The sequence below is a fragment of the Thermobia domestica genome, chromosome 1 (genome assembly GCF_964235325.1).
Source record: "Thermobia domestica chromosome 1, izTheDome1.hap1.1, whole genome shotgun sequence".
Taxonomy (NCBI): domain Eukaryota; kingdom Metazoa; phylum Arthropoda; class Insecta; order Zygentoma; family Lepismatidae; genus Thermobia; species Thermobia domestica.
In genome coordinates, this window is record NC_137454.1 from 371,205,305 (window position 1) to 371,349,483 (window position 144,179).

General features: G+C 35.5%; 1 protein-coding gene and 1 long non-coding RNA gene across 3 annotated transcripts in view; both read right to left on the minus strand.

Annotated features, from left to right (window-relative positions):
* Positions 1-11,987: 11,987 nt before the first annotated feature.
* On the minus strand, positions 11,988-93,542 carry LOC145664325 (organic cation transporter protein-like). 2 transcript variants are annotated; one of them, XM_081730900.1, is made up of 12 exons: positions 93,286-93,542; positions 65,576-65,723; positions 60,362-60,596; positions 53,551-53,654; positions 48,190-48,344; positions 43,146-43,314; positions 37,056-37,173; positions 31,203-31,312; positions 25,636-25,850; positions 22,171-22,352; positions 18,610-18,745; positions 11,988-14,717 (listed from the first exon to the last, which is right to left on the minus strand). In XM_081730900.1, the coding sequence occupies exons 1-12, from the start codon at positions 93,299-93,301 to the stop codon at positions 14,638-14,640; spliced, it is 1,668 nt and encodes a 555-aa protein (XP_081587026.1). In that variant the 5' UTR covers positions 93,302-93,542; the 3' UTR covers positions 11,988-14,637. The 2 variants fall into 2 exon arrangements, with proteins under 2 accessions (XP_081587026.1, XP_081587037.1); XM_081730911.1 differs by lacking the exon at positions 93,286-93,542 and adding an exon at positions 88,335-88,631.
* A 35,979-nt stretch (positions 93,543-129,521) lies between these two features.
* LOC145664326 (uncharacterized) overlaps positions 129,522-144,179 on the minus strand; it is a 97,049-nt gene continuing 82,391 nt past the window's right edge. Inside the window, exon 5 of the long non-coding RNA XR_014127355.1 lies at positions 129,522-137,283. This is a non-coding gene — a long non-coding RNA (uncharacterized LOC145664326). The remainder of the gene's footprint in view (positions 137,284-144,179) is intronic.

Consider the following 144,179-nt stretch of genomic DNA (forward strand, 5'->3'; position numbering starts at 1 on the left):
TAAGCAAAGGAGGATCTAGAAGGTAAAAACTGAGAGACAGCTAGAACCCAGACTATGATGGGTATATCATGAGTTTACTATAAACTTTCAAAAATATATAAATAATAGCTTAAGCAGTGGAGGATCTAGAAGGTAAAAACTGAGAGACAGCCAGAACCCAGACTATGATGGGTATATCATGAGTTTACTATAAACTTTCAAAAATATATAAATAATAGCTTAAGCAGTGGAGGATCTAGAAGGTAGAAACTGAGAGACAGCCAGAACCTAGACTATGATAGGTATATCATGAGTTTACTATAAACTTTCAAAAATATATAAATAATAGCTTAAGCAGAGGAGGATCTAGAAGGTAAAAACTGAGAGACAGCCAGAACCCAGACTATGATAGGTATATCATGAGTTTACTATAAACTTTCAAAAATATATAAATAATAGGTTAAGCAGTGGAGGATCTAGAAGGTAGAAACTGAGAGACAGCCAGAACCCAGACTATGATAGGTATATCATGAGTTTACTATAAACTTTCAAAAATATATAAATAATAGCTTAAGCAGAGGAGGATCTAGAAGGTAAAAACTGAGAGACAGCCAGAACCCAGACTATGATAGGTATATCATGAGTTTACTATAAACTTTCAAAAATATATAAATAATAGGTTAAGCAGTGGAGGATCTAGAAGGTAGAAACTGAGAGACAGCCAGAACCCAGACTATGATAGGTATATCATGAGTTTACTATAAACTTTCAAAAATATATAAATAATAGCTTAAGCAGTGGAGGATCTAGAAGGTAAAAACTGAGAGACAGCCAGAACCCAGACTATGATGGGTATATCATGAGTTTACTATAAACTTTCAAAAATATATAAATAATAGCTTAAGCAAAGGAGGATCTAGAAGGTAGAAACTGAGAGACAGCTAGAACCCAGACTATGATGGGTATATCATGAGTTTACTATAAACTTTCAAAAATATATAAATAATAGCTTAAGCAAAGGAGGATCTAGAAGGTAAAAACTGAGAGACAGCCAGAACCCAGACTATGATGGGTATATCATGAGTTTACTATAAACTTTCAAAAATATATAAATAATAGCTTAAGCAAAGGAGGATCTAGAAGGTAGAAACTGAGAGACAGCTAGAACCCAGACTATGATGGGTATATCATGAGTTTACTATAAACTTTCAAAAATATATAAATAATAGCTTAAGCAGTGGAGGATCTAGAAGGTAAAAACTGAGAGACAGCCAGAACCCAGACTATGATGGGTATATCATGAGTTTACTATAAACTTTCAAAAATATATAAATAATAGCTTAAGCAGTGGAGGATCTAGAAGGTAGAAACTGAGAGACAGCCAGAACCTAGACTATGATAGGTATATCATGAGTTTACTATAAACTTTCAAAAATATATAAATAATAGCTTAAGCAGTGGAGGATCTAGAAGGTAAAAACTGAGAGACAGCCAGAACCCAGACTATGATGGGTATATCATGAGTTTACTATAAACTTTCAAAAATATATAAATAATAGCTTAAGCAGTGGAGGATCTAGAAGGTAAAAACTGAGAGACAGCCAGAACCCAGACTATGATAGGTATATCATGAGTTTACTATAAACTTTCAAAAATATATAAAAAATAGCTTAAGCAAAGGAGGATCTAGAAGGTAAAAACTGAGAGACAGCTAGAACCCAGACTATGATGGGTATATCATGAGTTTACTATAAACTTTCAAAAATATATAAATAATAGCTTAAGCAGTGGAGGATCTAGAAGGTAAAAACTGAGAGACAGCCAGAACCCAGACTATGATGGGTATATCATGAGTTTACTATAAACTTTCAAAAATATATAAATAATAGCTTAAGCAGTGGAGGATCTAGAAGGTAGAAACTGAGAGACAGCCAGAACCTAGACTATGATAGGTATATCATGAGTTTACTATAAACTTTCAAAAATATATAAATAATAGCTTAAGCAGAGGAGGATCTAGAAGGTAAAAACTGAGAGACAGCCAGAACCCAGACTATGATAGGTATATCATGAGTTTACTATAAACTTTCAAAAATATATAAATAATAGGTTAAGCAGTGGAGGATCTAGAAGGTAGAAACTGAGAGACAGCCAGAACCCAGACTATGATAGGTATATCATGAGTTTACTATAAACTTTCAAAAATATATAAATAATAGCTTAAGCAGAGGAGGATCTAGAAGGTAAAAACTGAGAGACAGCCAGAACCCAGACTATGATAGGTATATCATGAGTTTACTATAAACTTTCAAAAATATATAAATAATAGGTTAAGCAGTGGAGGATCTAGAAGGTAGAAACTGAGAGACAGCCAGAACCCAGACTATGATAGGTATATCATGAGTTTACTATAAACTTTCAAAAATATATAAATAATAGCTTAAGCAGTGGAGGATCTAGAAGGTAAAAACTGAGAGACAGCCAGAACCCAGACTATGATGGGTATATCATGAGTTTACTATAAACTTTCAAAAATATATAAATAATAGCTTAAGCAAAGGAGGATCTAGAAGGTAGAAACTGAGAGACAGCTAGAACCCAGACTATGATGGGTATATCATGAGTTTACTATAAACTTTCAAAAATATATAAATAATAGCTTAAGCAAAGGAGGATCTAGAAGGTAAAAACTGAGAGACAGCCAGAACCCAGACTATGATGGGTATATCATGAGTTTACTATAAACTTTCAAAAATATATAAATAATAGCTTAAGCAAAGGAGGATCTAGAAGGTAGAAACTGAGAGACAGCTAGAACCCAGACTATGATGGGTATATCATGAGTTTACTATAAACTTTCAAAAATATATAAATAATAGCTTAAGCAGTGGAGGATCTAGAAGGTAAAAACTGAGAGACAGCCAGAACCCAGATTATGATGGGTATATCATGAGTTTACTATAAACTTTCAAAAATATATAAATAATAGCTTAAGCAGTGGAGGATCTAGAAGGTAGAAACTGAGAGACAGCCAGAACCCAGACTATGATGGGTATATCATGAGTTTACTATAAACTTTCAAAAATATATAAATAATAGCTTAAGCAAAGGAGGATCTAGAAGGTAGAAACTGAGAGACAGCTAGAACCCAGACTATGATGGGTATATCATGAGTTTACTATAAACTTTCAAAAATATATAAATAATAGGTTAAGCAGTGGAGGATCTAGAAGGTAAAAACTGAGAGACAGCCAGAACCCAGACTATGATGGGTATATCATGAGTTTACTATAAACTTTCAAAAATATATAAATAATAGCTTAAGCAAAGGAGGATCTAGAAGGTAGAAACTGAGAGACAGCTAGAACCCAGACTATGATGGGTATATCATGAGTTTACTATAAACTTTCAAAAATATATAAATAATAGCTTAAGCAGTGGAGGATCTGGAAGGTAAAAACTGAGAGGCAGCCAGAACCCAGACTATGATGGGTATATCATGAGTTTACTATAAACTTTCAAAAATATATAAATAATAGCTTAAGCAGTGGAGGATCTAGAAGGTAGAAACTGAGAGACAGCCAGAACCTAGACTATGATAGGTATATCATGAGTTTACTATAAACTTTCAAAAATATATAAATAATAGCTTAAGCAGTGGAGGATCTAGAAGGTAGAAACTGAGAGACAGCCAGAACCTAGACTATGATAGGTATATCATGAGTTTACTATAAACTTTCAAAAATATATAAATAATAGCTTAAGCAGTGGAGGATCTAGAAGGTAGAAACTGAGAGACAGCTAGAACCCAGACTATGATGGGTATATCATGAGTTTACTATAAACTTTCAAAAATATATAAATAATAGCTTAAGCAAAGGAGGATCTAGAAGGTAGAAACTGAGAGACAGCTAGAACCCAGACTATGATGGGTATATCATGAGTTTACTATAAACTTTCAAAAATATATAAATAATAGCTTAAGCAAAGGAGGATCTAGAAGGTAGAAACTGAGAGACAGCTAGAACCCAGACTATGATGGGTATATCATGAGTTTACTATAAACTTTCAAAAATATATAAATAATAGCTTAAGCAGTGGAGGATCTAGAAGGTAGAAACTGAGAGACAGCTAGAACCTAGACTATGATAGGTATATCATGAGTTTACTATAAACTTTCAAAAATATATAAATAATAGCTTAAGCAGTGGAGGATCTAGAAGGTAGAAACTGAGAGACAGCTAGATCCCAGACTATGATGGGTATATCATGAGTTTACTATAAACTTTCAAAAATATATAAATAATAGCTTAAGCAGTGGAGGATCTAGAAGGTAGAAACTGAGAGACAGCTAGAACCCAGACTATGATGGGTATATCATGAGTTTACTATAAACTTTCAAAAATATATAAATAATAGCTTAAGCAGTGGAGGATCTAGAAGGTAGAAACTGAGAGACAGCCAGAACCTAGACTATGATAGGTATATCATGAGTTTACTATAAACTTTCAAAAATATATAAATAATAGCTTAAGCAGTGGAGGATCTAGAAGGTAGAAACTGAGAGACAGCTAGAACCCAGACTATGATGGGTATATCATGAGTTTACTATAAACTTTCAAAAATATATAAATAATAGCTTAAGCAAAGGAGGATCTAGAAGGTAGAAACTGAGAGACAGCTAGAACCCAGACTATGATGGGTATATCATGAGTTTACTATAAACTTTCAAAAATATATAAATAATAGCTTAAGCAAAGGAGGATCTAGAAGGTAGAAACTGAGAGACAGCTAGAACCCAGACTATGATGGGTATATCATGAGTTTACTATAAACTTTCAAAAATATATAAATAATAGCTTAAGCAAAGGAGGATCTAGAAGGTAGAAACTGAGAGACAGCCAGAACCCAGACTATGATGGGTATATCATGAGTTTACTATAAACTTTCAAAAATATATAAATAATAGCTTAAGCAAAGGAGGATCTAGAAGGTAGAAACTGAGAGACAGCTAGAACCCAGACTATGATGGGTATATCATGAGTTTACTATAAACTTTCAAAAATATATAAATAATAGCTTAAGCAGTGAAGGATCTAGAAGGTAGAAACTGAGAGACAGCCAGAATCCAGACTATGATAGGTATATCATGAGTTTACTATAAACTTTCAAAAATATATAAATAATAGCTTAAGCAGTGGAGGATCTAGAAAGTAAAAACTGAGAGACAGCCAGAACCCAGACTATGATAGGTATATCATGAGTTTACCATAAACTTTCAGAAATATATAAATAATAGCTTAAATTATTTTTGTCACTCGGAAAACTGGGGGACTAGGCCCCCCAGCTAGATCCGCCACTGATACTGTGTTCATTTTCAGCTGTAATAGCTGAATATGTATCAGGAGTGAGTGTTTCTTAAACTTTAAAGGAATAATTAATAAATATTAAGAAGAATGCTGACCCCAATGCATATATACGCTATTGCATTTTGATTTCATTTTGGGTTTAGTGTCCCTTTCAGCAGCGAGGCTATATGAGACGTAGACCTTCAGCTTAACGTGGGATCCTAGCTACATGAGCTCTCACCGGGAATCGAACTGGGATCTTTCACCCCAAAGGCGCGTACGGTAACAGATTAGCCACAAGGAAGCTCTGCTATTACATTTTGATATGTTGTTCCTATTTTGCATGAACTGTATGCCATATCTCAATCGCATGTGAGAGATTTTGAAGGTAAAATTTAAATCAGTTGTTTACGTGACTGTAATCCTATGTTTTATAATTTTTCCTAAATATTTTTCACGGGAAAAAGTAACACACATACTGTATATAATTAAATATTGCGATCCCAGTTTGTTTAAAATTACTTAAATATTCACCAAAACTTCCCACGATAATTATTTGAATAAATTAAACTCTTGTTATTCCTTTTAAACTTTGTATTTCCTTAATACTTATCATTCATTTCACAGAAATTAAAAAGACACTTCAATCAACAATGGCTTCCTCACAAATCTTTACAGCATAAATAAAACAAGTTTAAACAAGTCTGGCCATAAGCTTTGTTATCATAAGGTACGGACTATTGTCCTTGTTACCCTATAACTAAATATACATAAACATTATCGTTGCAAAATAAATTTAAAATCTTCCTTATGTCAATATTCTAATAAAATTATAAATTTTGGTAGCAGACGGGTTATGTCGGAAATTGTCTTAGAGGGACAATTAACGTGCCAATCGATTCAGTAGGGTTTAAGGAGTGTTTTAAAGTTGGTCTCATATCACTTGCTGATGCGTAGTTGCCGACATATTTAAGATTAAAGTGTAAGGACAGGTTATGTCGGAAATTGCCTGGGAGGGACAATTAAGGTGTCAATCAATTCAGTAGGACCTAAAGAGTATTATTGGTCTCATCACTTGCTGAGAAAAGTTGAGATTGGAAAAAGTATAGTAACTCAGAAAAAGTCACTAGTGCTGTATGGTTTAAAACCTATAATGTAATCCGGTAGAGCATGAAAAGTAGTACCGTGGTTATGATAAGGCTACCATATTTTCACAGCACGAAATCGGGACATTTTTAAAAATCACATTGGTGAGCCCAGCACCGAAATTTTGTATATATTTTTATTTACCTTCTCTCAATGCATTAGTAAACAAGTAAACTGGATAAACCCTGGAAAATCCTGGATGGCCAGCAGCTGAGATCGAACCTGCTACCCCTCGAATACTATTACGTCAAGGCTTGAGCCACTACGTCCGTTCGGAAAGAAGGTTCAAAGCAACATGAAAAACATTTTTAATTTTCAACTATAAGATCACTACAGAAGAGAGTGAATAAGCATAACCGTCTCCGGGAAACAGAGAAAAAAAACAGTGCGGAATTTTTGGCGAATTTCCAAAGAATTTAATAAAAGAAACAAAGAGAAAATCATTGAAATTTTTAATAGAACTGCAAATTACGTTCGGCTTTTTTTCTCTGTGTTTGAAGTAACTAATTTAAAATAAAACTAGGAAGTAATTTGAAATAGCAATTAATAATGGAAGATTTACTTACATAATGATGAAGTCAATTCAATAATCCTTTCTGAGAAGTTCGCACCATCAAGATGGGTACACACAAAACCAGAATACACAATCAGTTTACAGATATTTCTGCGCGCCATGGATTCTCTTTAATAGGTCTTTCTTCGTACATAACATTTTATAAAAGTCCACACAAGTGTAATCGAAGTTTATTCTTGTGATTAAGACAGATCTTAAAGTTTCGACTGAGAGATTAGACTTCTCACTTGTCCAAATGTTATTCATGATGGAGAACACTCGTTCTGTCGGCGCGTTGGTTCCTGGCAAACAGGAGAAACTCGACGAGCTTCATGAAATTTGAATAGGGTATTTCGTTACTTTTAAAGTGAGAGAAAATTTCCACCCAGCGCCCATCTGATGATGTGTTCCCTGACTTCCACTCGTCTAACTTCTCAAGTGTGACAATTTTTTTATGTACACAAATTCATCATACAATGCACATTCATCAATCTTGTGTGAATGCAGAAGAGTTTGAAGGAAGTTCACAGTCTTTTCTATTTCTTCCCACGTAAGAACAGATCTGAGGGTTACCCACTTGAAATTTTCCAAATTTTCTAAATGTTCAGTCCACTTGTTCAAATAATCTACTGCAGTTTGATAAAATACATGGACATATTGGCGAAATTTATGAACTTCGGAATGAAGTCCCTCCTTCTCTAACTTATCAGGTATTCTTCTTACTGACGAGGAGAGAAAACAATCTTCAGACTAAGAAAGGAGGTTTACTTTCAAGTTTTGTATTACTTCAATGACTTCAAAAACAGTGACACACTGCCCTTCCACTCTTTCAATTGCAGCCTGAAAAGTAGATGCCTGGTTGTGAACAAAAAATAGCCATGCCTCGGACAAAGAGTTTTCGAAAAATAACTTCAAGATAAATGGACATTTATCTTGAGACTGAAAATACGACTTCAATGGCTCAAACATTTTCAGTAGTCGCTCCACAGCAGGAAGAAGTACGAGCCATCTTGTTTTGCTGTATCCTAGGATATTTTGGTACTCCTGTTCGACAAATTGGCAGAATTCCTTTAAGTTTTCTACACGCACAGTGTATAAATAGAAATAAGAATATATTTTGGAAACAATGCACTCAATATCAACTGGAAGCATGTCAGCAGCAGTTCGAATAGTTATGAATAATATGAGCTGAACATCCCACCCCGAGTATATTATGGCCCAAGTTCTCTTGCAGTTTCTTGTACACGTTGTTAACTCCTTTCCTATAGAGGCCTCCAAAATTACAATTGGTGTTATCAGCACACAGAGCAACAGTTTTCTCACCGGCGTGGACATTTTTCAAACACTTCATTAAATATGTACTCACAATTTCAGCTGTTTCCCCAGGTAATGATTTCACTTCTAATAGTTTTACCTGTATACCTTTTTCACTGTCAAAATATCTTAGTAGCACCGGGAAGATTTTAATGTTTTTGTGGTTTGATGCATCGGTCATGACCGAAATGAAGTTTGACTTTCGTATGTCTGATTCAAGTTCGGATGTAGCATATGGTGTTAACACGTTCAACACAATTGCCTCGGTTTTAGTGCGAGCACAACTAAATTTTGGCTCAAACATACACTGGATTACTTTGGAAATGCAGTCCATAGATTTGAAACTGTGGTTATGTTGTACAGTGTGATACGCGAACGTCCCTTCTGTGGCAGCTAATTTGAGCTCATTTTCACCGAAACTTTCACTTCTAAAAAACGCTGTTATGGAGGAGCTGGACGCTTTAGAACTCACAACACTTTTGTGTTTCATACTATTCACATGATGTTTAATGTCTGACCGTCCTCCGTGACTAATATTAAATGTAGAGCAACATGTGTTACAGCGTACGTCAGAATCAGAAATGGTTCTCTTCAGAAATGAATATTCTTTCTGAAGTATATCGTTAAAAACACTTACGTTTTAGTGCCATCACTGACACGTCAAATAATTCGGCACTTATAAGATCCAGATAATATTGTCAACAAGCCCATCACAGTGCTGGAGATGAAGAAACACAGCGAACGAAAAGTAGCGCGTTCACAGCACAAAGCTCCCAATGAAACTAAGCAATAAATTTCAATGGTGGTTCGTAGTTATTCTATTGATATTTTTCTCATTCCCATTGTTTGTTTTTGACATCTGATCCGACAACAATCAACAACACAGCAGCTTATCAACAAAGGAGACTTCACAACGGCACAGTTTCGTGATTGTTTAAATGCAAACAATATGTTTGACTTTGAAAAGCGGTTGTGTTATTGTTGTACGATTTCTTTGTTCTGGTAAGCTATAAAAGAAGAAGTTTTTAAAAAGAAAGCCTTTGAAGGATTATTTTCTAATTATTTACAATTTTTCAATACGAAGGGCACTTAACGTGTCTCAGTGAATGTTTAAAAATCGGGACATTCTTGCGTCCCGACTGCAGTCTCAAAAAAGTCGGGACAAGAGTTGAAAAGAAAGGACTGTCCCGGCTAAATCGGGACGTCTGGTAGCCTTAGGTTATGAGATCGATAAGTCACGTACTGACAGAGATATTCGGTATGTTGTTAAAGCTGAGACGTAAGGTTTGTAAAAGGTGGCAACGCTGCACAGCGGGTTAAAATCCTAACAACCTGGTTAAAATATGAAAACAGCGTGCAATTTGCATGGGTTTATGTACTCGTGGGTGTTTGAAGTCTCTGATAACGATGATGACGTCAAGAGTAAACAACCGACGCTGTGCAACACTGTTGATGGCAACACTGTTTAGCTGACCCTTCTAGACTTAGAGTCAACTTAAACAGTTCTTGTCAATATTTAATTTAAGGTGTACAAAACGTTAGTACCTCACTCTCTGTATGCGACAACGGTGTTTGCACATGTTTCTCAATATTTCTCAAAAAGTTTCCAACACTGATCTGCGTTTACTATCTCTTTTGTCTTTATTTTCATTGTTGCTTCCAATGATGATATCCAACTTAGGTCATTCAATTTACAAAATCATAACTTTCTCTTGGTTTGGCAACACTGTTCATCCGGTGATGTTCTTCAATACACGGGCAGATGTCGTTTCTCTAGTTGCCTCGTGCAAAGTTTCGTTTCTCTGTCTCTTTTAGTTTATCCGTTATCACGGTTGGAAATTCTAAATTATATTATACGGAAACGTCGTTTTATGACTGTTGTCAAGTCGGCACGGGCCAACGTTCTCGTAAAGAGCTGCTATTTTACCAATGCGTGTTTACGGTCACATAGAATACACTTGGGGGGTGCGCGTATCGCAACACGAAATTACCCAAATTAAGGGACACCCTAATATATATATATATATATATATATATATATATATATATATATATATATATATATATATATATATATATGTTTGTGTGTGTGTGTGTGTTAACTCGAACTGGTAACACTACTACGATTAAAGTGTCGTGTAGGCAGGAGACAAATGACGAACGTAGTGTGTTCCGTGGATGTCTACAAGTCAGTTCAATGCTGCTGCGGTCCCATATTAAGGTGTGTGTGGCGAGTAAACATTGTTAAAGTGATTGTTGTGTGAAATACCGCCCTAACGCAATATTGACGCGTGCAGAACAGCGTGTGTTAATCAAATTCCAGGTGGTACAAGGGTGAAATGCTAGGGCGATTCACTGAGGATTAGTAGAGGCCAGTGGTGAAGCTGCCCTATCATATCGGACAGTGGCGAGATGGGTTGCAGCATTTCAGGCGGGATGACAGTCAACACAAAATGCACGGTGGAGGGCATATGCGAACGGCTATGGACGAAATTCATCTTGCAAGGTTAAGGACACTGACGGTGATCGGCACTGGACTTGTAGTGAATTGGCGCAGGAGCTAAACATTTCTTCCGGATCAGTGTTCCGCATGCTAACACAAGATCTTGCATGCTGAAAATTGCAGCCAGATGGGTACTCCATGCTCTGACCGAAACGTGGCATACGTGGGAATGTCCGCGCCTACACCTTCAACGTTACAATGAGGAAGGTGATGACTTCTTGCACCGCATTACTACAAGTGACGAAACGTGGGAAAGATCCTACTAAATTGAAACGTCAGTCGAGTGAATGGCGCTACCCAGAATCTCCACGACCGGAAAAGCTTAGACAAGAGCCAGCAAACGTGAAGGTGATGATGATAATGTCATACGACCACGAAGGCATTATCCTGTTACATCAAGTTCCACCGGCGTTACCGTCAATGTTGCATACTATGCTTCATACCTCAGTCACCATTTGCAACCAGCACTGCGGCGCAAACGTCCATATCTCCTGGAGTCTGGACCAATTCTCCTACAGGACAATGCCAGATGCCATACAGCCAATCCAGTACAGACTCTGTTACGACGATGTGGTTTGGAGGTACTGGAGCACCCGCCAAACTCCCCGGATATGAGCCCCTGCGATTTTGATCTTTTCCCAAAAATGAAAGAACCTCTCAGGGGCAAACGTTTCAGAGACATTCCCAGCATTGTTCGTGCTTTACAGCACACTGTCAACACCCTCTCACAACGTGGGGCTTTGACAGGTATTCAACGGTTACCAGACATCTGGCGAAGGGTTCAACAGGCTGGCGGAGACTACATCGAAGGACTGTAAGTTTCTTGATATGAGTGATTCACTACATTCCATTTCACAACTATGTTGCCACTTCGAGTTTATACATACGGAATGTCCCTCATACATACGGAACAGGTTTAAAAAATTAGAATGACACCACTCACGTCAACTACAGGACAATGTGTTGTCATTCGTTGCTTACAATGAGACAATTTGAGACGTATGAAACTTGTTATGAACATGCCGAAGGGAAAACGCAAATACGATTGTATTGATAAGTTGATTTTTGCATGACCCTGTAATAAGCAGAAGATTAAATGAAATTTCAAAGTTCTATTTGTTAAATAAATCAAATTAAATACAGGTTTGTTAAAAACAATGTAATAAAGCATTTATTCATGATTATTGTTCTACAAACCTTATATAATCTGTTCTCAAAATAAATACATTTTTAATTCATGACACAATTCAAGATTATTTACAAAATACCATAATTTATTTATATATAATTCACATTTCAAAAATTAGTGTACATTATGTCAAAAAATATAGCTTTTTTGAATTATTATAATTAGTGCTGTATTAAAAGTTTCACAGCTAATGAATAAATTCTTACATTAGTTTTCTTATTTCTATTAACAATTTTGCTAAAGTATTATGCTTAAGAGAAGTAAAATATTGTACCTTTCTCAACTATAACTAACTATATTATGCATCTCTACACTTTTTGTACAGTAAAACTTGTTTGTATAAACCATATAGATTGTCCAACTTAAACTCAGTGGCTACAAAATGACGAACGCATAAGTAGAGGCTTTCTACTCCAAGTGTGCCCTCGGAAAATACGCGAAACATATTTCGGCCCCACCCCCGCCGCTCTCTTACTGAGGAAATTTTCCCTTTGTTTTTTTGAAAAAAAAACAATGATTTCGACTGTGTTGCCAATTTGTCACTCAGTTGTTTGGTATTGGCGAGTGAAGTTCGTAGGCTACTTAGAATAGCTAACAAGACAGTGCATAGTGAAGTCCGTGAAATAATTCACTCTGGGAACCCTGTCCTCATCCAACTATTGAAAATTTCGGCCACAGCAACTTGTCCCTTCTCTTTCGAGAAAGGTACGGGAAAATGCACATCGACAACAGCTCCAGCAGGGGCACACTTGAAATAGGAAAGCTCTAGAATATTACACTAGAAAGTATTTTTTTAAAAATCAATCAACAGGGGTTTACTATGGTTTTGTTCTGTAGCTCTGGCCTTCGGAATGTGAGATTTAAAAAAAATTCAGTCTTGTTGACTAAATTACTTGATCAAACTGATTAACTGTCCAATTTCATCAGTTAATTAGCTAGTGTAAAGTATTTGCAATTAATTCATGGAATTGATTAATTTACAATTGTTGAAAAGTAGGAACAAAACCAGTTCATAATATGTGTTAAATGTCAAATTAAAACTAATACAGGGCCGTGCCGTGGGGGGGGGCGAGCAGGGCGACGGCTCCGGGCGCCGAAGTAAGGGGGGCGAAAAATTCGGGAGAAAAAAGGAAACAAGATAGGAAAAATTGCTTGGAATATATGTATGAGGGCGCCGTCGTATACTCTCGCCCCGGGCGCTGATTTTCCACGGCACGGCCCTGAACTAATACATTCTTTATCTTCCGGAATTATTCTTACACTGACCTAGAGGCGGAAGCGATTGTTCAACAGTTTCTTTGGAACAACAATATAGTCATTACTGCCAGTTGCTAATTTGATAATTTGTTGTAAGACAATGCATCAATAGAAAAATGTGTGTTGTTCATATATTTATTAGAGCACAGATTACGAAATAAAATTACACTTGTATTATCTGCTGAAAATGGAAAAAGTAAAAAGAAAAATTATAATTATGAGCTGGTTTTGCTCTGACTTATAAACATCATATTAAAAAGTACAGAAATTTATAGCAATCTGGGTCTTCAGTACAAGAACTGAGTAAAAAAAAAAAAAAAAAAAAAAAAGAAAGTCCTACTCAGCAATGATTTGTACTCTGGCAGTCTGTGGGTATTATTTCTTAATTCTGCCAATGGAGGTATGGATACATATAACAGTTTTAGAGATGGTGTATAATTTCTCATAACAGTAATAAAAAAGGTCCTACCGACTAATTAAAATTTTTAAAAGATTAATCGAGTTCATTTATTCGATTACTGAAATTTTAATCGATTTTACATTATTTATAAGATGCAGTAAAATTATTATTATTATTATTATTATTATTATTATTATTATTATTATTATTATTATTATTATTATTATTATTATTATTATTTACTGTTTACAGATAATAATAGCATTTTTTCCTCTAGTAATTCCGTACACAATGAAGAATGTTCACATTTCTTGTTGATTTATATCAGAACTTAATTTGCAACTAAAGCAGAATTCAAACCACTACTCGAACTTTTACCAGACGTTTTACTGTACTTATAAGTAAGAAGATTGTTATTGATCATAAAGCACACTATTCGTTATGGAAGAGCATCTTCTACTAATACAAATAACAAATTAAAACTGGTATGTTCTACATGACAAAAGCACCAATGTAAACAAGATAATATTGCATGTGTCTGAGTCGCACACATGTACACCACATCTAAAGATAAAAATATTCGTAGTTTCTTACTAACGAAATTTTTATAACATTATAGCAATAAGTTTTTAATCTAATTGATCCATAACATATCGAATGAGACCATTCAAAACAATAAATGCATCCTATTTTTATTTTTATTTTTTGCATATATTACACAAAATGTATTAAGTTTTATCAATTACTATGGAAAAGTATTTATCGTAGCATTTGTATGTGTTATAATATCATGGATAAAAATAATATCTCAATTAAGAATAGACATATAACAACTACTATTAAAATAATACGTGAGATATTAAATCGTGCCTCTTGTTTGTGATCGACTAGTTAGCTGTAAAGATGGCACCATTATAATTGACTTATTTGACTCTATATCCTAAATCTTCATTTGGACGCTTCACTCATTTTAAGATGATCCATTTCAGTCGGCTCTCCATCGTCTTCTAACTTTGCCACTCTGCGTTCTATAAAAATAAACAAAAAATTAGCAACATTCTGATAAATAACGAGCAACATTCAGTACACATACACCTTTTCTTTCCTTCGGGAAAAGATGTTATAATACACTGGTAGAAACGCATTTACGAAATCAGTAGGAAGTTGGTACTCAAGAAGAGATAAAGATAGTTGGAAGTGGCCCTAACATGGTGACCTTGGGACATCTCGAACAAGTGATACAGGAGATTTAATAACACAGCACACCGTTTAATAATACATTTAATCAATCCGAGAGGCTACATAAACAATATTCGGGGAGGAAGCCATTCATAAAGAGGGTAAATATCTAAGTCGAGTATGGTGGCCAACGATCGCTGGTAGATCTTGGCGTAGATGACCGATAGTCGTTCCTGGCAATCATGATTTGCAGAAGTGTCTCGAGACTAGGGTGGGGTGGGGGGAGGAACTTTTTCAGGGCATATCTCCGATCATGTTTAACGTGGGTTACCACTATTTTCGCAGTGCTATTTTCCCTCTGTGGATGGAAAGTCCCATCTGGTGAAATTCTTCTGAAATCATCATTAGTTCCTGTGCCCTGGCTGGCGGTCAGTCACTACCACACTATATCACTTAGGTTGGAAGGCCTAGCATGAGAGTGTAGAAGACATAAATCGACTAGAGCATTCTGTGTTGTCCTGGCAATATTGTAACATGAGTAATCCTGCTGGAAGATGAAGTCACGTAAAGCGTCCAGATAAGATCAGAAGACAGAATTCACGACATCACGAATGTATCACGCATCAATCATGATTCACTAAATGAAGACAAGGAAACGTGTAGCTTATTACTCTTCATGCTGGAATATTAGCTGCAGGTTCTATATGGCGAATGCGAACATGCGTTAGACTTTCTCGCCTATCTCCATGTCCATGAAAACGCACATAGCCGTCACCTTGTCAAAGATAAGAAGTGTTCGTGCGCTATGTTTGAGACCACCGTGGTTCTGATTGCAATAGCGATCATGTTCCTTTAGTTAGGGCTAGTAGAACAACCTTTTGTCCAGGCGCTTACTGGTGAGTCACGTGGATATTAAGAGAACGCCTGTTGTGGGGACTCTCTGATTCCCATTCTGCACACTATCAATGAACCACTGACATGTCACTTCTCATGCGAGCGACATTCTGATTAATAATACATTGTAGCATGTATTTAATAATGAATGACCATTGGATCTCTCACAGCTCTATCATAGGTCACGCTCAAGTAATTTAATTGCACAACAAGCATTCGCTAGCATCATTCTGATATTGCTGACATTATGATCCATACCTAATGGATTCCTACGCATAACTACATTCGTTGTGCTGCCTGATTACTCTTCAACTACTAGTAGCACACATTCTACAGTGGTCGGAGTACTGGTATCTTCTAAGATAAGCATGTTCTCTACAGATTAATTATGTGGTGCGCATTTCGTTAAAATTCGATTATGTATGAGTGATGTTCTTGAATGCGTTTCTACCAGTGTAAACTCAAATGAGCATATTAACATTAACTAGCTAACTCTATGGTCTATGGAACCCGGAGGTTCAATGCCGCGTTTACAAAAGCTCTCCACTTACTTTTATCCTTAGCCAACTGGATCCAGTTTCTATTTTGTATTCATATTTCTGCGAGATTTATCTTAATATTGTCCTCCCATCTGCGCCTAAGTGTTCCTAATGGTCGTTTTTCGATTGGTCTTCAGTTAAGACTTTGAAAGCGTTTCTACTTTATTCCATTCTAGCTATATGACCTGCTCACCTAAGCCTCCTAGACTTGATTACCCTAACAATGTTTGGCAAACCGTATAAATTATGTAGTTCCTCGTTATGAAGTTTCCGCTATTCCCCATTCCCGTTCCTCTTGGGTCCGCATATTCGTCTCAGGATCTTGTTCTCAAATACTTTCAGTCTATGTTCTTCCCTCAGACTAAGCGACTATATTTCACAACCATACAGAACAACAGGCATGATAAACGTTTTATATATTTTAAGCTTCAAATTCCTCGACAGAATTCGCGACGACAAGATATTTTGAACTGAATAATCACATGAATTCCCTGCTTTTAGTCGACATTTAATTTCTTCGTGAATATGATTTTCATCTGCTAATATTGATCCTAGATATTTGAAAGTATCCAATTTATCAAAAGTATTATTTAATATTTTAACGCATCCATAATTTGCCGTATTACGGTCCTGACGCACTTCCATGTATTTAGTTTTCTCTGCATTTACTTTTAAGCCCATGTCCCTGTAAGCGTTTAATAAGACCTCTGCATTTCTTTCTATTGTTCTCCTATCATCCCCTATAAAATTTACATCACCAGCATACGCCACAACCTGATGAACACCGTTCAACTCTAGGCCCGGGTTGCTATCTTTGATTTTTCTTATAGCGTATTCCAGGATAAAGTTGAATAATAATGGTGACAACGCATCTCCTTGTTTCAGGCCATTCTCGACGTGAAAGCTCGTGGACAAAAATTTTCTTACCCGGACTTTACTTTGGGATTCATTTAAACTTATCTTAATTAATCTACTTAACTTTTTCGGTATTCCAAATTCTGTAAGAATGTTGTACAATTTTTCTCACCTAACCGAGTCGTACGCCTTTCTAAAATCAATAAATAGTTGATGTACCAGGGTATTGTATTTCCACTTCTTTTCGAGTATTTGTCGAATGCTAAATATTTGGTCGATAGTTGATCGATTTCGTCTAAATCCTCACTGATAATCTCCAATAATTTCATCTGCGTATTTGGTCAATCTTGCTAATAGAATGTTTGAAAGGATTTTATAGGATGTTGACAAAGGAGAAATATCTCGATAATTATTACGATCAGTTTTGTCGCCTTTCTTGTGAATTGGAACAATGATAGATTCTTTCTACTCTTGTGGCAATTCTTCCTTGTTCCAGATAAGGAAAATAGTTTGTGTATCTCGTTCCACAATTTTTCGCCTCCAGCTAAAATTAACTCAGCCGGAATTTCGTCTACAAACGGAGATTTGTGTTTCTTTAACTTCTTTATATGATTTCTACTTCTATTCGGTTAGGATCTGGAATATACGGTTTCTGTGGTGTTTATCTCTCTTTCTCCACGCACATTAGTTTTTGGCTGCGTGTTAGGCAAATCGTCAAAGAAATCTTTCCATCTATTTAAGATGCTATCTGTATCAGTGAGAACTGTTCCATCAACTTTCTTTAATATATAAGCACGAGGTTTATAGCCTTTCTTAAATTCCTTGACCCCTTATACATGTCCCGAATTTTTTTATTTTTACTATTATCTTCAAGTTCCTTAATTTTAGCTTTCAAAAAATCGCGTTTCTTTGTGCTAAAAGTTTTGGAAGTTTCCCTCTGATATCTACAAAATTTTGTGTAGTTATTTCATTCGGACTTTGTAGCCAACGTAATTTTGCCTGTTCTCTCTTCTCTGCTAGTTTAATACATTCCTGGTCGAACCATGGTTTGTTCCTACGTATTTCCGTGTGTCCCAATTTTTCTTTAGTATCTAATTTTAAGTGTCAGCGTTCTCGCCTAGCAATGAGGCTATCCATTATTCGAATTCTGTACTGGCTAACCCAGCTGAGTTTTTCCAGAATTTTCCTTATCCGTACATGCACAATGCGACGGGACAGTACCTTTAATATGTAGGCCTTGGCAAACCACCTTTTAAAAATTTTCCATCTTTCAATTTTTACTAATTCAAATATGAAATGAACTTTCAATTATATCTGGAATATACTTAAACTAAATAACCCTAAATATTACAACTCTAGGTATATTCCTAACGCAAGAAAACACAACTTTCAGGGCGGGCTTTACGACTTTATTTGATAAGTTTATAAAGAAAGTCGCAACGAAAATACTTACGTCCTAGATTTTCTGCCTCCTCAATAGTATCAGGAAGATTCTGATGTAACGTTTCAGGAAATAGTAGGGACAGAAATGCAGCTAAAAGTGATACTGAGCCAAACAGTATCATAGGAAGAGATTCCATGTATATTGACTGAAATAAATTAAATTAAATTATTTACAAACCTCATGATAGAGTAATTTCTAAGGATGTAAACCTAATTAATAGGGCTCTATCCACTCTCTTTATATAAAAACATATGCCAAAAACAAATAATTTTTGTCTCATTTTAAATCAGGGTTATTTTAAACCTTGCATGCAAATATCTGGTGTTATTCTTCTTAAAATTTACTCAACTGTAATATCATGTATTAGAATTCCAAATTCTTATATCTTTTTACAATTATAAGATATATTAATTTTGTATGGATATAGTGTATGATATTTCCTGTGTAATTCATTGAACCACTTCCGAAAGGGCCCATAATTTACAAACCAGGGCGTTTCAAAACGTCCGCATTTTAAGCAGTTTTTAACTCTGAAAGGTCTTTTTTGACCCTTGTTTATGAGAACTTTGTTTATTAGAATGAAAAAGACCTACGTTAATAAGGACATAAATTTAAAATTTGTTGATCTATAGAAATAGGAATGCCAGATTTTACATTTTTTCGAAAGTTTTACGTTTCTCTGGCACATTTTACGTTTTTTTTTTTTAATTTTACTCATAAAACCATTTCTTCTGTTTTTTAATGTTTATCTAGGAGGGGTCCATCGTTTTGGAGGGGCCAGCTACAATGTATAAAGCCTAAAAAAATGTGTTAAAGCTGGTGATTTTAAGACCCAAAAAACGGAAAATTTTGGTTTCCGTCCGGAAAACTAAACAGTTTTTTTAAAGCTTTTTTTTTTCTCCATAAATATTATGTACCAAGTAGCTTTTACTATGCTTAAACAAGAACTCTGCTCCGGACCAACGTTATACCTTTGTGCATAACTATTTTAGTTTAAGCCCTTGTACACATTACCTATCTACATAAGACTGTTTTTCTTTGAAATTTCACTTAATTTCTTTAAGATTTCCTGAGAAAAATATTTATTTATTATTCGTGACTAAAAAACACCATAATTATTTTATTAACAACTATATCTCACTTCCTGTTTTACACCAAGTAGCCAAAAAAAAAAAAAAAAAGAAAAAATCCAAACTGAAAAACTGAATAAAAACGTTGGTTTTCACCAAATTTTCCACCTGATAAAAAATATATTTTTTAAAACACTAGTTACAACATATAAAAAATATAATATACATACAAATCAATTTATTAGTATTGTTTTATGGCAGTATTTATAGTAATTTATTAAAACGTTTGTCTTCAAACTGTTCAATATAAATCACAGTCAATTGTGTAATCTGCTCACAAAAAAAAAAAAAAAAAAAAAAAAAATCAAAGTCCATTTGTTTATTATGCTTCATATTGGACACGATCCGCACAGGAGCACTAGATCAATCGATTGTAGCACATATGGTAGCAAGCAGTGCTTTGGTAATTTCTTACACGGAAGAGATACCACACTATTTTTTTTTTTTTTTTTTTTTTTTTTTTGTAAGTATCGATAAATAATTTGCTATGAGGTAAACTTACGATGATGTTTTAAAAGCTGGTCATTTGGGGGAGGAGTTGGGCTCGATAGGTCCCCCCTGAGAATTATATGTTCTGGGCCCCCTATTTTAAAATGTTTTATAATTTATTGCAAGAAAAAAAATTAACTGGAAGAACGATTAGCAGCACAACCCAACAATGTAACTTAGTGTTCAGAGAGAAAATGCAACAGGTTGCGTTTTGATCTCTACCTATCTGCTACCAGAACATTATGTTTGTGAAAAGTTTTGTCTTAGCATCTTAGCCTTCGTCTCTCAACATTGTCTCGATCACATCTCAGTTTTGATAGATGGTGATATAATAATGTAAGAGACACAAATTACTGTGAAGTAATGAAAGCTGAACTCCAAAGCGCTTGTGACTTTTGCTATGTCCTGTAAGGATTTCTTTAATGTGTAAAAAAATGATGTGGAACTGTTAAGAGAAGCAAAGTCTTCTAATTAAAATTCAATTAAAAGGCGACAAAGATTTGCGTAATGTACTTAGTTGGTTGGATTTAAGTTTTGCGTTCCTTTCAGCACCGAGACTATATGAGACAAGGATCTATAGCTTAACATGGAATCCAAACCACATGAATACTCACTGGATTTTTTAGTGATACAATTATTTTAATGATACTAACTTAGTTTCCAATTTGAATTATTCTAGTTACTATGAGAAATCATATGTGTTTGTTGTATTATAAATTCTGAATATCATTTATCTTTCTTTTTCCCCCTCCTAAAAGTCGTAAAATTTTCCTATTTTCTTTCTGAAAAATGTGGCCTCTGTTGATTCCAAAATTTTGAAGCCAGAGTTATAAAATTTGTCGGTTTTCTTCACCCAAATTCGATTATCGATGAAGTGAGAATAAAATAAAGATGAAACAAATGAGAAGTGCATAAGTGAGATAATGTTCCATTAATTATTAATCGCTAGCTTTACAGGAAACGGGTTCATTCACAGTATATGGAAGACCGGCATGTTGACAGGAGAAATTTTTAATAACATTGCTTCTGGAAATGTATAAGTTAAAGGAATAATCAACAGTGATACAGTTTGTCTAGTAACCTTAATTTTCTAAAACGACCCGTGCTGAAGAAAATATAAATCTTTGCTGAAACGTTCAAGATGATAATTACCAACTCGGTGGTTTTAGTAAGTATTTCTTTACTTAGATTTTAATATGAGTCCTATCAAATCACTAAACAATTATATTGATATGTTTGTTTCTCAACAACAACTATTTATCTAACAACAGGCCTCGACTGGCCAGGCTGGCCACCTGGCGATCACAGTTGCTCCCGAGCCCAGGTGAAAAGAATAAAAAGAAAGTTGAAGACAGAAATAAACTGGAGTTGAAACAGCCAGATCAAGTGGAAAATGCAAGTTAAAGTTATTAAAATAAGCACAGTTTAATTTCAAGAATTATCAATGTATTGATTCTAGAACATTTTTATGATATACAATTTTATATTTGTAATTATAATTTACAAATACCCTAAATAAAAAAATATCATTTTTATATTTTAGGCAGGACTATTTTCGTTGGCGCAATTAAGCTATAAAATCTTAATATTTTAAATTCTCATTATGATTCTGTTTGTAGTTTTAATACGAACTATTAAAGAAAAGTTAACAACTGTACTGAACAATACTTTTTTATAGGTTTTCCTAACAATGATTTAATATTTAAACTTAAGATAACGTTACAAACAGATAGGAGGGGAAGGGTGCTCAAGCGGGTATCAGCATCAAGGGCTTTTGACATAGCTAGGTCGGGGCTGGCTAACAATATATTATACCTTAGGTACAATTAACATAATACATAATCATTTTACATCTGATGATAAGTAGTTAGGGACGAGTTCATGACACTTTCTACGTGTCGGTACTTCCAACGTTTCCCTACAGTCATTGTAAATAAAAAAAAACACTTACCAAGACTGTGATAAAAGGAGCTAACATGGATCCGAAACGTCCGCACATGGAACAGGTACCTACAGCTGATGTCCTCATGAAGGTAGGGAAGAGTTCCGCAGTAAAAATGTATATAACATTGAATGACGAAGTAATTCCAAACTTTCCAAGGACAAACAATCCTATGACTGCCCATGTCATTTCTACAAGCGTATATTTTTTTAAAAAAAGAAAAAGAAAAAGTGTCTTAGAAAACATTAAACAAAAGAGACATTTGTGCACATAGTTGGGCAAATTAATGAATCATTTTATGAATTAATGAAGTCTATTTGGAATAGTATTTACTTCTACTGATACTTGAATGATCTAAAAAGCTACCTGAATGATGAAGGCATATAACGAAACAAAATTACTTGATATTTCAAAGGTATATATATATATATATATACCAGAGTTAAAGTGAACTAAGTCAATTAGTCTTCTGACTCTTATAAAATTAATAAATCAGCCCATTTGATGATCCAAATATTGAAAATAGATTTGCTCAACGTACGATGAAACTTTCTCTTTTGTAAGTCACTACCGTGTAGAAGGTACATTGTAATTAGACTAACCTACAAGTGAGGTATAGGCAAAGATGTATTTCAGGCATGTGATTAGCAAATTTGAAAGGACATGTCGTGGAAACTATTCAATACGTGCATCATGTTTCAGTCATAACTCGGGAATACTTGGCTGGTTTTAGAGGAGTTTCTAATTTGAACTCCGCCGCAAAATCAATAACTTAAGCCCGACAGTCTAAGAATCATCTAGAGTTGAGTCCATGAATTAGCTTGAATTGAATCCCTGCTAAAACAAGTTACAAACATACAAACAGAAATTTCCTTCTTGCATGACCTTATAGCAACAGTTAAAATTGTGCTAGGTATATAACTGAATCATCTAGGTTTGGTTTAAAACTTTAATGAATATCTAAACCACTTGGTAAAAATTAGGTCTGTTCTGAACAAATCTCAACATTTGAAAGAAAATAAAAAAAAATTAAAAAAATAAAAAATTAAAAAAATAGCATACGGCACACAGAAATGTAAACTTTAAAAAATATCCACTAGCCAGCCGATATTTTGTTCTGAATACAATTTTTCCTAGTAAAAATCTTCTTTCTCTGGAGATTCGTAATTTGCCTGTATATAATTGAAATAAAATATCAATGTTGTTATAGGTATGTGCATTTTTTTTTTTTTTAATTCACTTTCCAACAAAAAGCAACTGTTTCTTAACTGTGTTATTCCATTGTTTTTCAATCCCATCTCTGAAATATATATTGTAACTACTAAACTACTGTAATACTGTATTGAAAAGTTTTAAAATACTTCCGATATATGTATTTGAAGGATTTGCTGCTCAGCAAATTCCACGAAGTCAACTCATAGGTCATATTCTAACGCCTCCTTTGGACGACGCATACACTACAAAATTAATACATTTTACCACTTTATCGAATTAGATTTAAAGTATGCTATTTATCCATTTAAACTCGAAGATAAAAATAAATAAATAAATAAATAAATAAAATTCTTTTGTACGAATGGCCTCACTTATAACATACACTGTCTGTATTCCCTTCTGTATTTCACCTAATTTGCCATCCAACTAAATATCGATTTGCTAATCCCCAGCTCATAAACACATCTAACATCTACAACTTGTTTCGTCTATGTTTGTTATTGACTAGTAAAGTTCATATCATAAGAGAAATAAAATAAGGTTTTAGAATGGGGTTTAGATATTTATTATTCATTGATAATCCTCTGATATGGGTTTGGGGTTGTTCGGCTAGAATGAAGAAATACGCCAATTCATCCTTAATATCAGCAATATCATACTCAGCTTCCCCAAAAACTCATGGAGAGGGTAAGGAGCTAATCATTACGCTATCAATTCTTAGTCCTTTAATAATTTGCTTTCCTGTAATTTTTTGGAAATTGCAAAGACAGGGGAGTCAGTACTCTCTCTACTCTGACCCCGTATTCCTTACTTTCAAAGACTGTTTCCCCGACTCAAGGAACAGTCTGGTCTACCCTTGACTGAAGCCTCTTTAAGCAGAGCCTTCCAATTTAGGAACTATCAGCCTTCTCTCCTGGCCTAGATTTTAAATTTGTCCTTGCATTCAACGCTAAAGGAAGAAAAATAAACGGCTCACTTTCATACTTTCTTACATGAAAGTTGCAATGACAAATCAAATGCACAGTTCAAGCACCTATTTATCCTAGTCTGCTTCATAATCACGGAACTAATCACAACTGGATTCTTCTACAAAAAATCCTCTACCACTAGGAGCGATTCAGAAACCTAAACCTGCCCAGTTATTCTCTCTCTTTCTCTGACAGATCTCATGAAACAGCTCACCTGCCATCTCTTCTAAACAAAACTAAAAATCCATTTGTCTGCTCTCAGACGTAGAATTTTTAACAAAGTAAATAAACAACAACAACCTAGGATCCTAACCTGGGTTTTCCTAACTTACGGCCGAAGCTCAATTACTCCAGCGGGAAAAACTGAAATTGCAAGGAACCTAAGTATCCGAATACAACCCAGTATCAACGCTAAGGGAAACATATTGCAACTATGTATTGCAATATCTGGCTGACCCGTCATCACACAAGACCAACTGGCGGCATTAGCCCCTCCTCTATAGACACAGAGAAGAACAATAGAACAGCTTGCCCTTATATACGTTCCGTCCTGTGAAAAATTCTCTTCGAAGAAAAAAATTGCTAATAGAAGAAAAGAGAAGGGACAGCGGACAAAAGAACGGCATTCCATTCTTAGCATCGAAACGGGTCTGGAAAAAAAATTAGCAATTGAATAACTAGAGAATTTATCCAACTGAAGAGAATATAAATTGCGTATATATCTAAAGTGGGATTAATCTCTAATATATATATACAGAAATTTACAGTACAATATAATTCGTAATCTAAATAAATATCATAACCATAACTTAATACTTATGAATATCAATTACCAGTATATGAATAAATAAATACCAGGTCTGGATTTTTAAGCTTGTTAAATTAAACATGAGTTACACATAATATTAATATTCAAATCAGCATATGCATATATATAAAAATATAAAATAGCAAGATTAAGAATGACACCTTGCAAACTTTGAAGTCTTCGGAATAATACTGGAGAATTATAATATTGATCGAAGAGTAACTCCATCTTGTAATTAGATGCGGCAACTTTCATGTGAAATATATTGCATTTTATTGAAAAAGTATCAAGTCTAATGTATTATCATTACTGTCATAATTCTTGTTATCTTCTTATGTTTAATTAACTAATGATACTGCATCCTGTTTCTGGAAGAGATTGAACGCTGATGTAATTAATTACTGTAAATAGTGAATTCTATATCATAAATAGGCGCAAAAGATTTACAAATGCAAATAAAATATAATTAACTAATAGCCATACCTGCATTAATAAATGCCGCCGCCATGCAACATAATCCACTAATAAATAAAGAAGAACAAAGAGCCATTCTTCGTCCAAATTTATTCATAATGAACCATGCATAGGAATAGCCTGGTATCTCCACTAAACAGACTAATATGAAATTTAGGTACTTGTTTCCACGTATCACTGTTGCATTCATGGATAATCCATAATAAACAAATGAATTTACAGTCCTAGAAATATAAAAAGAAATAATTATTTCTAAGACTTTTGTTACACGTATCACAAAATACAATCTTATTTTTCTTTGAAAGTTATATTCTTAACTTTGGAAATGAAATTACGGGTAAAAGTTAAAATTGGAAGATTATGAAGGTAGGTAGAGTTACTGTCCACAACTACTAGTAATGCCAAATTATTATACTTTATATCAAAGTACAGGAAAGGGGATAATAGATTAACTGGCAGCATTTCCGTCCTTTAGTTTCCAAAAAAAGTAACTATCGGGAAGTTTTACGCAGCTTATGTTGAAAGCATCTATCTAGTGTTAGTGATTAAAGTAAAATTTCGAAACAAAATATTTTTCCTAGAAATAGGCGCTTTCCTCTTACACATATTGGCTCACCTGGCAATTGCCGAGTAGCCGGGTGGACCAGCCCTTCCCTTGCTGTTAAAATTGAATTATTAGAAGAATTGGATTTTTTAGGGAATCGGGAGCTGTTAGAATTGAATTTATTTGAAAAACTAGTTTCTTTAGAGAATCGGGGGCTTTAGAATTGAATTTATTAGAAGAATTGGATTTTCTTAGAGAATTGAGAGCTGTTAGAATTGAATTTATTAGAAGAACTAGATTCTTTAGAGAATCAGGGGCTGTTAGAATGAATGCATTGAAGCATTGGGTTCTTTAGAGAATCGGGAGCTTTTACTACAAATTATCAGAACATTAAGTTATGTAAGAAGGAGCACAAGTAGGCATGTTCTATATCATTCACAAAGCTTACATGAGTTAATATCGATGAGCATTCTATCTCTGAAGCGTTACCACTGGGTAAGTTAGCCTGCATTCTGACTTTTTACAACAATTTAGACGTGTATTTAGGTAAGAAAATTTTAACTGAACGTCAAGTGTGATACCTAGGTCTTTAATAATGCTTATTTTCTTTATTTGTACACCATTGACCTCATATTTACTGACATAATATTGAGTTTTATTGGTGTATGTCAAAAATTTTGTTTTCTTATCATTAATTTTTAATTAATTGTTTTCTAATAATTAATTTGATTTTTTTCTGAAAAAATCATTTAAAAATAAAGAAAATAAGAAGAGGCCCAAGGGCGATCCTTGCGGTATTCCATTTTTTACATAGTCTACATTACAATGTACAGGTCCAATTTTAACTTTGTATATTCTGTTTGACAGATAGCTTTCAAACCAACGAATATACAAAGGTGACAAACCAATATTTGATAACTTGCTAATGAGATACTTATGACTGACAGAATCAAAAGCTTTTGAAATATCTATGTATATTGCATCGACTTGCAATTTATTTTTCAGTGCGTGATAGGTAAAGTCTGTAAAATGAATTAGATTTGCTACAATTGACTTGCCCTTATAAAAACAATGTTGAGATTGATATGTGTTAATGAACAGTTAGTTCAAATATCTTCAAGAATGCATTCACAAGAGTTATTGGCCTAGCATTCTTCTATCACCTGATTTATATATCGGAACAACACATACTTGCTTCCATATTGTAGGATATACGCCTGTACGTAATGAAACGTTAAATATATTTGCCAAACTAGTTGAAAGTTCAGTTGCGCAAGCTTTTATTACATAATAAGGAATATTATCTGGACCTGGAGTAGTGTTCGGTTTAATTAGTTTAATTGCTTCTATTACATCTAATTCAATAACGGTAGGAATTCCGATTAGGACACTATTACTAACGATATTCTTAGGCAATACCTCTTGGCCTAAGTTAAAAGCTTCATAAAATACACTCTTAAATGATTCAGCAATTTCGACAGTGTCTTGGATTAGCATACCATTATAATTTATTTGCTTTGGTACTTGTTCACAGTCAGACGTTTTAAAAATGTTCCAAAAATATGAACTGTTCTTACAAATACTATTTTCTATGCTTCAACAGTAATATTTCCTTGCTTCAATGTATTTCTTTTTTTACAATTTTCCTTACATCTGAGTATCTCTGATACCATATGTCATCATTTGTTCTTTTGGCTTTAACAAAATATTTAGGTTTTTTTTTTTTTAAAGTGCTTTTAGTTCTTGCGTCATCCATGGAACCTTATATTTTTGTTTACAAATAACTGACTTCTTAGTTACATGCTCATTTAATAGAGAATAAATTAAATTATATAAATGGTCAGTAGCTTCATTGACACTGTTACTGCAACAATTTATTACGTTAATTTCCCTAATGCCCTTGTAGATACCCAGGAAATTTGCTTGTTTAAAGATATATATCATACTGAGGAACTCGACCATATTTGCCAATACCTATAATTTTCTACTCAAACATAAATGGGGGATGGAAGCCATCGACTTTCGTCAGTGGTGGGATGTCAAAATGCATAAAACTGTTATTTATATTTATCAGCATCAAATTTAATACTCTTCTGGGATTACTATGATCATATGATTTGTTTTCTCTGGTTTAAATTTAAAATATTGCTTAATTCAAATATTTTTACTGCTTTTTTTCTTTGAATAATAATTGTCAGTTGATATGTTACCTGAAATCCAACCTCCTAAAATAATTACATTAAAATCTTTTCGTCAATATAAAAGAACATAGCCAGTCACAGTAATTACTTTAAAATCTTGAAGTAACATGTCAGGAGGGAAATAATCTAAACATAAAATCAATGCAGTACTGTCAGGAATTAAAATTTTTGCTATAATAATGTCTAAGCATTCGTCAGGGGGATTAAAGATTTCGTAAGAATATTCATTTTTTTATTAAAAGTAAACACCCACCGCCTTTAGGTTTGTTTGTGAGGGTTAGATTTCTGTCTTTTCGTATCACACTATAGTTTCTGGAGATTTGAAAAAGATAACAGTTTTCTTTATTATACCACGTTTCTGTTATGCAGTAAAAATCACAGTTCTCACAGTTTATTTCGTTTCTAAATTCTTTTTCTTTTGCGTTCAAACCATTAGAATTTTGATAGTATAGTTGTAAATATCTCGTATCCATTGATAATGCATTAGTTACCTGTTGTTGCTCTCTTCCATTCCGATCGCTTGCTGACATGGGTACCACTATTTCATTCTTCAAAAGTCCCATGAACCTTGTAAACAATACTCTTTTGGGCCACATATCCGAGTTGCACACAGTATCAAAGTGTTTTTCTTGCACTCTGACATTAAAGAATGAATAACTGTTGTGTTTTATCTTTAATTTGGCACACTTTACAATCTTAATATTTGCACTATCTTTAATAAATGCACTAAGCTCATCACACGAAACACTAGGGTCAAGTCGAATCACAAACACTGCGGATATACGAGGTGTTTTTGTTTTTATTTATTTATTTACCTTTAGCTCTTTCCCTGCATTAGATTCGAGCTTCTTACAGGTTCGCGTGATTCATGGTTTGTTACGTTTCCTGTCTGTTTTGCTGGATTAATACGCCTGTTGGCTTACAACCTTCCATTCACTATTGTTTGCATATTTTTGTAACTCGCTCCGATGGCGTGTGCTTCGCTTCATTGGCCTTGACATTGTTTTCATTCGAGCACCCTTGCACCATAACACGGTCAGGGTGGGTGGTCTATTTACAACTTCTACAAATGTCGTAACTCTGTTCTCACTACTTGCTCTCACTTATTCGTTTAATTTGATGTTTTCTTCCTTTACAGATATTAATTCGGCTTTCAATGCCTCGTACTTGTCACTTATTTCCTGTAATATAGATATTACATGGTCTAACTTTTCATTCAGTACAGTACAGCATGGAAAATCTTTTGAGTTGTTATTTGAACAGTTAGTATTTGAGGATTTGCTTTGTTCATGATCCAAAACTTCTTCATCACCAGAATCACCACCATAATTGTCTATTTGATCAATACCTATGGAACTTTCATGCTTCCTCAACGTAGGAGTGACTGCCGTGTTGTCGTCAAGTTGCCTTATGCAGTTTTGACATTTATATGTTGAAATACCTTTTTCCGAATACATTTCGTATTCAACACGTCCGAACTTCAGACAGTTCTTTACATGATATCTATTGTTGCATAGACAGCATGCTAAAATTAGTTGTTTTCCAAAAAATGGCCTACGACACAGACCACACGTGTCGTCAGTTGGCGTCATTTTGAATAATAGTCAGTATTATAGTGATAATAAAAATATTATTATATTACCTTAATAATAATAATAATAATAATAATAATAATAATAATAATAATAATAATAATAATAATAATAATAATAATAATAATAATAATAGTAATAATAATAATAATAGTGGTGGTAGTAGTAGTAAAGGTTTCTACTACACACACAATTTCTAAGAATAACTTCTATCGTTTTTAAGACATTCGTAACCTGTTGACTGCCATGAGTAGGTTCTGCTTGTAATAATATGAGGCAAATTATTACTAAAACACACATACAAAAAAAGGAAGAAATGTATTTAAGTGTTCCAAAATAAAATTCAAAACTATAGAAGTAACCGCTAGTAAGTAATTTAAATTTGAGACTCATTTTTTTGGATAAATTTATAAAAGGAGACCATGAAGCACGTACGAGACATCCCAGGCTTTCCCTGTAATATTTATTTTCTACATCGAAACACATTTATGAATACAATCAATCAATACAACTTAATGACATCTAATCGAAAGAGTTATTGAAGTGGAACTCAAACTGAGTATCACAGCCTTTCGAATTAAAATACTATTTCCGGATCTCACTACAGTCAACTTGTTAAACAAATTTTCCTAAGCTACTATATATACAGAAAGAATATCTAAGTGGGTATCAAAATTTCTTCTGTTTTTGCATACTTTTCCGTTAGCTTTCTCTCGCCAAAATAAAATCTCTGACTTTTCAAGTTTGTGGAAAATATTGACCATGTGTATCAAAAACGATATGGAACTTTTAATGCATATATATTCAATTAAGAACATATAACATCTATATATATATATATTCCCTAAGTTCGTTATATTATAATTTCTGGAAGTAATTAAAACGTAGTTTACTCACTAAATGTTCAATGATAACACTCAAGATAAACTATATTTAAACTGATGTATTTTCCGAAGATTTTCTGCATTTACCTTCCTATTTTTCACAAAATTATTTTTTTATAATTGAAAATACATCATTATCATTGGCTTCTTTACGTATTATATCAGAACTATGTAGAAAAACATGTTTATACATGTCTGGCCATAAAACTCTTAACAAGTGAAATGTCCAGGTCTGGCCATAAAGAAAAATGAGAATATACGATACAGACTGTTGTCCATATTAACATATATTTATAAATGTTATCGTTATAAACAGCAAACTATGAATTGCTATAAATCATTAATTGTTACTTACCAATTTATGATCATATTGCCTATTCTCAACAAAAGACGTTTATGCTTGAATATTAAAAGAATTCCCATTGCATTCTCACTTTTCTTCTCTTTTATTGGTATATTAGGTCTCTGAAATAAAATGGAAAATACAGAAAACATGTTATTGTAAACCTACAAATACTACACAAATCAGTTAGTACCAGCCGCCAAGGGGGATAGTTACCACTGTTTCATAATCATCTTAATTATAAAGGACGCAACTTTTGAAATACCCGCCATTTCTATTCTAGTAAGTTGGCAGCACTGAACGTTACACGATTTTCATCTATTGTCTTTGTGGTTAGTAGTCACGGAGCGCCCTATAGCGCATGATTGTCATTTGTTTTGTATACAGGTAGGAATGGAGCGTTTCACGACGGAACGGCGTGTTGTCGTAGTGAAAGCTTATTACAAATGTGGTGAATGTTGTGCACAAATTGTTTACAAGTTCCGTGAAATGTTTGATCTACGTAATGCACCAGACAGTGGCGGCGTTTGGACGTTAAAAGTGGGGGGGACAAGATATGATCTGAATATTTGTGTATCAACCTTAATTTCCTTGGTTTTCTAACATTTTGTTTGCCGAAAGGTTGTATAACTAATAGGATACTATCTTTTTCAGTTAAAGTACCGTATATAGTATTTCATATTTTATTAAGTAAATTGACAAGAGCAACAGAAGTAGGTACTAGCTCTTTGTACTCTTAAACAACGAAGGTGTAAGAAGATATTTGATTCTTTGCTCACGAATATCTTAAAATTCTGTCTGGAAAATTGTGTGATCAGATTAGTTAATAACAAATTTGCAAAACAAATAAACAGAAAAGATAATATTAATCATAGTAATGAATAATGAGGCTTGTTTTGTAGAAGTTACATTGAAACTGGGAATTAATAAACAACTTAATTATTAATTTCACACATGCTATTAAATATATGTTATTACTCTTAGAAAATGAAAGACAATGAATACTACAACCATATGCTACATTTAAAGAAATATTTACTTTTGCAGCTTCCCGAAACATGTTTGTTGCCATTAGGTACAGTTTTCACTTTCTTGTAATACATCAAAACACAATATTTAGAATCACTCCACACTCCAGTTATACAAAATAATCCTAAAACACTAGAATTCACTGAATTTAATTGTATATACACTCATATACCCCTAAACACACTACTTCACTCGTATACATTGCAAAACAATCGAAAAGGTAGAAGTTGTTTCATATTAGTCCCTTTTTAATCAATATTCTTGACTATTAGAAAGAAGAAAAGACATTTTAGGAACTGTCAATTTTTGTGCAATTAAAGAATAACTTGTGACAAACTTCTTTTTTGCGAAATGTTTTCTCAATTAGTTTCAAAGCGGCTGACTAATATATCGAGCCCTTGTAAGAAGTGAAAGTATGCAGGAATTGTTGTGCTCCAATGGGTTAATTTTTGGGGTTATTTTCGGTGGCAATTAAAACCCAATTCCTGTAGCTTTCTTAACGCAATGGGAAGAAACCAATACGCACTCACGCAACGGCAAATATATGGCACCATTTTTTCTATGAACCAGTAATACATACAAAAACTTTACATTTCCAAATGAAACTATATACCTTAATGGGCTACTTTAAAAAAGTGGAGGGCAACTGCCCCCCTTTGCCCCCCTTCCCTAATCGCCGCCCATGGCACCAGATAAGTCAACTGTGATGAGACTGATTGCTAAATTTGAGAAAACCGATTTGGTTGTGGATATTAGACCTCCGGGTCGTCCTGCGGAAAACATCTTCAAAGATGACGCCGGAAACGCATTAACAGTGAACGGCGATCACTACTGCAATATGTTAAGAGAGTTTTTGTGGTCTGAACTGGATCGTATGAATGTTGAGGAAGTATGGTTTCAACAAGACGGCACAACCTGTCCACACATCGATTACAACAATGAACTTGTTACGAGGGAAGTTCCCTGGCCAGGTAATTTCAAGCAACGGTGACGTAAATTGGCCACTCAAATCTTGTAATTTGATACCATGTGATTTTTTTCCGAGGGGATATTTGAAATCTTGTGTGTACGCCAACAAATCATGATCACTTCCAGAGCTCAAAGCGGAGATTCAGCGCAGAACTAGAGGTGTAAGTATACCGAAAAGTTATGGAAATTTCATCGAAAGTGTGCCTGCAGAGTCATTGTGGTAATTTGAGTAATATGATATGTCATACATAATCACAGGAGCAAACACTGAAAAAATATGTAAATTAGTTAATTTCATCAATAAATTTGTATGTTATTATACACTCAAAAGTTGAGTTCTTTATAAGACACCTGTTATATTGGATTTAAAAGAATATATTATGTAATGTACTATAAATTTAACCTCCAGTAATTGGAGAAACACTTCTTTGTTGGAGGAAATAAGTAAACTCTATGCATGCCATTAAATCCGAAGGACTGTGACCGGCGAATAGGCTTCTATTTCGAGTCACGTGTGGTCACCACATATGTTCCCTCTGCCATTATGACTTTCTAGAACGTTGTTCGTTACTTCTTAGTTCAAAGTAGTTTCCCAGTGAAGGCTGAAAATTTTGTTTTTACCCGCCGCTCAGAAGAGAATTCGAAACCAATTTCAAGGAAATATACATGCTAACAAATTAATTTCATGTTAGCATTGATTTCATATAAAACTACACTTCATAGTATAAGTTTACTAGTTGCGGAGAAAAGTTGTTCTTCATTGATTTTTAAATAAATCTTTTTTAAAAAAATTGTTTTTAAAATTGTTTCGCTCATAACTCGGGAACGAAAAGATTGCAGCCCACAATATTTTATAAGTTTGTATAACAGGTCAAGGGCTACCACTATGCCAAGTTTGATCGAAATCGAATGAATTAGGTTTAAGTCGTACGATTAGTACGATATACACTGGTTCTTTTATCGTAATCTAAATTTGAGGCACATTGAAATAATACACACTTCATTCGGCCGCTTTTACTTTCCTTTATTTATATCTATCTTGTTATTTTGTCGTCCCTGACGAAACTACATTTTTTCATCATTCTATTTTATTTGTATCATATATAGTTACCTGGTTGTCCTGCTAACCACGTATTGACAATCTCATTATTATTTATTTTGACATCTGAATATCTTTTTGTATATTTGACAATTATATATTTATAACTAACTTCTTCTTCGAAATAACCTGGGTTAGTACATATAAAGAAATACTCATTGCCCCAAAAATATAAGTATATACAACGTACCGTTGTACGACATACAGTTCTCTATTCTTCAGAAAAAAAAAATAATAAGGAACGAAATGTACTAAACTCATTTATATAATTGAAGATAAGGTACAAATTTTGATTGCGAAATGCAAGTATTCTCTCACTATCTAAAGCAAAATAGTTTTTTCTCAAATACAATGCAATTTTTTTGTTCAATAATTCAAGGTTTGTCCCGTAACTTTAAGGGGACTGATACTAATGCACATAATAATTGAAGCGCTTAGAGGATAAAGGTGTTATGTTAATTTTTTGAAACGTTGTATTTTGGCGGTTGTTGCATGTTATGAAAAAAAAAGTCAGATATTAAATGTTTGAGTGGAACAAGAGTTGATAGCACTGATAAGTTTGTAACAGTGCCATCTTGCGACTGAAGTCAAAATCTTCTGCGTGAAATTCGGTGGGTACGAATTGCGTCAGAATTCAGGGAAAATTGGAACTGGTCGAACCCTTCTTGACCTAGTGTTGTAAATGTTATAATAACATAGTATTGTATATTCATGATCATCAGTTGAAAACAACCATTATTTGTGATATCGAGAATGTACTCAATGTTATATCATCTAAATTTGGTGAATCTGTTCTATGATTTTGATTATTTAACTGTAACTAAAGCTTTTGATTCTGTTGAAATAGACCGCCATTGAATTTAAATGAACCAATATATCCTGAAGGTTTAAGTGTGATGAGGGTCTACTCATTATTCCAGCTTTTGACTAAATTGTAGATATTCTGATATTAAAAAGATTCCAAGGATAGAAATCAGTACTAGAATTTGTTAAAATTAATAATACCTGAAATTATATTGATTATAGCTTTAAAGCTCATAGGGTAGTTGATTACTGAGTTCCGTTATTTTGATTGTTAATTTTCTTGTATTTGGTTGTAGTGTTTAATAATAATATTCGAATATATAATTATTTAAAATTATATTCACGCAACTTGTTATTCAACCTTACGAAAATTAGAATTTTAGATAATTGTGAATATTAGAGTATCTTGTGTATGGGATTGAGAGCTGGAAACAATATACAGTGGAGTCTCGTTAATTCGAACTTGGATAATTCGAAATATTGGATAATTCGAACAGAAGTCCACTCCCCTTGAAAATGTATTGAAAACAATACAGTGGAGTCTCGTTAATTCGAACTTGGATAATTCGAACAGAAGTCCATTCCCCTTGAAAACTGTATTGAAAACAATAGTAAAAAATCATGGATAAATCGAACTTTTGAACCTATGTTTTGGATAATTCGAAGTAAATACAGTTGAAAATTTTTAATGTTGGACAGATGTAAACAGAGAAATACAGTTTTAACGTGTTTTCAGTTATCCAGATGCAGCCATAGGGAAGAGTAATACAAAAGATAAATAGAAAATCTATGTAATGTTAAAGATGAAGGTGAGTTGGGGAAGAAGTAAAGATAGAGAACGTGTGCCAATCTCATCTTGTTTCAGAATTGGTTGAAAATTTAAGATGAATTATTGATAAAGTCAACCAAATGTTATTAATTTATTGATCGTACAAAAACAATCAAATTTAAGCAAATGAGGTTTACGACTTCTTAAAAGTGAGAACAAAATATTCAAATTGTTACTGATGTTTAATTGTTTGGGCTATTCAATGCATGTTCTAGTGTTGTACGTAAATGTATTTCCCATTGTACACGTAGTTTGAATTATGTGGAGTCAATGTCGTTTGTTAGTTTGCGGTATTCGATCACGCAAATAATAAGCTGATTTAAAGGTAAAGTCTACACCATATGAATATGTTTCTGATGCACAGTACTTTGGTTTATTTGTTGTTATATATGTGAAAATGAATGTTGTTGGATAATTCGAATTTTGGATAATTCGAAGTTTTTTCATGTCCCCTTGGACTTCGAATTAAAGAGAGTCCACTGTATTTAAACCGCCATTGCAGATTAATGCATTTATTAAAAAATTAGTTGTTTGTAACAGTTTATATTTGCAATATCTATATGCTGATTTACTCTCTAACTACTATTAATTGGAGGTGGCGTTTTGTGACCCTGACCAGTGACGATGCTTAATTATTACTCTAATATTTTTTAAATACGCACGTTACACAGTTAATGCACGTGTTATATGTTAGCCATGCTAAGTAACACATAATTTAGTGAGTCCTCGTCTGCGTGAAAAGATTTAGGAACGATGAAGGCGGTATGTTAACGGACAAAGTTGTGAAAGTCAATTTTTCACAAATCTGCAATTTGTTAAATACCACCTTTATCCTCTAATCGCTTCATTATGGAAGCATTTCTGAAATAAAGAACTGCAAGGAATCCGAGGAAACGGAAGAAACCGGAGAGAAACCATAACAATGATGTTGGTTACCATAGAGCTCACATAGCCTTGATTACCCTTTTGCTAGGCAATCAATCATTACGATTATATTTTTGATATATTGCAATCTTGCTTGTTGTTTATAATTTTTCTGAAAACATTGATCACAAAATAAATAAATAATGCCATAACAGAAAGATACCAGTTCTGTTATTTTAGCAAGAAATATATAGTGCGAAAAGTTGCTTACCTCTCTAAGGCATGAAGGCGTGAATGTTTTATTCATTTTCGCAATTTTTTCCACAATTCTTTGAGCTTTTGCATTTTCTCCTTTCGATAGTAGCCATCTAATAGATTCAACTATAGCCCTAAAATAAATTTAACAATTAATTTATTACATCATTAATACTATTGAATCTTTATATCCTAGTGAAAGAAATGTATCTTTAGCATGTTTTACACAAATAAAAGTTATCCATCTGGTTTTTCAAGATGTATCTTCAAGTTTATATAAGCTGCATGCTTCAAATGCTGTTTGCCATTACATTATTAGGCTTCTTGATCCTAATACGCTAATAGATTTATTTATTTATTTATTGTGACTTCTTTTACGTGGCGAAGTTAAGGCTCTGCAGCCGTCTCCGAGCACTTAACCCACGTTCATACATTGTTTTTCAAAACATTAATACACAAAATATATGAACAATTACAAAAGAAAGGGATTTGAATAGCATAAATATGAATATGCTACTTAAGTAAAGAAAATAGTTGAATACTACCAAACATAAAATGGAATAAAATACAAAAGAAGAAACAGACAAAAGACATCTCCGCCATCAACAATAAAAATAACATAGATAAACATGAATTAAATATTGTATATAGCAGTACTAGAAATATATATATATATATATATATATATATATATATATATATATATATATATATATATATATATATATATATATATATATATATATATATATAGGGTGGTAGGTAAATCCACCGACAAACTTGGGGAGGCGATTCCTTATACGAAATGAAAGAAAAAAGGTTCTAATAAACATGGATCGAAAAACGTCTCCTTTCAGAGTTATGAACTACCGAAAATTTGAAATATCACATTTCAAAACATCCTGACTTAGAAACGATAGAGTCTATCCCAAGCGGTTTAAGGAATTACACAGGAACTGGTATACGCTCTATCTAAATATCGATGTTTCAGAATTCACCGGTACTTAAAGGAGTATTCCTATACTACAACTGTCTTTTTACAGTTCCTTTCACCGATAACGGAGGATGGTAAAACATGGATATTTAGATAGAGAACATACTAGTTCCTGTGTAATTCCTTAAACCGCTTGGGATAGGTCCTATCGTTTCTAAGTTAGGAAGTTTTGAAAAATGATGTTTCGAATTTTCATAACTCTGAAAGGAGGCATTTTTCGGCCCATGTTTATTAGAACTTTTTTCTTCCATTTCGTATAAGGAATCGCCTCCCAAAGTTTGTTGGTGGAGTTACCTACCACCCTGTATATATATATATATATATATATATATATATATATATATATATATATATATATATATATATATATATATATATATATATATATATATAATGTAAAAATTAACAAGGGTTATTCATTAGGTGTGTGTTCATTTATGGATAATCAATAAACTGGTTAAGGCTGGAAAGACGAAGATGCCTCTCTAATATCTTTATCCTTGCTTGAGAGAAGGGAATTCATAGATTTTCAACGAACTTAAAAGGTTCGTTATTGAATTCTCTATGTCTGTGTGCGTGTGTCTATTATTTGCAATTTTTTTTTTTTTTTTTTTTTTTCAATTTTCAGCTCTCAATTCGATGGAGCATCAAAAACTATATTAAAGAAGTGGTAGAATTTTTCGCATCACTCTTACCGTTCATAAGATATTGGCCAAAAAAAGTTCCGATTTCGGGAGATTTAAGAAGTGATATCTCGGGAACAGTAAGTCATAGAGAGATGATATTGGTGTCGATGATTCAGTTTTGAGCCCTCTATTTGATAGAGCATCAAAAGCTATCTGAAAGAAGTGATGGAACTTTTCGTGTCACTCTTACCGTCCCCGAGATATTGGACAAAAAAGTTCCGATTAATTATTTTTAAAGTTCGTTCTGGCAATGCTTTTCGAGTATTCTCAACTAGTTTAAAATTGGCAAATGTTGAAACATTATGAATTAATTAAGGTAAACTGTTCCAGAGGCGTGTAGTACTTACTGTGAAGAATTTCGAGTATGAATCCGAATTATGACTGAGTACGGATAGTAAGAAATTCTCTCGTGATCTAGTGCTTGTATTATGAAAATCCGATACATATAAGAATCTACGTGCTAGATACGATGGTTCTGACGTAGTAAGTATTTTGTATACGACGGTAACGTTATGTAAATTTATTATTTCTACTAAAACAAGCCATGTCAGATTTTATAAAATGATATGAGATGTTCACTGTAATTTAAATTTTAAAAAAATCGAATGCGAGAATTTTGCAATATTTTTGCAAATCTTTAATATGAGAATAGGCTGAGCCGTAGTAGTCAAGATGTGAAAACATGAGTATATTGACAAGTTTGGTTTTTAGAGATATCGGTAAGACCACCGATATCGAATAGATTTGGAAAGCAACAGTGTATAATCTTATAGATACGTTCTATATCAGTATTCGCCTAGTGAAATGAATGGGGGAGGGGGAAATAAAGAGGAAAAGGATTCCCTAAGCAAAAATAGAACAAACATAAAATAAGCTAAAAAATTTTAGAATTCATATTTTTACTTACAATGAGCTAAAATACTGTTTTTATCTACTCATAACTTTCAAACATTTTCTGATTAAGTAAAAATATGACTCTCATAGAAACTAATATTAACATTATGTAATAGTCATCACAAACACATCAAGTACAAAAAAGAAATTAATTAATTTATTTAACGTAAAGTAAATGTTTGCCTGATTGGTATAATTTACTTTCTCAATTTATTATACTTAATATATTATTGTACATACAGTATATGATAATTTTGATATACGAGGGCTGTCCACAAAGTATCAGACGTTTTGGCCTATCGCGGCAGTGGGCGGGGCTAGAGTCGCCATCTTGGTGTCAGAATGTTGGCACACTCAGTACCCATCCAACTGTGTTAGCGTGAGGACTATGACGCTCTTACTGTGCTTTCTGTGATGTGTTACAATGTACGCTGCAAAAGAAAATCCCGCCTCTTGTGAGGTGCGTGCTGTGATTATTTTGTTGTTGTTGTTGTTGTTGGCAAAAAGCCACAAGCCAATTGAAATCCATCGACCACAACAACTCACGTCCACACACGGCAAAGCGTCCAACTTTTGGATGGTTTTAGATGCGAGGTGTTCGATCACCCACCATACAGCGCAGATTTGGCGCCGAGTGACTACCACCTCCTTCTAGCGATGAAGACATGGATCGGTACACAACGCTTTGATATTGACGCCGAACTGCATGCCGGTGTAAGCCAGTGGTTGAAATTGCAGGCGACAAATTTCTACCGTGACGATATTGAAAGACTTGTGCCATAGTATGATAAGTGCCTTAATTTGTAAGGCGATTATGTGGAAAAATACCTTAGGAATCTACCTTTCAAATATATATATATATATCACAAATTGGTTTGTTCATTCTGATTTTTTTTTTTTTCCAAAACATCTGTTACTTTCTGGACAGTTTTTGAGTGATAAATTTCGATTTTATCATATGATTCTTAAAAGTTATATGCGTTAATGAAAAACAAAATTTTCTATTTCTTAGAGTCTTCTCAGATTAAAAGCGTAGATTCTAAGATTTTAATATATTTTATTTGACCTTTCTAGTTTATAATATCTTGCAACTTTTTGTATTCTTTAAATCTTGTAAAGATACCCCGTTAGATTTAGCTCATTTCCTCATTAATACTTGAGCTCGTGTTGAAGGTAAAATTTACAACCTTGAAATAAATTTTCGTAAATTTAACATTTTAATTCACTGATTTCTGTATTACCATAAGAGACACTCAATTATAGAAGGTTAATTTAACGATAGGAAGAGAGTAAAAAAGAGAAAAATGTGTTACGAAATTTAATCCCAACAGACATAATAGGTTAATAGAAGAATGATAGAAATGTATAATAAATCGGGTCTTTCCGAAGCTAATTATTTGGGAGAATGTTGAAAAGCTATAATTAAACTATGAACTAGCTGGAGCCACTGAACACAGTTAAAGGCTGTATGAAGGACACAGTATCATAATTTAAATAATAATAATTTTAAAAAATCAATATATGCTTAATATTCAATTTTTCGACTCACAAAGAATAACATACACTTGAATTTGTTTTTATAAGTCACATTTATATTACCTCCTAACTGAACATTTTGGGATTAGTGTATTCAACTATCATTTGTGTTAAACATCGTTAATATATTCATTCGTTTCGAATATAGTTTTGTCAAATTTAATCTACAAAATTTATTCATGCCGTAAGTGCTTAAATGTCTTTTTTTCAGAAATCATATATATACGAGGAGCAGTCAGAAAGTTGCCGGAATCTTGTTGCAGTTCTTTATTACCATAATATAAATACGCATTTACATATCGCCTTCAAAATAGGTACCTTCGGAACATACGCATTTGCTCCACCGCTCCTATTACTGAAAACACCAACAAAACTCCTCTTTTGGAATCTTGTAAAATTTAGCCGTCACGTTGGTTTCGATCACTTCTGCGGTGGCGAAACGACTACTTTCTCTCTCTCTCTCTCTCTCTCTCTCTCTCTCTCTCTCTCTCTCTTTTTTTTTTTTTTTTTTAAGTTTTGGGAGGAGCCAAATATTTGATGGTGCTAAACTGTCTTTAAGGCTATGAAGATCTCTGAAGCATATTACCCCAAATAACACTTAAACTTGATGTTTGTGCGTCGCTCGAACTGTGACATTGCGCCAGTAATCGTTTACACACTCGTTTATCTACACAACTTGTACACTAGCTATTAGACCCTATTCACAATTGAAAAATTCATAATTAGACAAACTAAGATTGTATTGTACAAGATTCATTTTAATTGCATTACAAATGTCAGAAGTACAACAACAACATTCCGGGAATTTTTGACTAAATCTCATATATACGTATATCTATGAGATTTATATATATATAGTCTCATATATAGTCTTATATATAGTCTCACACACACACACATATATATATATATATACAGATTGTCCGGAAAGTAGAAGGACTGAACTTAATAAAGTATTCACAATTTTGACACTTCGACTTAATAGTTTTCAAAATATGGCTCTTCTGCATCAACACAGCGTTTCCAGCGACTCTGCCTCTGACTAAAGGCTTCTTGGAACGCAGAAACTGGAATGCTCTTCAACTCCCTCGTTACGGCCTCTTGAATGGCCTGCACCGAGCCGTGGTACCATCCTTTCATGACCCTTTTCAGCCAGGGGAATAGGAAGAAGTCTGCAAGAGCGAATCTAGGCTGTAGGGTGGCTGGGAAAGCTGTGTGACGCCATGTTTGGGCAGGAAGTCCGTGACAGCAAAGGCGATGTGGTTCGACGCATTGTCGTGATGAAGCTTCTATGATCCAGCAATTGCACCGGACGGACGCGGGCGACTGGTTTTCTGAGTCTTTCAAATACTTCCACGTAGAATGCAGCATTCACAGTCTGACCAGGCTGTACAAATTCTCTGTGAACCACTCCTTTGCAGTCAAAAAAGAGGATCAATTTCAATTTCATTTTCGACTTGCTCATGCGGACTTCTTTCGGGAGAGGTGAGGTGCGGGGGAAGGGGGCATTCAGAGTTTTGTCACTTTGTCCCGAAGTCGTACTCAAAATGCCATGACTCGTCTCCGGTGATGACTTGTAGAGAAAATTTGGATCGTTGCTCATCTTCAATTTGTTTTATTTCCTCTCGAAACAATTTGTACCATTCAAAAACACTTGATTGACCCATGACATTACTCCCATAACCAGTCTTGATCATGTAATGGGTCTCATTCGCAGTTTTATTCAGTTGACGCAAAACTTCACCGCGTAACGCTGCTCTAACAAACGATTCATTGTGGGGATGACAAGGGACCTTGAAAGGGGTTCACCTTAAACTCGAGCTACACTCCGTGAAGGCTTGGAGACGGCTGGCGCGCTGGTAGCTAAGACCCCCACCCAACCAGGGCAATAACATCCCCTTCCTTCACCACGTTTTGACGGGGGAAAATCAATCCTACTACTTCCTGGACAAATCCTATATAACAGGTAACAGTTTTTTTTATATCATATACTTACCAGTAGTAAGTAAGAAATATAAGAAACGGAACCCCAACCATAATATGCCTCGTTCTCCAATGTGTTACCTGCCACATAAGTAGGCCCAAAGCTACTTCTCCAAGTGCAAACACGTACGCCATTACTGCTGTACAAAATGCTCTTTTGCCCGTTCCTACCATTTCAATGGCTGTAAAAAAGAAGTACATGTGAGATCAAACCGTATGTAACATTCTATATTTCTATTATTATGCTGTGATTCAACAGCACATTAAAATCTACAGAGTAATCTTCAATAAATAGAGGTAGTTGATTTGTATACAGCAAATAAGGTGATGTTTTTCGTATTTCATCGAATATAACATGTAACATATAACATTTTGGAATTTTGGATGTTAAATTTCTTGGATATTTATTTCGTCAGGAAAATCTACGTTCAAAACCACAAGCCAAGAACTTCAATCATTTTGCGACAGTATCTATAAAATAACTTAGAGAATTCTGAAAAAATTAATTAATTAATTAAAAAACTAGGAAAGTAAAATTATGTGTATAAGGACCGTATTTTAGCTTGGTCTAAGTATTTCAGGAGCAAAAAGCTATTTGAAAGACGAGAAGAAAACAAAAAAACAAATTGAGGCAAATTTCTTTTACTATTAATAGTATGATAATAAAATATCAGATGTTCCTCAAATTATTTCTATGAAAAAAAAACAACTTACCGAATTTTATTGTTATTATTTACCTGTACACCCACGTCTAATATTTTTTCACATGCTGATATAATGACTTTTGTTTTGTACTTAGGCCTGATTTCATAGCTTAGTACTACAAGAATATGCTATGAAATATTTCTAAGAAATATTTGCTTTAGAACAACTTAGTTAAATTATAACCTGATTTAAAGTCACTGACAACCCTGAAAAGCAGACGAAAGGATAGGCAAATTCAATTCTATGAATGGATTTTTACCTCTATATAAAAATAACAGCTTAATAATATGTAAGTATTACTTTTGCTGTAGTAAAGTTACTACATACAATCTGCTCCATATACTCGAATTCGGAAAACCGCAGTAAACAGTTATCGAGTCAACTCAATAGTGCTTTTATTGTGGTTTGAAATATGAAATGAAATATTTGAGTTTTACGTCCCACGGTTATGCCGGCTAGACTAAAGGAGACGGTGATGATAAGAAATGAATGAAATGCTGGAATGAAGAAAGTGGGAGGAAACGAGAGAATCCCAAGAAAACCCACGCACACGGTGTTTGTCCACCATAAAGTTCACATGGCACTAGCTGGGATCGAACCAGAGATCCCATGCACCAGAAGTGAACGCTCTACCACTGAGCCACCGCGGCCCCTTTTATTGTAGTTGGATGGATAGAATGATAGTGAGCTGTTGTCTGTTGGTGGTCGAACCCTAGTAAGACTCTATTTTCCGTCTTTTATAATTTCTGGTATATTAAAAAACATAACTTAATTTTAAAAATATTAGTATTTTATAATTTCTTTAATACATACTTTTGAATTATCACCATTTTTAACAACTGCAATTACGCAGCTAAGTGTTCCCGGTATCCGAGTTGTCAGTGCCCATGTTTTCCGTGTACGTACTTTAAGCTTTATTTCTAATAAGGATATAATTTTTACGGTATTGGCCCAGCCCCCGTATTATCCTTACTTGAGAAATGGGAGGCAGGTAACTTGAATTAAGATGTAGTGAACTTTGGCCAGAAATACCAGCATCAGGACACGATACGTCGACCACGCAGTACTAAAGTACAAACTTGTGGTGGATCATTGCCAATTGTGGAATGCAACCCAAGCTAAATTAATTTATAGTCTTAATTAATCATTTGACTCTTAGTTACAGATTAATTGTGTTAAGTGATCATTACATTTACAGCCATATTTGTGTAAGAAATGAACATGATTCGCTACCAGAAATTTACCGAAAAGCTGATCCTTATATTATTTAGCATGGATGAGACCTATGAAAACTACGATCGATTAAGAGGTTATATTGAATTGTTCACTGGAGAACAAAGCCAATGTAAGGGGCCGCGGTGGCTCAGTGGTAGAGCGTTCACCTCTGGTGCTTGGGGTCCCGGGTTCAAACCCAGCCCCCGCCAATGAACTTTGTGGTGGACAAACACATTGTGCATGGGTTTTCTCGGGGTTCTCCCGTTTCCTCCCACTTTCTTCATTCCACCATTTCATTCATTATTCATCATCACCGTCTCCTTTAGCCTAACCAACATAACCGTGGGACGCAAAACTCAAAGATTTCATTTCATTTTACAAAGCCAATGTAGTTTCTACACCAAGAGTTCTTTATCGCTTTCACTTTCGAACGACGAAAGGAGAGAAGAAAATATGATGATCGTGAAAAAAGAGAGAAAATCGAATTCGATATTTCAACGAGTTTGCACGTTTCATGGCCCATAGATATCGAAAAAAATCATTTTTCGACATTTTGTTCGTCTGTTTGTCCCTTCTTCCTGATGTACAATCGCCTAGAAGCCATACCGTTGAACGTATTGAGACTAAATTTTAAACTTAAGATTTTTCATGTGATGCTTCAAGGAGATTTTTCAATTTTCTTCCTACCCCCAAGAATAAAACTAGTTTACTGAAGGGTGAAAATAAAACTAGCGATTTTGTCAAAAACAGCTCTAATGATTTTGTTTATATTTCATATATATATATTTTTTTCTTTTTCAACAACCCCGTTAAAAATAGTTAGATCAATAACAACCGGAAAACAGTGAGATTTTTACTAGCGTTCGATCACCAACAAGCAACAGCTAGTTATTATTCTGTCCATCGAACTACAGTAAAAGCACTATAGACTTGATTTAATAACTGTTTATTGCACACTTCGTTTTTCCGACTTCGAGTATATAGAGCAAATTGTATGTAGTAACTTTACTACAGCTAAAATAATACATACATATTATGAAGCTATTATTTTTATAGAGAGGGAAAAATCAATTCATAGAATTGAACTTGGCCTATCCTCTCATACATTACATAACATTTTTGAGTTTTACGTCCCACGATTATGCCGGTTAGGCTAAAGGAGACGGTGATTATGGGAAATGAATGAAATGGTGGAACAGCTTTTTGACAGTTTTGTAAAATATGACTCATGCGATTTTGTTATTTTTTAAACAAATATTTCTTTAATAACCGTAACTTACAGCATAAATCATTTCTTATGGAAAAATATACAAGGGCTAATTTACTTTTCGGAGTGCATTTTCTTTCGACGAAGTATTTTTTTGGAAACGCCTCATAATTTTATTTGTATTTCACAAGAAAGCATTTCATTAGTAACTCCAGCACAAGATAATTTAGTTTAAGGAACTGAAGCGATAAAGTTTAGTGTGGTGGCCCATACCTTTTATTTAAGATTGTGAGAACGTTTTATAGCCCAATTAAATAAGCAAGCATAAACTAATTAAAGGGATGCATATCTAATGCGACGTATTATTTACTGCGAGTCAAAATAGTTTCAATGAACTTTGTCACCTTCTTCAGTTGACGAATCTTCATGCAAAATTGCTTCTTATATTATTAATTTGTTAAACAATAGCGTTATTTCAATAATGATTACAGTCACTAACCTCATAAAAGTGCAAACATTCAGCTGAGTTCAAATTGAGTATGATATTTTCTTTCTTCTAATGCATTAACTGTAAATATCTCATCGCATTAGGTAAGCATCCTTTTTGTTAATTTAACAGCACACTACAATTACGTATCCTGACTTATTAGGTAAAAATATTAAAAATATACTAAATGATAATAGGAATAATGACACACTAATATGCAAAGAGAAAGATATAAGATATTATTTACATCAGAAAAGAAAATAAGCTTCGTCTGTAGTTGATCGTTTGAACTAGTTGAAGCCAGAGATAAGGAAAATTAGATATCACATCCGCAAGTTTGGAAACCAGAAACAGAGGAAATTAGGTGTTACACTTACTATTTTTGAAACCAAACATAAAGAAAATTAGATGTTACGTCCATTGTTTTTGAAACCAGAGATAGAGAAAATTAGATGATTACTTTCACTATAGTAAAGTTTATATATTTTCAGACATTTAAATCAAGTGCACATACAAGGGGCAATCAAAACGTTCCCGGAATATTTTTGTAGCTCTTTATTACGACAATATAATCTTTATTACTTAATCACCTTCAAAGTAAACACCTTCAGAACATACACACTTCCTCCACTACTTATCCCATTGCTGAAAATATCGACGAAAGTTCTCTTTTGGTATCTTCCGAAGCTCAGCCGTCGCGTTGGCTTTGATGTTTTCTACGGTGGCAAAACAGGTATCAGTGCTGTTTTCCTTAAAGCACTGACACCGTAAACTGCATTTTCAAGAAAACGGCGTTTTAATGTTGAAAACCGCGTACAAAATGAATAGGGTTAGTCAAATTTTGCCCCTTTTTACATGGACATTTGTACATCTACGCATGCATGGCATATACAGTCAAATACTACCAAAAGTCACCAACAGATAGGACAAAGCACCCATTAAAGCACACACATGGACATTCCTTGTTCTTTTTTTTTTTTTCCCCTTACCCTTCAAATGTCAAAACTAGAACAACATTCCGGAAACTTTTTGATTGCCCCTTGTATATAACAGAGCTACCAACTGTAGATCAAATCAGTATGCCAACATTATCCAGAAATATTTTCTTATTATCAGTTTCATATCCATTTTAACCCAATATTTGTACCACTGAAGTAATAATTTGGTTAAGGTTAATTAAGTAATGCATGGATTTGAAGTTTAATACCCCTTTCAGCACAAAGGGAATATAAGGCATGAACCTACAGCTTGATATAGGAGCCGAATTGCAAGAGCTCCCACCACCAGAGGTCAAACTCGGGTTCACCGTTCCAAAGGCTTTATACTAACCATAAGTTCACGGAGGAGCTCAAGAAATACTATGAAAAGGAATTAATGTCTACTAAAAAGATGATAAAGTAAACAGTAAGTCGAGCATTATTATTTAAAAAAAAAATACCATACCTAAAACGTAGGTCACTAGATACAATCCAGAGTTACCGACGCCATTTAAGAATATGAAACAAACATACATGTAGTAGTTGGTGGACAATGTTTGTCCTAGTCCAGCGATACATAGAATTACAACCAATGCCATAAATACTGTCTTCCTTCCTATCCTGGAAAAGAAAAGAAAGAAAAAAAAAAACAGTAAATGAACAGAAGTGCAATTTCGAGACTTTTAAAGAGACAATCCGGGTTGCCATACAGAGCAGACTTTGTCACGTGATCGGGTCAAAAGTCACGTTGCGTGCTAAAGCGGTTCCTGGAGATTCCAAATTCAGATGTGAGATATTTCAAGCACGTAACCTCCACATGAGGCGCCCTGGCTAATTCGAAGAAGATGCATATACTTTATCATTATTATTGATTTTACTCAAACAACTTGACTTGTGACAATGTTCTATCCATATTTACCTTACGTGCTATACATTGATTTTAAGCTCTTCATTATGTCTTTGCAATAAGCCTTCAATTAGCCATCTTCTTATTATAGTTTTTGAGATATGTGGACGACTTCAATTTTTTCATTGATTTTCCATTGACATTAATGTTAATGATTCGTGCTTTTTTGACTATGTTCCATCCATTTTAGGACAATTTGCTTTTAGAATCTAGAATCTACATAGTCTCTTCTACATTTGAGCTGAATTTCAGCCCTCTCCCTCTTTTAGTTTTTGAGATAAGTGGAGGAATTATTTGTTTTTCATTTATTTTCCATTGACATTAATGTTAATGATTCGTGCTTTTTTGACTACGTTCCATCCATTTTAGGAGGATTTGCTTTTAGAATCTAGAATCTACATAGTCTCTTCTACATTTGAGCTGAATTTCAGCCCTCTCCCTCTTTTAGTTTTTGAGATAAGTGGAGGAATTATTTGTTTTTCATTTATTTTCCATTGACATTAATGTTAATGATTCGTGCTTTTTTGACTACGTTCCATCCATTTTAGGAGGATTTGCTTTTAGAATCTAGAATCTACATAGTCTCTTCTACATTTGAGCTGAATTTCAGCCCTCTCCCTCTTTTGGTTTTTGAGATAAGTGGAGGAATTATTTGTTTTTCATTTATTTTCCATTGACATTAATCTTAATGTTTCGTGCTTTTTTGACTACGTTCCATTCATTTTAGGAGGATTTGCTTTTAGAATCTAGAATCTACATAGTCTCTTCTACATTTGAGCTGAATTTCAGCCCTCTCCCTCTTTTAATTTTTGAGATATGTGGAGGAATTATTTGTTTTTCATTTATTTTCCATTGACATTAATGTTAATGTTTCGTGGTTTTTGATTATGTTCCATCCATTTTAGGACTACTTGATTTTGGAATATAGAATCTACATAGTCTCCACTACATTGGAGCTGAATTTCAGCTATTTCCCCCAAAAGTCTGTTCACATAATTGCAACCAGATGGACCCTTTACAATAGACATTAGAAATCTGTACACCAAGTTATAACACACAGCAAATTGATTCACCTCTTTTCCTTTGAAGAACAAATTTTAGGTTCTTATTTTATCTATATTTTAATTGTGTATTTCAAGGTTTCTTGCTTTGTCACATGAATTTATTTTACATTAGGTTGTCTAAAAAGTATTGAGCCTTTAAAGGCCAAAATTGAAAATATATTTATTACGATTTTAAAAGAACATTATGAAAGCACACATGCACCATTATGTTTGATGACCTTCTGTCTTTTTTTTTTTTTTTTCGGCAACACCACCTCGTCATTATAGAACTTTTGACATGTGGTTTCCACAGGCCTCTTTGAAACTAACCTACTCAGGGAGTTCTGCAGAGACCGAAAAACAATATTATTATTATTATTATTATTATTATTATTATTATTATTATTATTATTATTATTATTAATAATAATAATAATAATAATAATAATAATAATAATAATAATAATAATAATAATCTGGCGGTGCCAGGACTAGGCTATATAGAGGATGCACTAAAACATTTCAGGATTTTAGGATTTAGGATTTAGATTTCTGGGCTTTCGGCATCTAAGGCCATTTAGACCTTCACGATTTGAGGGATGACGTCCCTCGGCGAGCAGACAATCCGGGGAAAGGGAAGGAAGAAAGGATTGGAGAAGGAAGGAAGCGGCCTGGGACCTTTAAGTTAGGTACCACCCCGGCATTTGCCTGGTGTGAATGAGGAAAACCCAGGAAAAGGGTGGCTGCCTGAAAAAGCGTGTTACACTTTTTCGACCGAGTGGCCCCACCGGGAATCGAACCCGGAACCGCTCGCACCGAAGGCGAGAGCGTTAGCGACTACGCTACGCGGGGCCACCTAAAACATTTCAGCCAAGTTCTCTCAATTTCTGAGGGGTTCTTAAAGATGTGTGAGATCTAGCGTTGTTCGCGTGGATATATAACAAACTTTCCATTGATCAGTTCCAGCACTTATTTTGAATTGTTAGGTGAACTCAAGCTAATTGTCGAAAATACAGGTCCAAATCTATTCCTCTGCCCGGCAGCTGCAGCAGCAATAGCTCGTGATACACGTTGCCCTTCCAATACCATCAAACGCACAGCATAATCTTCCTGAGCGTCAGAGTGAGCTTTGACACAGACTGTGGAGCTTCTCCTCCCTTCGACCACGATATTTGTTTCATATTGTTGTCATCGTTTATCTGCTTTTCATCACTCGTAATCAACTGCTTCAGAAATGTCCCGAGTTCGTTACTTTTGAATAGAGATTCGTAGATAGATATTCGATCAGGTAAATGTTCTTGAGTCAAATCATCTGACACCCAAATGTCGATCTTCTTTTTATAGCCAGCTTTCCACAAATGGCTTAACATTGTTTGTAATGGATGTTTAAGTCAATAGTGATGTCGTGATTTCTGACATGCCAATATTGCTCGACTTTTGCCAGAAATATCATTCAGTTTTGCTGTGATCGGTCACCCACCGCGAGAAGCACCTTAGACACCGAAATTTCCAAAACAAAAGCGAATGAACCATTTTGTGGCTGTTGCTTTTGATAACTTATCTTGTTCTTATACAGCACAAATTTCTTCACGGGCCTGTGCTGCATTTGCATCTTCATCGAAATAATATTTTAAAATGTAGCTCAGTTTTGCGGAAAGTTCACAAATCTTCATGGCACAATATCGCAATGAATTATAAGAATTCCAGTACTTTTTGTACATCTACTAGCTTCAATTGTCAGTTGTCGAATGACGTTAGGTCGGACCTGCTGCGACTCATATACCCTGATATTTGGGAGACTAACGTCGTGCACAAAAAGCTCACTACTTTTTAGACTACCTACTATATATGTTTAATATTATAAGATGATACATTGTAATCAGAATTAAACAAGCCGTTTACTTCGTATAAAATATTTCAAAAGATTATGGCGACCAGCTTGCATTCCACACACACAAAAAAAAAAAAAATACCATATGTCCAGAACGGAAAGTATTATTAGAAACAAATAAGTACTTGGCTATTATCCCTCTTTAAAAATTGTATATACTTTCAATTTCGTACATAACTTTCCTTTCTTTTCGATCAACAATAATCTCTTTTTTCTTTATAAACCGAGAGAATAGAACGGAAACACAGACGAAGTTGGAGAATGACAGAACACAGAACTCGAGCCAATTAGTAAGAGCGACATCTTGTAATCAAACCAATTAAAAAAGATCCAAACGGTTACACTTTGGAGGTGAACTCGGAACTTGAGAATTCGCAAATGCAAGTAATCCACCTTCATTCCTAAAAGTCGAAAAAGTATGCAGTTCTGTATAGAGCCAATAAACAAATAGAATGTAACATAAATGGAAGCATTATGATAAATAAAAGAACATAAAATCTTTGACTGGTCTACACATTGGTTCTTCATATCTTAGGACCTGGGTTCCAATTCCGGAGCTAAAGAATAGACTAAGAATAAAATCCAATAACATGTATTGCCAAGAAAGAAAATAGATGAAAGAATTATTCAAATAAATTAAACAAATGAACATCTAGTTACAAATTTCTATAATTCCTGAATATTCTTTATATTTCCAAGCTTTCGACTCTTTTCTGGAGCCTTGGTCACGGACGTTAAAGACAGAAAGAAGAAGAATAAAAACATCAAGGAATAAAATGGAACACAATCAGCAAGGGAAAAGCTGTGCTGGAGAACACTTGTCATATGCGCCGGTAATCTTCAAATGATGATGTTGCAATCTGCAATATAGCGGAATTTACTTGTGCATTCTTTTCTCCTTTGTTGCAATGTTGCCAACTCGTGTTATTATTTTTGTTGTTACGCCAATGCTGTGTGAATTTTGTAATTACCGCGTTCCATTCATCACTCAACCATCCCTTGTCCAAATTTAATTTCGGTTTCATTTAAATGAATAAATAAATTTTCAGAAACAAGTTTCTTTACTTCATTTCAAGCACTCAATAAAGTTTTGAATATTCTACCTTGTACTGTGTTTCTCTTAAATATTTCGATAAACCAGACTCCGGGTTTTCCGCTTTTGATTCTCTAATATGCTCCTTGACTAGGATCTCTAGATTTCTTTTAATTTTGCCTATGTAACTTATGGCAACTGCATTTTATTTCATAAATACCCGATTTTACGTTGGGATCAGTGTAATAACTTAAATTGAGCAAAGTTCTTTTCTTAAAGTTTTGGAGAGCTTTAAAGAGTTGTAAAACTGTGTTATGTATAAATCTTATTCGAGTGCGTGGTCCTGGGTTAATTCCCGGTGGAGGTACAGTTGAACGAAAAAAAGTGGTTCGGATTCCACTATAATCAGTAGGTCCATGTCTCTCTTAGGCGCCCAGGCATAATCGTGGAACGTTAAACTCAAAATACCAAACCAAAACCAAATCTTATTCAATCTCCATTTTATTTATTGATCTTTTTCTTCTTCTTCTTCTTCTTCTTCTTCTTCTTCCAGTTCTAACCTCTGGGACCAAGACTCCAGGGAAAGTTGAAAGCTCGGAAATATTGTATTCAGAAATTACAGAAATTTTTAAGTTGAATGATAGTTATATAATTCCTGAGCCTGTTACATTGTCTGAAGTAAACAAACGAAACTCTGCTGTAAATGTATAAGCAACTTTTACAGGAATTTAAACAAAGTCTAGGCAAAATTTCTGAGCATGTTATTAATTCAATTCAACTTTCATTCATTTAAGTACTACAGATTTGTAGTTTAATAGCAAGTAGATATATTACACATAAACAAAACTAAGCAATTAATTAGATTATTTTAAAAGAATAGTAAACTGTTATGTGTGACCAGTGTGTATCTATTTACGGTGGATGAAAAGCAAACTTATAGGAAGAAACCTTACCTGTCTGATAAACTTCCCGCCACAAGTGTACTGAAGAAGAAGGACATGAAATTAATTGTTCCAACTATTGACAGCATCCATCTCTTGTCACATGTTATGTCCCACTGGAAGTAGATGATGCGTGTCTCATTATGACATTATTACACGAGCACCAACTGCAAAACAACAATAAATACCTGCAATTCTAAATTGCAATCCTGAATTGCAAATTGCAAACATTAAGGAAACTCAAGAGGCAACATCGGAATAGAATAAGAACGTATAACAATATCGTTGTTATACGTTCTAAATGTAGTGCTCGTTTTATATGTTAAAATATATTAGATATAAACGTAAAAAAAAAAAAATACTCATAAGTCAGCCACTGTGCTGTCTTTGTCGCAAGCAAACCTTCCTTGGTACACTTCAAGTACTCATTTTGCTCAATGAGTGAAAGAAGTTTATATATGTTATAATTTTATATAATGAGATAACACAATTTATAAGAACTGTTTTTGAGATACAGAGTCCACCAGAAAAAATGTATACATTCTTTGTCATCCTGTGTCAGGATACTGGCATCGACAATTGTTCTGAAATTTAAGTATGTTGTAGTACGATTTCCGCTCAACAGATGTCGGTACTGTCAGCACGGTTAGTGAGAAAAGAAAATGGCAGGAGCACACTTGACGTTCGAGCAGCGTAAGCATGTTTTGAAGTGTTTTATCGGGTTTGGGAATGCCATCGAAATGCAGCGTCAGTGGAGAGGGGAGTTTGGTACTGAACCACCAACCCGCCTAACAATCAAACGCACTGTTAACAAGTTTGAGGCGCATGGAATGACGAGCGGTCCGGTCGCTGCAGCTGCAGCGGTCAATCTATCAATGGAGACTGATGCACATGCCTCTGTAATCTTCAGGCGAAAGTTCTCGAGCGTCCCAACTGAAAACAATTGAAAATGTCAACATTTGTTGGGCGAAAAACCATACTACAACATACTCAAATTTCAGAACAATTTAACAATGCCAGTATCCTGATACAGAGTGACAAAGAGTGTATACATTTTTCTGGAGGACTCTCCACATTTTACCCCCCCCCCCAAAAAAAAAAAAAACTTGGTCTAGGGTAATCCTAACAAAGATTGACATAATATCATAATCAAATATACACAGAAGTTTAATGCAATGTATAAATCTTGAAACTAATATTTAAAAAGTAGTTTTCCATATTTCAGCTTGTGAAACTGATTATTAATTGAAGACAAATATTGATCACAGAAAAGAAGAAGAAAAAGAAGATTTTCTACTTTAGCTTACTTGATGAAAACACAAGAATAAGATGACGCAAGAAAAATTATTATTTCTCTTTCAAGAATTCTTCATTTAGGTTATTAAGTGTATTTAGTTGAGTTGTCTAAAACGTTCTCTCATTAAGAAACCATGTTCCCTCACCTTCATAACAGACTGAAGAAAATTTCAGGAGCCTTGAAAGCTTTTAAGGGACTTGAATAAAACGAAGATCTAATCATTAAACATAAAAAATAAATAAATAAATAAATAAATAAATAAAAGTGTATCCTGCGCGTTAAAAGATTAACATTTATTTTTTAAGAAACATTTTAGCTACACTATCAGTTTAGCAAGTTGACAAGGTCACTTTGATCATGTTGAAAGAAATAGAGGTACTCACAACTAGGGACGTACGCAGGGGGTGGGTCCTGGGGATCCGGACCCCCCCCCAAAAAAAAATTCGACTTTTGTGTAAATTTAACCTAATTTTAGGAGCAATTTTAGAAATTTTAATATAAAATACCCTCATATTGAGTTTGAACCCCTCCCGAAATAAATTCCTGCGTACGCTACTTCTCACAACTATCCTACTCGTGGAGAAGATAATTCATTTACCGTATATCACTGAACATCTTCATACGGAAGATCACATATTTATATGGATGTAAAATTGTACTAAGTATACAATAATAGCATATTTAGAGTGAAGTGATCTATCTTTATTGATTACTCACAGAATTTTTTAGCGCATCAATTGTTTTCGTGAACGAACACGACATGCAAATAGTTGAATTTCGCATATCAGCGAAAAGCATAGTGACTCTGAAAAATTGTGTTCGCAGAACAAAACGAAAAGGGGTTCACCCTATTCCTAATGCTGAAAATTGTATTTTCCATTGTTTACAATGAGAATTTGGCGCGCCAAATGTTTTTCCAAGGTTAAGTTAATGGGCATCCGGTTTTTCGGTGATTATTTCTCAATGGTATGTCTGATCGGAACATGCGATCTGTTATGACACTCAACGCGCGCTCTCGAAACACCATGGGAAAACTTGGTTAAAAACGGTGTAGGCATCTCGTTGGGGTATCCGGACAAACGAACGCCTATGTCGAGTAAAGAAAAAAATGAAATGAAATCTTTGAGTTTTACGTCCCACGGTTAGGCCGGTTAGGCTAAAGGAGACGGTGATTATGAGAAATGAATGAGATGGTGGAATGAAGAAAGTGGGAGGAAACGGGAGAACCCCGAGAAAACCCACGCACACGGTGTTTGTCCATCACAAAGTTCACTTGGAGGGAGCAGGGTTTGAACCCGGAACCCCAAGCACCAGAGATGAACGCTCTACCACTGAGCCACCGCGGCCCCCTATGTCGAGTAAAGAGAAGCTTCGTCCCAATTATATACTACCTAGCTATATAAAAGAATATTGAGAAAAATAATTCTTTCCTAACTATGTAACTTCGATAAACGATTAAATAATTACTTCTTCTATATATTAACTAATACCTTTATATATAGGGTGTTACAAAAATGTGTCACAAAATTTGGAAACAGATTCCTCACATCAAAATAAGAAAAAAAAAGTTCATACGGACCTGTGCTCAAAAGTGGACAGCTTTGGAGTTATAGGGTGCCGAAAACGTGAAACAAGTGAACTTTAAAAGTTCATAGTTCCATTACTATGGAGCCTATTGCAGTCAAGTCCAGACGTCACTGAGGAACTGGAATCTAAATTATTCAAATATCCACGTTTAAGAATACTCCAGTACTTGCACACCAACTTTAAGAGAGGTAGGTGGAGAGTGATCAAATACTCCCAAACAACTTCTTTAAAAATGATTATGCAAGTAGCGGAGGTTCTGAAAAATGGATATTTGGATAGTTCACCTACTAGTTCCTTACTCAATCCGACTACGATCGGTCCTATAGTAGTAGAACTATGGACCTTTAAAGTTCATTTTTTCATGTTTTCGGCACCCGAAACTGTGCACTTCCGAACGCAGGTACATATTACCTTTTTTTAACACACTTTTTATATATATGCAACATACATATTAAAATAGTGTACAGCATACTAATTCCATAATAACTGTTAATGCTATACATTGCTGAAGCGAGCGATCCTCTCTCTCACTAATTTCAACCCCAAATTATAGAAGTAAGTCTCTAATCTCTAACAAAACAAAAATAATATTCAGGAAAATATGTTATATAAAATTGGGGACAACGCGCTTTCTCATTATTGACCCATTTTAACTGTAAACGTTTGAGACGATTAAAAATTCTCACAAGTAAACCTTACGTTTCGGTGAATCGAGTTGCTGACTGATACACATATGAGAAAGTAGTACTAAATGTGGTCAGTATTTCAGTGAAGTTGTAGGTGCGAAGCTCCAGGGGTTTAGGAGATACAGCTACCAGAACATCACATGGAAGTACAGAATAGTCTTCATACAGTTGGAGGTAAAAGCTCTGTAAGACTTCTTGTAACGACAAAAGGTGAATAACAAATATATGGGTACATAGTAGGACTAGGGAGAAGTCATATAGTAAGGGTATACCTGACGGCGGCCATCTTGAAATCCGGCATTTTGAATTAAGGTTAAGTTTTTAAAATAGGAATAGGGTCATGTGATACATGATTTAAGGCGCAAATTTAATCAGAAGAACAATGGTGACGTTAGTTTAGATTTACGCGAAATTGGTAAAAAGTTACAGGGACATTAAAGATTGTTGCAGCATATGTATTAGTCCTTTACCCCACCTTGTAAATTTTGTGTTAATGATAATAATTAAATAAAAAGCAGGTGGATAAATATTAGGTCTATGGTAAGAGTTGCCTTGATGGCGGCCATGTTCGAATCCGCCATTTTGAATCAGACAAAAGTTTTAAACAAAGCGCATAACAGTGACACCTTATTAATAGCAAATTTTACCATAACTCCAGTGGTATAACCATTTTTGCTTTAACATTAACCAGCACAAACTTAAATTGATCGCTTCTTACGACTACTGCTTTGACGGAATTCTTAACGACAAATGTGTCAAGTGTAACTCGATTGCCTTTGTCAGGTGTGCTCACTGTGAGCAGAGCATTTATGCAAGTCATGCATGGGCGTCTCTGGCGGGGGGGACGAAGGGGACGCGTCCCCCCCCAATATTTTGAAGTACAAAATATTCAATATTTTATTCTAATTTAATTTATTTACTAATGAGAGAATATCATATAAATAATAATTATTATTTGGAATATAATATTCAGGCTGTGAAACGATTATAACAGAGTTATACTTTAGGGGGTCCGTGAAGGTAAGCAGAAAGATCACAAAGGAAATCCAAGATAATAAACAGGTTGGGCTAGGTAGTACGATTTAAATCACTTTCTTTGATGTCCCCCACAAATTTTGCATGCCAGAGACGCCAGTGAAGTCATGCACTCTTTTCTAAACTACATATTGATTGTACTAATTGAGGACATTTCTGGAAGAAAGACCCAAGTTCAATTATGACTTAGAACATGGCGGATTAGAACATGGCCGCCATCAAGGCAACTCTTACCATAGACCTAATATTTATCCACCTGCTTTTTATTTAATTATTATCATTAACACAAAATTTACAAGGTGGGGTAAAGGACTAATACATATGCTGCAACAATCTTTAATGTCCCTGTAACTTTTTACCAATTTCGCGTAAATCTAAACTAACGTCACCATTGTTCTTCTGATTAAATTTGCGCCTTAAATCATGTATCATATGACCCTATTCCTATTTTAAAAACTTAACCTTAATTCAAAATGCCGGATTTCAAGATGGCCGCCGTCAGGTATACCCTTACTATATGACTTCTCCCTAGTCCTACTATGTACCCATATATTTGTTATTCACCTTTTGTCGTTACAAGAAGTCTTACAGAGCTTTTACCTCCAACTGTATGAAGACTATTCTGTACTTCCATGTGATGTTCTGGTAGCTGTATCTCCTAAACCCCTGGAGCTTCGCACCTACAACTTCACTGAAATACTGACCACATTTAGTACTACTTTCTCATATCTGTCTCAGTCAGCAACTCGATTCACGCAAACGTAAGGTTCACTTGTCAGAAAATAAAAAGATCATATTCACCATAGTTTGTATTTTTTTTTTTTTTTTTTACAAAGGTATAAAAATTTTAATTATATCTTCCGGGGGGGGGATGAAGTGGATTCCCTGGTATTTGGTTTATTTCAATTGTGAGAGTGAGGATTATGTGGAAACATTAATGAACACACACTCATCTTGTGTTAAAATTGAATAATATTTACGAAAGTTAAGTTATCACAGAATATATATTTTTTTAACCTTCGGGGAGGAGGGAACTGATCCATACCACATAAGGAGGAGGCTGAATTCATCGCTCATTCTTGACTGATTTCAATTCCAAATACTGGGGATTACGATAAAGATTCAAAGAAAATGTGTATTATGTTGTATCAAAACCGAATAATTTTTAGAAAATTTATAATTGAACTCTAAAAGAAATATAAGTGTAAATCCAATAATTACTCTTTACCGAGGAGATGATTGGAAAGCCTAAAAAGAAAATGTAAGGCACATTGCGCCAAAACTGAACATTTTTAAACTAAAATTATCGTGAACATATTCTTGAAATTGAGGGGGGGGGGGAGAAGAAATTCACACTTTCATTCGTGGCAGAATTTAGCCCTGAGCTGTGGAGATATTTTCCCTGCCATAAAGAAAACATACATTAACTTTTGTCATAGTATGCACATTTTTAAGTGGTTTATATCGGAAAGGTATCTTGCAGCTACATTTATAAACTTTCAACATGAAGTGGATTTTACTCCCTTTACCCCCCTTATACTTGATGGATTGCAACCCCAAACAATAGCATTATTTCTGCAAGTGAAAGGAAGGTACACTCATGTCCAAAATGATTGTCGCATATCTATAACTGTATTCTTGTAACAATATAATTTGATAATGATTTTGCAGGGTACTTTTAATACTGATACTATGTGTATAATCGGGAAATGTATATGTGGTAAATTTCATAAGAAAATAATTATAAATACGAAAATTAGAATGAGTAAAACAAAATGTTGCTAAATGGACAAGGAAGTTTTATTTTCGTTCTATTGTTCTTATTTACTGCTCTTTTGACATGAAATTTGCCACATACATGTCTTTGCTGATTATACATCTACTAACATTATAAGAAATACCGAGCAAATTCGTTATCAAATTATATTCCTAGAAAAACATATTTATAGACATGCGACAATAATTTTAGACATGAGTGTACATACCAGAACCAATATACTGTACAAAGAAAGAAAGAAACAATACAGAGCATGTCGAAAACATAATTCGAATTACATATAAAAAGTCTGCAGTAAAAGTTATCATCTTCTCTAATATAAGGATTATGATTTTTTTATAGTATCAAAACAACACACCTAAATACCTAAATCTTACAAAAAGTAACTAATCAGTGGCAGTAGAACATTCAAAAATGATGTGATCTAAGTTAGATTCTTACCTCTGTCATAATGGTGGTTTCAGTGTTGTCATACACCCACTGATCGCACGAAGTAGTTTCGTTCGTAAAAGAATCCGCCGCGCAGTTTCCATCGTTAGAAATGTTATTTCTTACATACATGGAGCATTCCTCGGGAACGTATTCGCCTTCCCTTTTAGTGATGGGAATGGCATTATTCACCCATTGGGCTGAATATTCAAGATTAGTATCATTGTCACAGCCAGGAACATAACACCTAAAAAAACGAAAAGAGTTGAGAGACATATCATTAAATTATACAAAACAAGAATTTTAGTAATGATCCCAAAAAATGGATCAAAAGATTGCGATTTAGGCCAAGGATTTTAAGAATGATTAAAAAAAACTGCATCAAAAGATTGTGATCTTGGCCGATAATTAGTTTTTGGATCAGGGGCCCCTAAATCGAGATTTCCTAATTTTTACGAAATAAGCACATAATACTGAGTTAAGTTATAGTTTGGGTTTGGCTACACTATATGCAGTTCTCCAGATATAAAGTTAACAAGAAAATTTTTGATTGAAATATGTTGGTTTTTTTGGATCAAGGGTCACAAAAATTTTGAACGGCCCCTATACCGAGTTTTCGCATTTTTACGGAATAAGCACATCATATTGAGTAAGTGATAGTTTGGCTACTCTAGAAGGGGATCCAGGACCGACTGCTGGGGGGTAGGGGCGATGGGTTGTCATACTGCTACTTTTAAGGGCTTCAAACTCTGGGATGGGTTTTATTTATATACATAAAATAAGAAAGTTTCGTCTTCTGGGGGGGGGGATCGCCCCGATCGCCCCCTCCCCCTGGATCCGCCCCTGGGCTACACTATATGTAGTTCTCCAGACATAAGGCCTAAAATATTTTTTTTGATTGAAATATATTGAATTTTTTTGATCAGGGGCCACAAAATTTTTGAATGGTCCCTAAATCGAGTTTTCATATGTTTCACGGAACATCATACTGAGTTAAGTGATAGTTTGGGTTTGGCTACACTATATGTAGTTCTCTAGAAATTAGGCCTACAAGAAAATTTTTGACTGAAATATATTGGATCTTTTGATCCAATAATAAGAAAATAATGGCACGTACCTTAGCGTCTTTGGTTTTATTTAAGTATCAATGATTTCAATGTCCCACTGACATCTTTTTCCGGACGAGTAAATTTAAGTTACCTGTTGAACTACTGACAATTTACATGTGATTTCTTCATCCAACTGGAAATATTTAACTTTTTTTGTCCTTTTTAACACTCCGTAAATGTCGTCGAGAAATATACTAATCGTTAATGGACAATTTGTTGTTAAAGACAGTAATATGTACATATAACTACCAACTTTTCTTTAAAATACTATATCGCAATTATACAATGTTGACAATTACTATTTTGTTCAATTCTTAGCTATTGTATGTACATACTATTGTACAGTTATCCTGTATAACATAGTGTCTGATGAAGCCAAAGAGTTAGTTGGTGAAACTGTAACATGTGTTGAATTTTAATGAAAATATAGTTTTGCACAGCAAATAATTAGTTTGTATTTAATTCTTAAAAGTATTGGTGACTTGATTTGATTATGATAGCATTATGATAGAGACCATTGGTGGGTAATGCTACAAATCTTTTGAATTGTTAGTAATTATTCGTGTCTATTAAGAAGCATATAGAATCTATGAAGTGAACTCGGAAAATAAGTTCCTCTACCACCATGAAAAATCGTAAAGCAGTGGTTAAACAAGAAACCAGTTTAATGTGAAAGCCAATCATACGTCATGTGGTAATGTATTACCAAGATCCTAAAGATGGTGCTATCGCAGTACTAGCAGAAAGTTTGGATGAGCGGTCCATTCTGTGCCCGTTAGGTATGAAGATTGGACAAACATAGCTCAGAGATACTGTCAAACATTAACAAGACTGAAGTGTGCTATTCCCAGGAAGCGGCCTGGCCTTTCTCCTAGATGGTAGATCACACTTGGCGGCAGGAACGCAAAATTATCTTGCCACCCTTGGCTTGGGAGAATATTGGCTATCCATCGAACGGCCCTGACCTCGCATCCAGTGACTTCCATGTGGATGTTGCGAATATATCCGCGTCATTATACCTCTTTTGGACATACTTTTAGTTCCTGTTCAGATAATGGATATCCGTGAAAAGACAAGAATTTTGATGATTGTTCTCCTTTATACTAATAATTGTTTACGTGTTGTAGTGTCGTGGTATTATCCTTTCGGGAAAAATAATAGCCAGAGCAAAATTGATTTTTGTGAATTATTTTCTCTTTACCACTGCTTTAAAACCCTACAATAAATATGAAGTGCTAATTTGATTTTACGGTAGTTTGTGTATGATGGCTTTTTTTTTTTTATCTCCATTTTACCTTTGCGTTTTGAGCAAAAATATTTATGTCTTTTGAGTTGGGAAAAAACAAGGCAAAAGAATTAGCTCTAAAATTAATTGACAAATATGGTATTAATATACTAGCTTGTCAATATTCTTGTAAGAAATCTGGATTTGGAAGAACTTTAAGTCACTAGGTATGTTTTCTATTAATTCATATTTCTGTTTGCATGAATTTTATTACATTTTATTTAGCATAGTTGATTTACAATAGAAAGAGATAATATTGAATCTTTAGCTTGAATTTTATTGATATCATAGGATTCACAAAAGTACAAAGGAAAATTATTATAGTAGGAACTATTTTTGAAATCAATTATGATCATCAATAATGAAATCAAATGAAATCAAACAGATTTTATATATTTGTTACCTCATTATTTGCAGATGGTATTATATATATATATATATATATTAGTGCAAACCTCTATCCAATTTTTTTCGGCATTAAAGAAGGCTCTCACAGAAGACATTCAGTGTTCGTAGTTTGAGGGAAATTTCCTTAATCTAGGGAAATTTCATGGGTAAATTTAGGAAAAGGGAATTTTTTGATAAAAATTTGAAAATCCAGGTAGATTCTCGCGCTGATTGATTGACCAATATAAAAGCTTAAAATGTCTCTTTGTTCTTCAGAAATACAGCAATACAATAGCAATAGTGTATGTATTTGTTCAAAGTAGCATAATTTGCACCCATGTTGGCTAGGTGTATTTGTTTGTACTTTTAAAAAAATAGAAGCAAAAACCAATGAATAAAACAAATGTGGTTGGCACTTCCTTCAATATAGCTAAATTGATCTTATCAAATAACTTCTGTCATTGGAATTGGACACTGAACAAACTACGAAAAATTTGGTGAGAAAACCGAAAATTTTGTCAGTTGAGGGAAATTTTCGTAAGGAAATCTACAAACACTGAAGACACTTTGAAACCAGTGACGAAGTAAATGAGTTTTTCCGTATGAAGGACGTTTTTCCAACAGGAATTTTAAACTTGGTAAAGCAGTTTGACAAATGCATCGATGTTCTTGGCTTTTATGCGGAAAAATAAACCAAGTATTGTTCTTATTTTCGCGGCATCTTATTTGTTTTATATAAATATCTCTCTCCATAGCCGCCAGGGGAAGCTTATTTTCCGACTTAATCTCGTATATATTTTGCATTAGTACTCAATACAACTATCAATCTACAACCAACTCCAATGAATTCAAATATAAAAATGAAATTGCTAAATTTGAGAAACTTCAAATAATGCTTTGTTTATCTACATATTGGACCGCCACTAGACTAGTAAATAAGTCTTTGTAAATATATAGGTAGGGTGCGAAATCCTGGGAATGAGGAAGAAATTACCTCCACTTAATATTTTTGAAGAAAATTCCCCTTCACTAAAAGCTTACTTGGGAACGAATAAAATGATACTATTGCAAGAAGATTCTAATTGATTACAGTAGTTCATACATAGTGCTAATTAACTTATACGTATTTTACATGTAGGCCTAATTAATGGGTGAATTAATGGTTAACGATATCCCTAATTTTACAAAATTTAGTAATTATGGATATTGTAAAGTTCTGTTTAATGCAGGAGGTAGAGCAAATTACAACACACGGGATCGTTTTCTCCCACTACCAATTTTATTACAAAATTTCCTGTTATAAACAGTAGCTATGATACAATTTCACTATAGAAAGTATAAAAATTCTCTAATACTAGGATAAATAGATGTTCTAAATCTCATGCTGCCTAGGAAAGGACCCCACAGAGCTCCACGTAAACTAAGTGGGATGGATTTACGATTCTGAATGCCTCACGCAAGCAGAGGGCCGTCAGAAAACCACAAAGCTCCACGCAAACTGGGTGGCTGAGGTTAGGAATCCCACAATGTTCCAGGTAAGCAGAGTGAGGTGGATTAGGAGGCCTTAGAGCTGCAGGAAAGCTGGAAGGCTTGGGTTGTATACATGTCAAAGCTCCAGGCAATCTAACAGAGTGGATTTGATCAGCCAGAGACTGATACCAGCTATGAAAGTCCTGGTTTTAAAGCAGCTCCAGTGTGGTGGTGGCGCTAGTGGTCCTTCTCCATCACATGACTAGTGTGTTGCTAGTGTTCCTGTCGTCTGTCACTGTAGTAGTTTGTAGTAGGACGCATGTGATGTTTATAAATACAAACATGTTTTGACTGTAAACAGCCATGTGGGGGATTTCTTACAATATTCAAGTATGCGAACTCTCCATGTCGTAACATTCCAGAGCGAAGAGATTTTGTTTGATTTTTTTTACATCTGTCTCCTCCTCCCATTTTAACTGGTAATTTCGGTCAAATCATACGCGTAATTCTTATTAACAGTTGTATACTTTGTAGAGAGAAATTTAAGTCTTCCTCTGTAATAATTATATATTATTTCAGTAAAGAAATCAACCAAGCTAAATATAGCAGAAAATAGCTGAAAGATAAACCAGTTTAACAGAAATGTAAGTAAATATAAATACATATACTAATGCAAACGTCATACTAGTATCCGAATATAAATATACTGAAACACATTCAGTGGCGTACGCAATGGGAATTCGGGCTTAAACCCTCCTTGAGCAAAACATTATAAAAATAAACATTTATTAAATTTTTATATATATATATATATATATATATATATATATATATATATATATATATATATATATATATATATATATATATATATATATATATATTATTTACAAAAATCAAGCTTTTTCAAAAGCAATTTGAGATTGAATCCTCCTTGCGCCACTGAATACATTACTGTAAATCTAATTAATTTACCTGTAGTCAGGTGCTCCTGCAGTGAACACGAAAAGAAGAGAGTTAATGCCAACAAAAAAGATAGGCAGACAGAGCAGAGCAAAATTTAATTTCTGAAATCTTCCAAATTCACCAAGCTCCAACATAAACTTCTCTACATCAATTTCACCTGAAAGAGAACGTTAGAAAAATAAATACTTAACGTTAGAATCATTATCTATGTTCTAAAATAGTGAACATTTGAAACAGACATCCAAATTTGTTGTTTGGTTACGCTTAAAAAAAGATAATTTTGAATTATTTTTTTCAATACAATCGGAAGATCAATATTTGTTAGATGTACTAAATTGAATTTCTAAACTTTCTTAACTCAAAATAATTCTTTACAAAATTAGCTAACTCAAGAGACGCCAAGCTCACATTCCGCTCTAACTGGGTACTCTTAATTTGAGCTTTCTTCGACGAGATCTCACAAGTATAATGTCAGGCAACACATTCTAAGATTAATGATTAATAACAAAATTGTATATACAGATGGTGAGACTATTCATGGCTTTGGATTAATTTGCGAAACAGTTACAAATTATAATTTAAAATAAAGTTTTAAGCTTTGGTCAGTGTCTATTTGTTAATACAGATGGTGATCAGAAAAATGGAAACACCTGAACGAAATTGCAACTTACCAGATTAATATGGTGTCGGGCCACCTTTCGCCTTCAGAACAGCCTTGATGCGACGTGCGATGGAGGCATAGAGGTCGTGAATGGTAGCAAGTGGAATTTTACACCATTCCTCGTGCAGGGCATCGGCCAGTTCTGTGAGAGAGGATGGAGGTGGAAATCGTCGCCGGAGTCGTGTTTCCAAGTCGGAACACAGATGTTCAATTATGTTGAGATCTGGAGATTGGGCGGGCCAGAGGAGGTGTTGAACTTCATCCCGATGTTCTTCAAACCACGCTGCAACAACGCCAGCTGTGTGAATGGGTGCATTATCGTCCTGGAAGATGGCGTCATTGTCCGGGAACAACATCCGGACCATAGGATGGAAGTAGTCTCCTAAAATTGCGACATAATCATTGGCAGTGATTCGTCCGCTAAGTGTGACCACAGGACCCAATGAAAACCATGATATGGCGGCCCACAGCATCACCGAGCCGCCGCCATCTTTCACAGTTGGGCGGAGACACTGCAAATCATAAGCTTCTTTGGGCGTTCTCCACACATAAACACGGCCCGTGGTTGGGAATAGGGTGAAGGATGACTCATCTGACCATATCACACGTTTCCAGTCCTCAACGGTCCAAGTTGCATGGTCGCGGCACCATTTGCGGCGTGCGAAAGCGTTATGGTCCCTGATGAGCGGTTTGGCCCGTGCAACACGTAAGTTCATGTCATGTAATTCGCGGCGGACTGTGATTGTCGAAACAGGGTGATTGAGTTCCTCCGTCACTTGCTCCGCAGTGGCACGACGGTTCTGCGTGACAATGCGCTTTAATACCCTGCGTGACCTGTCACTCATGATTTTCTTCCGCCCACTGTTCCGCTTCCCCGATGTGGTTTTCCCGTGTGTTGTGTAGGCCGTCATCACCTTCGACACTGTCCCACGCGACACACCTAACACAGTAGCACTCACTCCACATAACCGAGCACCAACAATTTACCCTCTTTGAAACTCTGAGAGGTCTCCCATTTTACACTACCTCCGTCTGCTGCAGCCACTGGACACTGTTGTTCCATTGCGCCTGACGTAGTAAGGAGACCGACCTAACACACCACCATCAGCGGTCCGGCGCTGCGGGCGCCACGACACCATTGCCAACCCATACATCTGACGTGTTGCCAACTACAGGTGTTTCCATTTTTCTGAGTGTTTCCATCTGTATTTATTAAACTTACTTTCATACGCACAAAATGGAAATAATAATATCCACTTGTAATGTATTGTACATAGACAAAGTAAAACTCGGAACAAAGTACTACAGTTGTGTTCATACAGGATGATTCAAAAGTCTGAAGACATTTTTCCTTCGAAGAGAATGGCGTTATAGCAGGTCCGACTTTATATCTGTATAAATCGGGTTAGTAGGGGCTATGTTTTAGCCGGATTACGGCCACAATCTTTGAATCCACCATTCTGAATTAACGTCACATCTTGTAAATGACAATGGATCATGTAGGATATCAAATAACACTACAATCTACCCGAAAATATAAGGTTGTTATTAGTTTCTAATAGCTGTAAGGATTCAATTTATATCAAGCAGTCTAAAAAGTATTAAGCTTTTTGCGCTCGAGATGGCGTTAGTGTCCCAAACCTCAGGATATGAGTCGGAGCGCATCATGTTCAAGGTCAGTTGACATTTGAAGTTATTGTGCTGTCAAAATGTCTTGAGCCGTGGCAAAAATGCTAACTAAAGCTCATACCCTCACACACCCACGCGTTGAGCCAATAAGGGTTCAGCTGTTGCTAAGCGAGAGAAAGCGAGTGGAATTCCTTCAATCGATAGCAGCGCTTGCAACGGGAGACTAGGGATCAAGTCAATGTGGTGTATCTTTCGTAGATGTGCTGAAAGCGTTGGGATTCTTATAACCAGACGTAAGGTGTTGCGCCAAGATGGTGAGTGAACTTTCCGGAAAACTGTGTTACATTTTACATTTTTATATCGATAAAGGTGCAAATACTGCACAGGTTCGTGGAGAAATGTGTGCTTGTGATGCGCAAGATATGTTATCAAAAGCAACAGGGAAAGGAATGGTTCAGTCGCTTTCGTTCTGGAAATTTCGATGTCAAAGATGCTCCTCGCGATAGGCAACCAATATCAGCAAAATTGGGTGATATTTTAGCAAAAGTTGAGCACGACCTGTCATTGCCAAGGATCTAAACATCCATTGTGTGGCATATGATTTGTCTCAGGAACATTTACTGGATCGGAACTCTACTCAAACTCGAGCTATTTCTGAATCGATTGATCGCGAGTGATAAAAGTAGATAGCCTTCGACAACAACGAGCGAAAACATAGTGGTCAAAGCGAAGAAAAGCTCCACAGTCTGTGGCAAAGCCCACACTGACGTCAAGGAAGATTATGCTGTGCGTTTGATGGAATTGGAAGGGACGAGCTGTTGCATTACGAACTCTTGCCATCTGGCAAAACGATAGACTCAAACTTGTACTGTTGACAATTACCACGAGTGCACCTAGTAAATCAAAAGAAGCACCTGAAACTGGTCAACAGAAAGGATATCGTATACCACGTGGACAATGCAAAATCGCATACATCTTTTACGACCAGTCAAAAATTAGGAGAACTTGGCTGGAAGGTTTAAATGCATCCAACGTATAGTCCGAATCTGGTACTGTCAGACTATCGTTCGTTTCAGTCTCTACTTAACTCTCTGAATGGTGTTACGTTAATTTCAAAAGATGCCAGTGAAAAACACGTGTCACAATTTTTTGACCAGAGACCACAGAAGTTCTTTAGCAGCGGGATTATGATTGACACACAATCATAGTCATACGTCTTGCAAATAAAATCACAAAAATAAACACACTGCTGAACAAAACTGTACTTATTTAATATACAAACACATTTACACGTGACGTTTCGAACTTCTAGCCCTCATCAGACGTACACTGAGTGATACAAAAAAAAAAAAAAAAAAAAAAAAACTACTCAAGTATATATACACAATTCATCTCCCTATCTGCTCTCTCATTGGCCCGTTGAAACGGCCAATCAGAAGCGTAGAAATCTAGCCTGAACTGAACTGACCAATGGGAAAACAGCATTCTACCAGAAAGAAACAACAAGGAGCAAACAACCATTGAATACATTATAATTGACATACATTTTTCTGTATTTATCAATAATATTTCTCAATTCTTTATTAATGCTGATACCTTTGGTCCAATTCATTAAGTTTACATCCCTTCCTTTTCTGTCCACCAAGCCTCTTTCCATTTTCTCGGCCACAACCTTTTTTCCCTTTCCAGCACAATAACTTCTTCCCAGTTCACATCATGTCCCTTTTCTTTTACATGTTTAAAGATTGCGTTTGTTTCTCTGCCATATTTCACATCACTTTTATATTGTTTAATTCTTTCTTTCAATAATCTCCCTGTCTCCCCAATATATTTCATATCACAATCTTTACAATTTATACAGTAAATGACACCTTTCTGATCTCTTTTTTCTTTTCTCCTCCATTTGTTTTTGACCATGTCCAACAACGTTCTGCTACCTTTTCTATATACTTTGACCCCTTGCTTTCTTAACATCTTTTTTTTTTTTTTTTTTTTTTAAATCTCCGTATCTTCTCCTAGCCTTACAATGCCTTTCCATACCCTCTCATTTTCCTGCTCGCTTTTACCTTTCCCAGAGACCACAGATGCTTTAACGATATCCCCTTTTACTATAACCATTCTCATACAGCTGTTCTTTAAAGATTTCCACATTCTCTTCTACATTCTTGATACAAATTTTGGTAATTCTTTCTAACATATTTCTTATGAAATTAACCTTTGTGCTTCTATCTACATTACTTTTCTTATTACAATAAATACCAACATTACATTCTTTTTGATACCATTGAGTCTTAATGCTCTTCCCTTCCTTGCTCACTAAAATGTCAAGATAACATAATACACCTCCCTGCTCTGTCTCTAGTTCTAATTCTATTCCCTTCTCCTTATCTTCAATACTACCAACGAACTCTATCAACTCTTCTTTTGATCCTTCCCTTATCCCAAAACAATCATCAACGTATCTACATAAAAATCGAATGTTTTCTTTCCCCTTTTCTACCACATCCTTCTCCCACACATTCATAATGATATCAGATAATACCGGACTTATCTTAGTTAGATCCTATACTTAAACCATCCTTAATCCTATATATGCCATCCTTAACTTTACGTCATTAATGTCATTCTTAGAAAGTGAATTGAAACCAGTATTAGAGTGGGTAAGAGACAGACAAGAGACTTTGGCAGTTAAAGACTATAGAGAAGTAATAAACTACACCAGTAATGCTAAAATTAATAATGATTGTATTTTGTTTAGTTTAGATGTTAAAGTCATGTTCCCTAGTCTAAAGAGAAGTGCTATACTTGAACTTGATACGATTAAGAGAGTTATGAGGGAAGAATATGTTAAAGGCTGGAAATGGGAGAAAGTTAGAAAAGCCCTCAACTTAATATGGGAGTTTGGTTTCTCTCAAGTTAAGAATGACATATATAGGATTAAGGATGGTTTAAGTAGGTATATAGGATCTAAGATAAGTCCGGTATTGTCTGATATCATTATGAATGTGTGGGAGAAGGATGTGGTAGAAAAGGGGAAAGAAAACATTCGATTTTTATGTAGATACGTTGATGATTGTTTTGGGATAAGGGAAGGATCAAAAGAAGAGTTGATAGAGTTCGTTGGTAGTATTGAAGATAAGGAGAAGGGAATAGAATTAGAACTAGAGACAGAGCAGGGAGGTGTATTATGTTATCTTGACATTTTAGTGAGCAAGGAAGGGAAGAGCATTAAGACTCAATGGTATCAAAAAGAATGTAATGTTGGTATTTATTGTAATAAGAAAAGTAATGTAGATAGAAGCACAAAGGTTAATTTCATAAGAAATATGTTAGAAAGAATTACCAAAATTTGTATCAAGAATGTAGAAGAGAATGTGGAAATCTTTAAAGAACAGCTGTATGAGAATGGTTATAGTAAAAGGGATATCGTTAAAGCATCTGTGGTCTCTGGGAAAGGTAAAAGTGAGGAGGAAAATGAGTGGGTATGGAAAGGCATTGTAGGGCTAGGAGAAGATACCGAGATTTTGAAAAAGGTGTTTAAAAAAGCAAGGGGTCAAAGTGTATAGAAAAGGTAGCAGAACGTTGTTGGACATGGTCAAAAGCAGCGGCGTGGCGTCAAGGGGACTAGGGGACTAGGCTAGTCCCCTGGAATTTTAATTAAAGTATTTGTGATAAATATATACCAAAGAAAACGAAAACATTTCTCTATTTTTGTTAAATAACACTATTTCAATTGTTCTGACACAACTATAGTCAGCGCCCGTGTGCTGGGTGCGATAGCGAAGTGGAGATCGGGAACGCTCGGGTTTTAATCGGCTTTTCTCGGGGAAGGGAACAGGGTCCAGTCAGCTAGTCCTCATATTATGTTGTCTAAGCTCTAAGAACGGGCGTTCTGCCGTAAGCGAATTTAAGGCTCGTTTGCTTTTTACAGTTAATAGTTTTAACGCTATTAAATTTACAGTATTAATCTTGACACTTTAAGAAATCTAGTGAAGTGTGAACTTTTTAGATTATCAATATATTTTGAAAATGACTCAAAGAGTAAAGTATGGAAGGGGACTCGTTTGAGAAACCGAGTCCCTTGCAGCAAAGCGATGGCGCAAGCAGTGATATTACTTCAATTGGTATAGGGGACAGTAGGGGTGGGGATCGGCTGTTTCAGTCTTGTATTCTGGACCATTGGATTCCTTAATTTTCAAAAAATGCAACAAATAATAACCAGTGGTAGAACAACTCCAAGCATTTCCATTTAGACAAAAATGAAAGATTATATACATAATAGGCTATCAATACGGATTATTTTGCTTCTTCAAAATAGCTAACTGCATGTAAGTCAAGAAACAAACTGTATTGCTGGCCTTGTATTCTGTTCCACATAGAAAAGGACGTGTGGAATAATGATGGCTTTTGTGACATGAACAATTTTCACAAACCCAAGTTCCGCCAAGAAAAATGTTATTCACACCTGTCCACAATAACTAAATTGAAAACTTTCAGGAAATCAGAATTGATTTTTAATTGAGCAAGCAATGCAGAAGTTGATTCAAACCGAGAACTAATGAACCGATTGATTTATTCCTCTGGTTTTATGGCTAAACAAGAGCTATAACAAACAGAAAGATTCTGTCAATTAGGGAAATTATATTGAAGTAATTCAGTTACTTTCTAAGTATGACACTAAATGGACTTGCAATGCGCCTGAAGAAAATTTTCTGGTGAGGGGCCCATCTCCATGGTTGCTATGTTGCATCTGGTATTTTTGGTATTTAATATACGTGGTTTGCTATATTACGTATACATTTTCGTGAGCCAGAGGAAGGTCCGGGCCCCACCCTGCCCTCTCGTTCGGGCGCCCATGTTGACTTGTCATCTTCACAGCATGGCAGTGTTTAAAGGAACGCCAAACAGAATTCAGAATTATATTATTAAATGTGTTGGTGAGTAATTCTGGATAAAATTAAGTCAGAAATAAAGAATACACTTCTTACAGCAATAATGTTGGACAAAACTACGGACATTGCAAAGATCTCTCAACATTCAATCGGTACGTGAAAGACGGCAATTCGTAAAAGATTTATTTGTTTTGCAGATGTTACTACTAAAAAAAGCAGTGATTGCACTGCGACTGCTCTAAGTGAGTATGCTTTCCAAATTCTCTTTCATTTTAATTGTAAGCAAAAGCTTGTAGCACTAGGCTATGGATGGAGCTGCCACATTTTCTGGACATTTGAACGGTTTACAATCTTTTGTGAAAAGGTGTTTGAGTGCACTCACCATACATTGCTATCATCACAGACTCAATCTCGTTGTTCCACAGTCTGTTAATCACATCAAGGAATGTAAAGTATATTTTAGAATAAGTGGCATTCCAAATTTCTTTTCATATTCATCGAAACGCTGTAACGCGCTTACTGAATCAGAAGTAACTAAGCGATTTCCAACGGTTGTCACTATAAGATGGAATTACAATTCCAAAATTGTGAATGCAGTAAATGAAAATCAAATAGAACTCTTACGGTGTTCTGAGAACATTGTAGAAGATTCAGATAATTGCGACACCGAAGCTTTCATGACTACAAAAAAGAAAAAAAGAAAAAATGTGTGAGTTATCATTGAAGGATTTCGATTTTGCATTTCTCCGCACGGATATACTATTCAACATTCTTTAAAGTAAAACCTTGGATGTGAAATATTGCATCCAAAAAGTACAAAATATATTATCTCAACTTAGAAATGCAAGAAACGATTTTGAAGACTTATAGAAAAGTAGAATTGGATGACAACGGGAACCTTCTAATAAAAGACGTAAAGTAGATGACTGAACAGATTCAGAAATTAAATATGAGCGTATCTTCAATGACATTATTGATACTGTGATTTCAAGATCTCAATGAGTTACAATTTCTTGAGCTGTTAGATTTAAAGAATTTTCAGTGCTTGAAATCTCGATTTCCTGATTGCTTGTTTTTGACCCTTAAATCAATTTACGGGAGTTTTTTTTTATTTTAACAATTTGCGGAGTGAATTAATATAGGTTTACAGACTCTTAGATTTTTCAAATAAAACTGTGACTGAAATTATCCATTTCTTGAAAGAAAGAGGCTTGGTAGAAGAAGCGTTTACAGAAACATATAAATTGTGTTATTTGGTGTCAACAATACTACTCAGGACCTCCACTCTACAGCACACATTCTCTTCGAACCTAGTCCCCTGTGAGAAAAGTCACGGCACGCCACTGGTCAAAAGCAAAGGGAGGAGAAAAGAAAAAAGAGATCAGAAAGGTGTCATTTATTGTATAAATTGTAAGGATTGTGATATGAAATATATTGGGGAGACAGGGAGATTATTGAAAGAAAGAATTAAACAACATAAAAGTGATGTGAAATATGGCAGAGAAACTAATGCAATCTTTAAACACGTAAAAGAAAAAGGACATGATGTGAACTGGGAAGAAGTTATTGTGCTGGAAAGGGCAAAAGGTTGTGGCCAAGAAAATGGAAAGAGGCTTGGTGGACAGAAAAGGAAGGGATGTAAACTTAATGAATTGAACCAAAGGTATCAGCATTAATAAAGAATTGAAAAATATTATTGATAAATACAGAAAAATGTATGTCAATTAATATATTCAATGGTTGTTTGCTCTTTGTTGTTTCTTTCTGGTAGAATGTTATGTTTTCCCTTTGGTCAGTTCAGTTCAGATAGATTTCCACGTTCTGATTGGCTATTTGAACAGGTGAATGAGAGAGCAAATAGGGAGGTGAGTTGTGTATATATACTTGAATAGTTTTTTGTATCACTCAGTGTACGTCTGATGAGTATCTTGGCTAGAAGATCAAACGTCACGTGTAAATGTGCTTGTATATTAAATAAGTGCAGTCTTGTTCAGCAGTGTGTTTATTTTTCTGGGATGATGATGTTTCTGGGAATGAACCTATACAGTAGCAAATAAATAATAAAACGCGAGTGAAGGAGCAGGCCTGTTAGTAGATAGAAGCAAGACCCAAAGACTGATTATCGACCATAGCACCATCAAAACACAAACGGCGCCTCCAGAAATCAGTGACAGCGCCAATGCGGTAAACTTGAAAATGTGATCCGAAATCTACACTACCCTAGCAGCACAGATGGTAGATTCAACTTTGGGAAACGGTAGGATATAGCCTCTTTGTTGAGCATTTGTCAACCAACTTAATTGTCAAGGCGAGGGGCGCGGTGGCTCAGTGATAGAGCTTTCACCTCTGGTGCTTGGGCTCCCGGGTTCGATCCCAGCCCCCGCCAAGTGAACTTTGTGGTGGACAAACATCGTGCTCGTGGGTTTTCTCGGGGTTCTTCCGTTTCCTCCCACTTTCTTCATTTCACTCATCTCTCATCATCACCGTCTCCTTTAGCCTAAACGGCATAAGCGTGGGACGTAAAACTCATATAATTTATACTATGTTTAGACAACGTTTTTCTTTCTTTCTTTTTCTTTTCTTTTTTCTTCTTTTTTTGTGCAATTACCATTTCCCAACTATTAGCTCAGTGATTCCCAACAAGTGTGTCTCAAAGCTTCATAGAGTGTGTCGCGAAATTTAAAAATTTAAAAATAAATTTTACGCCGTACAGGAGGTTTATAAAATTAGACTGTATATGACATGTTTCATTTTTACCATTAAACCTTTAATAATAATTTAATATAAATTTTGGAGCCCTTAAATTGAAATTTTCCGTTTAACTTCCCACGTTATGTACCGAGGCTAATCGAGACGGTGATGATGATAATGAGTGAAGTGGGAGAAAATGGGAAAACCACGAGGAAACCCACTCATAAAGTACCGTATTCGTACACCATAAAGACTACTTGGCACGATCCAAAAAAGAACCAGAGACCCCATGTACCAGAGATGAACGCTCTACCACTGAGCCACCGCTTCCTCATGTAAGTCATTCAGTTATATATATATATCTACAGTGGCGGATCCAGGATATGATCAAGGGAGGGCCTAAACCATTGTCTGCCGCTTTATCCAGTGTAAAGCAGGATTGGAGTCCATTTTATCCAGTGCATACCTTAGCATCAAGGGAAGGACTATAGCCCCTATAGCCCCACTTGGATCCGCCACTGTATATAAGGATATAGTATTAAATCTCCCTTGAGCAAGGTATTATAGAAATACTAGCATCAATTATCCGCTTCGCTGGGTTAAATTAAGAAAAAAAATAGTAATATGTTTCGTTAGTCAGTCACTTTTAATTATAGACCCGGGATCGATTCCCGGCGGGAGCTCATGTGGTTCGGATTCCACGTTAATCAGCAGGTCCACGTCTCATATAGCCTCGCAACTGAACAGCATGTTAAACTCAAAATCCATCCATCCATCACTTTTTACTATTACTAACGCGCTCCTTGATATTGGTCATTTTCGATGATTTTTATATATCCCCTCTCCTCCCCATGTTGCGGCATCGGAAGTGTCATTATTCATCTCAGCGAGCCCGAAAAGTAAGAATTCGACACTGATATTGGTCATTTTGATTATATATAATACATACATACATAGGCGCCGACTTTGAGGAGGCAGGACACTTTTGCCCCTCCCCCCTCTTATTTAAAGGTAGGGTCCTCGCCTCTTCAATATAATCCAGTCGAGCTAGAATTAGCAAAGAGGAGCAGTAATTTCTGTCCTAAACTTCGTCGTGCCTTTTAATTCAATATTAGGAACAGCCTTCTCATTCGATAGTAAATGCCATTTCCAAAACGGTGCCTTTAATAGAGCACTAAAGCTTCAACCAATACTCTGGCAGCACTGATATGAAAAGTAAAGACCAATGTGGTGCACAAAGTTGCAGTGAAGTTCCCAAATTTTGAACTTGAATTTGTTTTAATGCCTTTAAGCGAATTTGATTTAGGTCTTGAATTTCGCAATGGACCGAGATATGGGGAAAGGAAGGGTACTTTCATCAAGCAATTGATAGAAAACAGCTGAATATGATAATATATTTATTCATTGTTTGGGCCTCCCCAATATTTTCTTCAAGTCTGCGCCTATGCATATACAGGGTGGTAGGTAACTCCACCGACAAACTTTGGGAGGTGATTCCTTATATGAAATGAAAGAAAAAAGTTCTAATAAACATGGGACGAAAAACGTCTCCTTTCAGAGTTATGAGTCGCCGAAAATTCGAAAATTCACGTTTCGAAACGCTCTGCCTTAGAAACTACAGGACCGATTCCAAGCGGCTTAAGGAATTACAAGGGAACTAATATGCGCTCTATCTAAATATCCATGTTCTACCGTGGTCCGTTATCGGCGAAACGAACTGTAAAAAGGAAGTTGAGGTATAGAGATACTTCTTTAAGTGCTAATGACGCGTTCATTTCGCCGATAACGGAGGATGGTAAAACATGGATATTTAGATAGATCGCATACTAGTTCCTGTGTAATTCCTTAAACCGCTTGGGATAGGTCCTATAGTTTCTAAGGCAGGGCGTTTCGAAACATGATTTTTCGAATATTCGGCGGTTCATAACTCTGAAAGGAGACGTTTTTCGACCTATGTTTATCAGAACTTTTTTCTTTCATTTCATATAAGGAATCACCTCCCAAAGTTTGTCGGTGGAGTTACCTACCACCCTGTATATATATATGGGTAACAAGAGCAAGAGTGAACGCTGGAGCAAGAGTGAAAATGCTATTGACGAAGAAGTGGCAACATCGGTAAACAAATGAATATTGAAAATTAGTTCGACATGACATGTAGGAACGGAAAAGGATGGGAGCCGTGTGCGTGCAGTGTGAAGAGCAGCAAAGTAGAAAGTTTGTTGCAAAAGGAAAGAAGTAAAAGATTCGTAGGTAAGTATCACAGTTTATAACGTAGTTTCAGCTGAAGGTGCAGGATTGGAAATATTTCATGGAAAAGCTGTATAAGTTCGTATTTCTTATCAGTGGTACGCAAAAGAAAAAAGTACTCTGGCGGGAGATGGCAGGCAATTAGATGGAAGATGTCTGAAGCGGGGCAAGAGTGTAAGGGGCAAGTGTGAACGTTCACACTTACCGCTTGTTTTAAAGTTGGGTAAAGAAAATGTAGGAGCCAACACGTAACATTGACAAAAAAAACATTTGCAGAGGTAAGACAGAAGTTGGCGGCTACAGACTACTAACAAAATGTTTGCATTATCGTTTAGAATTTCGCAGCCTGAGTTGTTGAGCATATGTCATGTCGCACGGGAACACAAAATAAGGTAGAAATTCGCATCAGTCATCCACACTCATGGGTACGCCCAGCCAATTCAGTGGGAAATTGTTTTCAGATACACCAAACGGTGAAATGAGGATTTTCTGTATCATATGCGAGTGGTCTCACAAATAATGTTCCAATCTTAATCAAAGGAAGTCTGTGTACGTGTGTGACCACTGTGTGTACCGGAAGTAACATTTTTGTGCTTCGTGATTAATGTTGAACTGATTTCTCCTATTTTCATATTTTGTAATTATAGCATGTATGATATACAATACTGTAACATTTGTTGACAGTTCCATTTGACACTAATCTGTTTGGTATTTTATAACTTCCTTAGTTCCATGTAATCAGTACATATATATATCTGTGATTCAATGTATTTTTTGGTGTTTATGCCTACGTTTCTGTTTAGATTCGACTGTACATCGTTGCTCCAACCATTGCTTACTCTTACCCCACCATATGGGCAAAGGCGCCGAGGGGGCCCGGGCCCCCCAAAGTTACAAGGAAATCGGCGCCCTTGCGTATGGGGCAAGAGTACAAAATTTTTACTTCGTCAAAACTATGTTATTCCTCTGTATCTTCTACTTGATTTGCCGCAATTAAACTGCATATGTTATTAGAGATAACAGGCTTTCACATAGAAAATATATTGCGTTTTTCTCTGCCACCATTCCATCGCAATTTTTTGATTTATAAAAAGTGTTCACTCTTGCCCTGGTTGCCCATATATATATATATATATATATATATATATATATATATATATATATATATATATATATATATATATATATATATATATCCCTCCCCTCCCACAATTTTTGTAGGGCTAAATTTGGATTTAAATGACATCAGAAGTGTCATTGTTCATCTCAGCGACCTCAAAAACTATAGATTCGACACTAATATCGGTCATTTTCGATCATTTGTAAATGTCCTTTCCCTCCTTTAAGTTAACATCGTGAAAGTGATATGACAAAAATTATCTCATGTTCGAACTTCATATAGGTTGAAAATTTGATCGAGATCAGTCCGGTGGTTCAAGAGTTATTAAGTTTTATTTATTTTTCTATGTTCCCCTCCTCCCTCTCCCCTAAGTTGTACCGTCAAAGTAAATAGCTATAAAACACTCCCAGGCCAGAACCGCATCTACGTTGAAAATTTGATCGAGATCGGTTGGGCGGTTCAAGAGATTAAGAGTCACAAACATAGTCACTTTCAATTTTATAATATAGATAAATATTTATTATACCAAAAGTACGCTTGTAAAGGAAATAAGGTTTAATTTCCGATAAGTCCCGCCGCGATAAACCTATGTTCTAATTAAGTGAAGGAAACCAAACTTAGCGTAATCTAAGCTAACCTAAACTAACCTATTCATAAGTCATTATTACCATGTTGATAAGCTGGTGGGGGTTAACAGAATGAGTGCCGGAAATAAAATTGAGAACTTAAACCTCCGTTGACGAAATTCTGCGCACGCCAATGTTCATAATCATAGCCTAAAAGACATGTATTCGTGGGACATAAATCTAGAAATTTAATTTTTACAATGATTTTCTTTAACAATATTAGGCTGATATTTAGTATCTCCCCCAATCTTGTACATATAAGATTTATAGTGTGTTACTTACTTTACAAAATATAGCTGAGCTAGGGACAGCTAGCGAAGGGAGTTAGAAGCCCCTAGGGCCCTTGTATTTCTACCTTTATCACAATTTAGACAAAAACAAGGTAATCGATTCTGGAACCATGAAACGAGTTGGAAGAGATACTGCATGCCATCCCAATATTATAGCGACCAGACATGAAAAGTAAAACTGCGGTGAAATCTGGGTAAAATGGATCTTCATGAACTCTAACCGCCTTATGCAGTCGTTTTGATGTATGATTAGCGTCATACTAAAGGCCCGACTACTGCAGGAAACATACGTTAGTTGAACTCTTTAGTATGGCACTAATCACGCGTCAGAACGACTCTGCATAAGGCTCTAAAACTTTCGCAGATATAAACACGTAAAACTTTCGCAGATACAAACACGATATTACATCTAGTATTACACTAATACATACTTCAGTAATAATTTGTAAATAAGTAATAATGTTTCAGTAGACTATTCCTAAATCTGAAATCGATTACTTGTATAGGGATTTTTTCAAGTGCAAGGGTATTTTCTGACATTATGCCAAGGTAATTTATTGAAGTAAATTACTTTAGTATTATGTCTGTTGTACATTTAGCAATTTGAATTAACTTAATTTGTAAAGTACCTGATGTAGTGGATGAATATGGCATTGTTTTTATTTAAACTTTTGGAAAGTATCCATACAGCAAGCACTGGATTACAGAAAAAATTAAATAATCTTCTTCTTCGCCTCTGAATCAAGTTCTTAATTGAGGCAGTCGTCAAGTCATGTAGCTTATAACCATATCATTTTTACTATGTTAGTTCGAAGATTTTCTTGTTTGACGAGGGAAGATGAAATCCAAAGGTGATTGTGTGCAGATTAAGAGTATAGGGCAAATTTCTACAATTATTGGTGTTAAGCGAAATTCATAAATGTAAATATGGACACCTAAACTGGGACTGCACGCAATTATTTTACATCGTTATTCTTGCTTTAAATATAATTGTAATGGAGCAAAATTTTCAGTCCTGCCTCTACGTTGACGTATAAGACACATGATAAGGCTAATCTTTTGCAGATAACAACCTTGGATTAGATCCAGATCAACATATTTTCAACGTTGTATTACTAGATCTATTTATTTGTTGCTATTTTAATGTACCTTACCTAAAATTACTCATCTTTCATTTCCGTCGTTCACTCTTTAACTGTTTCTTATATTCATACTTACTTTACTCTTCACGATATACGTATTCATCTGTATTGTATTACTGCGCAAAATTAGTACATTTCAACCGTTAAGTGTTGCAAACTATGCACTATTCAGAAATAACGTAAACACTGAATCCTTACCTTTTCTTGTTTCTAACCACTACTATAAACAACACACGACCCGCACGGGAGAGTAATACTCACGTTTTTCCGCGCGCTACTCTAGCCAGCTGTTTTATGCGCTATCCTAGCCAGTTGTTTTTAAGTTGGTCACAAAATTTATATCATGAAGTACAAGGAAAACAAAACGAGCCCTATATCACGGAGTACAAGGGCATAAGTACTACAACTACTTATCTGCACAAAAGTAAATAAATCACTTTTTTAAGTATTATTTTCATATTATTTTAATTTAATAAGTGTTATAAAAATGTTTTTAAAAAATGTAAAATAAAACTTTCCTCGGGCCGGGTTTGAACTCACGCCAAAAAAAAAATTATTACTAGCATATAACGCTAGCGCACTCTGCCACAGACGCCAACAGCAGCAAGCGTTTGATTTCTGCTATTTTAATGCAACGTGACAAGAAGTGGATAACGCCAACCAATCAGAACTGTGTTTTTCGTTTCTACTTCCGGGAGCATTACTCTCCCGAGCTAGTCCTAACAACACCCGATTGCAGTATTATGCAAATAAACTCTTAGGGGGGCGGAGCCCCTATCAAATATATGTAACTGGGACATCAGAAATTTCGAAGCACATACGAAAATACTTATCTTGTCTATACCTGAAAAGATCTCTTGTCAACCTGGTCAGCAGACAGCTTCTCTTTCCTACCCGATTGGAAATAGTGTTGCCAACTCACTTTAAAAATACGTTGCATGATATGACTATTCCAATATCTACATTTATTCCCACGATTTAAGCACCAACTATCAATAAGTTAATATACTTCCGATATAAATCTCTATTATTTAATGAATTTTGATATTTCAGCAAGAAACAAGTGCATTAACAATGAGTATGTTTTCATAAAATGTCCCCCCTTTTTTGGGGGGCCGCGGTGGCTCAGTGGTTGAGTGTTCACCTTTGGTGCTTGGGGTCCCGGGTTCGATCCCAGCCCCGCCAAGTGAACTTTGTGGTGGACAAACACCGTGTGCATGGGTTTTCTCGGGGTTCTCGTGGGTTTCCTCCCACTTTCTTCATTCCACCATTTCATTCATCACTCATCATCACCGTCTCCTTTAGCCTAACCGGCATAAACGTGGGGCGTAAAACTCAAAGGTGTCCCCCCTTTTTTAGGCTAGACATATCGGAGGCTTCCCTACACACACACACAAAACACACACACACACACATACACATACATTCACTACTGTGCTTACATAATCACGCAGAGCATGTAATAAATAGTAGCCATTTGTTCGAGGTATCATGTCCTGTCAACAAATATTTGTTAACTTGTTTGTTAATTTGGTAATTTGTTAACTGGGACATCGTTACATACATTATCAATCGGACCGATCTTTCCTAGCGGAATATCTGGAGATCTCTAATTTCGTCTCAGGAATCCCTTGCGCAGTCATTAAATATTTCTGAACGAGTTTGTTTATTGACCTTTATACCTATTTTAAAAGATATACAAGATAAACAGCAAATTTTGAACAGTTAGTTATAAAAGAAAAACTTCTTCTAATAATTTTCCAGGAGGTAATGTACCTAAAATGGAAGCCACATTTCCTCGCTGAACTGCTATGTTGATACGTTGTATCAGGAAAGTAGTAGCCCGCTTGTCACCAGTAACGTGTGCTATACGTTGGCCTACTTCTTTGATGAAATTGAGCCCTTCGAGGCCCCAAATGCCACTCGATTCAATGGCTACGGGCACGAACATGTACCTATTGAGCAGATCTTTATATTTTCTTCTTTTCTCGCATTCTCTGCGGGCTGCAATGGCTCCTTCTCGAGATGAAGAAAGAGTGAGATTAGATCGCGAAAGTGTCAGAGCAGGTGAAATCCCAGAGAAGAATCCTTCCCCTCTTCCATGGTACCAGCGTCATACCATCTGGTCTTTTGCCATCAGATCTATTAAGGCGGATTTTCATGTGTCCTTTACCTCCGTGAGTTGCGAGCGATTGTGCTAAACAGCCAATGAAATCACGCATCGGAGATGGCGCGCTACACTCGCGTCAGAGTAGAAATTTGTTCAATTCTGACGGAAGTAGCGCGCGTACACTATTGTATTCACTGACTAACATGGCGGAAGTCGCAAACTTTCTATTTTACGCATGCGCATTAGCTAGGGAGTAGTAATTTGGCGCAATACACGCACGGATGTATGAAAACGAAAATAATTTACGGTGAATACGCTACATGTGATGCTTCCGTTCTAACGCGGGCATGAAAATCCGCCTTACACCCCACAGGTTCACGAACAGATGGAACTTCCGCCGATGTGAGTGCTCTCCAGATAATGTCATTCACGTTCGAATGCCTCACATGTCTTCCGGAGCTACTTATACAAGACAGACCGTGTAGACCATTCAGGCGGATTTTCATGTGTCCTTTACCTCCGTGAGTTGCGAGCGATTGTGCTAAACAGCCAATGAAATCACGCATCGGAGATGGCGCGCTACACTCGCGTCAGAGTAGAAATTTGTTCAATTCTGACGGAAGTAGCGCGCGTACACTATTGTATTCACTGACTAACATGGCGGAAGTCGCAAACTTTCTATTTTACGCATGCGCATTAGCTAGGGAGTAGTAATTTGGCGCAATACACGCACGGATGTATGAAAACGAAAATAATTTTACGGTGAATACGCTACATGTGATGCTTCCGTTCTAACGCGGGCATGAAAATCCGCCTTCTGCTTGACTGATGCACCACATTTAGAGCAGTCGTGTGATTCACAGATGTCTACTCCTAGGCGAAGTGCAACTGCAATACGAAAACTTTCGTTTGGAAGGTGCAGTCCTAGGGTGTGTGAAGGTAATGCCTGTAGCCAAGCACCTGAAATTGCTGATGAGGAGGGAGAAGTCTAGCCTTATCCTCTTGACTGTCTGCTTCTTGTAATAACACTGATTGATGTAATTTGATGATTGGCTTGTCCCAAATTGATTGCGAACTTCTGCCCGTTATTTCAGGAGGGCTTAAACCAACTAGGTTAGACCAGTCAGATATGCAGTCTTGGACATCAGATTCTATGTGAGGCTCATTCAGTTGGTTGAGGAGTATCTCAATGGTATGCCGGGAGCCATAGAACGACGCTAAAAATGAAGGATACGCCAAATCGACAGCCCGACATGTCTCCCCGTCAGAGATGCCTGTGTCACCGGCGCTACAATTCTTTTTACTAATAATTTATTATTATGATTATCATTAATATTAGTAATAATCGGTGAACTGTATGTTTTCATTAACACTATTAAAATTATGATGGGGGAAGCGAATGATATTATTGCACGGGGTGGCGAATTGTCTAGGACCAGCGCTACTTAGAACTGACGTCTGTGTCGAATAATTTCAGATCACGTCTCAAAATGGTGGCTACCTACCTGGTTTATTTTTAACAGATAAGCTGATGTCCTGTCTGTCTGCTGATACAGATGATATTATGCTCGTTATGGCGTTACAAATAGCTTTGTGTGTATGTTATAAGGCCTAGTATTATAAAATGACACATACTTTCCTGCTTTCTCTGTATTCATTTTCTCCTGCTGGTATGTGAATGTTAAAATATTGAAAATCAATTTACATAACATGTTATATGGTACATGGTTAATTTCTTGATTTCATACTGTTTTGCATATCAATGGTGTAGCATAACTGGTGTAAAAAACATTCAAATTGAAGATTTATTTTGATAGCAAAATCAACAAATGTAATCAACTGTCAGCTACGATGACAAAATAAGAGGATTAGTCGGCGTCTTTAATGTCAAAGGTTACATATTTCAATGCATAAAGGTTAAAGTTCTAAGAATTACGATATCATATCATGACGATATTAACTGTCATTTTGCAAGTTGAATGAATTATTTTATTGAAAGGGACTAATATAACCCAGTGGTTTTACAAACAAGTACAAGATCAAAGAAACAAAATTTGATCCGGAATCCGTTACTATGAATAGTGTTAAATTCAAACTCAAATATTTTGATCAAATAGACACAAAAAATACCCAATAGCTCGTATTATACTTTTTTGCTTGACTTGGTTGTATTTTTCTCTAAACAGTACCTACTTCTATAGACAAACACTATATCGGTTCCTAAAGTAGGCAATATTCTATCTGTACGACTTCGGACGAACAATCCCTACATGATACGATCATTAACAGTCACATCCTTTTCGTCAGTTTTCGCAATTCGAAGGTCAGAAGCAGTGAAGGCACTGCAATTACCACGTTAGGAAATTCGCATTGTCATTCGGTTTAAGTGAAGACATTCCTTTAGGATCAGGGTTACCAAATAAAATTTGTTAAAATAAGGAACGGATTGACGAATTTCAATAAGTATTACGGGAAGGGTTTTGATGCACATGATCTAGTGGTAAAAAAAAAAATGAACCAGGCATCAAATAAAAAGAGTAATTTTACACTGAAGGAAATACAAAAGCATGAACTAATACAAAGAGTTGTTATAAGAAAAATTAGGTAAACCTTACTTTTAAAACATTGGATTTAGGTTACTTAAACTTTCTTCAAAAAAATAAAAAATAAAAAAATCGTACTTCACGCTGACTTAACTGCACTTATAATCTTTTTCAAGTTTGGAGTTTTCTTTAGGCTGTTGAAAAACTCAATGCAGCTTAAAGCCGAAGATTTGATTGTAATTATAACTTCAGCTTTCATCAACTCGGCAGATCACCTACTTCTTGTATCAATCAATTTCAAATTCATATGTGAGAAAACTCTTTCCACAAATGAATTTGACGGTGGGATGCATAGGAAAAAGGAGACGACCTTTAAAAAAATTGACAACTCAGATCTTTTCTGAAATAGCATATGCCATTTACTGCTCACACTCATGTCCTTTTCCGTCCCCAAGATATCAATACAGTCTTATTGATATCTTGGTGACGGAAAAGGAATTCATCATATAAGTCGTCTAATGATACCTTGTCTTCAAATTGCAACTGCTCAACAATAGCCGATAAGTCAGAAATTGGATCTTGTGATTTAGAGCCATTGATCTTAAAATATGCACGGAATCATAAAATAAGGGACTGTCCCTTAAAATCCGGGACATTTGGGAACTTTGTTAAGGATATAGTTTCTTCTTATTAATCAGTTCCTTTTCTCCATTTTTCCTACCTCCAATATAGTTCTTTGTTCTCAAAATAAGGGTCTGTCTCTTAAAATCCGGGACATTTGGGAACTTTGTTAAGGATAGTTTCTTCTTTAAAAATATTAGTTTTTTTCCCCATTTTTCCTATCTCCAATATAGTTCTTTGTTCTTCTTCAATTCCTAACTCGTTCTCACTGGTTTGCAATTTGACCCATAACTTTCTCTATTCTTTTCTATACTCGCATTACTACAATCAAGAATTTTGTTCTTTCTCGAAATATTTGCTTTTCTGCTTCAGTTGGTTCAATGTTTTTGCACAAAGAATTTAATGAGACTCTTTTCGTAATTTTACTCAAAATATTTTTTCCTTCTTACATATCAGGACCTTGGGAGAGAAAGGGTGAATCCTGAAATCGGGATGTTGGAAAATCAAGCTGAAAGTTTTGCAAGTACTGTACATTAAGATAGCATGGGCAAATCTTGATCTATCTTGAAACTGTGAGAAAACTAAGGTCGAGGCAGGGCAAAACGCGGTATTTATGTCCAGACCTGTCCGATGCGAGGAGAAAGATTTTTCAGGTTCGTCCTTTCTCTTCCAAGGTCATGATATTTCCTTTATCATTCTTATCCTTGCTTTGATTTTTCTATTCCAACTTCAATTTCTACTAATACTACTACCTAATTACCGAAAATTGTCTTGTGTTCTAGTTTTTATCCTACATCTAGAATAGCTGATACAATTTCTTTTGTTACAACCGCTATTGCTTTCGCTTCTTAAGTATTTATCTTTATTCCATGTTCTTCACAAATGTTTCTTCAATTTTTTTTATATCATGGTAATTGTGGACAGATTACGCCATAAGCCTACCAGCTTTAAAAACTTACATTTTTTTTTTATAATATTGTTATTCACTATACTTATTTCGGAGGTTCTATCTAATGACCCTCCATATTGTCCGTCGTTGTGATATCTCAGCGGATTGTAAAGTGAACAAATATCGAAATAAAAGTATATATGTGTGTGTCATCAGCTTTTCTCTTGCCCTTGAGCCACCAAATTTGTATATAAATATATCTTCAGTAAATCTAATCACGTACGAAGCCACTTAATTTTCGGCTTGGGGAATTTGCGAAGAAGTCGAAATGTATGCATGTTGCTCGCGGTTTCTAAGAAAGCTTTGCTTACATACAGGCGTTCTTATATTAGTTATGTGGTCATACATAAAGCACAGTATAAATACGAGAGCAATAAAATAAGGGCATCCCCTCTTGTTAGCCAGGTTCTGAATCAAGACTCGGTAACGGATGAGTGCTTACAGCTATAAGTGGCCACGAGGACTCGTGAAGCCTGCACTCAACACCAATCACAGATCTGCTTTACCTCACGCGTGATGCATCGGAAGAATTCAGCACGATTCGTGGAGCTACCTTTCGAATGAACACTTGAGAAAACGTGAAAGCGCACCAACAATGTTGCAAAACTTAGAAGATATCGCGAAACAGGTGACAGAAAAAACATTAACACTTTCAGCCCCAACCCTGTTTGAGTAAATTTCACCCCGGGACCAGACTACAGTTTGCTATGAACATTGTCAGCCAATGTGTATCTATTTGATACACGTGGTCCATCAGTAAACCCTCACTGTGTATCAAAAAGATACACATGGGGCTGAAAGTGTTAAAGAACTATAAACGAACACTAAACAATTATTCGAATTAAATTGTAATAATGACAATAGCAAAAGTATAAAACAACAACAAAACGAAACTTAGCGGCAATTCGACAACACTATATCTTCAGGAAATGTTATCCGTAAAGCGCGAGAAACGAAGCTGGAAAATTTCATGGATGGCGATATACAATTGGGACACCTTCGCGTTCTACTGAATGCTGAAATTGGTAGATCTAGGTCAAGCTTCACGACTTGTTGCGATCACTATAGTTTTAAAGAAGTTGTTTAGGTGGTTTTTTTTTTTTTTTTTTTTTTTTTTTGCTATTTGTGGCTATTGACTTCTCTTAGCGTCGGCGCTGAGAAAAGATGTCAAAACTTCAAATAAACAATCTTAATTTATCATCCGAATTATTGTCAGTAAATAAACAATAATAGCTTCAGAAACTTACCCATTTTGACAGAAGACTAGCGAAGAGAAATAGCTCTTCTTAAAAGAACCTGCATCAGTCAATATAAAATTTTCATTTTATGTAATTTCGTAGCACCTGAAAGAATACTCGATCGTGCACAAGATACGAAAATAAAACCAACAACGAAAAAGACCACCAGCATGAGGACCGCGAAATACAATGGCCAACTTCAAATGGATAGAAGCCACTAATTGAATTTCAATAACACTTATGTTAGCTAAAGAAGCTACAGTAATAAGTGGCAACATTCTTTATCAAATGACCTTCACAAAAAAAAGTCTTCATCCGGTTGATTTTTTTCTTTTGCTGTTCAGTTCAAACAAAACATGCAGCACTCAAGAGCTCTTTAATATTGGGATACGTAGGAAGTGAACAAAATACGGCACTGTACTGTACGGATACCTTACCTTGTATCCCATCTATTTTTGCTTTTCTTCTTCTTCTTCTTCTTTTTAAACCAACAAACTTGAAGCACACTTATCTCGTATGGTAACTGATCTCTCTTATTTCGTTCGCTAGCGATTCTCAACGAATCTTCAGAGATGCAAGGTTGAACCAAGGTTTCATTGTTTGTGATCCAAGGTAACGGAAGGTTTCAACTATCCCAAGAGATTTGAAATTAATTTCTTTTACTCACTGATATTATTTAACCGGTTCGCTAGAACCGATTGTTAAAATATTTCCAGTTCGCAGAACCGTTTCTTATGCCCAGAAATAACAGCAAATTTTACTCAGTTATATCCAGAAACAGTAAATTTTAGTTTAAACATCTTTGTTTTTAGAAATGCTTACAGCAGGGTTAAACACATGCCGCCTTATGCAAAGTCGTTTCGACGTATGATTAGCGTCATACTAAACTACTGACTACTGCTGAGACTTACGTTAGTCAAACTCTTTAGTATGGCACTAATCGCGCTTCAAAATGACTCTGCATAAGGCCCACTGTCTCTCTGAACAAGGTACAAGCGTTTATTTCTTAATCTCAAATGCTCAGATATGAAGAATGAGAACTGGGATCACATGAGTGCAGGGCGGATCCAGGACCGACTTCTGCGGGGGGTGGGGGGTGTCATAATGCTACTTTTAATGACTCCAAACTCTGGGATGGAATATATATATATATATATATATATATATATATATATATATATATATATATATATAACAAGAAAGTTTCCTTTTCTGCCCCCCCCCCTCCTGGATCCGCCCCTGCATGAGTGTAGTGATGAGAGCTATTTATATTTGAACCGCATACACACCATTCATTATCAGCACTTGATCCATTGCTGGATTAAGGTTTTTCCAATACTTATGACAACCATCTATCTCGGATAATTCGTTTTCAAGATGTTCGCAGTGCTACCTAATTTCTCGTCACACCACCTCGTATTAAGATGCTGTGTAGGGCTCTACTTGTAACTTGTCAAACTAACACAAAATTGAACTTGAGTACGAGTGTTTTGTTAGATTTGTATGTACGAGGGGAAGGCAGAAACTACGTCAAGTATTTTGTTGATACCAGATACAAAGCGAAATACCTATAGATAGTGGCGGATCCAAGATCCAAGGGGGAGCTATAGGGGCTCTAGCCCCCCCCTTGACGCTCAAGTATACACTGGATAAAATAGGCTTCAATCCTGCTTTACAATGGATAAAACGGCATATGGTTTAGCCCCTCCCTTGATCATATCCTGGATCCGCCCCTGCCTATATGTAACCACTTTTTTTTCTACGTAGTCATTTTTTTTTTTTTTTGATGCACTTGTTTAGGCTAAAAACCCATTTGTAAAAATCCTGGCGATAGGAGATGGGATTCTGACCACTAAGACATGTTTGAACCGCATACTTACAGTTATCATGTGAAAAACAAACGTTTGCCACGCAAGTGTGCTTTCATTTTGGGAAAAGATGGAAATCAGGTGGGGCCAAATCCGGCCTGTATGGCGGGTGCGAAGGAATTTCTCATCCTCACTGTTGCAAAAGATTCACTGTCGTTTGAGCTACACGCAGGCGCACATTGTCATGGAACAAAGTAACTATCTTTCTTAATATAACAGTTGAGGCCTTTTGCGCTGAATAAACATCTACGAATCAGAAAATCTTGATTCAATATGTAACATCGGAATCGAACATGTAAATATTCGATTGGCTGGTTGTTTGGATTGGTGTCTAGCGACCTCTTCAGCAACTTGGCTGAATAAGATATGATCTTACAGCTTAACATGGGATTCGAACCACACGAGCTTTCAAACCAGGGTCTCACGAGTAGAAGACGTGTATCCAGTGGCATATTTAGGGGGGGCTTCCGGTCTTAAGCCCTTCACCGAAATTTTATTTACTATGTTAAAGTAAATGAATATCTTGCAGAATTTTCACATTTGCAGCATTAAAATTAGCAAAGCCCCTCCCCCGAAACAAAATCGTTAAAACGCCACTGCGTGTACCCTAACCATATATCCACGAGGGAGCTTATGTGAATATTAGAACTCGAGCAATTTGCATCTTAGTTTAAAATTTTGCAAAGAAATTATAGAGCTGATATGTTTTTCAAGTCCTCCTGCTTCGAGACAGAACGGGTCACTTGTCCGATGTGAGAAATAAGGCCAATACCCGTGTAATCTTAAAAAAAAAAAAAAAAATACATACACAGTAACACACACGTGACCTTTTGTCATCATTACTGCTGTATACTCAATGAAGACTTACATTTAACGTAAGAGAAAGCAGTTTCAGTGAATTTTTAAATAGCACAATTTAACTCCATTACAAATCCCAGGTGTTGGAACAAGTAGCAGTGTCAAGTGTACACCATGTAAAGGAGTTTGGTTTGTATGATATGGTATTTTTAAATTAATATTGAAACCGGAAGTAGTAGTAAATTTCTACCACTTCCTTTATCAGTAGAGAGCTTCGAGTGGAGATGGAATATATTGCTGGGACGCTTAATTCATTGCTGAAAACAGATTCTCGCTAACTGCAAGTTATTAGGGGAAAAGTACCGTATTTCGTCTCCGTGCCTAATTTCGTCCCCCGGTTTATCTACGTTCATAAATACACTGATGGTACCTGACTGAAATTTCCGTAAAGGAGGAAATCGTGAGCTGGATGTGTCGGTACGTGAAGTCGTTTTGTTTTGTAGTGATTATTCCGTTGTTTAATAATTATCAGAAGCAAGAATGTTTTATTTTCCTGATTGTGACAACACTTTTAGCACAAAGGTAAGTAAACGCACTACAATTTTCTGTCTACAAATAGTTTATAATGTCTATTTTAAGATTGGAAAGTTGTAGTTGTTTGAAGCACGAGTACTTTGCGTACTCGTCGTCACATTGGAGAATGAGTGAATTCCTAATTTCGTTCCCTTAGGTATACCCAATTTTCATCCCCGGGACGAATTTTGGAATAAATGTTTCTCTCTCGTCTCAGTTTAAATGTTAGAATAATGGAATCTGATTATTTGTTTCCCATCTAATTTCAGATGCCCTTGTCACCGGGAGATGTGAAAAACGTCAGAAGACGGATAAGAAGAAAAATATTTCTAGCTGTGTATCTACTGATATAAATAAACCTCTAGAAAGGTAGTTGGTGAGTGCTTCAAATTTTATGCCCGCAGCTAAACTCCCTCTAGAAAAATTGTTGTGGAAGTACCACAGGATTCAGAAACTTGCATTTTTGGATACTGCACATATTAGTTCCTAAGTGAAGTCTTGTCCCGACTACGGTAGATCCCATAGTTTTGGGATCCCCATAGATCCCAGCCTATAACTCCAAAAGAAAGCATTTGTGCACCCAGGTTGGTCTATACTTTTTGTCTTATCTTGGTGTCAGGAATCACCTCCCAAACGTTGTCGGTGTTGTTTTGAAGCATCATATTATATATATATATATCCCCTAAGTTGCGGGCCTGAATTTGGATTTAAACGGCATCACAAGTATCACTGTTCTTCTCAACGACCCCGAAAACTATGGACTCAACAGCAATATCGGTCATTTTTGATCATTTTTATATATCTCCTCACTTCCCCTCCCCTAAGTTCCACCGTCAAAGTGAAGTGATAAAAATCATTCCAGACCCGAGTCTCGTCTATGTTGAAACTTTAATCGGGATCGGTCAGGTGGCAGGCCCGAAACCAGCCACAGAGGTTTGAGGGGGGGGGGAAGCCATTAAAAATTCTCCCACAAATTGTTTTTTGTATTAATAATAGCATTTTGTATTGAGATCTGAAAAGGCCACTAAAAGTTAAGGGGTGCCAGGTTCCTCTAGCCCCCTTCTGGTTGCGGGCCTGTCAGGTGGTTGAAGAGTTATTAAGTCACAAACATAGTCTCTTTCATTTATATCAGGAATACTTCCCTCCTCTCGCAATAAATAAATAAATAAATAAATAAATAAATAAATAAAAGAAGCTTGATTCTTTACTAACGATGATTTCATTTTACGATGTTCATAAGTCCATGATCCAAACTTCAAGGCAAGTTGGGGTCTTTTGATTTGATTTTTAGTTTAGCGTTCCTCTCAACAGCGAGGCTATGTAAGATGTGGACCTACAGGTTAAAGTAGAATCCGAACCACATGAGCTCCACAAGGCCTTTTGAGAAAAGGAGTTTTCATTAATCCACTTCTGTAATTGAACCGCCCGTAGAATTTTGAAGTCACAAAAAATTCTTAACAAAATATACATGTCACAGTTTTCGAGAAGAAAATAACGCTTAATTTTTTAATCGTTACAATTTTTAACGATTATTAATTAAAAAAATAACTCCTGCAAAACTGAATTAGCTAAATTAAAGCTTAACAAAAATTTTAACTGGTTAATTACCCATCTATAAATTTCCATATAACGAAAAGAAAACGCAATGTCCAATTATTCTGTTAATTTCACAACACTGTTGATACCACATTTGATTATCACAAAGTAATAAGAATTTTTACCTGGTTTAGGCGCCATTGCAGTGATCTAGCGAAAGTAAAAAAGCACCGAATGCGATGTATACCGGTACAAAACTGAACAGTATCAAAACAGCACGCGGACACACTGAAATCCAAGTACTTTGAACTGTTCTTATCTATTATTTTTTTCCTCTCTCTCTCTCTTTGATTAAAGTATTTTCTGACACTTTCCCTCGTAATCGATAGCAAACTACTTCAATACAGTTTCCATCGTAATTAACAAAACGAGATATTTGCCAATAGATGTAACTTAAATTAACACGGAAATGCATTATGCGCAAGTAGCTTCTATGATAAGAAATACGTGTTACGTAAGGATTTATTACAGTGTTATTTAACTAGTATCTTCATACAGCGATACATTCCTATTATAATTAATCTGTACCCATTTTACCAACACTGATCAGAGGCGCAATAATTAAACAGATAACTTAGATATAATTAAAAGAAAGAACGTTGTTATTGATTCGTTGTCATGAGTAAGATTATTGTTTTATGATGGATAGGACATGTTGGTATTATCAAGATCATTATTTGCTATGATTGCTGCTGACATTTTATGTACGTATACTACAGAGGAATAAATCGAAGATTTTTGGATGCAATTCATGTTTATGGTCAGTAAATTAGTAGTTGATATGTTTACTATAATAACGTAATAACTTAAAAGATACGTAAAGCGAATCAGGGCTAAAACGAAGTGATATCGTTTTATCTGGTGCCGAAGACACGGGACCATACTATTTAGTTCCGAAGAATAGTAAGAACTGAGTTTATGTGCATAAGTACATATACCTTTTTATGAGTTTCACTATTTTAAGAAGCGGGAAGAGAATACAAAGAATTGTTAATATGCAGGATTCTGAGATTGAAGAAGTACCCAGTGTTTCAAACGAAACCATATCTGGAAATGCAACAGCTGTGTCTGAACATTCCTATTCTAACCTTATTGATATGTTTAGTCGACTACTTGATGAAAAACTAGAACAGAAATTTGATCAACAAGATAAAAAGCTAGAACATAAATTTGATCAACAAGATGAAAAGCTAGAAAAGCTAGAACAGAAATTTGATCAACAAGATGAAAAGCTAGAACAGAAATTTGATCAACAACAAAAATTGTACGATGATAAGTTAGAACAGATACTAGTGCAGCATAAATCTCTTGCAGATAAAGTACAAGGTGTGCAAGAAAATTTTGATCGCTTGCAATACAGTTTGAAAGAAAATTTGCAAGTATTAGCTGATGAAGTTACCATCAAAATTACAAATGATATGACGCGAGAAGTTGATACTAGGTTTCAACAATTTAGTAACAAATGGCAAGATAGACAGGATCAACTAGCTCTAGAAACAGAGTCGATAAAGAAAGCCGTTGAAGCCGTGGAATCGACGACAGCCCAACAAAAAAATCAGATAGTGAATATTACTGCCCAGGTCAATTCACATAGCATACTGATATCCAACATACAAGAGGAAATCAGATCGTTACAAGAGAGGGAATGTGGCTACAATGATCTTATGTATAAGGAGGCTTTGGGTACTCCCAATCAACAGGAAATATTGCATCATCAACAGGAAGCATTGCATCACCGCCCGAGAACTCCATTAATAGAAACTGACGGGATATTTTCTTCTAAGAGTTCTGTTGATGATGGTTTAGTTGTGGAAGATCACAGTAGGCGATTCCAAAGTCCAGATCGCAAAAGAAGAAGGCAGATACATGAGAGCGAAAGGGTTCCAGACCATTATCAACGCCAACAAAATCATAATCATAGTAAAATAAACGTTAAGGTCAGTGAAATTAAGGCCATGACTAAATTCAGCGGTAAGTGTGACGAAACCGCAAGCTCGTTCTTAGAGAAGTTTGAAGCAGAGTGTGAAATTATGGGTGTGGATCAATCTAAATTTATGAAGTTGTTACCACATCTGTTACTTCCCCCTTGCTCCTTGTGGTTTAAAGCTATTCGCGATCATGTCAAATCCTACGAAGAATTTAAACGGGCCCTGTTGGCTAATTACGAAAATGATTTCTTGTTAGCTAACCGTGATGCGATGGTGCGAACCCGACACTATTCACCTCGGGTCGATAAATCTCTTACAGATTTTACGATTAATGCCTATAATGAACTTAAACTTGTCAATCCGTTTCAGCCCGAATCCAGAATAATCGCTTCCGTACGCATTTTATTGCCATATAAATTACAACAGATACTGTTGTCTGCTCAATGCGTAAACTTCAATCATCTGATAATTTTAGTTCAGAACTTCGAGAATCAATTCCCGAACCCTAGCGGAAGTAATCGTAATCCACCCAATCCAATTCCTGTCAGAAACCTGAATATAACTAATGAAAATATCGAAAATCTTCGCAGCGATGAGAGGTCACGTGACAATACTGGCATTGGAATTAGTGAAAGATCTGTTATACGTACTGGAACTGGAGCTAATGGAAGATTCAATTCTAGCGGCAGAAATGGAACGAATTATGGTAATCCGAGGAACAGTTGGACGAACGGAAGAAACTTTCGTGGAAGACGTAATTACAGTAACAATGTCATGCATACCAGTGTGACTCAAAACAGATTCAATTGGAGATCTCGAGATGGCAGGAACTGTCGGAATAGGACCGAAGTAATAAATGAAACGGGAAATGGATCAAGAGAGAATAACCAAGATTGTGGTGTTCAATGTACTTTAATTGACTCATTTGTTAATCATAATTTAAACTAAAACCCGCTGATATGGTTGGGGTTAATCCCATATCAGCTGAAGATTCTCGTAATCGTTCGTCCCGAGATTCATCTAATAATTTATTTGGGACTTGTCATGAATAAGATTATTAGTTTATTATTGATAGAACATGTTGTTATTGACTAACTTTGAGTGTTATGTTTATCTTTATTTTTTTTCTTACGTGTTCAAAAGAGATTCGATTGTATTAACTTGAAATCCATGACAGTGAACTTAAATTGAAGCTTTTAAATGTAATTATTACCTTCTGATCTTGTTGTTGACGTGTGATATGATGGCAATCTTAATTGTAAATAATGTTGTTTGTATATGAATGTTATCGCTCAATGTAAAAGAGGAACAATTAACTAGTAACTCTGTGTAAGTCATCAGTTACTTATAATTTTGAATAGACCCACAAATAATATTTTTTAATGAATCGACGCTTTATGATATGTGATTAGTAATAAAAGAAAAATGTTGTTATAAATGAATTGATATATATATGGAGAAAGAAGAGAAGAGAAAACTACTTATATTGATGTAATAATAATAATTAATAGGAGAGTTGATTTAGTAATAATTAGTACGAGGGCTATTCAAAAGGTGAATGTTTTGAAAATATACAGGGTTCTTTCCTTCACTATAATACTGTTACGGAATTCCCGTTCTGGGCGACATTCATACAGCGATACATTCCTATTATAATTAATCTGTACCCATTTTACCAACACTGATCAGAGGCGCAATAATTAAACAGATAACTTAGATATAATTAAAAGAAAGAACGTTGTTATTGATTCGTTGTCATGAGTAAGATTATTGTTTTATGATGGATAGGACATGTTGGTATTATCAAGATCATTATTTGCTATGATTGCTGCTGACATTTTATGTACGTATACTACAGAGGAATAAATCGAAGATTTTTGGATGCAATTCATGTTTATGGTCAGTAAATTAGTAGTTGATATGTTTACTATAATAACGTAATAACTTAAAAGATACGTAAAGCGAATCAGGGCTAAAACGAAGTGATATCGTTTTAATAATGATATACGAATACAACAAAAGTGAAATACATTTTTAAAAAAATAAACTAGTTAATTACAGTTTTATTGCTTTTGGTGGATTTTTTTCTCCTTAAGTGTCCTTTACAGCTCTATCGCGGAATAACATTAATTTTTGTCTTTATACAGTAGCCTATATCTGCATAAACTGTTTTTGAAGCCCGTTTAAAATGCTTTGAATGTGGTTCGACACATTAAAACAGGGATGCAAATAACCACTCACCCGGGGCGAGTATTTAATACCATACCCAGTAGTGTACGCAGGAATTTATTTAGGGAGGGGTCCAAACTCAATGTGAGGGTATTTTATATTAAAATTCCTAAAATTGCCCCTAGAATTAGGCTAAATTTACACAAAAGTAGAAACTTTGGGGAGGGTCCTGACCCCCAGGTCCCACCCCGTGCGTACGTCCCTGACCATACCGAAGGTAAGTAATTGATTTCTAATGTAGAATGTGGGCTAATAGCTTTTTTCTGGGGCTAGTAAAATTTTGCTGCTTATTTGCATCCCTGCATTAAAACAAACAAGAGTGTCTTTTGTTACAAAACGTCGAAATTTGATTTTTCCCCCCTCCGTCACGGGCGTCCGAATGTGTAGGAATATGAGGTTTTGAGGCGACTACTGACTAAATGACAATTCATTCATGTGAGGCCATATATGGACTGTTCACATCCAGGAATCGTCTTACACGCTTATTGTATATGAGCCCACAAGACGTCGAAAAGTCCGCTGAAGGACTGTGATGAACCGTCTATATCCACCATCCAGGCACGTAGCCAGGATTTCGTGAAGGGGGGGGGGGTTCCGTAACATGAAATACTGTGGTCATCACACCAGGGGCTCGATTATTCTAAACTATTTTACTGGCAACATATATTGATTCGTTTAGCCAGGATTTCGTAACGGGGGGGGGGGGGGAACATGAAATTCTGAAGGCCCAGGAGCTCGATTCAAATAAAACAATTTTCCTTTCATTATGACCTCAACTATTACAAAAAGTACATATTCACTATTATAAAAAGTACATACTCTTTTGAATCAGATGTTAACAGAACTTTCTTTCCACATAAATTTTTGTTTTTACATAGTATTTATTCCGTCAACTACTGTCTGTTCCAAATGACAGGTTAAAGGAGTAGTAGAAAATTGTTTTTGAAATAACATGTTTGACACTGCAAGGATGCGATGGCGAAAAATTATGATAAAAAATGTCCACGCTGTTACACAACGGTACTATGTTTTCGGAAGCTTAAAATCTCCCTGACTAGTAGCAGAAATTCTGAGAATTCCGTAACTTTTCTAGAAATTTCAAATTCCCTGACTCTTCCAGGATATCTCGCTCACCTCACCACCATCTATTGCAAGTAATACAAATCTCCACATAAGAGAGAGTAACCAAAAGCTAGTTTTTTTTTTTTTAATTTTTAACGCTGATCCTTCTTTTTCTCATTTCATTTTGTTTCATCCTTCCTTAATTTCTTTCATTTCTTGTCTCGAAGGGGGGGGGGGTCCGTTCCCCCGGACTCCCCCCTCGGCTACGTGCCTACACCACCGCGTTCATGGGCAACATGTCAGCCGACAGTGCAAGATATGAAAGCAGAGGCATCCTCGTTCCTTAACCCTTTGAAACAGTGGTGTCTTTGAGGGAAAATATAGAGTTAACTATCTACTGTCTTGGCACTATTTATCTGCGCATCATGGTTCATACATAATTCATTTCAGAATAAAACAAGCTTTCCAAATGAGGCCAAATCCGCGAGTGGTTGAAATAACGGAAAAGAAAATTTAAGATAACTCCGGAAATTCCTCTCCAAAAAAATCCCTTCCGGAAAGCTTTGCACTCCTTGGACCAGCCTTGGCTGTACCATGAAATATACTCTTGTCCTTTTGTAACTCCTGTGCCAAATCACATTGCAATATGAATAGTAACAAGGGAAAAAATATTTCTCAATCCTGTTGGAAGATCCAAAGGTAAAAACAGTGAACAAATACAAGCTGAAACAAAAATTTTGAACGATAGCATTATTCATGTGAGTATCATAATTCATACGTAATTCTTTTCAGAATGAAATAATTTTTCAGACGGTACTTGCATATTATTTGTGACTAATTTATCCACTATTTTTTTAAAAAGGGGGTAAACTTAGGGAAGAGTCTTAAACTCTACTGCTTAACTACAAATAATTCAATCCGGGAACTTTATTGTCGCGCTTTGTGTATCGAGTAAATGTGTGGGTTGCATTATCCTGATGGAAGATGGAGACTTACAAGTAGGAGGAAAGGATTCACGACCTCACGAATGTATGATGCACTAATCATACTCCTCTTAATGAAGAACACGCACGAGCAGGATGCCTAGGTTTTTGCCCCTAATATCAGAATGCCAGGTGTAGGTTCTGTACAGTGACTGCAAACCCACCTGGGTTTTCCTGTTACTTCCACATTTACAGACGAAATATATTTGCCAGCACTTGTCCGGAACAGAAATTATTCTTATCACTGGATAATACCTAGCCACTGCAGTCGCTCCCAACTCCACTGAAGGCATTGTCAGAGATGAGCTGGTGTCACGGTAAGGGTAATCGTGCGGGACAAATGGCGGAACCCAGACCTACCACCAACAATCAACTGCCACTAATTGACAGCAGTTCAGCTCATCCAAACCAAGGAGCAGTACACGCAGGAAACTGTAAACAATGGAATCAAATCTTATATTGCACATTCAATTGAGAACAGTCGTAGTGTGGAGAAGGTCCCTTCTACGGAGTTTTACAGTATACCAGCAAAGACGAGCGCCATGTGAGTGAAACGGAAAAGTTGAGTGAAGCTGTAAGAATGCATCCAGTGCTTTATGATACTAGCCATGAAGATTATATGAGAACCAAGCTAAAAGATGAATTATGGACTAAAGAAGCAGGCGAGTCAGATTATGTTAATTGTGTGTAGAATTCACCCTTCCAGTGGGTGAACTCAGAGGAAATTAGAAACTCCATGCTACGAATAAAATTTTTAAACCATGTGCTTATTTTTGTTGCTTTCGGTCAGAAGTGTCGTTCATAGAGGGAAGGAGAGGGCAGTTGCTTTCCCTTTGCTAAGTAATCATGTGAGGGCTACGTAAAAATTAAAGAACAAATATAATAGTTTACTTGATTTAGACTTACTTGTTTATTGAGGTCATTACATTATTATAAATTCGTAACAGTAAGTGTGACTAATCCAGCTCACGAATGAAGTATTCTTTTTGATGCAATATCAAATTGAATTAAATTTATTTATTTATGGAATATAAACAAAATTGCCTGGGTCATTTCTGAGAAAATCGTCAAAAAAAAAAAAAACTCACCACCAAGAATAAACTACCCCTCGCACATTTTCTCAGGACAAATGAATTATGCCATATTCTCAGGTTATTTATGAAATATGAACAAATTTGCCTAATTCGTTTTTGAGAAAAATAAAAACACCTCAAGAGTAAACCACTCCTTATCGATTTTCCCCAGAGAAATGACATACTACAATATGGAGTTGTTATTCGAAAATTGATTTATGAATTATAAACAAAATCATTAGAGCTGTTTTTGAGAAATTGCAAATTTTGATTTTCATCCTTCAGTAAACTAGCCTTTTTTTCAGGGGTAGGAAGAAAATTCGAATCCTCCTGGAGAATCGCATAAAAACCGTAAGTCTAAAAATTGGTCTCGATATGTTGAATGTTATGGCCTCTAGGTGAATGGGTATCAGGACGAACGGACGAACAGAGATCCCTCATCTCATGACTAAGCAGTTAGCGCACGTGCCTTTGGCGTGGGTGACCCGAGTTCGATTCCCGGCGGAAGCTCGTGTGGTTCGAATCCCACGGTTAAGATGTAGGCATGAGCGCCCCAGGAGGGGGGCAAGAGGGGACAATTGCCCCTCCCTGGATTTTCGAAAAAGGTTAACATTTATAGGCTCTTCTGGTGACAATAGTATACTTTTAAAATCAACATTCACTAAATGATTTAGAGTAACAAAATTTAGTCAAATACATCCCTAAGATTTTAATCTACTTCTCTTCCCCATGTGATGTTTCATATTTTTAAGTAATAATTATATTCAGCCTGATGCTGCATGCAATGCTAAGTATTTTGAATGATGGTATCCGTCAGTTGAGTTGAAAAGATAATTTCGCTCTTTGTTGTTTCTTTTGCTGACGTGGTGCTGATAGCAATAAAGTTTTGTTTTGTTGGGTTTCATTCTAGCAATTGTGTGTGAGTGTCTTGCGCCCCCCCCCCCCCCCCTTGGAAAATATCCTGTGAGCGTCCATGGCTGTAGGTCCACGTGTCATATGGCTTTGTTGCTGAAAGGGACGCTAAGCTGAAATCAAATCAAAACCGAGCAGACAAACAAATGTAGAGAAATCATTTTTTCGGTGTGTACGAACCATGAAACGTGTAAATCCGTTGAAATATCAGATTCAAGTTTTTTCACGATCATCATCAATTTTTTCTCTATTTTCGTCGCTCGAAAAAACAAAGAAATAATGCAAATTCTCTGTATGTACTTAGGATAAATAGTATAATGATAAGACTGGGAGTATTGTTTTTCTATTTATTACAAAGTAGAAGATGTTATATTTTCTGTTGTGTAATTAGTAGGCAGTGCCTTTTTTTTTTCTTATCATTACGTAAATATTTGTTCTCCAAATCAACACGTGCTAAGAAAATAAACGCGTGCAGGCAATCAGGTGACTCTACAAGTTTGGTGAATTAAAAAAAAAATACATTTGTAAGAAATGCAACGAAATTTCGTTGCTAGGAGAACTATAGAAGGAATAAATTTATTTATTAATTGAGTTTTAGAATAGCCACCCCAATTAGAGTATGCGTAAAACCATCATCCCTAACAGCAGAAGATGTGCTAGACATGTGCCATTTAGGTGTATCAGCTACTTTTTAGGTGCCCAACACTTGGCACATATGATACTCATGTGCTAAGTATGTACACTCATGTCTAAAATTATTGTCGCATGTCTATAAATATGTTGTTCTAGGAATATAATTTGATAACGAATTCGCCCGGTATTTCTTATAATGTTAGTATGTGTATAATCGGCAAAGACATGAATGTTGCAAATTTCATGTCAAAAGAGCAGTAAATAAGAACAATAAAACGAAAATAAAACTTTCTTCTCCATTTAGCAAAATTTTGTTTTACTCATACTAATTTTCGTATTTATAATTCTTTCCCTATGAAATTTATCACAAATATACATTTCCCGATTATATACATAGTATCAGTGTTAAAAGTACCCTGCAACATCATTATCAAATTATATTCTTCCAAGAAAACAGTTATAGATATGCGACAATCATTTTGGACATGAGTGTACTTCAGCTACCTACACTTTTAGGTACTTGTTACACATAATTGATATTTGCAACTATGTACCACAAATATAGCATTTCTATACCTGGCTTAGTTTTGTACTCTAACAGTCATTTGCTTTTATGTCGTCATTTGGGACATACTGTATATCTGTCATGTTCTAGGTACGTCCTTTAGGTACATATTGTTTCAAATACCCTAACAGCACAAGATGTGCTAGGTATTCGCCATTTAGGTGTTTTAAATTCATCTTCCACATCTGATGCATTTGTTGCTTCTTTTTCTAAGCGATTGTGTACTAGAAACAATAAACGCATCAACTTTATTAGATGGCAACTGTCGCCGATCATTTGAAAGTGAATATGGAAGAACCACGAAATAAAATAAATAGATACTCGTTAATTTGTTACAAAATTACATGGCGAGCAGATTTTATGTGATCTCAAACGTGCGGTTAAAGGAGCACTCTGATTAGCCGAATGCAAAAGACCTCGATAATTTATCCTTCTACAAGCGACGTTCTCCTCGTCTCTGTGGCCAAGTTGCAAAGGTTGGTGGTTCGCGCCCACCCTAGGGTATGCTACTTTTTTTTTTTTTTTACTTGTTTAAAGTGTTGTTTAGACTCACCTTAATGTAAACACATTACGCATATAAGCGATTTAACATATTTTGGGGGAGTAATTTTGTGGTTCATTGACGCTTACGGCATGGAGAACATACCTAGACCATACTAGGCACGTTCCCCAGGTACTCACATGCGCAATAAAAATTGCGCGTATACTGTAACTCACGATTTTTCGCATTTATTCCATTTTCCTTACGTTTATGGATAAAATTCAGTTATTAGTATGTAGAGATAATAGAAAGCAATCCATCTAAGCAGATATTTCAAAAAAAAATATAATAAAATAATAAAAGTATAAGCAAAAAACAAAATTATGCTCGGTTTTGTGTATACTGGCAATCATGATTTCTAGGGATTTTTTCAGTAGCAGAGCACGATTGCGGAGGGAATTCAGTAGGGAAGTCGAGGAGTTGGATCAAGGAAGTGGATAGTGGAGTAAAATGTTGCATTTATTGGTTAAAACCTAGTGTGTAGATTGTCTGCCAAATATAAATTAGCTTCTGTAACCAAGAAGTCGTACGGAAATATAGAAACAAAGAGGAAATATCCTGTCTTGAGGTTGGAAGTAACATGCGCTATGGATATTAGCATTTATTTGTTAAGAAAAAGGGACTAAGCAAAGAGTAGTTTCCGTGGTTAGGTGGATTAGTAGTTCTAGCACTATTTTGACACTAGATCGAATCCCATCCCATTCCATCCCTTACTTTTTTCTTTTCTTTTCTTTTTTTTACAAATTATAATTTTCATGTTAATAAGAACCGAAGCAATATAATAAGGACATAACTTATTGATATTTTGCTGTAATGACGTATTTATCCAGTATTAGAGTACTATTGGTAATCGTTATTGTTTTCAGTTCATGCTGTTGTATAGCTTCTCTCATCCTGTTTCCTTGGGAAAGGAACAATTTTGTCTCCAACAAAGTGTGAAGGATATATACGGACAGAAAAAGACATCTTAGTACCAAACGTGATTTATCGTGATGAAATGGACTAGTTTGCCATTATTTAAAAAAAAAGAAAAAGAAAAAGAAACCTAAGTAAATTATTGAAGTTTGCTTCTCTTTAGCTTTTAGCTAAAAAAAAATATTTTTTTCTTTATAAGACTATACTTTATAAGGCAAGGTGTGTGATCATACCCACAAATAGGGAGTGAAAGATAATTGTTTCTACAAATATTTTACAGATTTAGGTGCGTGAAACACGAATACACCATGGTCTCGCTTATCTGACCTTCCTTTGTTCCACATACCGTATGATCCGACATATCATTGCAGATAGCACCAATCGCAAGAAGAACTGCAAGTAGTGGTCTTAATCTATTTTTCATGCTCTGGAGTCTATCGCCTAGCGCGCCCGTCTACACCTTGACTCATATGTCTATCATTCAGTACAGACACGTATCCAGGTTTTCTGTTCGGAAGGGGCCTAACACGAATCCTCGTAAGCACGTAATTCTAATGTTTTAAAAAATATCAATAATAATAATAATAATAATAATAATAATAATAATAATAATAATAATAATAATGTAACAGTTCTGTATTTCTCTTAAACTTTTTCCTACTTTTCATTTACAAACCGGTTTACTTTGGAAACTGCATTATAGCACAAACAAAATAAAACATATTTTCGAGAGAAATGTAACTAAAGAAAACTGTCTGCTACGTATATCACATACCAAATATAGCAAGAAGACATTGAGTGTATCGTTCTAATATATTAAAGTTAAAAACAGAACGGGAACGAAATGTTAATCCTATTTAAAACTGTTCTTTAATTCCACCTGATATAATGGCATTATGGTATATTCTTAGAATTATAAGAAGACAACAGCACATTGCCCAAAGTTCAGACACTGACTCTAAGTAAACTGATATAAAAGAACCTAAAAAGGGTATAAGAAAGTTTATTAAAAAGTGCTTGAGTTTCGGAGGGGGACAGCCCTCAGGCTCTCACGCTGGATACGTCCCTGATTCAGTGCAGTACATTTATTTGTTATAAAACATGATTATTAGTTGCGTAATATGTAAAATTATATCATGTTTTACTTTTAATAGCTCTTTTCTTAACACATTCATATTATCCGGCGTTGTGTCTGCCTGTTTATGTCGGATAAGCGAAACTCTACTGTATTTCCAAAGCTAGCATATACATCAGGGGCGGATCCAGGGGGCGATCTGGGCGATCGTTCCCCCCAGAAGAGGAAAATTTCTTATTTTATATATATAAATAAAACCCATCCCAAAGTTTGGAGCCCTTAAAAGTAGCAGTATGACAACCCACCGCCCGCCCCAGAAGTCGGTCCTGGATCCGCCCCTGATATACATGAACTAGAATTGCATCGTCCTAGAACAGACAATAGTGTGAAATGCTTATATTAAAAGGCTGGAATTAAAAAAAAAAAGCATAAGTACTGTTTTGGTAGCGTGAAAACAAATTAAAAACAATTCAATATATTTCCAAGGTATCAGATTATCATCTTATTGTGTCGATGTGTATTCTTTTTTAAACATAGTTTTAAAAGTCGTACCATTCGCAATATTTCTAAGGAAATCGAAAGAAAAACTCCTATGTGCCTCTTGTGGCAAAGTGGCTTAAGTGCATGGTCCGAAACCGATTCCCACGTTAAGGTATAGATAGAGCTCCCATATTTAAAAAATGCAAATCCTGGAGGCTACTAAATTACGAGAATCGTTGAAATGCTTAAAATTGAAAGAAGTGTTGAATACTAATTTACTTTCCTCCATTAGATAGAGTTGTTCAAGTATTACGTTATCACATTTTTATTCATTTCACTAGACCTTCTTCCAAGGGCGCCGATTTCTCTGTAAATTTGGCGGGGGCACTCAATGCAGAAGATATATATATGAGGATTTTAAGACAAATTGCACTCAAATTATGCCAAATATTGTATATTCATAAATACAAAGGAGTCCCGCATGAGCTTTGGGGGGCCCTTGCCTTCTTTCTAGTTAAGCAAACGTAAGCAGATGATTTACTCCCTCCCCTGGTAAGTAAAATTGTTTTCTTTTTCCTCAAGATCTGTTGTGTTTCGTGAAATAACAGCAGCAATTTCCTGATTACTTAACCATGTAAATGAATGTTTTCACTTAGAGTCATCCCGTCGAGTCGCGTTGCCTAGGACTAAAATAAATTAAGGGTCAATAATGAAGGTGAGACTTCCATATCAAACATGAAGAGACATGTGGATCGGAGATCTTTCTTTGTTCGAACTTTGAGTTTTTCAAAGCCATGATGGGAAATTAAATTATGAGTACAATTTTCGAAAGTAATAGTATACGATCGTAAAAATATCTTACAAAACGATGGTTTATTGCAAAATACTTGGACTCAAAGAATAAATTACAAGTAATAAACTTGTTACTTTTCCTGAAGAGTCTAAGTCTTGAATGAGACGGAGGGTGTCGAGCGTAGTGCTTCGAACGATTCTCTCACTTGTTCTACCTTCCCGTGGGGCAGCCTTAATTCGACTTGATCCTAAACGGATTATTCAGAAGTCGAAGTCGGAAGATGTTCCCCATTTTTGCAAAACACTCTTGGTCGATTACAATCTGCCTCACTTGTGAGGGGACAACCCCATGCCGTAAGCGTCGGTGGACCACCGTTAGGCAACTAGCGACATGTCCCCAAACATTGGTGGTCCCGCAGCGACGATCGGCGGTGGTTCCACTTCCGTTTTGAAAATTATACCACCAGCGGCAGAGAAGGGACGAAACGCCAACGAACCACAAAATTATTCCTCTAAGATACGTTAAATCGCATATATGTGTAATTTGTTTTCATTAAGCTGAGTCTAAAAACATTTTTTAAAAAGTAAAAAAAGTGCCCTGAGTTGGGTGCGAACCACCAACCTTAGGGTTACTAGTTGCGTGTACTTCCGAATTCGCCACGGAGGCAATTACGAGGACACAGTTTGTAGAATAATAAATATTTGACGTCTTTTTAATATTTCTAATCAAAGTGCTCCTTTAACCGTGTATATTTGATGATAACTGTTTGGAATCAGATCAAATGCAACCGCCATGTAATTTTATAACAAAATGGCAAGCGTCTATTTACTTTTTTCATAGTTTTCCCATATTCACTTGCTAGTAATCGGCGACAGTTGCCATCTAAATTCATACAATTATATGCACCCATCTCAAGATTTTTCACTTCATGATGTAAAGGCAGGAGTTACTCTTGACCCCCGGAGCTCAAGTATTGTCCTTATAATAAAAATTCGTAAGGGAAAAATAATTTATTATAATAACCGCATGCACATGACTGGCGATAGTTCGTGTTGGTCCCTTTGCGATTCTCCGTGACAAATCAAAGGAGCGCGGATCAAAATGAAGTACTCTCTGTTACGCGGTGGTAACTTCAATACCCCCCGATTCTAGATATCTGCTTCGACTCGACGAATCCCTGTCACTAGTGGCACACTAGCGACAATCCTTCGACGCGTGGCTATATCGACGATCGCCATTTACCGGCAAGTGGGCCACTAGGTGTTGGCGACGTTTACGGCATGGAGAAGCTAATAAACAAACAAATCAATAAATAAATCTAAAGCCTTATAAAAGAATTTTCCCAAAATTTACATCTAGCAAAATCATTTGTTGGTATTCCAGAACTGTAAATTCACCTTTCTTCATAATTTACTTCTATCGTAGTTTTGATATGAGAATGATATATCTGAAATTGTAACACAGGTCATTAATACTTTTTTTTTTTTTTTTTTGCTTTAGTCAAATTTAGCAGTTTTACTTAACAATCAGTCAATTTCGATCTGTGATTTCAGAGTTTTAGAGATTTCCTTAAATTTTTCATTTCTACAACAGTTTGCAACTAACACCATTAACGTATCTCTTTCGATATTTCCATAGGTAATGGCTTGGTCACTCCCAGTGTATTTCAAACAATAAACTACGGTGTCTTACTCCATTAATCCGAACTACATTTAATATCCAACAACTCTGTGCATTTTCCCTTAAATCTGCAAACTTTCTACTAGGTTAAAACTGAGCAGTTTCTATTTTCTTCCTTTGTTGCTAAAACAAAAATGTTCTTTAGACAACCTAGAAATGATGACTCTATACTACATTATGTTGAATAGGGCATTTTATGTAGCATATCATTTGACAGTTGGACACTTTCTTCGTATATTGAAAGCAACAGGGATTAAATCCTTCTACACTTACATGAGAAGTAAATAAATTCCTTTTAATTCGTGGAATTGTGCCAATGCACTAGGTCCAGAGAGTTTTAAATTTATTATTATTATTATTATTATTATTTTATTATTATTATTATTATTATTATTATTATTATTATTATTATTATTATTATTATTATTATTTTATTGACTTAAGTTTTCCTGAATATTAAGCAATATTTCAGAAAAAGCTGGTATTTTTAAACAAATGTGTTCGATATCAGGTTTTCATAAAGTAGCCACTCTCTCCTATAAATAATTTCAGAGGGGCCGCGTTGGCTCAGTGATAAAGTGTTCACCTTTGGTGCATGGGATCCTTTATTTGATCCCAGCTCGCACCGAGTGAATTTTGTGATGGACAAAGACCATGTGCATGGGTTTTCTCGGGGTTCTCCCGTTTTCTCCCACTTTCTTCATTCCACCATTTCATTCATTTCTCATCATCACCGTCTCCTTTAGCCTAGCCGGTATAACCATGGGTCGTAAAACTTAAAGATTTGATTTCAAATAATTCCAACCCAAACAGTTGCAGGAAGTATGTCATTTCGAATAAAACAAACTACTCTATAAAATTCTGAGTATTATTATTTTTTATATATACAATTCTAGCGGACCTTATTGCTAAATCGAAGGGTAAGAAGACTAAATTCACTCTCTTATTATTATAGATTCATTTCAATTGAAGCAGTTAAAATAATTGGGAAAAATTAGAAAGTCATACCCTATATTCCAGTGTGCCACAACCAGATAACACGGCACACTGGCGTGCCCAACAAAATTAACAGTGTGACGCAAACTTTTACCTATTATTTACAAGAATATTTGTCGAGTTTATTTTATTTATTATTATCAACGATTCTTCCACGGATCAGCTGTCTGTATACAGTTAAACAAACAAGTATCACATTGACGGAATGAGTGTAATTATTTACTTTAATAGTAATAGAAAGGTATATTTTCTTGTATTTTCTACAGGGAATAACTGCATCCGGTCTAGAAAGCTGGAACTAACAACAAAGGAACCCGATATGCCAACCACACATCACCCTATAGTCGTGAGTGCCACAAGTTCTTTTCTACGTCTTGGCACCCTAAGGGTTGTTGCCTTCAAACACAGAGAGAGAGAAATAACTTAAGTCCATTGCACTTCCATGCTTAAATAAATAAATTATGTAAATAACTGTTTCGTTTTCTGTTTATTGTTATTATTATTATTATTATTATTATTATTATTATTATTATTATTATTAATAATAATAATAATAATTTCTGAGGAAGTCGACTGCCATATGTATGCACACGGTCTCCCGTGCAGCGCCTCGTGTATGATTTTCCATACACAAACTATAAATTCCAAGTTTGTTGTGTTCGTGTTATAGGTGTGTTTGTAATTAGATGCATATGGCGTAGAAGTCAAAATTTAATGTCCACGCTACCTATATGCAAAACCATAGACAAAGAAATTTATGAACAAAGACATTTATGGCGCTAAAACAGAGGGCAAAAATAAAGAATTACTGGCGGATTGTTGCTCATAGTGTACAGGTAATAACGGTTAACAGTGTTAAATTTAAACAAATAGAATTTTAATTAAGCACGAATTTAACTTATAGCGTACCATGAGGAAGGCACAGGAGTTCGCTAGGATCGTTACAATATCCAACCCCGTGAAATGCACTGCAAATCTGTCTGCAAGCCCCCCGTAATGTTCAACAGATATTGTGTAATAATGCTCATTTCAATGCAAACCTACATAGCCTTACACACTTCAATACTCAACGAAGGTGCAGACTATTCATGAGTTGCAGCATTAAACTCTCTCACCCACTGTATTCTCCTAACATGTCTCCCAGCGATCACAACATTTTTTGGTATCTCAATCACTTCCTAGTAGGATAGCTTTACCTAGAGACCACTGATTAACCTGGTATTGGATGTTTCACTTTCTTACCTTTTGGAGTTGACTGTCATCGGTTGGACATTTCACACGCAAATATCTAATATTAACGTTTCTTCTATAACTTTGTAATATTGTATTATTTCTTTGTATTATTCATTAGCTTGGTTAGGCTTGTTTAAACACTTTTCTCTTTGCACCTGCTTATTACCTATACCTTAACGTTGGATAAAAATACACTAGCTCTCCTGGGAATCAAATCCAGAACCAATGCACTTGAACCATTTGGCCACAACGAGGCACATTTAAAAACAAGTTTCGATTTTGTTAGGAAAATTGTGATTTAAAAATATATTTAAGAATGGGTACGGATGAAACGCACTGAATTTTCTCGCTCGAATTTCTTAAACTGACTGTAGCTATTACTGAAACATTTAGACCCTATTTGGGAAATGCGAATAAAATAATGTGTTTTGGAAAACTTTGTTCGAAGCAACTTACGTCCAAAAGTAAAGTACCCATTGGTCATATTTCTATTAGAAATAACTTATGTCATATATTAGAATTATTAAGGAAATAATTGTATGTGAACTATGAGCAAAAGCGTCTGAGTAGTTTCTGAGAGAATCGTCAAAAAAGTCATCCCCAAGAATAAAATATCCCTTGTATATCTTTTCAGGACAAACGAGTTATGCTATTTATGAAATACGAACAAAATGCCTGAGTCGTTCTCGACAAAATCGTAGGGTAAAACTTACTCCGAAAAGTAATTAACCACTTCTAGCTTTTTAGGATGATGGAATTATACCATATCGTTAGGTTATTTATGTAACATTTATTTATGAAATATGAACAAAATTGCGTCAGGCGTTAATGGGAAAATCGTCGGAGAAGAGCAAACTATCCCTTCTGAATGTTTGCAGGACGAACGAGTTGTGTCATATTGTTAGGTTATTAATGCTACATTTATTTATGAAATGTGATTGAGAAAATTGTTCAAAAAATGCATCCCATACAGTAAATTACACCTTATGTATTTTTTCAGAGCAATGATTCATACTACGGTGAAGGGTTATTAATAAAATATATATTTGTAAAAAATAAGCAAAATCTTTACAGCTGTTTTTGAAACAATTTAATTTAAATTTTCATCCTTCAGTAAACTACCATTATTTTTAGGTGTCGGAGGATATAGAATTCGAAACGATAAAGTTTTATAAAAACTTCATATCTAGAATTCGGTCAAGATACGTCGAACAATATGGCCTCTATTTGAATGCATGTAAAAGCGTGACGAACCGACAGACGAACAGATGGACAGGCATCAAAATCACTTTTTCCATATGTGGGGGCGTGAAACTTGAATTCATTGAAATCTCGAATTCGATTTTTATCACTATCACTACAATTTCTTCTTTTGTCGCTCGAATATGAAAACGAATAGGAATACAACGACACGTAAGATGATAATTTGTAATCCCCAAAATTTAATGATTTGCGTTTAATGTGTTACCATGCTAGAAAAAAAGCTTATGCCTGTTTGTTATATCATTTTAATATCAGTTTTTCACCCTACTATATAATGTAGAAATATGGCATGATTGTCGTTCATATTCATGCTATCTTTTGGAAATATTCGTGTTCCGCATACATAGATCTGTATAATTTAGTTACGTTCAACGAAAGCATTCTTGCACTTGTGGATATGAAAAAAAAGAGAGAGAGAAAGTCAATACTCTAAAAGCAAAAAGCACAAGCACACACACACATAAACGATAATTTGACATCAGATCGATGTAACAAGGGGTAAGACTGGAAGACTGTCAAGGTCACGTATGTTCTTTTTCGTGTTCTTGACACACAAATCCGAAGTGAGTTGTCTGGTGTCCAAGAACGGGCAGGAGAGGTGTTAACATACAAGACCATAAACTGAAAGCAATCGCTGTTTCTAATAGTAGGCCTACATGTATTCTAATACTGAATAAATACGTCGATTAAAGGATACTATCAAGAACTTATTTCCTTATTATATTGTTTCGTTTCTTATTAACATCAAAATTATACACTTCCTATAATGTTTTGTAAAAAAAAATTACACATATGGGACGAGATGGGATTCGATGGGATGGGACGGGATGGGAAAATAATAAAATAACTGCTAGTCTGCCACTCTATCCACCTAACCACGGAGACTACGTTTTGTTTGCTCTCTTTTCTTAACAAATAGTGCTCATAACTATGGTGCGTATCGCTTCGAACCTTAAGAAAAGAGTTTTTCTGTTTAATTCTATATTTTCGTACGACGTCTTAGTTACAGAAGCTAATTTATATTTGGCAGACAATCTACACACTAGGTTTTAACCAATAAATGCAACATTTTACTCCACTATCCACTTCCTTGATCCAACTCCTCGACTTCCCTACTGAATTCCCTCCGCAATCGTGCTCTGCTACTGAAAAAATCCCTAGAAATCATGATTGCCAGTATACACAAAACCGAGCATAATTTTGTTTTTTGCTTATATTTTTATTATTTTATTATATTTTTTGAAATATCTGCTTAGATGTACAGCTTTCTGTCATCTCCACATACTAATAACTGAATTTTACTCATAAACGTAAGGAAAATGGAATAAATGCGAAAAATCGTGAGTTACAGTATACGCGCAATTTTTTTGCGCATGGGAGTACATGTCAGGCATGTGCTTAGAGGGGACATAGACTGTGACTATCACTTGCCATCCATGTGATTTCTTTCTCAAAAGTATATAAGGCACATACTGGACACATTCCCATGTACCTGAGGGAACATGATACGCATATGCCTACTTCGTAAGTGTGCTGTTAGGGATGGTCAATCAGTGCTAAGTTTGGTCAGTACATAAACAAATGCACTGTCAGGACTCCATAACATGTGTTCATTTATAATCACGAAAGCAATTGAGGAGGACACTTTAATGAAAAAAAACGAGCTATATACATTCAGGGAAACGGCAGTAACAGTAAGGGGAAGCCGATGTCATAATTCAATATTACCCAAGGCACTATGCCACAGCTGAGGAACAGCTTTTGCGGGCTGTTGAGCCACAGAGTTTAGTTCAGTTTAGTTTAGAATAACATAACCTACACATGAAATCCGAATTTGCTGTAACGTAAGCTATAGTCCAAAAAATGAAATGAAATGTTTGAATTTAACGTCCCACGTTTATGCCCTGTAGGCTAAGGGAGACTATGATTAAAGCAAGTGAACGATGATGGAAAAATTGGTGGAATGAATGTGTGGGAGGAAACGGAAGTACCCTGAGGAAACCAACGAGCACAATGTTGTCCACCACACTTACTTAGCCGAGGATAGAACCAGAGACACCATGCAACAGAGGTAAGGACTCTACCACAGAACAAGCTACGTTCCACTATAATGGTGAATTCATAGGTGTCTTAGCCAGATATTCCGAGAGCGTTTAATCAATAATTTACTGCATATGACAGTTACGGCACCACGCCTGTGTCAGACTTTTAAGTCATCCATTATTGCTTTCTACGCAAATTCTTATTAAAATTGTATTGCGAAAATATTACCACAAATTTGAAAGCCTGTCCATCATAATATTGCACAAGCTTGTGTAGAAGGCCAAGTTCTACCAACATGCATAGTTGATCCAATTTCCAGATTAGTTGAATTCGGATTTGTTTTCGAAAATTTCATCCAAATTTTGATGATCTAACTCGGGAGTTATTAACACCATAATATTTCACATCCATACTAAACTTGTCAAGGTTTATGATCGTGCTAAGTTTGATCCAGATAGGATAGGATTCGCACGATATTACTGTCCTTGCTTTCTCAGGAAAAAAAAAAATAAAGGACGAAAATAGGAAGAAAGCGAAAAAATGAAATGAAATGAAATCTCCGAGTTTTACGTCACACGCTTATGCCGGTTAGGCTAAAGGAGACGGTGATGATGAGTAATGAATAAAATGGTGGAATGAAGAAACTGGGAGGAAACGGGAGAACCCAGAGAAAACCCACGAGCGCGGTGTTTGTCCACCACAAGCTTCACTTGGCGGGGGTTGGGATCGAACCCGGGACCCCAAGCACTAGAGGTGAACGCTCTATCATTGAGCCACCGCGGACCCCTAGGAAGAAAGCGAATACCTCATACTACCTATGCTTTCTGGATAATCTGAGAAAAATAATTATATCCTATCTCAGAGCTGTAAACGAAATATTCATTTAAGAAATATGAACAAGATAATAATTAACATTAATTATTACTTATAATTAACTATACATTAATTATTAATGTAGGAGGGTGGTCGAAAAGTGTGGAAACACCCAAATAAAATCCAAACCGTTCAGAATTGGGAAAAAAAGGAAAAAAAAGTGATGATAAGAAACGAGGGAGAAAATCGTTTGAGACTATGGCACCATCGGCTGCCCTCTTGGTTTGGTGGAAACTTTTTTTTTTTTTTTTTAATGGGAACACCAGATAGGACTGAACTTTTTCCACGAATTCAGTGGTGAAATGTTTTTGGCTCTACGACCAACCGTTGGAAAGTTGTAACCGATTTTCTACACTTATCTTGAGATAATACTGCGGGCAATGGTGTCATATATATCTCAAAAAGATTCCCCCCCCCCTCGTCTATTATCATATTTTTTCCTTTTCCCCCAATTCTGAATGGTTTGGATTTTATTTGGGTGTTTCCATACTTTCGGACCACCTGTAGTTCTCGAGAGTAGTCAGAAACCTCATTCTCACCTCCACCAATAAACTATACGCTCTACTTTATAAAAATGAAAATCTTGTCATAAAAAAGTCTAAAATTTTGTCTTGATATGGTGAATGGCCTGTCTTTATGCCTGTCGAACGAACATACAAACACCGCTTTTTTTTTCTTAGATAGAGGAAACGTGACACATCAACTGAAATTTCAAATTAAGATTTTATGAATTTCAAAAGTAGATATGAACCACACGTGTTTACGGAACCAGCTGACGCATCAATGAAAACAATACTTCAGGGTGTAAATTGTCAAGCATAAATCAATTGAAAAATTGTACAGTGTTATTATTTTGTTTTCTGCTTTAAACTTTTGCCAACGAGAGCGTCACGACTCTCAAATGAGGTAGAATAAAAAATACAAGTGTTAATGAAGTTTATATATATTATGACGTAGGCATGTTCTGTAGTCGTCAGACCAGCAGACGCAAATCATAATTTCTATTCGTGACCAGCTCGGTGTATCAATAACTGAACTGATCATTTTGGGCCTCCACCATTGCTTAGCATATTTTCGAAATACACTCAGCCCCAGCCAGAAGGCATTAGGTTTGGCAATATCGCACGGAAACAAATGAATGCTGAATTGCACTCTAACCCGTTCCTATTATTATTATTATTATTATTATTATTATTATTATTATTATTATTACTTTTGCTATGGATCTGTATAAGTACAAGGGCAAACTTCTTTTAATGAAAGAAGTTTAATGAAAATTTTAAAAAATAATCGTTAAATCACTTTTTGAATATTATTTTAATCTTATTTTAACGAAAGAAGTATTATTAAAAAATTTTAAAATAATAAGAAAAACTTTCCTAACAAGATTTGAACCCAACAACGATTTTCCTTACTAGCATGTTGCACTAGCTCACTCGGCTATGAGGCCCGACAGCATCTAGCGTTTACTTTGTGCTATATGTACGTCATTACTCGTGATCGCGATATAAACGTCATTCATTTTTCCTACATTGTTGCCAAGCGTAACCCTGTTCACAATGCCTTATGGCTAGAGTTCAGTGTATTTCGAAAATACGCCATTGCTTAACCCACTAGTAAACCAAGCCTATTTAGTGGGGACATTTAAAAGACAGGATAATGGTATACGATGGTCATCAGTTCCCCAAGAACAGCTCAAGTAGAAGGCATATAGGGTACCCAAAACTCTTAACACTGACTCTTTTCCAGTTGTCGCGGAATTCTATGAGTCTCCGATCTTTTGTCGCTAGCTGGAACTAATTGGCTGCCCATTCGAGCAATTTGCAGAGCCAGCGTCTTTCCTGTCGGGATTTAACTATCGCGCACTACATTGTCGGAGGTCTCAATTGTGTTGCTTACAAAAGGTGAAGGGGCAAGCAGCTTTGTATACACTCGGCAGCGAAGGTAGCCATACTACTAGGTAGCCATATGCTCCGTCTTGACAGTGTACTACCAAACTAGATCGAAACCTGAAACTGCTTATACAACATTGGACGAATTAGAATTTAATGCAGAAAATGAGCGAAGGCCAGAAATTCAAATTAAATTTTATTAAATTATAAAAATATGAATAAAATATAATAGTAATACAACTTATAAGTGTTATCATAATTACTTAAATTCTCCTTTATTGAATAATCAACTAACCCTTTAATATTATGCCAGCATGTACTATGCCCAATTAGGGTCTAGTGAAATGTAAATCAATAACAACTCACTTCCATTGAGTAGTTGAGAAAGGAAATGGGTTACCATGGCCCAAAGCTAAGTTACTATTCGTATACTGAGCCGCGGAGTCAACTGATCGTTAAAAATCGAAAAATATAATAGGACCTAATTTTTACAAAAATAATTCAAGTCAAAGTACAAGGGTTGGATTTGTAGTAATGGCAACAACGGTATATCTTGAGAAGTAGAGTACTTAGAAGATTCAAAGTTTTACAGGCCCTCGATGTAATCACCAGCATTGTGAATAACGTGTTCCCAGCGATGTGGAAGCCGCTGGATGCCGTTGGCAGTGCCTAATCTCTGGATAATGTGGATGAAGCGATCGGTCACCCATAGACCATCAACTGTATGGAAGCGTGTCCCACGAAGTGGTTCCTTCATCTTCGGGAAGAGGTCGTAGTCACTTAAATCTAGAGAATACGGGGGTGGGTGGGTGATACAGCACTTTCCAGCTCCAACAATGCAATAAATCAGTGACCGCACCTGCTGAATATGCCATTGAATTGTCATGCAGAATGATGGGTGGGTTCGTCAGGAAGTGGTGTCGTTTTCGACTTACAGCTGCTCGCAGATTGGTTTGCAAAAGATTGCAGTAGTACTCTGCACTAACGGTGTGTCCTTGGGGGACGGTATGGTTTATGATTACACCATTCCGTTCGTATGCAATGATGTGCATAGCTTTCACATTGGTTGTGGTATTCCGAACTGTTGTTTTTCTCGGTGACCCAGGATGACGCCACTCGTTTGCAGTTTCAGCTGTGGTTCTTACGCTCTGGCCCAAGTCTCATCAATAGCAATGATCCGCCGTAAGAAGGCCTCACCTTCACGTTGATACCGCTTCAAGTGTGTTCGAGCGGTATCATATCGCAGCCACTTGTGTTGTTCAGTCTGATCACATGGAACCCACTTTGAGGCGGTTTTACGCAATCCCAGGTTCTTCTTCAGAATTTTCAGCACAGTTCAATGCGCTAGTCTTGTATCGTTGGCCAATTAACGAATCGTGGCGTTCCGATCCGCTAGCACTAACGCAATCACGTTCTGCACATCTTCACTTACAGGAGGATGGCCGGAGCGAGGCATATCTGTGACATTTTGTCGTCCGTCATTAAAGCTTTGACCCACCTTACTACTGTACGGAGGGGAGGGCAGTCGAGTTCATGTGCTCTGAGGGAGGGTCGCCATCTAACCTACATCCAGTAAAGTGAAATCGCTCAAACCGTCCCCAAGCGGCTTCAAAGGAAGCGGAACACCATTGAAGAAAACCACATGTTTCTTTGTTACATGGGAGGGATAATTCAACAAGTCCTTGATGATGATAATTTATTGCATCCGTTCATCGTCATACAACGAAATTGGACATGTCATTTATATATATACCAGTATACATAAACATACATACTATTATTACATATAGATGGTTATGGTTACATAAATTTACTCAGTATATATTTAATTTTACGTATACGAATTATTTTCTACATATTCTTCAACCGAGTAAAAGCAATGTTCTATCAAGTACCTTTTAAGTTTGGATCTAAAGCTATTGACAGAGACCTGATTTTTTATACATGATGGAAGTAGATTGTATAATAGAATACCTTTGTGCGTAACTGATTTATTGTATATATTTGTCCTATGTGCATGCAAGTGAATGTCGTCTTTACTTCTTGTGTTATAACTGTGAATGTCTTTGTTAACAATAAATTCACTACTATGTTTTTTCAAATACATTAATATTTCAAACAAATACATTGAGGGAAGAGTCATTATTCCAAGTTCCTTAAAAATATTTCTGCAAGAAGAGTTCCATTTTACTCCTGCAAGTATTCTTACTACTTTCTTCTGTAGCCTAAATATAGCAATACTTTTGGGTGCATTTCCCCAGAACATCAAGCCATAGTTTATTGTAGAATGAAAATTTGAGTAATATATACACTTAGCTGTTTTTATATTAATCTTATCCCTTACACATCTAATTGCATAGCATAGTTTGCTTAGCTTACTTCTTACATGTTCTATATGTGGTTCCCAGTTGAAATTATTAGATATTTTAACTCCGAGAAAGGTAGCAGTTTCTACATATTTAACTGTTTTATTATTTATTTTTATTATTGCATTTGCTTGATTACTTTTACCATTGTTAAAATTTAAGGCACATGTTTTATTTACGTTAATGATTAGGTCATTTTTATTCATCCAACTTGAAAGTTGGTTCATTGCCGTTTGGCAGTTTGAAGTTAATTCGCATTCATCTTTCCCACTAACTATTATGTTTGTATCATCTGCATATAAAGTCACACATGAACTGTTAATACTGTGAGAGAGATCATTTATATAAAGAAGAAAGAGAAGTGGTCCTAGAATTGATCCTTGTGGTACTCCACGATTAATAATTTCTTCACTTGACACACATTTTTGAATTTTATTTTTAACTATTCCTGTGATTTCAGTTACTTGTTTCCGATTTTTAAGGTATGATTCAAACCATTTATTTGCTAAGCCTCTAATACCATAGCAACTAAGTTTTTCTACCAATATATGATGATTTACTAAATCGAAGGCTTTTGTTAGATCTAAAAATATTCCTATAGATAATTTTTTCTCATCCAGTAACTTTCTGCAGTTTTCTAGAAAATGAAAAATTGCTGTCTCAGTAGATTTACCTTTCAAGAAACCATGTTGTGCGTTGGATATAATAGAATATTTATTAATGAAATCCATAAACCGATTGAACATTATTTTTTCCAGAATTTTACCTATAATGGGTAGCAATGATATCGGTCTATAGTTTTCTATTTCATTGAGTTTACCTTTTTTGTGCAAAGGTTTAACTTTAGCAATCTTTAGTTTATCAGGAAAGGTTCCTGTTGCGATTGAAATATTTGAGAGATAACATAATGGTTTAACTAAATATTTATAACAACTTTTTACTAAATTGTTAGATAATTCGTCCGACCCAGCCGAATTCGAATTTTTCATTTGTTTTATTATGATGATTATTTCACTCTCAGTTACTGGTTTCAAGAATGTAGATTTATCACATTTTTTAATTTTAAGTTCCGATAAGTTAGTTTTACTAGTTCCTTTGTTTTTAATAAGAGTTTGCCCTACATTTGTGAAATATTTATTAAAAGACGTTGCTATGTTCTTTGGATTTGTCATGTTCACGCCCTCATAAATTATGTTATTGATATGGGTACTATGTGTTTGCATGTTGAGCTCTTCTTTAATTATTTTCCACATTGCCTTTGTTTTATTGTGTGACTGAAGAATTTTCCTACTGTTGAGGGTGGCATAGGGTTGCCATATTACCCGATTTTAGCGGGTACCACCCGATTTTTAGGTCCTATATTCGTCCCCCGCTTAATCATCTCTTAATCACGAAAAACCACCCGCTTTTTTGGATTGGAGAAATATTTAAGACGACTTTGTTGATAAAGTACTGTTGTATTCAACGTAAACCACTATATCTCTGTGTCACTCTCAATCGCAATTGAGTTAAATTTTGACTCGCATTTAGGCTCATGCTATGAGCTATTTGCCCAGTGCTAGTGCGCAGAACCGTTTGCTAATAAAAGATTTGCTCTAATGCACAGTGGTTTTCCGAGTGGCGTATTTTGTGGGCTGTCGGGCCTACTGGCGGTAGTCCTAGAATATTACAAAATGAAGTTATTCTAATATAAACTAAATTATATTGATAATTTTACACTTTAATATCTTCTTTCAATGATACAAGTTTCTGAGAACTGTATGTATTTAGAAAGATTAACTAACTTCTTCGCACGCAGCTTTCTCACTATCCAGCTACTACAGCTAGAATCGTATCGGCGCATTCCTCTTCGCTCCACCTCCGCCCACAGCGTGCGAACGGGCTGCCAGGTAACAGCAGTTTCCTCTGGAGAAATCGGTTTCTTGGGAGTGGGCGAAGAGTAAAGGGAAATTACACGAGGAATGAAGAGACATTTTGGAGGTCTATGGGAATTGTCTTGGACAGCTTGAGCCTCCTTCGGTAGAGGTTTGCGTCAACGCAACAAAATGTTGTGTTTTACAGTATTTTGCGATAGTTGGCATAGCTGTTTTATTATTTGCGTTTCATTGCCAAAGGTTTTACAGACTGAGGCTTCTTCGTTTGCTATTTCAGCGTTCTTTATTACTCGATTAGCTTCCATCATTTTCTCTGGTGAGTAGGATTACCCCTATCCAAAGCAAAATGTATGGTTACTTCACGGAACAAAAAGGTAGAAATGTACGATCGTTGTTCCATAATACTAATAAGATAATATATGTCTTGCTAGTGGATAGAAAATCATATTTATCTACTTGATAAAAGGAAAGTGTGTTGTAAGGGTTTATTCTTATTTTGAAGACTGCATGATAACGTAGAAACTTGACTCGAATAATAATAATAATAATAATAATAATAATAATAATAATAATAATAACGTACATATGTTATAAAGTTAGTAGTAGTAGCCCAAGCCACCAAACCAGTATACCCCACTGGATTTTACTTTTGTGGTTCATGTGTTTTTAATGTAATACGAATGCGAATGAATATTTATTTGTGGATGTTGTGTCAAACATACTTAAATTATGACTTCATGACTTCGTATAAATTTTTTGTGTGTTTCTTAGAGAGCAAACCGTATGAACAGTGTCTGCCATATATCGCCTGCATTTTTTTTTTTTTTTTGAAAACTTGCCTTACAGATATTCTTACAGTTACAGATATCATACTGTAATACTTACTTTACAATTCCAGACTCATATGTATTGAACTTAATGAAACAATGAAACATTACAGGCAAAAACTAAATTCGTTAGAAAAATACATTGGAAGTGTCCCTCAACAAAGAAATCACTTTTAAAAAATCCGAAGGATCCCAGGTCAGTATTTGTAATACACAAATTCACATCAGTACTTACGGTTTAGAATCCCGCTTTTCTACTTTTAAAATATGGTAACCCTAGGGTGGCCTTCCAGTTGACCTGCTGGAAAACGAAGCGACGTTGCAATTTTTACCCTCTTGCTTACTGATTCTTCAATAGTCTTCGCAAAAAGACAGATTTATCTATTTTTTTCGTTACTTTTGTTTCCGTTGCATCCTCCTCCTTCCGTCTCCTTCAGCTTGAAGGGCATAGTTATGGGACTTTAAACTCAAATATTTCATTTAATTCGAATTCAATTTGGATATGTTGTAACGAAAAAAGAAATCAGTCATTAGTTTTATGATATGTACTTATTTTACTCTTAAATGTATCATATTGTTAATATTGTGTAACTTCCATGACGATAACGCTTGTATGAACTAAACATGGTTCGTCCCTTTCCTCCCCCCCCCTCCACGTAAGTCATCTGTGCCGCAAAAGCGCAATCAGAAAAAAATACAATCTTTCTTTGCCACCCCCAGAAATCCGTCCTTCACCGCTCCTGTCCATACTATTATATTGAATTCCTTTAATGATTGTATTATTACTATTAGCGATGGCAACAACGTATCATCTCGACAACAAACACGTGCCGTTTATGGCTTATTCGGAGTGTTACTTATGAGGGCGTTTAGGGTAAATTTTCTGCTTGAGTACAAAGGAAGCCGGTTGGGGACCAATAGAATGTCTCCACTATATGAATTATAATGGATTGCTTTGTTTCCGAATATATTTATAGCAGTGTTCGTTGACCGTCCGTTGCTTCCACTCTATTTCCGAATCTGACGTTCGAAAATATTCTAAATCCACGATCCACAATGAAACCGGCAATTCTCAATCATTTCTGACTATTAACATATATCCAAGCCCATGCATGTCCCGACTATTTCTGCATAGCAAAAGTTCGGTGCATAACTGGTAGTCTAGACGAAGTGTTTTCAAGAGATGTAAGCTAGATGATATTTCATCGACGTTCCACAAGCAAATCCACCAGTCTAAAGTCTGCACCTTTACAATATTAATACTTTCGGAGAAATGAAAAGGGGGGGGGGGGGTGAATGTAGAAGTGAATCACCATTTCTTATTGTTTGTGAAAAACTAGTCACCTTGAGATCCTTAAAAACAGGAAGCGAAGGAAGAGACTCATTCATAGTTAACTAGACTACTTTTTAAATATAGACAAATATATATATATATATATATATATATATATATATATATAACGCATATCTGTGGTCGTTGCTGTAATTAAAATCTTTCGATTGGGGGCTTATGTGCCTAAAATAAGTTTTAAAAATTAGGAAAGAATAATTTTCGAATGTAATTTATCTCATAATTACAGGAGAGTAACATATTCTTCAAACTGTCAACTACTTTTACCATAGAGCTAAATGAAAGGCCTCTTTCACTGGAGAATAGAACTCTCGCAAATTGAGGACAATTACAAGAGAGGCTTTTACAAATCTGTTTTATTTAATCAGGGAATCTTTCAAATGATTTCCTATACACCAGACATCATTGACAAATTTATTTCTTAATTTTATTCAGTGGGTCAGTGACATGCCAAGGCGTCACATTTATACTGCACTCATATTAGCTCTCTAGAATTACCCTTGAATTTCCTCAAATAGAAGCTCTCTTTTACATAGCATTTTAATATTGTTAGACGTGTAGAAAGAAAAAGCTTATTTTCTCTTCATACATTTCTGAATAAACAACTAATTTTGTGGTTTGAGAAGATTCAATCGTTTCTTTGGCTTGGGTTTCCGCTTTATACAACAACATCCGGTTATAATGCTTTGACCTCATTTAAACTATAAATGCTTGATGAACCTTGGTTCAAAAGAACAGCTATTTGTAGCGCATTATCGAGTTATCTAGCTTAAAAATAAATTAATTCTGGTCTGATATAGCGTTAGAATAATAAGCTAGATATACGAAATCATACAGGGTGTTAATGAACTATACTGACAAAACGATAACAGGTGATTCCTCACATCAAAATAAGTACAAATGTTCATTTGGAGAAAAGTGTATAATTTCAGAGCTAGGGCTGTCCAAAATCGTAGAAAATCTAAGTTTCAACACCCACTATTTCGAATTCGAGCACTTTTGAGTGGCGGACCATATGTCGGCGTAAAGGAAGTCATACGCAAGCCAAAAATGCTTATTTCATCAATATGCAATGGATGTGCAGCAAAGGATTCCTTACAAGGTATAATTCCTAAATATGCTCTCAACCTAATCACCAAATATGCTCTGATTTCAAGTTGGGGCCAAATAAGTATTAAAAAAAAAAGAAAAGAAAAAAAAAGTTGACAAAAGTGGACACGGAATGCATCGATGGGAAGTCGGAAGTATTAGCGCCACAGTCCCGCATGTTCGGAATATTATATGCTGCGATGTTTTGTTTCACATTTACGTGAAATATGCCGTGACAAAATATGTAGCTGCACACGTTATTTCAAAGATGAGGGATTGTAGAGCTGTCAGTTCCTTATAGTCTAGTAGCCAGACCATTGAACCTGGAATTGTCGTACGCCGGTTTTTTTTCTTTTTTTTTTTTAATTACTGTTTCTTACTGATTTGAGTGTGCTAAGCAAGAATCTGTCGGGTGCCACTCTGTCGTTGTTGGGCAAATTGAGGTACGGACCCCTGATTCACGCTACGCTACTGTTCATAGGCATTCCCTTCAATATCTCGGGAACCATTTATCCTAAAACAACCAAATTCCGAACGTAGGGAATAAATAATGTTATTAACATTAACCCCATCCCGAATTTGAAAAAATAAATAAATAAAGTAACTGCCAGTAGTGTTGCCAGGTTCAAAATAAAAGTTTACGTTTATTTCTTTATTTACTTTTAGGGATTTTTAATGGAGGAGTAAAGGAAAATATGAATATACCTTTATACTATTTGTACAGAAGAAAACAACAACAACAACAACAACAAAAAAAAACGTTCAGACTATAGCAATACTGCATAAATTTGAGTGATAAGACTGGGTGAAAAGTAAGAAGAGCCTTTATTGAAATATCTAAATGTCACTGTTAAATGCACCAACCTAGTTTAAGATCTCATATACAGCAATTAACGTTAACTTGGTAGCTTCCTTTCATTTCATATTCCTTCCAGAAGTATAAAGTTGGCTTTAAAAAAAAATGTTGTTAAGCAACAAAACACAGAATGTAAAAATACACTATCAAAATTTTCTTTGCTCTCGTTTCATGTACAATGAACTATTTTTGTTCACTATTATTTTCTTCATCAGAATCACTAAATTGTCTTCCACTGTTCTCTTGAGTGGATTGTCACATTCATTACTACCGCCACACGCACAGAACATTGTACAGCCTAGCTTGTTTGCAGAGCAACTACATTTAGCAGTAAAACACTTCGTTTCTTGTGAACATGAACAGTGGATCATTCGTAACGCCATCATCTGGAGCTACAGCTGAAGTATCTGGAAGCATAACTGGAACCAAGAACTTACTTATATCGTCTCGAAGCCAACCACATTGAAGTGGATCCATATCTGGAGGTCTTTGTTGCATGGCATTCTTCCAGATAGTACATAGTAAGTGGGCTTTTTTGGTGTGTTCAACGAAAGCTTATAGAGTTGGTGGAAGTGCTCTTAAATGTAAGGATGTCATCCTTGAACTTCCTACTTTCTTGGCCCACACAGAGTACCGTACCTGAGACATGTTCTCCTGATGCTCAAGCCCATAGCATGCTGCAATAAATTCTGAAGCTTCGTGCACGACTGTGTTGAGTTCTGTGGCAAGACTTTCTAGATTTGGCAATTTCTATCCCTTCTTTAAAATGAGAAGTGCCTTTTTCTTTCCTATTTCATAAATACTTTCAACAGTGTTGCATCCTGTAAATGCGTGAGCTACTAGCAAATGTTTAACGATATCTAACGACTTCTTCTTAGCTGCTGAAATATCAATCGCTGTCCTTTGGGTGATCGCAGATTCCATAAAGACTTAACTACCTTCAACGATTTCAGCATAATGATGGAGAAGAAGGAGAAACACATTTGTATCATCGGAAATAACCATGATAGAAGTTCTAGATAATAGCATAGCTTGATGAACAAGAATAACGTCCTCATTTTCATTACTTAGACCTGAAGTGGAAATGTTCCATCTGGAGTTACAAGATAGGGGAACATTTGCATTTTGAATCGGATCCCATTGAGTGCCCAAAATACAACTTTGTGGTATTTTAGTACACATATAAGACTACAATCTGAACAATTTTGAACAAAGTCAGAGGGACATTTCTATGCCAAATTCAAAATTCATTGAATTTTTGAAGTGTTATTTTTTTATTTTACAGGTTTTTTCAATATAGTACAACTTGTAATAAAGCTGTACACCAATTTTTACAAAAATCTGAGATGGTCCATTCTGATCACTTGTTGATTTGACATGAAATGTCCCAAATGCATTTTCAAGGACATTTCCAGGATGTTTTCAGGACGAGTGGGAACCCTGCTACCGGCACATCTCCTGACAAAATCATAGAGAGAAACTCGCAAGTGATCTTGGTAAAGCGATCTTTAGAGTCATGAATATTGTAAAGAATTAAGTCCTTGAGAACTGAAGGGTGCATGCTATATATTCCTCCAGCTGAACCAGAGGGAAAGGATTTGAGCGCTTTTAGAAACTCATTAACTGTAATGTTATGATCTGCTAAGTTAGGTGCAGTAATGCATAATAGTGTGGAGGATGTTTTTCTTTTAAGGAACTTAAAATAGCAGGATCTGATGGAGCAAAAGAATCCTCAGAAATGAGAAGTCTGACAGCACCATGTAATTGTCGCCATCAGCCAGTTTATTATCTTCATATGTTTAATGAAGATGTCATTAGGTGATTATAAAAAGCAATCAATGGCATTTTGTCTTGAAGGTAATGTTCAAACATCCTTCTCTGCTTCGTCGCGTGGAATGGATTCTTGAAGTCCAATCTTGCACCACTTTTACACACATATTGGGCGTAAAATTCGCAATGTTGCGTTTTGATTTCTCTTTCAATTCACGAACTATTCGTGGCTTATTCTCATAGACCTATGAAAAACCCCAGAAAGTATTCCAGGAGGAAAATATCATATGATTTGGATGGCAGCTTACTACATCAATTTTTCGACAGAACACATCCAGGGAAGTTTGCATTTTGATGATGAATTCGAATCATTTCTGTGCGTTATTGAATTGTGCACATACTGAATAGGCGACTGGAAAGTAAGATAGATGAGAGGTTAGAAGAAGATCAATTTGGATTCCGGAAAGAAAAAGGCAACAGAGATGATATTGGATTGATGAGAATTATAACAGAAAGAATTCTTGATGTAAAGGAACAGTTGTGTTTGTGCTTCATAAATTGGCGAAAAGCTTTCGACCGAGTGAATTGGACGAAACTTCTGAAAATACTTCAAGAAATCGGAGTCAACTGGAGAGGTCGGCGACTCATTCAAAACCTGTACATAAAACAACGAGTGAAGCTGCACTTGAATGAAGGAGAAACCAAGTGTGGAGATAGGAAGAGGAGTAAGACAAGGATGTAGTTTGTCGGCCCAATTATTCAACATTTACAGTGAATGTTTAATGAAGGAAGCATTAATGGGAATTGGAGATTTCAAGATTGGAGGGCAGATCATTAACAAGACCAGGTATGCAGATGATACGGTTATAATAGTTAAAACCGAAGGAGGACTACAGGAGATGATTGACAAAATAGTTGACACTGGAAAACTGTATGGAATGGAAATTAACATCGAAAAGTCGAAAGTCATGAGAATATCCCGTGGAAACACGCCCTTACGGATCAGAGTAGAACAAAGAGAACTTGAAGAGGTCGATAATTTTAAGTATCTGGGAAGTATTTTGACGAGAGACGCTTACTGCACCAAAGTGATCAGATCAAGAATTGCCATAGCCAAAGAAGGCTTAAACAAGAAAATATCACTCTCAAGTAGCAGGCTTAATATTGGACTTAAGAAGTTGGTCAAGTGCTATATATGGAGCATTGGACTGTATGGTTCAGAGACTTGGACATTACGGAAGTTAGAGAGGAAATATTTGGAGAGCTTCGAAATGTGGTGTTGGAGGAAGATAAAGAAGATAAAATGGACAGAGGAAGCAACAAACGAAGATGTTTTAAAACGGATAGAAGACAAGTGGACACTTCTAGCCACCATCCTTCGTAGAAAGGCCAATTGGATTGGACACATCTTGAGAAGAAATTAACTTCTTCACACCGCCATAGAAGGAAAGATGGAAGGAAAGCGAGGAATAGGAAGAAGAAGAACACAGCTGATCGATCATTTGAAAGATAGGAGAAAATATTGGGAGTTAAAAGAGGAAGCTGAAGATCGACAAAAGTGGAAGAAACATTTCCAGGCCAAAATCTAAACTTGAAAAAAAAATCCTCATTAGTCCCAGGACCTGCCGAAAGGCAGAATACTTAATAATAATAATAATAATAATAATAATAATAATAATAATAATTGAATTGTGCATATCTCTCCATGTTAATTTGACACACGATACTGCAAGCAGCTGTCACAGTTTAATATCGCTTAGAGCAGGGTGCAAAATTTACGGTCGCCAGGTCGCCACTGGCGACTAGAAATTTTATAGCTGGCGACCATTGTTCAGTAGAAATGGTTTCTGCCTAAACCCACAGGGCTGCGCAGTTTCTGTTTCACACGAAAATAATTGTCACTGAGTGAGAGAAAACACGGAATATGAAGTCTTCACAACGGACATGGAAAGTGGAGTCTTCACAACATTGTAATTCGCCCTCCTTCCGCACTCTCAATCGAATTTGCTGACAATTTCCATCAATGGCCCTTCACTTAAGGACTTTGATCCGAAAACTGCAATCGACACCTGGTTAATTCAGTGCAGAGACAGTGTATTACATAAACATGAAGTCTTAGGCAAGATATTTTTTAACATGTACAGTCCGCAGCAAAAAACCTACAACATGAGCATGTAAGTTTATTGTGAAATGACGAAATCTTTTGCTCCAAAATAAGTGTGCAGGTGAGGACACCGAGGTTTCTCCTGGTGTGATTCGTGCCACTTAGACGTTATGTTGATTCCCTGGACTATTAGGCGCAGTTTCACAATAAACTTACATGCTCATGTTGCAGGTTTTTTGCTGCGGACTGTACATGAGTTGTCCAATTCAAAATTGATTATCCTGGATCGTCTAGTTTTGAAATTTTATGCCCTGATGTAATCTCTTTCCTTGTCCAACCAAAGGTCGTTGGGAGGGGACTTATAATTTGTACGTGAGAAAACTGGCGACCATCATTTTTGGATTAGCGAGTGCGTCTGACTTTGAAATTTTGTGCCCTGGCTTAGAGCCTTTCTATTTTAAATGTGTCCTCGGAAAATATGTGAAACATACTTCGGCCCCACCCGTTCCGCTCTCTTACGGAGCAAATCTTCCCTTTGCTTTGAGGAAAGAAGTGAATGACCTGGGCTTTGCTGCTACTTTGTCATTCAGTCGTTTGGTTTTGGCGAGTGAAGATCGTAGGCAACTTGAGAATAGCTAACAAGACAGTGCACAGGGAAGCCCATGAAATACTTCAATGCGGCAACTCTGTCCGTATCTAACTATTGAAAAATCTCGGTCACAGCAACTTGTCCCTTCTTTTTCCAGAGAGGTACGGGAAAACACACATCGACAGCAGCACCAGCACGGGTACATTTGAAATAGAAAAGCTCAAGCCAAGCTCAGCAGAGGCTCAGTCAGTGTTGTCAGAACACGATTTCATAAGTTCCGACGTTCTAATTCGAAATTGTTTATAATAAGATGAAAGAATACTTGGGAATTGTATACCTTTGTCTTTCTAACACAAACATAAACAATTAAACAACAATAATTTAATTACAGTAAATGCATTACATTAATATTACAAAAATAAGTTAGTCTTTTCTTTTAGTAAAGTCAGAGAACATAATAAATATTCTTCTAACACAATAACATATTTATCTTCTCTAAGAGTATAGTACAGATATATCTTTTACTGTTCAAATAACTTTAATTCCAAAGCAGCTACACGTCACTATAACAGTTTACTATAAAATTGGCGGTTCAAGGTCATCCTCCGTACACCCCTTTCTCACAATAACACTAGGCTGCATCCAACATCTTAATTGCCCAATGGAACAGTATATGGTGGAGAGCTGGAACCTTGAGCCGTCAATTTTAAAAATAAAGAATACACACAATGAAGTTTTACATTCGATCTTCATTTTATATTGAACAAACCCGCTCTTTTACAACTATACACTGATTTGTTTAGTCCAAGATTTCATGACCAGTGACTGAAGAGGACAAATCAATAAAAAATGACCGGATTAAACATTATTAGACCCTAGTAGGTTCATAACAGAAACAAGTGGGAACATTGACGGTTTTTTTTTTTTTTTTTTTGTTTGGTGAAATTATATCGAAACTAAATTTATGATTTTATATATATATACAGTGGCGTATTTAGGGGGAGGGCTTCCGGGCTTAAGCCCCCCTCGAAATCTCACTTACTATAGTAAAGTATACGAAATATCTTGCAGAATTTTTACATTTTCAGGCAAAGCCCCCCCCCCCCCCCCGAAAGTTAGCAAAGCCCTCCCCGAAACAAAATCGTAAATACGCCACTGTATATTATATATATATATATATATATATATATATATATATATATATATATAGAGAGAGAGAGAGAGAGAGGGCGACTATACGTCCCATTTTGACCGGGCCAGTCCCGTTTTAGGGGCGTATCCCGGCCGTCCCGTCAGTAGATGGAAAAAGTAATATTTGTCCCGTTTTATGCAAGTGAAAGAACTAAATAACAAACCCAGTACCTTTATTCCTTGTAAAGGTATTAATAATTAATAACAAAGAAGCAAAGAATTGAACTAAAATTCCCTACATTAAACGTGATCTATAGTTCGCAGTACTGCTCGAAAGGCAGCAGAGATTTTAGCAGTTGCTTGTTTATTGAAAAAACTTAAACGTGTCTTTCCTTTCTTATAAGTATCGAATTACTTGACCCGCCTGTAACAAAGACAGAGAGAGAGAAAGAGAGAGAGAGAGAGAGAGAGGAAGGGGAGGGGGAAAGAATTTATGCACTGACTTTTCTCTTATTTCTCATGATTTTTAAAAAGTCGGAATCTGTTCCGTTTTCAGCTGAAAATTTGTTCATATATATATATACATAAAACTACTCTTTGTATAAAATACATAAATAATTCAACGATACATCGTTGTAAAGTGAACACAGATTCGAATTTAGGATAGTATGAATTGCCTCTGACACGGGCTAAATAGATGAGAAAACTATTACACATGTATTTATTATTTTAAATTATATATCTTTCAAATTAAATTTTTGTCTTTTGAAAATACGACTGACTGATCAGGGAAATATGTAACCGAAATTGAGTACTTCAAAAGCGATCCATTCTACTTCTAATTAACCAACCATCCAGGGAAGATGAGAAGAATCGATAGGTTGTCGTACATTCGGAAACTACAAAGTGGCGCTTTCTTTCTCAGGAAGAAAGAAAGAAAGGTTAAAAGGTATGTTTATTTCTGCCTGATAGGTGCTTTGTAAATATGTACATCAATGCGTGTGCATTTTGAACCATGATCGGGGTTTGAACCCAGTGCTTTTGGCGCGTACATAAACCATTATGAAAGGTCAATCCACACATTACAGGCCGTTCCGTAAGAGAGTTGATTACAGGACCATGCTACCACCTTTCATGACGAAAAATGCAATGCGACTAAATAATATTCTGTACTACAACTACAAATATGGCAGTTTAAGTAAGATTTGCTGTAACCCTCACAAATGAATAATCATAATAAATACACTCATAAATTATAATAATCCTGAGCTGAATACACTTGTTTCATGAACATAATTTAGGGTGAAGTCATAGCTACAATGTCAGTCATCTACTGAAACTCTATCCAATCTATAATCTACACATTTACAAAGGGTATAATGAGTATTTAAGAAGACAAATAACGTGAATTTGGTTAATATTTACACATCTATCATGATTATACAAAGGATTGGCAGTATGGTAGTGTAACATTACAGGGCAATCACTGATTTTATAACCCATTTTTTCACAATTTTTACATAAAAATCAAATCATCAATATGATAGTTTACCACGTAGATGTTCCAATTTTTTAGATAAAAGTAACTAAAACATTCAGTATAATCGAAATAGCGTTATAAACTTGCACAAAAGTCAAATGTGACATCATAGTCACGGACTTTGACGATGAATTATGCAATAATAGAATACGTATTCAAGACTTCACAACTTTACTTGCTTAACGAATTGATCAATATGAACAGAAAGTATCTTGAAAATCAAAACCTACAGTAGAGCTGACTTATTTGAAAGAAAGGCTTAATAGTGGTGGATCTGTAGTCGTAGTTTGGTAATTTCATATGCAAAATAAGTCGGTCTTCAGGATGAGAGCACGTTATCAACGAGATTCAAACATCGGCGTTTCAGCAACTAGAACCTCTACAGTCACATTCAATCGAGAAGGATAGATACAGAACTAGTTAGTACTGCTGGATATAATGCTAGAAAATCACAACGCTATCCTGAAATAATTTTAATTAGTCTACATTGCTGTAAAATGTGTTGCTTCTATTTGACATGAGAATCAAAAAGAATATTAGGAGTCCTTCTGTTAGTTATGGCTTTAACATACCTATTATGTTATCGCGTATCCAATATATTGCTTTGATCATAATTCAATCATTGTTAAATGTAATTCTACTCTGACCGACCGCAATACTTCTGAAGTTCATCGTGCAAAAAATACATTTTGATTTGTCTAAGTACTAAGTAGTATTCTTTTTGGATTTCTGATAAGTTATCAATACTATTACTATCAAATACTTATGAGTGCTACAATATATTATACCAGATCCAAACCAGCCACAGAGGTTTAGGGGGGGCATGAACATGTCAGGGGGGACAAAGTCATTAAAAACTTTTTTTATATATAAATCTAAATTGTGGTTTTTGTATTAATAATAGTATCTGGTATTAACGTCTGGAGGGGCCACGAAAAGTTTAGGGAGGCAATGTCCCTGGCCCCCCTTTGGTTATGGGCCTGTATTATACTCACTTCTCTTATTTATTTTTGTAGTCTCGCGTAGTGTAGTCACTAACGATCTCAACTTTGGTGCGAGCGGTCCCGGGTTCGATTCCCGGTGGGGACATTCGGTCGAAAAAATGTAAAAGCTTTTTCAGGCCAGCTATCCTGAGAGAGGTTTTTCTGGATTTTCCTCATTCACACCAGGTAAATGCTGGGATGGTACCTAACATACAGGTTGCTTCCTTCCTTTCCCAATCCCTTCTTCTTTCCTTTCCTCGGATAGTATGACCACCGAGGGACGTTATTCCTCATATGTGACGGGCTAGAAAGTGAAATGAATGTTTTTAATTTAACGTCCCACAATTATACCCTTTATGGTACAGAACACGGATGATTAATGAAAGTGAATGATTGTGAAATTAAATTTTTCTGCTCTCCAACCGGGAATCGAATCCGGGACTACGTGCACCAAAGGCACGCGCGATAGCCACTAGACCAGCGGGGACGATCATAATAAATCTGGTTTGGAGAACAAAACATAGAAGATTGGTTGGTTGGTGGGAAATTAGCGTACGTTTTAAGCACCACGGCTATATAAGGACCTACACTTTAATATGGAATCCGAACCACTGTAGTGGTTCAAATTTCAAGGCCCTCCTACTGGGAATCGAACCTGGGATTCCACGCACCAAAGGCGCACGAACTAACCACTAGACCAGTAACGGAACGGGGCGGGGGGGGGGGGAGAAGTGCTAAAGCACAGAAAAGCCTACAAGTACGTTTTGATTTTCTGCCTGATTTATTTTGTAATAATCGTAAATACTAGAAAGTACCACTGTAGAACGGTAATACTATTTTTAATTCGTAGCTACATATTGAAAAAGGATAGTCACGATACGCAATATTGACCATACGCCAATGATATAAAACATAATACGCGAAAATAAATACATAATCTTTTGGATATAATCACTAATTCAACCAGTCATTTCCTATCATGGAGACAATCCCAACTAAATAGGATTCATTTTACATTCACTTAATATATAACAATATTTACTAATTGTATAGCAGGAAATTCACGGAACATTCTGAAAATAACACTCATGAATATAGAAACAACATCAATAACTGAATTAAACTATCACACAATATTTTGTAAATACGATTTGCAGAAGAGGAACACTATGATACTTCATTACATTACATCTTATGATATATAGAAGTAAATAGATTTACACAGAGTTCTACACTTAATTCATAGCATTCCCTTTCCAATTTTTTCTGCTTACAAAAAACGTCCTTCAGACTTAATTGCTTCTTTCATTCAAATACGCACTTCTTTTTTATAATTTTTATTATTAGTCATGGAAGTACTTACAAACTAAACAATTAACATTTATTCGAGTTAAATTATCTAGATCCACAGTACGAAAATACAATACAAAAGCAGATTTTTTTTTTTTTTTTTTTGTCATACTATATAACGATATTTAATGCAAATATTACATGGTTCCCACTTATTTGGCGATCACAAATTCCGTGGCTTTTCCAAGTCTGTACATAACGTAAAAAAAATCTCGACCAGGAGGTTTCTCATCTACTATACATAGAAAGTAGATAGAGAAGTTTTGCGAAACAAATTATTTTGTAAAATATTCCCTACCAAGCAGCCAGGTAAGGCAAAAAGAGAGATGGATTCTAAGAAATAAAAATTCGTACTTAAAATTCCCTGAATTTTCAAATTTTCATGAAATTTCCTAACATTTCCAGGATCTTTTATGAGTAAGCTAAATTCTCTAACTATTCCAGGATTTTCAAGTAAGTGGGAACCCTTAAATAAGCTACTTAAGTCATGACGTCATATTTTATTGTCATTGTGATCTTCGGATCTGACCATAATATTTATGATGAAGTAAGAAACACATAAGTATCTATGTGTTTCATATCTCACTATAACTTCCGAGATAACTTTCTGACCTGTATAACTTTAAGTATATCTCATATCTTTGAAATCAAGTATATTTTTAGACCATAGGTTGTCGTATATATTAATAACAATTACTGACAATCATTTTGCAGCTTTACTCATCAACTTCATCAGAAGCAAGACAAGGTAAACATACATATGCATTTTTTTCTATATTCTTCAATAAATTCGGGTTCTGTTGAAACGAGTAACAGCCTATATATTGTGTTACTTCTCTTATATATTTTCTGAAGAAAGAAAACAAGTGTTTGTGTGAAGACAAACTATATTATATGCTAAGCCTTGAATTTTTAATAGAAACATGATGAAGGTGCATAAGTGACACGATTTGATTTCAATTTCTGGAATCCCCAAAACCAAGGTTGGTTTTTCAACATAAGCATATGATTATAATGTACTCCCGTTCTTCATGCTATTAACTGCATTTGGAATGGTTCTCATAAGGATCTTCAATCGAATTCTTCCTGAAACTTGATACCCTCAATCTCAATGTTTACAGCTGACTTCAGCTTTGAAAAGTAAATATAATTTTAATTTATACGGCCAGAAAAAAACATGAGAAATATTGATTTTCATACTCAAAAACCGGAGATGTGTTTTGAATTTCATCACACAAAGCATCCCTGAGTTACGAGAAAAACAACAATTTTAGAAAAACTAGAAATGGATGAACAGATTGCGAACTTGGCCAATAAGTTTCTGGATCAAGGGCCACAGAATTTTTGAACGGTTTTTCGTATTGTCTACGGAGTAAGTACATCATACTGAGTTAACTGATAGTTTGGGTTTGGCTACACTATATATAGTTCTTCAGATATAAGGCCTATATTTTTGATTGAAATATATTGGATCTTTTAATCCAATAAAAACGACTGATATTCAAAATCTTACAATGCTGTATTGTTCTACATTCCAAATTTAGTTACTTTGCCACACTTTACACACTCGAAACGGAATTAGGAAGGAACACAATAATATTTCCTTTAGACAACAAAATTTTTTGCAAATCAAACGCATATTACTTATCTTCTCTAAAACTTTAATACAAAAGCTACTAGAAAGCATATTTCTTCCATATTTAAAGTTCTTTCTGTGTGTGTGGCGATTCCCGAATGGATGCAACCTCTGAATGATCCTTCCATTCTTTTTTTCTGCGCCGAAATCTTTTCCTGGACCACTCTTTCTAAACTAAATTTCAAGTTTTTGTCCTAATTTATTGCTTTTATACAACTTACCTACGTCAAAAGTATGTTATACAACTTTTTTTTTTCTCATTCAATTATACCCTATATAGGAAATTGTATAACACGCTTCAGACGAAGCTGATTTGTAAGCCAGCAAAATGACTGATTGTTTCATTGACAACTGGTAAAACGTGTCAGGTTTAAACTTAAATATTTATATGGAAGTTATAATAAACGAGAGTATCTACGACCGAACAGTATACAATTTTACAGATTACAAATTCGTATTCACAAAACCAAAAACAGTGGAACTTGACTTGCTAAACGAAGTTATCAATATGCACAGAAAACATTTGGAAAATCAAAACATAAAGTAGAGCTCACACGTATTTGATCAGGAAGCATGGGCGCCCGAAGGGGGGGGGGGGAGGGAAGTCTCGCGCCTCCCCGGCTCACGAAAATGTATACGTAATATAGTAAACTATGTATATTAAATACCAGAGATAATATAGCAATCATGGAGATGCCCCTACCAGAAAATTTTCTTCGGGCGCCCCTGACAGAAAGTCTTTAACAGAGGTGGCTCTGAACTAGTAGCTCGTCCATTCAATATTCAATATATATGTTAATCTTCGTGACAAGAGTACGTTATCAACGAGCTTCAATCATCATTGTTTCAGCAAGTAGAACCTCTACACAGTCGCATTCAATCGAAAAGTATAAATACAAAACTAGTTAATACTGACTGATGACAAATATTTTATTACCCAAAAAAAAAAAAAAAAAAAAAAAAAAAAAAAAATATAAACTGGTTACTCGTTTTATGAAAACCAATCTGTAATCCACAAAACTGGTTGAAACCAATGTTTATAGCATGGCACACACCTCGTCATTCAGCATATTTAAATGGAATAAACCACAAATGAAGTATCACTTAACTGCTTATATGTATATGCTGCATGTATTGATGAAAAAAAAAAAAGATAAAAAGCAACGAACTTTGTACTCCACTGGTAACTTATTATTAACTGTAACGAAATACATCTTAACTGCCCTTGTTCATGCTGACAATTTATATAACTCAGCTATTGCACACCACTTACATTTATATTATTTTTACAATTTACATGTCTTTATTGGAGACACCTGACTTATACCATAGACGATCTTTTGGACCTCCTTTCCACTCAAACGCTGCAGCGTCATCCAGCCGCTTATCCAAGACGCGAAGTTTCGACCCCAGCTGTTGCATCTCACGATCTATGCGTGCCATACGATGGGAATGGAATTCAGGTACAAGGGATTCCACACGATCTACCTACATACAAAGGATTTAAGAACATTCTATCACAAGCGTTTATTTTCCCATGTGGCAGAGCTTAAGGACCAAATTTGCACAAAAATTGAATTTTTACTACAACGAAATTCAATAGTTAGACTGAGAAACAATAAAAGCATTATATTTATACATAATATCATTAATGACTGAAAGAATAATCATTACAATAATAACCATGCAACAAGTAAAGCAAGTCACTAACCTATAAGTTTATGAGGATAGAACTATTAGTACAGCAAAAAATTCTACTTTGAATAGTTAACAGAACATTACATTACTAACGTACTAAACATTACTAAATACACTGTAAGTTAGTGCAAAGAGCAGTTGCCGTATTAATTTCATGCTCTCATCCAATATTTTCGTACCTTAATTTGTAAAACTTTCCTGGCAATTTCAGTTTTGTTTACTAAAACTTTTTTCTGTAGATATTTTGGGATCAAACTTTAATTATGGAAATATTTGTCAAATATTTTGAATTATATTTCTTATTATAAAATACAATTGTTTACTTAGGTTGTCTTTGTATAAATTCAACTTTGGATCCTTCTTTCTGATGAAATAGGATTCGTATACAGATCTTTCTACTGGGTTGGTGAGATTGATATGTGTGATTGACGTGAATTACTTTAATAGAAAGAAAAAAAAAGGGGGGGGGGAGAAAAGAAGTATCCAATGAGAAAATCTTTAACCGAACGTTAAACCATTTAGCATCCTGGCCGGTAATCACTACCCAACCACTGTTTTTTCACATTCCCACCCGCGAGTCCACCTTTTTCACATCACCACCCGTGAGTCCACCTTTTTCACATCACCACCCGTGAGTCCAACTTCTTCACATTATCAATTGCACGGCGTCAATGAAGGATAATGGAATGGAGTGTGCCTAACTCGTTTGCAACTGTGACTAATTCCTTCCCGAGAATCCCTTTCACTATATTCCTAGGAAACTCATCAGAATATTTCTGAACGCATACAGAGTTTGACGTCGTACAAGTGACCTTGGCCTGTCCATTGGTTGCACTAGAGAATACTTTCCCACCAGACGTTAAAAAGGATCTTTCAATATCACCAGCCCAGTACTATACACTTCACATGGTGAAAGTTTATAAGGGTGTGCTCTTTTATTTTCAACAGTTAAGAAATGAGCGGGTGAATTTAAACGTGGCTGTACTTCTCTTGAAGATTATTCACATGAAGGACGTTCCAAAACTGTAATCATTGATGGAAACATCGAGATAGTGTACGATGTGGTATAGGACGATCAGCGATTAAAGATGTATATCAAAGGAAAGAATACTGTAGATTTTACATAAAGTATTACATATAAGAAAGCTTTGTACAGGATAGGTGCTTAATTTGCTAAATGCTGAAAAATATTATATATGTCAATCCATACGAAGTGGTCCAAAGATGGTAAAAGTGGTTGCTCAACCATCTCCAAAAATTATAGAAATTAGAGTGTGATGAACCTTATGTATGAGAAGATAAATAACACTATTCAAGCATGTACGAAAACTACAGTTGCTCAGAAGGTGCGAATCAGACGAACACACAAAAAAAGAAAGAAAAAAGAAAAAGAAACAAAAACTGAAAAGAAAAGAAAAACCGAATGTTTAGAAGAGAGACTGGGGTACACAGAGATTATATACTCTTGCTTCTAAATAAATATCTCAAGAGGACAAAGTGCTGAAAATTGCTGCTTAGGCCACAAAGTAATTCTGTATGTGAATAAACTATTGCAAAAAAAAAATAAATAAAATAAAATAAAATAATAAATAAATAAATAAATAAAAATAAAAAATAAAGAAATAAAAAAATAAAAAAGGACTGATATTACAAGGTTGCATTACATCTATCTATGGAATACAACGCGACTTTGTGAACATATTAACTTCCGTAACTGGGATTGGATTTCAATGATACTTTGCTAATACGTTGAGTACCTTAATATCGCTGTCCAGTTCGACGATGGATGTCGTGGGTGCAAGGACGAGCTAACTCCCTCCCCCCTCTCACATATGGACATAGCAATGATCATGGAGACGGAACAAACGCCACCCGCAAACTTCTGCACAACACAGCATAAATGAAAGCGGCCCTAATTACTGAACTATGAACCATGCGTACTTTTTGAGATCTAGTATGAAACATATCCAAAAATTTAAATTTTTCCGATCTACGATCTTCGAGACACACGTGTTTTCTTCACGTTTTTACCATGTTCTCACTTTTTTTCTCATGTAATATCAGCCCTGATTTTTTTTTCAATAGTTTATTCACATACAGAATTACTTTGTGACCTAAGCAGCATTTTTCAGCATTTTGTCCTCCTGAGATATTACGTCCCAAAAATGCCATCAAAATTACAAACTCCAAATTTCGGACCCCCATAACTCTATGTCAGCAGTAGTATCATAGCTGTGGATATTTCTGCAAACTCTTTACATGCAATAGTATTCAGCACAAAGCTTATGAATCTCCAACTTTATGCCATTCCAAATTACAGCGCCTTTAAAAGTAATTTTCTCTAATTTTCTAGTGATTTCATGTATTGGTTTGCAACCCTGCATATTTATTTAGAAGCAAGTGTGTGTGTTCTCCGTGTACCTCAGTCTCTCCTCTAAACATTCGTCTTTGTTTCGTGTTCGTCTGATTCGTACGTTCTGAGCAACTAGTTTTCGTACAAGCTTGCAAATGCATAAAAAAGACACTCCACCGACAACAGAAATGGCCGCCATTCAGGAACACTTGTACATGCGACAATGTGAATAGTGTTATTGACCTTCTCACACACAAGGTTCATCACTAGGGTCCGGAAGTAAAGGAAAAATCTTTTTATGAGTGCCCGATGAGGCTGAACATATTTTCATTTTGGGTCATTGTAGGCCAGAAAATTGTGGATTTTATTTGTCCTTTTTTGCCTTTTTCGGTGTTTTTTTTTTTTGTTTATTAGTCTTTTTAAAGCTTTTTATAGGTCTTAACGTCTTTATTTTTTTTTCACTTCATCTTTCGACAATAAACTTATTGGTCATTAACTCGAATCGCCACCACCTCTTAAACATCTTTTCTTTAATAAAAAAAAATTCAAAAGATAAAGACATTCTTCACCGACTGGACTGATAAGGCCAGATCTGCAACAATCACAAGTCAGATAAGGAGACGTAACAATGTCCTCCAGCAAGGGGGTGAGGGCGGGGAAGTTTTCTTATTTTAATTTGTACTTCAGTTTGTGGAAGAAGGGCAGACCATTAACCTACCAGAAGCTTGTATTTCTTGAGTATTATATTCATTAAATATGTAATTCTAATTAAATTGGGTCTTCTTTTTACGTCCTTCTTTCCATTTTCTAGGTCCTTTTAGGTCCTTTAGGCAATTTTTGAGTCTTCAACTTCCGAGCTCTATTCATCACACTCTAATTTCTATAATTTTTGGAGATGGTTGAGCAACCACTTTAACCATCTTTGGGCCACTTAAGATGGATTGACCCATATTATACATATATATACACGGAAACTGAAGCTGAACAGCAATCAAAGCAGTGGGTGGGTGGAAGTAGGTTGCGCTAAGGAAAAGTCGGTTTCATCTGCCGGAAAGGTTATGGCCAGTGTTTTCTCGGATGCAAAAGGGATTCTTCTTATTGATTACTTTGCAAAGGGTAAAACAACAATTGGGAAATACTACGCAAGTCTTCTGCACCAACTGGATGGAAAGATACATGACAGGAGGTCCTGATCGGAAAACAAAGAGAAAAAAAATCTTTCATCAGGACAATGCACCTGTCCACAAAGATGCTTTAGCAATGGAAAACAGATCTGAAGCACAAACTGTTGGACCATTCACACTATTCACCAGATATGGCACCTTCTGATTTCAATCTATTCCCACATCTAAAGAAATTTGTAGCTGTAAGATGCTTTGAGTCCAATGAAGAGGTTATGACATTCGTAGACAGGTGTTTTGCAGACCTTCGAGAATTGCATTTCAGGGATGGAATCTACTCAGATTAAAAAAATAAAAGTAAATAAAAAAAAATATAAAAAATGAATAAATAAAAAACGTTGGACAAAGTGCATTGATCTAAAAGGGACTACGTAGAAAAGTACGTGCATTTTTGACCTAAAAAGCACAGTCTTTCCGCCAGGTCGAGAACTTTTCACCTTGCCGCCCTAGTTACAACATTACTTTAGGATCTATGTCAGATGTTAATGGAAGTACCTGAGAATTAAAAGTTAATTGTTGGAAGTGATCTAAATTGACACATGTAGGAAAGAGTAATGGAAAGGAAGAAGGAATGTTAGGAAAGTGGTGTTTTGGACAAAGGAATGCAGGTAAAAGAATGATAGATCAAGCAACAGAATTCGACCTGGCTATAATTAACATCTATTTCGAGAGCGAAACAGCCAGCTTATAACTTGCAAGAATGGGAGCGGAAGCAGTCAGATTGATTATATTCTTTATAGTCAGATTGATTGATTATATATAGGCAGGAAGCGCCCTAAGAAAGTGCGAGAAAACAAGGTGATTTTGTGGAGAAATTTTGGCCCCACAACAAAGATTGCAAATAGCCGATTGTGAGATAATAGTGGACAAATAAATACGCAAAGCATACAAGACAGAGAGAACAAAGGATAAAATGGTACGCAAAGCATACAAGACAGAGAGAACAAAGGATAAAATGGTGGACACTAAAAGAAAAAGGCCTAAATTTAAAGAAAAGGTTATACAAGTAATAAAATTGGTAGAAGACGTGCAAAATGGGAAAGTTGTAGTAATCATATTATGAAGGAAGTAGGAGAAGGAACATCAGGTAAAGAACCACCGAACGAACGAAGAACTTGGTGGTGAAACGAGTGTGGCAAAAAAGCATAAGAAAGAGATGAAGAAAAAATGGGTTGAAATATAAAATATGGAAGACAAGGCATCATCCAAGGTAACACACACAAAGGCCAAAAGATCTGTGGCAATAGCAAAAGCAAAGCAATAGATGAAGCTTATGTAGTGCTGAAAAAGAAAGACGGATATAGACAAATAATGGGGTAGCCAAAGAAAGATATAAAGCCAGGACATCACATCAATCAAATAAATAAAAGTCGACAAGTAAAGTGTGCAAGACCAGAAGATGATCCAGGACAGATTGAGAGGCTACTCTGAGAAGATACTAAATGAGGAGAGCCAAAGGGAAATATATGAGGATGGAATGGCAACAGAAATAAAGAGAGGTGGAAGAGATAAGCAGGAAAGAAGTGGAAAGCGTAATTAGGAAAATTAAAGACGGAAAGCAATGGGTGCTGATCAAATCCCGTAGAGGGTTGGGGAAGCTTGGCCAAAGTAGGGATATATCCTGTCACCACGGCATGGCGCGTCCTCAGGTTGCGGATCGAGAAGAAGGCCTCTAGATATAGAGGCTAGCTGCGAATATACTGAATAAGCAGTCGCGGACAGCCGACTAGGAGTGGTCCTCCAGCTTGGGGGTTTGGGTAGGGCTAACAACCTCATCCTGTAAAAAAAAAAAGTACTTGTTCAGAAATATTCACAAAAGCCTCGGACAAGGACTGATAACTTGGCACGACCTCAGCAAAAGAAAATGGACATGAGATTTGGAACATGGAGTATTAGGAGTCTTTATAGGGCAGGCGCTTTAAAATACATAATGAGTGAGTTAGAGAAATACAGGATGGGCGTAGTAGGAGTTCAGGAAGTTAGGTGGGAAGGAAATGGATCTGTGAATTCCGGAAATTTTACGTTCTTTTACGGGGAAGGAAATAAAAATCACCACTTAGGAACAGGGTTTTTCGTTCATAAACCTATATTACCAGCAATTAAACGGGTTGAATTTATTACTGACAGACTTTTTTTTATTACTCTTAAGGGACACTGGTGGGATATTATTGTTTTAAATGTACATGCCCCAACTGAAAATAAGGATGACGATATAAAAGACAGTTTTTACGAAGAAGCGGAACGGATATTTGACCAACTCCCGCGATACCACATGAAAATTCTATTAGGGGATTTCAATACGAAGGAAGTACGAGAGGATATTTTCAAACCGATTATAGGGAACGAAAGTCTGCATAAGGAAAGTAATGACAACGGTGTTAGACTCGTGAACTTTGCAACATCCAAAAACCTAATCGTGAAGAGCACAAAATTCCCACATCGCAACATTCATAAATACACTTGGACATCACCAGACGGGAAAACACATAATCAAATTGATCACGTTTTAGTAAATAGAAGGCAATCTAGAATAATTGATGTCTGGTCGTTTAGAGGCGCTGATTGTGACACTGACCACTACCTGGTAGCAGCGATAATACGAGAGAGGTTATCGTTGAATAAAGGTAATATTCATTGTCCGAAAACGGAGAGATTCAATTTAAAGAAATTAGAAGAGAGCCAGGTAAGAGAGAAATACCAGATTGAAGTTTCGAATAGGTTCTCGGCTTTAGAAGATTCGGAGTGCACTAGTGTCGAGGATACCTGGATTGAAATTAGAGATAGCATTAAAATTTCAGCAAAAGAAAAATTGGGACACGCGGAAATACGTAGGAACGAACCATGGTTCGACCAGGAATGCATAAAACTAGCAGAGAAGAGAAAACAGGCAAAATTACGCTGGCTACAAAATCCTAATGAAATAACTACACAAAATTTCGCAGATATCAGGCGGGAAACTTCCAAAACTTTTAGAACAAAGAAACGCGATTTTCTGAAAGCTAAAATTAAGGAACTTGAAGATAATAGTAAAAATAAAAACATCCGGGACATGTATAAGGGAATCAACGAATTTAAGAAAGGCTATCAACCTTGTGCTTATATATTAAAGAAATCTGACGGTACAGTTCTCACTGACACGGACAACATCTTAA

Excerpts from the sequence above, each read along its gene's own strand:
- LOC145664325 (XM_081730900.1), bottom strand. Across the intron at positions 43,315-48,189 it reads TCTAGTGACCTACGTTTTAG|CCATTGAAATGGTAGGAACG; the intron begins GTATGGTATTTT and ends TCTTTTTTACAG. Across the intron at positions 14,718-18,609 it reads GGAGGCAGAAAATCTAGGAC|AACGCAGAGTGGCAAAGTTA; the intron begins GTAAGTATTTTC and ends TTATTTTTATAG.